The following is a 144,179-nucleotide window of genomic DNA, read 5'->3' on the forward strand; positions in this document are numbered from 1 at the left end:
AGACATGAGATCCCAGCAGGAGTAGAAGGGGAACGAACTGGGGAAAGGTTGCCAAAAGTATGATTTGAAGTGACAGGTCCTAAGGAGACTTTTGAAGGTGCAGAAAGATGCAGGGTTTAAAAAGGTAATTGAAGAAGGGATGTCCAGAATGTGGCTGCAAGAGGCTAAAAGTTCATCCACAATTTGGAATAGAGTGAAAGGTTGGAAAAGTGTAGATCAATTAGAAAGATGGGTGAGGGGCTAAGAAATTTGGGCTGGAGCAGGATGCAAACGTGGCAAGGACATGGGAAGATTTGCAAATCAATGTACTAAAAGAGGCGAGCAGGGCTAAAAGAGGCCATGAAATGTCATTGGCAAACAGCATCAAGGAAAACCCCAAGGCCTTTTATACATATATAAAGAGGAAGAGGGTAGCTAGGGAAAGAGTAGACCCACTCAAGGACAAAGGAGGGAAGTTATGTGCAGAGTCAGAAGAAGTGGGTAAGGTCCTCAATGAGTACTTTGCATCAGTATTCACCAAGAAGAGGGACATGGTAAATGTTGAGGTTAGAAATGGGTGTGTGAATACTCTAGGTCATGTCAGTATAATGAAGGAGGAAGTATTGGATATCTTAAAATGCATTAAGGATGGACAAGTCCCCTGGGCCGGATGGGATATATCCAGGTTACTGTGGAAGGTAAGAGAGGAAATAGGTGGGGCCTTAGCAGATATCTTTCCATCATCTGTGGTCACAGGTGAGGTTCCAGAGGACTGAGAATGGTCAAATGCTGTCCCTTTGTTTCAGAAGGGAAGCAGGGATACCCAGGTAATTATAGGCCAGTAAGTCTGAGGTCAGTGGTGGGGAAGCTGTTGGAGAAATACTGAGGGACAGGATTTGTTCACATTTGGAAACGAATGGGCTGTTAGTGATAGGCAACATGGTTTTGTGCAGGGAAGGTCATGTCTTACCAACTTGATAGAGTTTTTGTGAGGTGGCAAAATTCATTGATGAGGGAAAGACAGTGGATGTTGTCTACATGGAATTTTGTACGGCATTTGACAAGGTCCCTCATAGATCATAGAATTTACAGTGCAGAAGGAGGCCATTCAGCCCATCGAGTCTGCACCGGCTCCTGGAAAGAGCACCCTACCCAAGGTTAACACCTCCACCCTAGCCCCATAACCCAGTAACCCCACCCAACACTAAGGGCAATTTTGGACACTAAGGGCAATTTATCATGTCCAATCCACCTAACCTGCACATCTTTGGACTGTGGGAGGAAACCAGAGCACCCGGAGGAAACCCACGCACACACGGGGAGGATGTGCAGACTCCGCACAGACAGTGACCCAAGCCGGGAATCGAACCTGGGACCCTGGAGCTGTGAAGCGATTGTGCTATCCACAATGCTACCGTGCTCATGGCAGATTGGTACAAAAGGTAAAGTCGCATAGAATTTGGGGTGTGCTAGCTAGATGGATAAAGAACTGGCTTGGCAACAGGAGACAGAGAGTAACAGTGGAAAGGAGTTTTTCAGAATGGAGATCTGTAACCAGTGGTGTTCCACAGGGATCAGTGCTGGGACTACTGTTTTTTGTAATATACATGAATGATCCAAATCCAAAATGATCTGGAGGAAAATATGAATAGTCCGATTAGCAAGTTTTCAGTTGACACTAAGATAGGTAGAGTTGCAGATAGTGAATGCGACTGTTAAACCATACAGCAGAGTATAGATAGATTGGACAGTTGGGCAGAGAAATGGTAGATGGAGTTCAATCCGGACAAACGCGAGGTGATTTATTTTGGAAGATCAAATTCAAGTGTGACTTATACAGTAATGGCAGAACCCTTAGGAGCATTGACATACAGAGCGATCTGGGCGCTCGGGTCCATAGTTCCATGAAAGTGGCAATGCAGGAGGATAAGGTAGTCAAGAAGGCATACGGCATGCTTGCCTTCAACGGCTGGAGCATTGAGAACAAGAATGGGGCAGGTCATCTTGCAGTTGTATAAACCTTTAGTTCAGACACATTTGGAATATTGCCTTCAGGTCTGGTTTCCACATTACCAGAAGGACGTGGGTGCTTTGGAGAGAGCGCAAAGAAGGTTTAACGGGATGCTGCCTGGTCTGGAGGGTGTTAGCTATGAGGAGAGGTTGAATAAACTCAGATTGTTTTTGTTGGAAAGACGGAGGCTGAAGAGAGACTTGATTTGAGGTCTACAAAATTACAAGAGGTATAGACAGGGGGAATAGTCAGAAGTTTTTTTACAGGGTGGAAGCCTCAAAGAATTGAACTTTTCTTTGTTCTTTTAGAAGATTTTAGTTTAGACGGGCAGCATGGTCGACACAGGCTTGGAGGGCCGAAGGGCCTGTTCCTGTGCTGTACTTTTCTTTGTTCTTTGTAAGACAAGGGGGCACAGGTTCAAAGTGAGATGAGGAAAGTTTAGGGGAGATGTGCAGGGAAACTTTTTCACGCAGAGGGTGATGGGTGCCTAGAACGTGTTGCCAGTGGAGATGGTGGAAGCAGGCACGATTGCAGCGTTTAAGATGTATCTTGATAGACACATGAACAGGTGGGGAATGGAGGGATACAGATCTTTTTGGCCAATAAGTAGTAGGTCTCAATAAGGAATCGGAATCAGCAGAGGCTTGGTGGGCCGAAAGGCCTGCTCCTGTGCTGCAGGTTTATTTGTTCTGAAGACAAGGAGCCAGTTAAGGTGGCCAGGATGTGGATTCTGAAGATTAACACAGGCCGAGGCAGTTGAGATACCCTCAAGAGTGAGCTGGAGACGGCGTTTCTATGAGGAAAGGATTAAATCAGGAGCTGAGATACAGTTTCTGTCGGGGGCTGACCAGGATTGATTCTGCCTTATCTCTACTGTAAGGCATTCTGGCTCATCACAACTGGGCTACTGTTGAGCTAAAACCAATCTGGCTCCCCTCGAAGATGGATAAAAAAAGACAACACAAAACACAGTGACAAGGAATTAGGTGTGTTAGTGGAGAGGTAAAGATAGGTATCATATGCATACATACAAAAGGTGAATTCTTGTTTGCAGAACATGTTAACAAAAGTGAGGTTGCATAGGGTTGAAGGCAAATTATTGGGTAGATAGGGAATTAGTTAGGAGGAAGGAAACGGAGAAAAAGGCCAAAAAATATACCTCAAATTAGCAGGCTGTGACAAGTGGGAATCTGTGCTGAGGCTGCAGTTTTTCATTAAAGTTATGAATGACTTGGATAAAGGAATAGCAAGCCACATATTTAAATTTACAGCAGACACGACGTGAGGTGGCACTGCAATTAGTATAGATGAAAGCAGGAAACTGCAAGGGGACAGGCAGTGTTGGATGGTGCAAGTGGGTAAAAATATGGCATACAGAGTTCAACGTGGGACAGCATGAGGGCATCCACTTTAGACCCAATAAATATATATCAGAGCATTTTCTGAACAGCGAGATACTCAGAACTATTGATGAACAGAGGGATTTAGGGATCCAAATGCAGAAATCACGAGAAGCAAGTGGAGAGATATAAGATGAATAATGGAAAATTGGTCTGTATTTCAAGACAGCTGGAATATAAAAAGGGTGGAAGTTCATTTTGAGCTACTGGAATACTACATTCAGCTCAGCGCACTGCACCTCAAGAAGCATATGTTTTTCTTGGGAGGGATAAACAGGCAGAGAAGGCTTATATATTCCCCCGAATTATACCTGGACTGAAGGGGTTATGAAGGATAGTTGCAGAGACTAGATTTTTATTCCTTTGAACATACAAGATTAAAGGGTGACCTAATTGCGGTGTTCAAGATAATTAGATGTCAGCCACTGCTCAGTGGATGGCACTCTTGCTTCTGAATCAGTGGGTTTTGGATTCCAGGACAGCACATAAACCTAGCCGGACACTCCAGCGCAGCAATGAGGGGGTGCTGCACTGTTGGAAGTGCCATTTTTCAGATGAGACATTAAACTAAGGCCTTGACTCTCCGGTGGACACAAAGGATTCTGTGGAAATATTTTAAATAGGAACCGGGGCTAATATTTATCCCTCAGTCCATAATCAATGAAAAAACAGACTGGTCATAATCAATGAAAAAACAGATTATCTGGTCATTATTATGTTGCTGTTTACAGAGTTTACTGTGCCCAAGCTGGCTGCCTCATTTCCTATATTACAATGGGCATGTGATACAGTGGTCATGTTATGGAACTAATGTTCTGGAAACATAGCACGAATAATCTTAACATCTACTGACAACGAAATATGGGCTCAAAGGATTAGTATGAGCGAAACATTTCAGTGTGTTTGCAACTAACTTGCAATGGGGGAGAATTCATCACCTTCCCTCTTGCTTATTGATCACTATGCTACTACTGAATTAATTGATAGTCCACCTTGATAACAGCCCTAACCCGAGAAAAGTTACAATTTCTCAGAATTCCCGATCCCTATATTGAGGCAATATTTGCCAACCCCTCTCTACAATAAGACCATAAGACATAGGAGTGGAAGTAAGGCCATTCGGCCCATCGAGTCCACTCCGCCATTCAATCATGGCTGATGGGCATTTCAACTCCACCTACCAGCATTCTCCCCGTAGCCCTTAATTCCTCGCGACATCAAGAATTTATCTATCTCTGCCTTGAAGCCATTTAGCGTCCCGGCCTCCACTGCACTCCGCGGCAATGAATTCCACAGGCCCACCACTCTCTGGCTGAAGAAATGTCTCCGCATTTCTGTTCTGAATTTACCCCCTCTAATTCTAAGGCTGTGCCCACGGGTCCTCATCTCCTCGCCTAACGGAAACAGTTTCTTTGCGTCCACCCTTTCTAAGCCATGTATTATCTTGTAAGTTTCTATTAGATCTCCCCTTAACCTTCTAAACTCCAATGAATACAATCCCAGGATCCTCAGCCGTTCCTCATATGTTAGACCCGCCATTCCAGGGATCATCTATGTGAATCTCTGCTGGACACACTCCAGTGCCAGTATGTCCTTCCTGAGATGTGGGGCCCAAAACTGGACACAGTACTCCAAATGGGGCCTAACCAGAGCCTTATAAAGGCTCAGAAGCACATCGCTGCTTTTATATTCCAACCCTCTTGAGATAAATGACAACATTGCATTCGCTTTCTTAATCACGGATTCAACCTGCATGTTTACCTTTAGGGAATCCTCGACTAGCACTCCCAGATCCCTTTGTACTTTGGCATTATGAATTTTCTCACCGTTTAGAAAGTAGTCTATGCTTGGATTCTTTTTTCCAAAGTGCAAGACCTCACATTTTCTCACGTTGAATTGCATCAGCCATTTCCTGCACCACTCTCCCAAACTGTCTAGATCCTTCTGCAGCCTTCCCACTTCCTCAGCACCACCTGCCTGACCACCTAACTTCGTATCATCGGCAAACTTCGCTAGAATGCCCCCAGTCCCTTCATCCAGATCATTAATATATATGGTGAACAGCTGCGGCCCCAACACTGAACCCTGTGGGACACCGCTGGTCACCGGCTGCCATTCCAAAAAAGAACCTTTTATCCCAACTCTCTGCCTTCTGTCAGACAGCCAATCCTCAACCCATGCCAGTAGCTCACCTCGAACACCATGGGCCCTCACCTTACTCAGCAGCCTCCTGTGTGGCACCTTATCAAAGGCCTTTTGGAAATCCAGATAGACCACATCCACTGGGTTTCCCTGGTCTAACCTACTTGTCACCTCCTCAAAGAATTCTAACAGGTTCGTCAGGCACGACCTCCCCTTACTAAATCCATGTTGACTTGTTCTAATCCGACCCTGCTCTTGCAAGAATTTAGAAATCTCATCCTTAACGATCGATTCTAGAATTTTACCAACAACCGAGGTTAGGCTAATTGGCCTATAATTTTCCATCTTTTGACTTGATCCTTTCTTGAACAAGGGGATTACAACAGCGATCTTCCAATCGTCCGGGACTTTCCCTGACTCCAGTGATTTTTGAAAGATCTCAACCAACGCTTCCGCTATTTCTTCAGCCACCTCCCTCAGAACTCTAGGATGTAGCCCATCGGGGCCAGGAGATTTGTCAATTTTAAGACCTTTTAGCTTTTTTAGCACCATCTCTTTTGTAATGGCAACCATACTCAACTCAGCCCCCTGACCCTTTATAATTTTTGGGATATACTCATGTCTTCCACTGTGAAGACAGACGCAAAGTACTTATTAAGTTCTCCAGCCATTTCCTCATCTCCCATCACTAGCCTTCCAGAATCAGTTTGAATTGGCCCAATGTCTACTTTGGCCTGTCGTTTGTTTCTTATGTATTGAAAGAAACTTTTACTATCATTTCTTCTATTACTGGCTAGCCTGCCTTCATATTTGATCCTCTCCTTCCTTATTTGTCTCTTTGTTAACCTCTGTTTGTTTTTGTAGCCTTCCCAACCTTCTGATTTCCCAGTGCTTTTGGCCACTTTATAGGATCTCTCTTTTTCTTTGATACATTTCCTGACCTCCTTTGTCAGCCATGGCTGTCTAATCCCTCCCCGGATAATCTTTCTTTTCTTGGGGATGAACCTCTGTACAGTGTCCTCAATTATGCATATAAACTCCTGCCATTTTTGCTCTACTGTCTTCCCCACTAGGGTCTGCTTCCAGTCGATTTTCGCCAGTTCCTCTCTCATGCCCTCGCAATTACCTTTATTTAACTGTAACACCATTACATCCGATTTTGCCTTCTCTCTTTCAAACTGCAGACTGAACTCAACCATATTATGATCGCTGCTTCCTAAGTGTTCCCTGCAGTCTGTCAGCTGCAGTCTGTCAAAATTCAGAATGTATCAATTTTGGAAAAATCTTTACCCCCTCTACTACTGCATGGGGTCGGTTAGCTCAGTTGGCTGGATGACCGGTTTGTGATCCGGAGCAACGCCAACTTCGCTGGCTCAAATCTTGTACCGGCTGAAGTTATTCATGAAGTTCTCAACCTTGTCCCTCGCCCGAGGTGTGGTGATCCTCAGGTTAAATCACCACCAGTCAGCGTCTCTCTCAAAAGGGGAAAGCAGCCGATGGTCCTCTGGGACTATGGTGACTTTCATTTCATTGCCCTCTGTATCCTCACCATTGATCAGCTCCATTATCTCATATCTGACACAGTCTACTTGATCGGACACCTGATTCAGCATCTGAAACATGCACACTCTTATCACCAGCGCACTGTAGTTGTAGCGTGCAATTACCTACAGCAGGCACTGCAGCAAGTCAGCACGGTTTCAGCAGACCTTCACAAACCCACGACCTTTACCACCGAAACGGCCATGATGTGGAGATCCCAGCATTGGGCTGGGGTGGGCACAGTAAGATGTCTTACAACACCAGGTTAAAGTCCAACCGGTTTATTTGGAATCACTAGCTTCTTCACCTGATGAAGGAGCTACGTTCCGAAAGCTAGTGATTCCAAATAAATCTGTTGAACTTTAACCTGGTGTTCTGAGACTGCTTACTGTGCCCACCTAAAAGGCAGCAGACACATGGGAACCATCATCACTTTCCCCTGCATGTCACTCATCACCTTGACTTGAACATGTATAGTCATTCCTTCATCATTGATGTTTCAAAACCAGGAACATCCTATTTAACAGCAAAGTGAAAGTACCCAGGGCCATGACTGCTCATCATTACCTCGCAAGGGCAACGATAATAAATGCTGATCTTGAGAGGAAAGCCCACAGCTCAAGAATCAATATCTGAAAAACACTGCATTAATCCCACTCCTCCCCCCGTACCTGCATTAAAATCCCCCCTGTACCTGCATTAATACCACCCTCCCTTGGCACCTGCATTAATCCCACCTCTCCCCCGGTACCTGCATTAATCCCACCCCTCCCCCAGTACCTGTATTAATACCCCCTGTACATGCATTTATACCATCCCACCGGTACCTGCATTAATCCCACCCCTTCCGGGCCCGGTACCTGCATTAATCCCATCCCACCCCTCCCCCGGTACCTCCATTAATAGCTCCACTCACCAGCACCTGCATGAATACCACCCATTTCCAGCCCCTGTATTAATACCACACCATCTTTTTCTGTATTAACACCATTCCTCTCCCAGTACCTGTATTAATATCACCTCCTCCAGTACACGCAGCGAAGCCACCCTACGCCGTATGAGTCACAATGCCACCCGTCCCACAATTTGTTTAGAAATGCTATCCCTCTATCCAGTACCTGCTGTAATCCCACAAATACATGCTGTAAATACCACTCCAGGTAACTGGTGTGATCCCACGCCCCACCCCCCGTATCTGGAGTGATACCAACCCCTGCCCCAGTACCTGGAGTGATACCATCCTCCTCCCCACTTTACCGGGAGTAATGGAACAATCCCCCACCCCCGGTACCTGAAATGATGGGACAATAACCCCCCCCCAGGTACCTGAAGTGATGTAACAATATCCCCACCCACGGTACCTGGAGTGATGGAACAATCCCCCCCCCCCCCCCCCCCTCCTCCTCCTCCTCCTCCTCCTCCTGGGTACCTGAAGTGATGGAAAAAAACGCCCCCCCCCCCCCTTCCAGGTACCTGGAGTGAGGGAACAATACTACCCCCACCAAGTACCTGGTGATGGAACAATACACCCCCCGCCCCTCCTGGGTACCTGAAGTGATGGAACAATAACCCCCCCCCCAGGTACCTGGAGTGATGGAGCAAGACCAACACCACCACCCCCCCCCCCCCAGGTACCTGGAGTGAGGGAACAATACCCCCCCCCCCCAAACCAGGTACCTGGTGATGGAACAATACACCCCCCCGGACCTGGAGTGATGGAACAATACCCACCCCCCCAGGTACCTGGAGGGATGGAACAATACCCCCCCCCCACCCCCAGGTACCTGGAGTGATGGAGCAATACCAACACCCCCACCCAGGTGCCTGGAGTGATGGAACAATACCTCCCCAGGTACCTGGAGTGATGGAACAATACCGCCCCCCCCAGGTACCTGGAGTGATGGAACAATACCGCCCCCCCCAGGTACCTGGAGTGATGGAACAATACCCCCCCTCAGGTGCCTGGAGTGAGGGAACAATACACCCCCCCCCCAGGTACCTGGAGTGATGGAACAATACACCCCCCCCGGACCTGGAGTGATGGAACAATGGAACAATACCCCCCCCCCCCCCCAGGTACCTGGAGTGAAGGAACAAAACCCCCCCCCCCCCCCCCCCCAGGTACCTGGAGTGATGGAACAATATCCCCCCCCCCCCCCCCCCCAGGTACCTGGAGTGATGGAACAATACCCCCCCAGGTAACTGGAGTGAAGGAACAATACACCCCCCCCCCCGACCTGGAGTGATGGAACAATGGAACAATAACCCCTCCCCCCCAGGTACCTGGAGTGATGGAACAATATCTCCCCCCCCCCCCCCCCCCCCCCCAGGTACCTGGAGTGATGGAACAATATCTCCCCCCCCCAGGTACCTGGAGTGATGAAACAATACACCCCCCCCCCCAGGTACCTGGAGTGATCAAACAATACACCCCCCCCCAGGTACCTGGAGTGATGGAACAATACACCCCCCCCCCCCCCAGGTACCTGGAGTGATGAACAATAAACCCCCCCTGGGTACCTGAAGTGATGGAACAATACACCCCCCTCCCCCCGGGTAACTGGTGATACCCCCAGCACATGCAGTAATGTCCCCATACCTGTCATAGTAACCCCAGTACTATAGTAATAACGCATAGTACCTTTAGTGATACCCCCAATTCATGTAGTAATAACCCCCCAAAACCTGTAGTAATTATACTTGTAGTAATAGCACCAGTTTCTGTAGCAATACCCCAGCATCTGTAATAATACTAACACCTGCGATAATAACCCCAGTACCTGTAGTAATAAACATCGCTCTTGCCGGCGCTCAAGCCTGACTTCCGGATCACCGCCTCCTTTTTCCAGCCTGGGGGCAGACACGGACAATCCGAGCGCTTCTTCTCCATGTCAAAAGAAAGAGACAGTCCCAAAAGAGCGAGTACGGTTCCCCGGGCCGGACTGAACTGGACAAAGCTGGGCTGGCCTTACAGAGGCCCCGCCCTCCGCACCCACCCAGTCGCCAGAGCTCCGCCCTCTGCCGGCTGACCCTGCCCGGATGGCCCCACCCCCTGCCCGTGACCCCGCCCACTATCCGGGTAACCCCGCCCACTATCCGGGTAACCACGCCCATTCGCCGGGTAACCACGCCCATTTGACGGGTAACCACGCCCCTTTCCCGGATGGCCCCGCCCCTTTCCTGGCTGGCCCCGCCCCTTCCCCACAGAGCTCCTCCCCTCGGGGCCCACCCGGGGCCCGGCAACGCCCCTGACAACCGCTTCCGCCTCCTCCGCCAGCCTCGCCAAAGAGTGCCTAATAACACCGGGCCGTTCGTCTCCCAAACAGCTGGTGTGCGAACAATCTTTTGTATTCAATAGTCACCAATTATCGGATAAACCTTTTTCACAGAGTTCCAACTGAACTTATTTGAATAAAACTTCAAATCCTCCGCGGGAACCAATGATAAGCCCTGAGTCATGGTGGCCGACCACAGTGTTCCCAGGGTGAGTCAGTCTACATATTTCACATTGTGTCCTGACATCAGGCTGTGACCAACCTTCACATTCTGGTGATGGACTCTCGTTTGGCCCCAAGCCATGTTGTTCCAACAGGCTCAAGTCTGGAGATCATCAAATCCAAACCAAGGCAACAAATGCCTGTTACGTTTTTTTTTAATAATCTTTTTCTTATTTCACATCTTGCCATTTTAAGCCATTATGGTTACTCATGATTTCAACTAATCGCCATCACCAATTTTTTGAAAAAGACCAATGACACCCCACACCCTTCAGTCCCATTGCTCTGACTCGCCATTCTGTGCAATATTGAAATTGGGAAACATTGCAGAAGGAGGTGGAAGCCTGGCAGCATTACAGATTCGATCAACTTGCCATCTGACCTCAGTGCAATCAAAGGAGAGAGTCCTGTTTTTGCAAAACAACCTGAACTGAAATATTGTGGACGAAGTGACCTGTTTTATTCCAGGCCAAGTGCCAGCAAAACAACGGCCAGTGTAGCCCCTCTCTCCACAGGAGGAGGTACTTTCAGTTGTTCTAGTCACACTCAGTCTAGAGCAACACTGAAAGCCTGTTCAAATGAAAACCTGTACAAGTAATTTGGAAATTTGTGTTCAGGAGACAATTATTGTGTTACCAGTCACAGAAAGCTTAAATTGAATCTATGGACACCAAAATATGGGTAAGAACCTACTCCTGTGAATTTATGCATTGGGATTTGTGATAGCAGCATAATTAGGCACAGGAGCTGATCCACCAAGAGATCCTCAAAATTGTCCACCCTACATGAATCATGAATTATTAGAAAGTTTACAACACAGGAAGAGGATATTTGGCCTAATGTGTCTGCGCCAGCCACAAAACAAGCTTAATCCCACTTCCAGTATTTGGTCTATAGCCCTGCAGGTTATGGCACTTGAGATGCATTTCCAGATACCTCCTAAATGAGTTGAAGGTTTCTGCCTCTACTACCCTTTCAGGCAGTGAGTTTCAGAACCCCATCAACCCACCTCTGGGTGAAAAATGTTTTCCTCATCTCCCCTCAAATATTTCTACCAATCATTTTGAATCTATGCCCCCTAATAACTGACCTCTCTGCTAAGGTAAGTGGATCTTTCCAATCTACTCTACCCAGGCCCTTCACAATGTTGTACATCTGAATAAAACCTCCCCTCAGCCTCCTCTGTTCAAAGGAGTACAACTCCAGTCTATCCAACCTTTTCTCTTAGCTGCATTTTCCAGTCATGAGAACATTCTCGTAAATCTCCTGTGGATCATCTCCAATGCGATTATATCCTTTCTGTAATGAGGTGACCAGAACTACACATGGTACACAAGTTGTGGCCTAACTAATGATTTATACAGTTCCAGCACAACCTCCCTGTTCTTATATTCTACACCTCGGCTATAAGTATTCCATATGCCTTCCTAACCACATTACCAACCTGTCCTGCTACCTTCATGGATCTGTGAACATTCACTCATGATGACCAAAGTCTCAGGGAAATGAGAAACCAGAAGTTGAGCAGCTGCTCTTTTAGGAAATAAAATAGAGGCTGGGACCTCTGGCACTGCCATGTAACAGTAGTCATTGCTCAACCTGATCTCAGATTGAATGTGGTTAAGCTGACAACAAAGTGCCTAAGGCACAGGTTGGCTGCCATTGAACTCTGCAGCACTTCACAAATTAGATCCACTATGGCTCACTCATGCCACTCGACAAAGTATTTCACTCGGGAGTATATTGATTAAAGACCATTGTGAGGAAGTGAATAGTATGTAACACCAATAAAATTTAGCAAATCTAATATACAGGATGGAATGGCATGGAATGAATGTCTGTAAACTAGCTACATATATTTTTTAATTCAGAGTTCCCAATTATTTTTTTCCAATTAAGGGGCAGTTTAGCATGGCCAATCCACCTACCATGCACATCGTTGTGTTGTGGAGGTGAAACCCATGCAGACACGGGGAGAATGCAAATTCCACACAGACAGTGACCCAGGGCCAGAATCAAACCCAGGTCCTCAGCATTGTAGGCAGCAGTGCTAACCACTGCGCCACCATGCCACCCAACTAGCTGTATTGTGAAACAAAAATAAAATGCTGGAAAATCTAAGCAGGTCTGACAGCATCTGTGGACAGAGAGCAGAGCTAATGTATCAAGACAATTTGACAACGAGCCATCCAGACTCATAGAACATAGAACAGTACAGCACAGAACAGGCCCTTCGGCCCTCGATGTTGTGCCGAGCAATGATCACCCTACTCAAACCCACGTATCCACCCTATACCCGTAACCCAACAACCCCCCCCCCCCCTTAACCTTACTTTTAAGGACACTACGGGCAATTTAGCATGGCCAATCTACCTAACCCGCACATCTTTGGACTGTGGGAGGAAACCGGAGCACCCGGAGGAAACCCACGCACACACACGGGGAGGACGTGCAGACTATCACACAGACAGTGACCCAGCCGGGAATCGAACCTGGGACCCTGGAGCTGTGAAGCATTTATGCTAACCACCATGCTACCGTGCTGCCCCGGTAGCATTAACTATGTCAGGCCTGCAGGGATTGTCCAGCATTTTTGTTTTGTTTCAGATTCCTGCATCTGCAGTAATCTGCTTTTATCTTAGTTATATTGTGAAGTGCGTGGGGAATGAGTTCACACTAACCGTCAGTTCTGTCCAAACAAAGGTGAGATTTGATGGAATCTTTCCCCTCAATGTTCTGGTTTTATTTCCCAACATTGATGGTGTATATAATACCAGGACATATCAGTGGCTAATATGTCAGGTGATATCCATCCAGCTCTGGCACCATCTAGCACATCCCAGAATCTAATGACTCTTGGCAAGGACCAACCTTCTCTCTGATGTGGGGAACAGTGTCAGGGCTGGTGGCCCATGAAGGTTTACATTTGATGCAGACAGTTGATGTTGTACATCCTACTGCACAAAGTTTTACAGTGTGGCTTCCAAAATTTTATATTAAAAGTAGGAAAACCTTTAACTGAGGACTTTACTACAGAGACATTCACTATTTAATAGCTACAAATTGACAACACTTAACCTCTATATTCTCATTCCTGGTGTAAAATGGAACTCCTGTGTAAATATAGAATTTATCTCTGATGCGATGTAAATAATAGCTTTGTGACTTTTTATGATAATTTATAAAGTTGTCAGTATTGTGAAGCTGTTGAGAATGTTGATTGTGATCAAAAAGAGGGAGAAGTTTCACAAACATATTTAAACACATGAGATTAAAATCAGAAACTGCTGAAGACATCAACCGGTCAGTCAATATCTGTTAAAAGAAAATATATTTTCGGCGGGTATTCTTTAATGAGTATTGCTTGCGCTTTCTGTTTATTTCTATATATATATACATATACTTACACAGGATGTGCGTGCTGTTGGCAAGGCCTGCATTTGTTGCCCATCCCTAACTGCCCTTGAGAATGTGGTAGTGAGGGGCCAATTTAGCTCAATGAGCTAGACAGCTGGTTTCTGATGCTAAACAAGGCCAGCAGTGCGGGTTCAATTCCTGTACCGGCTGAGGTTATTCATGAAGGCTTCGCCTTCTCAACCTTGTCACTCACCTGAGGCGTGTGATCCTCAGGTTAAATCACCACCAGTCAGCTCTCTTCCTCACAGGGGAAGGCAGCCTATGATCATCTGGGATTATGGCAACTTTACACAAAAGACATGTGAGCAAATAGCAACTATTCAAAATATAGCTCATAGAATAAAATGAACAGGAGCAACATGGATGTTAATTTAGCTGAGTGACAGAAAGTAGTGGTTAAGGGATGTTTTTCAGGCAGGAGGAAGGTTTGCAATCGAGTTCCCCAAGGATCATTGTTAGGACCTTGCTTTTCAGGATGGCACGGTGGCACAGTGGTTAGTACTGCTGCCTCATAGCTCCAGGGTCCTGGGTTCAATTCCGGGCTTGGGTGTCTGTGATGTCTGCACATTCTCCCCATGCCTGCGTGGGTTTCCTCTGGGTGCTCCTGTTTCCTCTCACATGCTAAACTGCCCCTTAGTGTCCAAAAGGTTAGGTTGGGTTATGGGGATAGGGTGGAGGCATGGGCTTAAGTAGAGTGCTTTTTCTAAGGGCCGGTGCAGACTCGATGGGCCAAATGGCCTCCTTCTACACTATAAACTCCACGATTCTATGATTCATATTCCCGAACTACTCCAGTTTTAATGCTGTTGTGTGGTGTAGGTACATCCCACAGTGCATATCATTAAATTGAGGAAAGGATCTATCTCGGCTGTGTCATCTTTGCTCTTTTTCAAGTAGTCTGTCAGCCGACAACATCCATGCTCAGGCCTGAACAAAATATCAAAGGGTGGGCACTGCCTGTAGAACCACACTCCATCATACACCATAGGGTTTTCCAAAAATAAAGAAAGTTGGGGGGGGGGGGGGGGGGGGGGTGGAACTTGAAAAATAATGTGAAAGCGATTGGCAACACCCAGTGCCATGAAATGGCAAGACATGCAACTTCTCGACCTGCTGTCGGTCTTAAACTGGACCAGGTCAAGTAGAAAAGTGTCAACTGGAGGCCGCAACTATTCCAAAATAGAAATGAGACGCTTTCTTAGGGACAGTATACCTCATCTGGCACCTTCAGCAGTTTCGCTGAAAAGTCATTTACAGCAGCGAGCAGACCAGGTAAAGAAATTAAATGAAATCCAAATGTGATTAAAGCACGTCAATTAATGAAAGTGTTTTAATAATAAATTGACCCTGTTATTTCTTAAAAGAACAAACGCAAGACTATGTATCTTACTGAAAAAAAACCCCGAAACCATCCAAACACACACTTCTCCGAATAGCAACCAACAGTGGGAACTTTTGACGGGGCTGTTGCTCACTGTACAGGCGCCGCCTGATCCACTGAATGAATGGCTGCCGCATTTTCTGCTTGGCCTGACTTCAATCAACCGCCCCATTGACAAGAGATCTGATGGGTCTATAAATTCCTCTGGTGCACTGCCAAAGGGCCTGGGGAGGGATGGGAATGACAGTGCCATCCCCACGCCAGCCTGTGTGACGAATTAAAAGTTTTGAGTTGCGAACACACGACAGGAAACAATTGCTGTTGTGGAAACAATTCTTCTGCCGCGGTTAGTTTGCTGCTGCACTTTACCACAGGTTTATTTTTTTTTATATATCGCGCGCCTGTTCCGAGAACTGGATTATTTCCAGGAAACAGCCCAGCCTCTTGAATCAAGGAGACCAATAATCAAACTTTAAAGAGGAGTGGCCGTCTTTTCATTAGTTGGCACTTTCTAATTTAGTCACCCTGGGCTGGGGTGGAGGGCAACATTCACTGGTTGTCACCCAGAGGCGTGTTTGATGTGACCTGCAGTCCCGGTGTGGAATACTTACTGCTGGTGTGAAAGGAACTCAAATCACAATTTAAAATGAAAACACTTTTTTATCCTGTGGTGGTGGGATATATGGATATATGGATGGATGGATGGGGGATTGGGGGGGGGGGCAATTGCAGGTGCAATTTTGTGCATCGGGAGATGGGGTTTTATTGCTTTATTTATTTTATCGAGGCGCCCTTTAAATCCCAATCCCGACGGTGGATCGAATTCCCCCCACCTCAGCGGGTTTGCTGAAGTCGTGCTCCCCCCCCCCCCCAAAGGTCTGCCCTGTGAGTCGGCCACCGTTACAGCTGGTGGGCAGTATGCGGCGGTCTAAATGATACAAACCCCCATGGGTTTTTTGGGGGGGGAGCATATTATATATTTTTTTGGTTGTCCACCCGGTGCGGTTTTGCTAGTTGATTGGTGGCGGATCTTTTGCCATGTCTCCGGCTCTCCGCTCCTGATGGAGTTGAATGAGTGTGAGGCTGCCGCCGACCCGCTGTACAGTTTACAGGAAGAGGAGGAGGAGGATGAACGGGAATGGTGCTGCACGGTCGACTGCATCGACAGCAGCCCTCCAACTCCTGCCGCTACCACTGCCGGCGGTGAATTGGCAGGTAGGGGAAAGTAGTAGGGGGGGGGGGGGGGGGCTGAAAGGCGGCAATCGTCCATCGAGCTGTCAAGCTAGCAGGCAGCTTCTCGCCAGTCCGTGGCATTTGGGTTATATCACCTTTCAACCAAGTGTCAAACCAAATAAGGGGCGAGATTCACAGGGTGGGTTCACGGCTTTTGAGTTCAGGCATTTGCACTAACCGCTGGCAACTTTTGCAACAGCACTTTATAAGGCAAGCGGCCTTGTATCAAAACACGGAAATATCTGCAGAAAATGAACGGGCATCAAGCTTTCACCCACAAAAGGAAACTTTGGATATCCATTTTTTTTTAAAGTTTCTGATTACGCCCCCACTAAACTTGGTAGGTGGTAGCTTTAATCCCATGTCCTTGATCAATTTGCACAAAAAACTGTGCAAGTAAATAGGCCTGTCCATTATTGAGCAGGATAGCAGGAAGGAAATGGTTGATTTATTGATAAAGTTTTGCATCTCTGGCAGGGCATTTCAGGAATTGCTGCTTGAAAGTTTATAAGGTGTACGGATTCAGCTTCCACTTTATTATTCCAGCTATAATGATGGACCACATATACCAAGGCCCCGAGGTGCTTGATATTGCCACCAACCAGCCTTTTACATTCATGGCCAGTGGCACTCCTGCCCTCGAGGAGCTTCAAAGGCCATTATCCTTGGTTCCTTCAGCAACTCCGCTGCCTCATTAATATTACAGGAGGGCTGACAATGTTCAGGCGTGTACCATGTGGTGCCCTAGCAAGGCAGCAGCAACAGAGTAATTCAAAACCCAAATATTCTGGAATTTCTTTCAAAGTCCTGTGCTGCATTCGTCAGCACGTCACTGCAAAGTTAACAGACAAATAACCCAATATTTTACTATTTAAAAAAAAAATGCCATTTCATACCCTAGTCCAGGACTGTGTTAAGGTTTGATGTATCTTAGGTACTTAAAATGTATGTTTTTTGTATGACCACATGCCACTTTGCTAACATAGCCGCTCTCTCATTGGTGCCACACCTCTTTAACTACTGCTGGGAACTGCAGCATATACTCTAAAGGTTGGGCACCCAACATTATGGGTAGGATTCTCTAATCCACGGCAGAGTGTCCACGTCGTCGTAAACACCATCGCGTTTTACAACGGCATGAACGGGCTGACCCGCTGACTAATTCTGGCCCTACAGTGGGCCAGCACGGCACTGGAGGGGTTCACGCCACTCTAGCTGCTGATCCTGGCGCGAACAGGGCACCGCACGATCGGTGCATGCGCAGTAGCCCCGGCGCCAACGCGCACATGCACAGTGGCTTCCTCCAATGTGCGAGCCCTGACGCAACATGGCGCAGGGCTACAGGGGCCGGCGCGTAGGAAAGGAGACCCCCAGCCAGAGGCTGGCCCGCCACATCGGAGCCCCCCCCCGGGTCGGACCCCCCTCCCGCCCCACACAGGCTGCCCCCCCCCCCCTCCCCGATCCTTCCATACTGAGGTCCAGCTGGCTGAGAGCAGATGTGAACGGCGCCGGCAGGACTCAGTGTTTTCACGACGGCTGCTCGGCCTCCGACCGGCGCCTCGCCAACCATGCTGGCGCCAATGCCGCCATTGCCGGCGTCGGGGCAGTGTGGCGTGATTCGCGCCGGTCGCGGAGATTGTCCGGCCCGGCCCCGGGCTGAGAGAATCCCGTCCAATATTTTTCAGACAGAGCTGAACATAACAGATAGAAATGATAAGCCAACAAGGCTACTGTGATATTGGGCCTGGCATTTGAATATGTGGTTGACTTTTGACTGTGCCCTGAAATGACCTAACAAACCACTTCGTTCAGAGGCAATTAGGTATGGGCAACACATGCTAGCTTTGCCAGCGATGCCCACATCCTGTGAATGAATAAATAACAAAAAACCTGTCTGGCTGCAAGTGATTTATGAAATACATAGAAATCATAGAATCCCTACAGTGCAGAAGGAAGCCATTCGAAGGCCCATCTAGTCTGAACCTACCATCCGAAAGAGCACACTACCTAGGACTACTACCATACCCTATCCCCATAGCCCCACCTAACCTTCACATCTTTGGGCACTAAGGGACATTTAGCATGGCCAACCCACCTAACCTACACATCTTTAGACTGTGGGAGGAAACCCACACAGACACGGGGAGAATCTGCAAACTCCACACAGACAGTCAACCAAGACCGGAATTGAACCTGGGCCCTTGGTGTTGTGAGGCAGCAGGGCTAACCACTGCCTTGTCGAGCCCTAGCAAGGCAGCAGCACTGGAGTAATTAAAAGCCCAAATATTACTAACAAAGATGATAGACAAAATTCTTACTACATTGGATCGGATTATTTTTAAATCACTGTACTGCTGCTCACTATTCCTTTCACCCCTGCTGTCCTCCTTTGTGCATTACAAAGGTGACGCATAATTTTTTAAAACTTCATTAGGTGTAAAACATTTTGAGATGTCCAGTGATTGTGAAACAAGACTTTTGTTTTTGTACTTTTGTAATCCTATGTGATGCTTTGTGTTGTCTGGCAACTTGACTAGGTGCATTGCAGCACAAGTCTATCTCTTCCTTATGGGATATCTGCAGCAACATCCTTTTGCAGCAGAGGTCACTGGACAACCATCAATGATGGGAGCCCTGCTTTTTGTGCTGCCTCTATTGAAGATAATGAGGACAACGATAATGCCCATTTTAATTAGCCGGGTTACGCAGTACCTCTGCAGGTTCAGTAATATGCCATTTAACACGCCATTTACCAACTGAGCTGTCAAAGGTGTCTTTTCTCCTTTTACATTTTATTGACTTATCTGAAGAACTGGCTTCTTTAAGAAACTGGTTCAAAATCCTGGTACTGCCTTCCCAAAACCCCTGTGGGTGTACATAGGTGCCAGGGACTGCTGCAGTTCAAGAGGGCAGCTCACCATGACCTTTTCAAGGGCTATGAGGGATGGACAATAAATGCTGGCCACATCCCATAAATGATTTTTTTTAAAGTACTGAACTTGCAGACAAAGCCATTTTTGCATTGTTTTTATTGTTGCAAAGCCAAAAAGAAGGAGACCATTAAGGTTAAAAAGATGACAAGGTAACTGAGGAAAATGTGGCTTTTATAGTTGTGCGCACTGTCACAATTCGAATTTCTAAATAGTTTTGTTAATTTTAAGATCCATCTATTGGATGTGTGTAGTTGGTTTGGCTTTGTGAATCTGTTGCCTTAATCTCTCTCGGTTGAGGTGCAATTCACATTCTGTAAATGTGGCTGCAGATTGCACTATGTGAATACTAGGTTTCACAGACAACTCAGCCATCCATTTGAGCAGTAATTCTAGCTGATCTCTTCACGCTTTTCAATTGCAAAGTGTTAATCTTACCAGATGCACTTCCTGATAGCTATCTATATAGTTTGTAGTCTGTTGATTGCAGCAGATTGTCAGTTTATCTGGCTGGAGATAATTTAAGGAGACCAACCCCCATTTCTTTGAACCTCTTGTGAAGTATTTATCAACATTATGCTTTCTTTTGTCTGAGTTAATCTTCACATCAAAGAATGTTAACAGACATCTTTTAAACAGGTTTCTGAGGTGGTGAATCCTGAGACTATCAGGTCCGTTGATTGACAGCTGGGTGGTCAGAAGTACTATTATAACCCGCATGGGACCTACGGGGCAGAAACAATTAGTTTGCCCATGAGCCTTGTTGAGTACAAGCTTCCCCACTGAGGGGTGGGAAGCTCATGGACATGCTAATTATAACCTGTGATAGAAAAGGCGGGCAGGTTTGGAACCGACAGCTCGGACCCGGCTGGGATCTGAAGAGTAATACATATTATTGCTTTGTAATAAAACTAGTTTCTCGTTATCCACTCGGCTCGGACTCATCTCTGGTCACTAAAAGTACAATGAGCAATTTTACCCTACCTGCTCAGAAGATGCGCAGTTAAAATTGATTTAGCCCCCGACATCCTGCCTCTTCAATTTTAACCTGTTCTTCTGAGTAGGTGGCAAGAAAACCCAGCTAGAGCCAGAGGAGTATTTGAGCGCATTTTGTTTTCATTTCTGGGATATTAGAGGTGCCGACACGATCAGCATTTTTGTTCACCTTAAGAAGGTGATAGTTGAATCACTGCAGTCCTGGTGGTGTAGGTAAACCCTCAGCACTGTTAGTGATGGAACTTCAGGGTTTTTACCCAGTGACAGTGAAGGAACGGCAAAACATTTCCAAGGCAGGATGCTGTGTGGCTTGATGGGGAACTTGCAGGTCATGGTGTTCCCATGTGTCTGTTGCCCTTGTATTTCTAGGTGGTAGTGGTGACTGTCTGGAAGACGATGTTGATGGAGCCTTGATGAACTGTTGTAGTGCATCTTGTAGATGGTATACACAGCTGTACGTCGAGGATGGAGGGTGTGAATGCTTATGGATAGGGTGTCAACTAAATGGGCTGCTTTGCACTGGATGGCGTTGAGCGTCTTGAGCGTATTTTGAGGTACACTCATCCAGGCAAGTGGAGAATATTCCATCACACTCCTGACTTGTGCCTTGTAGATGGTGGAAAGGCTTTGGGGAGTGAGGAGGTGACTTACTGCAGGATCCTCAGCCTTGGGCCTGCTCTTGTTACCCCAGTATTTACCGGCTGGTCGAGTTCAGTTTTTAATCAGTAAGAATATGCAGAATGTTGATGGTGAGGGATTCAGTGATAGTGATGCCATTAACTGCGAAGGGGAAATGGTTAGAATCTCTCTTGTTAGAGATGGTCATTGCCTGGCACTTGTGTGGCATGAATGTCACTTGCCACTTAGCAGCCCAAACCTGTGAATGTTGTCCAGGTCTTTTGTACGTAAGCATGGACTGTCTCAGTAGATGAGGGCCTCAGACATCATCAAGCCCTAACTGCATTTCGGACAGACAATTTCAGACAGACAGATGACCAACTGCATTGAGTCAAGCGTGGGTCTAAATTCCCAATGCCTCGCATGCTGATGAGACCTGGGTTGGTTTGATCTCACAAAAAAATTAACAAGGTACACCTTTGGTTTCTTATTCAGCTGAGTCTCCAGCTAAAATTGGACAGAGTGTGCATGCTATGTACCCAGCCCTACCCTAAACTCTTGATCAGGATCTTATGTATGTTACAGAACCCTGACGTGCACGTTAAAACAGCCTCCCACATGAACAGTTGTGCGTTTCAGCCATCCAATAGAGGTTATGGTCAGAAAGCCAGCACATACAGAGTGGTTATCTAATTATAACCAGCTACTGCCTTTTGTACGTCCTGTGGCCAGTGAGCGACACGCACAGTGGTTAGCACTGTTGCTTCACAGCACCAGGGACCTGGGTTCGATTGCCGGATTGAGTTACTGTCTGTGTGGAGTCGGCACGTACTCCCCATGCCTGTGTGGGTTTCCTCCGGGTGCTCCGGTTTCCTCCCACATGTCCCGAAAGACGTGCTTGTTCGATAAATTGGACATTCTGAATTCTCCCTCAGTGTACCCGAATATGCGCTGGAGTGTGACGACCAGGGGATTTTCACAGTTACTTCATTGCAGCGTTAATGTAAACCTACTTGTGACACTAATAAAGGTTATTATTACATTAAAATAGATCCCTGCTCCTTCACATGTGATACTAAAACTTTTCAGGAGACAAACTGTAAATGCTTCAGTGAGACAAGGTCAGAGACAAAGCATTCTTCTGGTTTGTTTAGTGCATAAGGAATAATGACTATGACAAAATCTCACGTTAAACAATTGACCTCGTTCACTTCCTGTGAACCAGAAAATATTTCACTTGCACAATCTCGTTTGCAGCTATTTAAACCAAGGACAACATTCTTCTTAAAAGTGATGCCCCTGGATCTTAACAGATTTTTTCTCATCAGTTGATTGATCATGATGAAGTTTTTTTTCCCCCTTTTATTACTTTTAAGCAAATAGGTTGGGGGCTTTAACTTCCTCGCCAATTAGCCTGTCCACAACACTGTCCACGTTCCACATTTGTTTCAGATACCCCATCCTGACCTCAAGAGCCTTCTTACTAATTATAATCTGTGTGAATGTTTCTCGGAAGTATGAAACACGATAATAAATTGCCTGTCACAATCTAAATTCTGGTGGGTTCATTTTTGTTTATGCAAATGGGCTAATGCCAACTTGAGCAGTGGGTAATAGGACACCTCCTGTAGTTCCTTACCCAAGATGGCAGGATGGAAGTGTGTACTTGCTTCCTGATGCTAGTTTAGCGACTTAAGGGGTCACATAGCTCCTGACCAAGGGTGCTATACTGTCTAATTTAATCCCCCCCCGCAACTTGTCTCTGGTTTTTGCAGAACTCATCTTCAATGCCTGGCCGTTCAGCATATAAAACTCTAGTTTATCCTGTCAGCTGTAGCATATGACCAATGACAGAATATTGACCCCGTGTGAATCCACTTTAAGTTAAAGACACAACCCTTAAGTGTAATTCACTGCCATAACCTTTCTGTGGAAATAAGATTTAAAATATGACCCTTCCAATTAGTCAGGACCATTCCAGTGTGATATTCAGATTCTGCCTGACTGTTATCTTGCCCTGTTCTGCACTTAGTGGCAGTAAAGGGCTATGTATTTCTTTTTTCAAATAAACCCATTTTATTCAGGCATTTGAAATTTTTTAACAACAATTTCGAAAGCAAACATAACAGAGTGAATAGTTACCCCCCCCAACCAACAACCATACCCAGCCAACATGGCTCACACACACAGTTCCCCAGACCTCCCTCCTCCACTCGCTGATCCCGCCTAATCTATCTCCCCCTACCACCTTCTCCCTCCCTTAACCCCCCTCCGTATCTGCTGACAGCTTAATTTTTTCCAAAGAAGTCGATAAACTGCTGCCACCTCTGGGCGAACCCGTATGTCGATCTTCTCAGAGCGAAATTAATCTTCTGAAGCCTGAGAAACCCGGCCATGTCACTAACCCGTACCCCCAATTTCGGGGGCTCCAAGTCCCTCCATGCCAATAACATCCATCTCTGGGCTACGAAGGAGGCAAAGGCCAGAACGTCGGCTTCTCTCGCCCCCGGATCTCCCGGGTCTTCTAACGCTCCAAAATCGGCACCTCTGGACCCTTGTCTTTAGTACCGTGGACATGACATCGGCAAATCCTTGCCAGAATCCCCTAAGTTTCGGACATGCCCAAAACATGTGGACATGATTTGCGGGCCCTCCCGCACACCGCCCACATCTATCCTCCACCCCTTCAAAAAACCTGCTCATACGGACCACAGTCATATGTGCCCGGTGGACCACCTTAAATAGTATCAGGCTGAGCCTGGCACACGAAGAGGACGTGTTGAATCTTCGCAGAGCATCCTCCCACAGACCCGCCTCTGGTTCCTTGCCCAACTCATCCTCCCATTTATGTTTTACCTCCCCTATCTGGGTTCCCTCCTACTCCATGAGCTCTTTATAAAATTCTGAGACGTTCCCATCCCCCACTCCCACTTTTTAAACTACCTTGTCCTGTATCCCCTGAGGTGGTAGAAGCGGAAAAGTCGAAACCTGCTTCCGTGCAAAGTCCTCACCTGCAGATTCCCACCTGGCAGTTCAAACTCCTCCTCCAGGTCCTCCAAGCACAGAAAGCTGCTGTCAATGAACAGGTCCCCTATCCGCTCAATTCCAGTTCGCTGCCCCCTCCAAAACCTCCCCATCTAGCATCCCCGGCACAAACTGGTGGTTACCACAAATTGGAGCCCATACCGATGCTCCCTCCACTCCCATGTGTTTCCGCCACTGTCCCCACACCCTCAAAGCTGCCACCACCACCGGGCTTGTGGAGTACTGAGTCAGCGAGAACGGCCGAGGTGCCCCCAAACACTTGCCCTTACATGATGCCACCTCCACCCGCTCCCACACCAGCCCCTCCCCCACTACATACTTCCTGATCAGAGCTGTATTTGCCGCCCAATAATAGTTCCTAAAATTTGGCAGGGCCAACCCCCTCCCCATCAGCCGCGATCCAGCAGCACCTTTTTTACTCGCAGGGTTTTGCCCGTCCACATAAACCCAGAGATCATCGCATTGACCCTCTTTAAAAAGGCTTTTGGAATGAAAATAGGGAGACACTGGAATATGAACAAAAATCTCGGGATCTTTACGGTCTGTATCCTTCCCGCCAGTGACAACGGGAGCATATTCCACCTTTGAAAGTCCTCCTTCATCTGCTCCACAAACCGAGCCAAATTAAATTTGTGTAGCTGCTCCCACCCCCTCGCCATCTGGATTCCCAGATACCGAAAACTCCCTCCCACCACCATGAACGGCATCCCCCCCAATCTCCTCACCTGCCCCCTCGCCTGGATCATAAAGACCTCACTCGTACCCATATTCAATTTATATCCCGCGAACCGGCCAAATCCCCCTAGGATCCTCATAATCTCTCCAATCCCCCCCCCCAGCGGGTTAGAAATATACAGGAGTAGGTCGTCCATGTGTAGTGAGACCCTGTGCTCCACACCCCCACCACTCCCGCACCCCCCTGCCAGTTCTTCGACGCTCTCAGAGCCATCGCCAGTGGCTCTATAGCCAAGGAAAACAGCAATTGGGATAGTGGACATCACTCGTCCCCGGAGCTGCCTAGCATATTCTGAGCTCACTCGGCTCGTCCGCACGCTCGCCACCAGTGCCTGGTACAGCAGACAGACCCAGTCTACAAAACCTTGCGCAAACCCGAACTGCCCCAGGACCTCCTACAGGTGTTCCCACTTCGCCTCGTCAAAGGCCTACTCCACATCCATGGCGACCACTACCTCCACCTTCATACCCTCGGAGGGCATCATGATCACATTTAAGAGCCTTCTGACATTAGCATTTAACTGCCTTCTTTTTACAAACCCCGTCTGGTCCTGCCCTATCACCCCTGTCATTCTCTATTCTCGAGGCCAAGATCTTAGCCAGCAACTTGGCGTCCACGTTCAGAAGGGAGATTAGTCTGTATGACCCACATTGTTCTGGGTCCTTCTCCCGCTTCAGAATCAGGGAAATCAAAGCCTGTTACATAGTTGGGGGAAGAATCCCTCGCTCACTTGCCTCATTGAACGCCCTCACCAGCAATGGCCCCAGCACCCCGGAAAACTTCTTGTAAATTTCCATTGGGTACCCGTCCGGCCCCAGGGCCTTGCCCGACTGCATAACGTCCAATCCTTCCACTACTTCAAACAGCCCAATCGGGGCCCTAGGCCCTCCACCAACTCTTCCTCCACTCTCGGAAACTCGAGTACTTCCAAAAACCGCCTCATCCCCTCCACCCCAGCTGGGGGTTCCGAATTGTACAGCCTACTATAGAATTCCCTGAACACTCCGTTCACCCCTGCTGGGTCCAAGATCATGTTCCCCCCTCTATCCTTCACTCTACCTATCTCCCCGCCCGCCTTCCGTTTCCTAAGCTGGTGTGCTAACATCCTGCTGGCCTCCACCCCATATTCATACACTGCCCCTCTCGCTTTTCTCAACTGCCCCACCGCCTTCCCTGTAGATAACAGACCAAACTCCATCTGCAACTTCTGCCACTCCTTCAACAGCCCCGCCTCCGGGACCTCCGAGTACCTCCTGTCTACCTGAAGAATCCCCCTCACCAGCCTGTCCATCTCTGCCCGATCCACCTTCCCCCTATGCACCCATATCGGAATAAACTCCCCCCAACGACTGCCTTCAATGCCTCCCATACCATTGTTGCCGAAACCTCCCCTGTGTAATTTATTTCCACATAGTTCCGGAGAGCCTCCCTCACCTGCACACACACCTGCTCCTCCGCTAACAGTCCCATATGTAATCTCCAGTGCAGGCGCTGGCCCCCCTCCTTACTCACCCGTAAATCCACCCACTGTGGGGCATGGTCCGACTACAATCGCCGAGTACTTGGCGTCCACCACACCTGCCAGCAAAGCCCTGTCTAAAACAAAAAAATTGATCCGGGAGTACACTTTGTGTACATGGGAAAAAAAGGAAACTCCTTCGATCTCGGCCGCCCATACCTCCACGGATCCACCACTCCCATCTGTTCCATAAACCCCTTTAACTCCTTCACAGCTGCTGACACCCTCCTGTCCTTGAGCTCAACCTATCCAGCCTTGGATCCAAAACAGTATTGTAGTACACCCCCATAATCAGCCGATGCGAGTCCAGATCAGGATTCTTCCCCAGTACCCACCTCATGAACTCCACATCGTCCCAGTTCAGTGCATAAATGTTCACTAATACCACCGGCATCCCCTCTAGCATCCCATCAGTATAAAGTACCTACTCCCCGAGTCTGCCACTATGCTTCCCACTTCAAATGACACCCGCTTATTTATCAGAATTGCTATCCCCCTTGTTTGAGAGTCTAGTTCCGAATGGAATATCTGCCCAACCCACCCCTTCCTCAGCCTAGTCTGATCCACTACCCTCAGGTGTGTCTCTGTAGCAATGCCAAGTCCGCCTTTAAACTCTTCCGATGCGCGAACACGCAGGCCCTCTTGACCGGCCCATTCAGCTCTCTCACGTTTCATGTGATCAGCCGGTCGGGAAGCTCACCCTTCTTTTGGCCAGCTTCGCACCCAGGTTCTGGTAGATACACAGCTCGCTACCTTCCCATGTGCAGCACCTCGGCTGCCTGACCCACCTCAGAATCCGTTCCTTATCTAGGAACCGGTGCATTCGCACCACCATCCCCCTTGGTGGCTCGTTTCTCTACGGCCATATGCGCCCTGTCCACTTCCAAGGGCTGAGCAAACGCTTCTTCGTCCCGCAACTCCTCAAACATATGTGCCATATATGCACTGGCATCCACTCCCTCGTTGCCCTCCAGCAGGCCGATGATCCTTAAATTCTGCATGCGCAATCTCTTCTCTAGATCCTCTACTTTGTCCTGCAGCCTCTTCTGATGATCTCTCATCCAGCCCCATCTCCGCCGCCATCGCTGCAAGCTGCTCATCATGCTCGCCCACCGCCTCCTCCACCTTCTGGATCACCTGGTCCTGGGCATCTAACCTCAGTACCATGCGGTTGATCCCCGCATGGAACAGTGTACCCGAACAGTCGCCGTAGTGTTGCGACTAGGGGATTTCCACGGTAACTTCATTGCAGTGTTAATGTAAGTCTACCTGTGACACTAATAAAGATTATTATTATTGTGGCCTGCAAGCTGTCTGATTCTATAGTCATCACAGTTATTCCCATTTTCCTTCTTCTGTTTTTCTTTCCTTAATGTGACCCTTCGAAGTGCGGAGCACGACAAAGAAAAGTGGCTGTTGTTTTGGCCGACTGCAGTTGTTCATTACTCCACTCGCCAGTCCCTTATCTGCATTCACAACTCTGACATTCATTTCAGCAAGTTTAAAAATTTTCTCTTGATGATTTGACAGTTGAACTCAAGAAGTGAGTAATGTAAAAAATAGTTTTTGCAGAATTGCCTCAGCCGTTGCTGAAAGCCCTCAGAGATTTGAATCAGCCTGGGAATCTGATTCACCACTGAATACAACACTTGTTTGTCACTGCAAAAAGAAAAACCCTCAAAAATGTTTTTATTTCTCAGAATTGCCAATTTGTTTACCCCTGGAGTCAATGCCATCTCAACCGTGGAAACAGCACTTTCAATCCAGTTCAGTCAGATTGTGATTCATTATGGTGTCGGTCTGTTCGTTCTGAAAGAGATTTCTTTTTCTCTGCATCCATTTTTTTTTTACTTTTGAAGGCATACACTCCCCATACAACGTTACAGCTTCATAAGTGTCAGCTGCCCTCCAGAACCTCATTCAAGACAGTGAGCATCAGTCGATTTATTTAACTGTGATAGGGTGGAAGACCCTGGTCATGTCCTCGCCCAGTGTTCACATACACAGGCCTAGACCTTGACTTTGTGCGACAGTGTAGAACAGGTGATAGCAAGTCGGCAGTCCGTTTTACTTCCCTGCTCATTTTTATCTCCATTGACTTCAATCTACTGTCACACAAAGTCAAAGTTCTTGTCAGCCCATCATTCGTCATATCTGGTCACTCGGCCGCTGCAACTTTGGCACCTTTTTCTGTCAAGCTTAGACAAAGATTGCTGAGGACAATTGTGAGGCCCACTTGCCCACATGGCTGAGATCGGCTAACTCAGCACAGACCAGAAATTGAATCTGTGACCGTTCTGGTCGCTGAGCAATGCATTCACCAAGCGAGTGCTCTGAGATTAAATACTGCATGTAAATCAATAGCTCAATATCTGTAGTATTCAACATTATAGTCCTGGGTATAAAATTTTAACAATAGGAAGCACAAACTGACACTGTTTCATAAGGGTTATCAAAGGTACCACTAACCTTGAATTAAGTGAATGTGGGGTGAGCATAAGTTAGTTAGGACAGTGGTACACTTGGGCTGTGCTGGATGGTACTGCTCCCTGATAATTGGTTTAATGTAGTTTATCTGGGTGGAGGTCTTGTGGTGCAGTGGGTAGCACCCCTGCCTCTGAGCCTGAAGCTCCAGGTTTGAGTCCTACTCCAGGACCTGATGACCACAGAAGGTGCATGCATAACATGGCCTAACATCTCGCTTATCAACCTGTAAATCATTCCAATAAGCCTATGGCAAGTGGTAAGAGCAGGGAGATCTCCAGGTCAGCCATGCCTTATGAAGACCGGCCCTCCTCATGCATATAGCCTCTGCTGAAGGTCTCGCGACCTGCCATGGAAACACGTGCTTCATCAGACTTATGTGTCACCAAGCATGAGAGAGAACCAAGGAAGGAAGGAAGTTTATTGAAGTACATTAAGTGGGTAATTCTGAATTGCAGTGCTACTGATCTGAACTGTGGTTGGGCGCAAAGTAGAGAATTGTTCCATTTTTCCCCTCAAGTGAGCACATTCACACATGAATATTCATCTCTAAACTCATGGCGGTGCTATTGCAATTAAAGTATCAAAGAGACTGCAGTGTATCACACAAGGATAGTTTTCAGAACAACAATTTGTATTTCCTTGGCACATTGATGCAGTAAAAGGTCCCTTCACCAAACAAGATTTGACACCTAGGCACATAATCAGATATTTAGATAGGTAGGTTTTAACAAATTCCTTAATGGAGAGAGACAGATAGAGAAGCTGAAAGACTTAGGGCAGGAGTGGGCAAACTACGGCCCGCCAAAGGTCTTTATGCGGCCCACCAAGTCATTTTTTAAAAAAAATTTTTAAAAAATTTTCTTTTTAAGGTTAATGGGGGGGGGGGGGGGGGGGGGGGTGCTGTTGGGTTACTTACTGGTATAGGGTGGAAACGTTGACTTGAGTAGGGTGATCATTGCTCGGCACAACATCGAGGGCCGAAGGGCCCGTTCTGTGCTGTACTGTTCTATGTTCTATGTTCTACATGAGGCGCCCAGAATCATAACCGGGTGAAGTAATTATTTTACTTAATATACTATGCGGCCCTTTAAAATTGTGAATTTCTGAATGTGGCCCTTGCACGGAAAAGTTTGCCCACCCCTAACTTAGGGGGACGTTTCAGAGGTTAGGACACAGGCAGCTGAAGGAGAGATTAAAGTTGGGGATGCACAAGAGGCCAGAATTGACGGAATGCCAACATTGTGTAGAGCGCAGGGCTGGAGGAGATTAGGGAGATATTGGGATGACATGGTAGCACAGTGGTTAGCACCGTTGCTTCACAGCTTCAGGTTCGGTTCCTGCTTGGGTCACTGTCTGTGCAGAGTCTGCACGTTCTCCCCGTGTCTGCGTGGGTTTCCTCCGGGTGCTCCAGTTTCCTCCCATTGGTCCCGAAAAACGTGCTTGTTTGGTGAATTGGACATTCTGAATTCTCCTTCAGTGTACCCGAACAGCCACAGTAATGTGGCGACTAGGGACTTTTCACAGTAACTTAATTGCAGTGTTGTGACACTAATAAAGATTATTATTATTTAAGGGTGAACAAGTGGAAGAATTAGAAAATAAACATAAGGACTGGGATTCTGCATTACCCGCCACCAGTGGCAGAGTTCCTGATACAGCGGAGAATCTCATATAGTGCAAAAAATGGGATCGGTGCCCAGCAGTCAGGGTCTTTGATGGGGGGGAGTCTCTTGTGGGGTCTCTGGTGGGAGGATCTGATGGGTGTTTCTGAGTCAATATAAGCCAGCGAGCCCATGGGTGAACGGGGTTTGGTGTGAATGACGATAGAGTTTTGGGTGAATTCAGGTTTATGATGGGTGGAAGATGGAAGGCTGAACACAAGTGTGTTAAAATTGAGGGTTTCAGCAGCAAATATGTTGAGGCAGTGGCAGAGACAGGCAATTTATGGAGATGGAAATAAGTGGTTTTGTCAATTGAACGGCTATGTGGTAGATAGCTCATCTTAAGGTCAAATAGGATGACAAGTTTGTTAATGGTCTCTGTGGTATTTTTAAAGGATACCACAAAGGAAAGGTATTCGCTGGACAGGCTGTGAGGATAGGCTGGCCTGATTGCCTCCGCAAACAGCCGATGACATCACCGTACATCACGTGATCAGACTCTTAAAATGACCTTGTTCCAACTCGGAACAAATGTGAATGCACAACACTTTTCCTCCCCCTTTAGATTAGAGGTTCCTGCAATGAAACACAATATAACATTAACAAACAAAATTTACAGTATGAACAATTAAAAAACACAACAGTCAATACGTTACGGAGGACGTTGGTTTCTGTGTGATTGTCAGCGAGCGTCTGATGTCTGCTTTTTTGTGCTGACTGCAACATCTGGTGTTTTTAGCTTAGTTCAGGTGTCATCCATAGTTGTCTCAACTGGAGTTAACAAAGTGTTCGGTGGCTGACTCGATGTTGAAGTGTCCTCAACTGGGGTTCTGTCTTCCACAGTTGTTTCTGGTATTGTCAGGTTCTCAGGAATGTTGAGATCTTCACTTGGCACAGTTTGTGGAAGACTCTCGGTTGACTCTGTCTCTTTCAAACTATTTCTAGTTGCTAAAAGTTGATCAGTTTGACTCCTCCACACTACATCGTCCCTAGTTTGAACGGTGTAGGGGTCTGTGCCAAGATATTGACAAGTAGCCACTTCTCACTGGTGGTATCGTTCATTGCCAAAGCTTCCTGACCTTTCTGAAAAATGCAGCTTTTAACCCTGTTCTCGGACGTAAAACCTGACTTTGCTGTTTCCCCTCAATAATTTTTCTTGTGACTTCCGGTGTGCACCATGGAGTGAGTGGTCACACACACGGCAGCTCCTGCCTAAGGTTACAGAAAAGAGCTCTTTTTTAAGCAATATGGGGTGGAACTTTTATGAAAAAGCATAGGTGAATGTTGGAGAAGTACTTTCCCCCAGGAATGGTATGTTTCTTGGTTTCCAGACCCACGGAAACAGTGAAGGATTTGGCTGCAGCTGCAGCAGTGGGACAAAAGCCTTTTCCAGCATGCAGGCGGGGGAAGGGCGAGTTTAAAGGCTTCAAGCTGACCTGAGGGCCTTTATGAAAGCTGAATTCTAGCAGCAGAGAGAACAACTGGGAAAAGATCTCACCAAGGGCTCTTTTAAGGGCCCGCAACGGCGCTGATTTGATTTTTCCCCGGGTGGGAATGCAGCCTTTGTGCATGCCGGCCGGTGGATGGGCTGGACTAGAAGTGGAGCGACCAGAAAATTAACTTTGCAGCAGAAGAAGGTGCGAGGCAAAAAGGACAAGATGGCGGCGGGCGGGGAACCGGCAGCGTGGCAGTAGTGGGCGAGGGAGCAGCAGGAGCTGCTGCTGCGCTCCTTCCAGGAACTAAAAGCTGAGATCCTGGAGCCGTTGAGGGCATCGCTGGACAGGCTCGGGGCGATTCAGACTGCGAGCCTGACTCAGACGGCTCAGGCGGCGGAGATTCGGGAGCTGCAGCAAAAGGCTTCGGAGAACGAGGACAAACTCCTCGGCCTGACGGTGAAGGTGGAGTCGCACGAGGCGCTTCACAAGAAATGATTGGCAAGGATGGAGGAGATGGAGAACCGCTCCTGCCGGAAGAATCTGCGGATTTTGGGGCTGGAAGGTTTGGATTTGGGGCCTACGTGGTCCTGATGTTGAACTCGCTGATGGGCGTGGGGTCGTTCCGGGGACCCCTGGAGCTGGAGCGTGCCCATCGGGTGCGGCTGCGGAAGCCCGGGCCGAACGAGCCACCCAGGGCGGTGCTGGTCCGATTTCAATGCTTGGTCGATCGTGAGTGTGTGCTTCGTTGGGCGAAGAGGGAGAGGAGTAGTAAGTGGGAGAATACGGAGATCAGGATTTACCAGGACTGGAGTGCGGAGGTGGCAAAGAGAAGGGCTGGGTTTAACCGGGCGAAGGCAGTGCTCCACAAGAAGGGGGTCAAGTTTGGTCTGTTACAGCCGGCACGCCTGTGGGTCACTTATAAAGACCGCCAACTTTATTTTGACTCCCTGGAGGAGGCCTGGACTTTTGTCCAGGCAGAGAAGCTGGACTTGAACTGAGGACTGGGGGCTGGGGAACGTTGTACGCGGCCTGGAGGCTTTGTCCTCCTTGATAACCTTTCGCTCTTTTTAGTTCTATTGGACGATGTTTTTTTTTTGCTGTCTTGCCTTTTCTTTTCTGCTTTTCGGGACTGTTATCTGTTTACTTGGGTGTTTTATCATATCATATTGGGATTTTTATTATTTCGCTGGTTGCGGGTTTGGGTGGGGTTCGTGGCCCTGTTGGGTCATGTGCCTGTCTTCCCGCGTTTTGGGTCGGGGGGGGCGGGGCTTGGGATGGGGGGCACGGGTCTCTCTCCCGCGCTGGAGAAGCAGGGGCGGGGTCGGCATTGGAGGAATGGTTGGGGGACACTTGGGGTGGCGGGAGCAGCCGGGGTCAGCACGAGTTGGCTGACTTACGGAAGTACAATGACCGGAGTTACGCAGCTAGGGGGGGCCCTAGCTTAGGGGGAGGGGGAAGAGGAGGGGGATACCAGGTTGCTGCTGGAATGGCCAAGAAGGAGCTGGAGCGTGTAGAGGGGGCGGGATGGGGGTCTGTCGCTGTGGGGAACGGGCTGAGCGGGGGGCACGGGCACGTGGCGGATTATGGAAGGGTGATGGCTAGTCGACAGGGGGAGGGGGGCAGGTGGCCCTCCGATACGGCTAATCACCTGGAATGTGAGGGGACTGAATGGCCCGGTCGAACGGTCCCACGTGTTCGTGCACCTGAGGGGGCTGAAGGCGGACGTGGCTGTGCTTCAGGAGACGCACCTGAAGGTGGTGGATCAGGTTAGGTTGAGGAAGGGGTGAGTGGGCCAAGTGTTTCATTCGGGGCTGGATGCAAAAAACTGGGGGGTGGTGATCCTGGTGGGGAAGAGGGTGTCGTTTGAGGCGACGAGTGTGGTGGCAGACAGCGGCGAGAGGTACGTGATGGTGAGCGGCAAGCTGCAAGGGGAGCGGGTGGTGCTGGTCAATGTATACGTCCCGAATTGGGATGATGCGGGTTTCATGCGGCGCATGTTGGGCCGGATTCCGGATTTGGACGTGGGGGGCCTGATAATGGGGGGGGGGATTTTAACACGGTGCTGGATCCGCCACTGGATCAGTCCAGTTCCAGGATGGGTAGGAGGCCTGCGGCGGCTAAGGTGCTGAAGGGGTTTATGGACCAGATGGGAGGGGTGGATCCTTGGGAGGTTCGCGAGGCCGAGGGCCAGGGAATTTTCATACTTCTCCCATGTGCATAAGGCCTACTCCCGGATCGATTTCTTTGTTTTGAGTAGGGCGCTGATTGCGGGGGTAGTAGACGCTGAGTACTCGGCGATAGCCATTTCTGACCATGCCCCGCATTGGGTGGACCTCGAGCTGGGGAGGAGAGGGACCAGTGCCCATTGTGGCGCTTGGAGGTGGGGCTGCTGGCGGACGAGGATGTGAGGGGGTGGGTTCGAGGATGCATCGAGAGGTACCTGGAGGCTAACGATAATGGGGAGGTCCGAGTGGGGACGGTCTGGGTGGCGCTGAAGGCGGTGATTCGGGGGGAGTTGATCTCCATTCAGGCCCACAGGGAGAGAGGGGAGCAGAGAGAAAGGGAGAGATTGGTGAGGGTGGACAGGAGGTACGCGGAGGCCCCGGAGGAGGGATTGCTGAGGGAGCGGCGCAGCCTTCGGGCTGAGTTCGACTTGTTGACCACCAGAAAGGCGGAGGCTCAATGGAGAATGGCTCAGGGTGCGGTGTTCGAGTATGGGGAGAAGGCGAGCAGGGTGCTGGCACACCAGCTCCGTAAGCGGGATGCGGCTAGGGAGATTGGTGGAGTTAAGGACCGGGGAGGAAATATGGTGCGGAGGGGGGTAGACATTAATGGGATAGAACACAGAACAGTACAGCACAGAACAGGCCCTTCGGCCCTCAATGTTGTGCCGAGCCATGATCACCCTATCAAACCCACGCATCCACCCCATACCCGCAACCCAACAACCCCCCCCCTTAACCTTACTTTTATTAGGACACTACGGGCAATTTAGCATGGCCAATCCACCTAACCCGCACATCTTTGGACTGTGGGAGGAAACCGGAGCACCCGGAGGAAACCCACGCACACACGGGGAGGACGTGCAGACTCCACACAGACAATGACCCAGTCGGGAATCGAACCTGGGACCCTGGAGCTGTGAAGCATTTATGCTAACCACCATGCTACCCTGCTGCCCCTGCCACCCTGCTGCCCCTTCAAGGATCTTCAAGGACTTTTATGAGAGACTATATCGGTCCGAACCTCCGGCGGAAAAGGGGGGGATGGGGCGCTTTTTGGACCGGCTGAGATTCGCGAGGGTGGAGGAGGGACGGGTGGAGGGACTGGCTGCGCCAGTTGAGCTTGAGGAGCTGGTTAAAGGGATAGGGAACATGCAGTTGGGGAAGGCGCCGGGGCCGGATGGGTTCCCGGTTGAATTTTATAAGGCGTATGCAGACCTGCTGGGCCCCCTGTTGGTTAGGACCTTCAACGAGGCGAGGGAGGGGGGGCTTTGCCCCTGACGATGTCTCGGGCGCTGATCTCCTTGATCCTTAAGCGAGACAAGGATCCCCTGCAGTGTGGGTCACACAGGCCGATCTCACTCCTGAATGTGGACGCCAAGCTGTTGGCAAAGATCTTAGCCACGAGGATAGAAGATTGTGTGCCGCAGGTTATCCATGAGGATCAAACGGGGTTTGTGAAGGGGAGGCAGCTGAACACTAATATATGGAGGCTCTTGAACGTTATTATGATGCCGGCGGTGGAAGGGGAGGCGGAGATAGTGGTGGCACTAGATGCGGAGAAGGCCTTTGATAGGGTCGCGTGGGGGTACTTGTGGGAGGTGCTGGAAAGGTTCGGGTTTGGGGAGGGGTTTGGCAGTTGGGTGAGGCTGTTGTATGAGGCCCCGATGGCGAGTGTGGCCACGAATAAGAGGAGGTCGGAGTATTTTCGACTATACCGAGGGACGAGGCAGGGGTGTCCCCTGTCCCCCCTACTTTTTGCGCTGGCAATTGAACCCCTGGCTATGGCGCTGAGGGAGTCGGGGGATTGGAGGGGGCTGGTCTGGGGTGGGGAGGAGCACCGAGTGTCGCTCTATGCGGACGACCTATTGTTGTATGTGGCGGACCCGGTGGGGGGAATGCCGGCGGTGATGGGGACTCTCCGGGAATTTGGGGATTTCTCAGGGTATACCGGGCAGCACGGTAGCATTGTGGATAACATAATTGCTTCACAGCTCCAGGGTCCCAGGCTCGATTCCGGCTTGGGTCACTGTCTGTGCGGAGTCTGCATATCCTCCCCGTGTGTGCGTGGATTTCCTCCGGGTGCTCCGGTTTCCTCCCACAGTCCAAAGATGTGCAGGTTAGGTGCATTGGCCATGATAAATTGCCCTTGGTGTCCAAAATTGCCCTTAGTGTTAGGTGTGATTATTGGGTTATGGGGATAGGGTGGAGGTGTTGACCTTGGGTAGGGTGCTCTTTCCAAGAGCCGTTGCAGACTCGATGGGCCGAATGGCCTCCTGCACTGTAAATTCTATGACTATAAGCTTAACTTTGGGAAAAGCGAGCTGTTTGTTGTACACCCGGGGGACCAGGAAGGGGGGGGGGGGGGGGGGGGGGGGGGGGGGATTAGGAGGCTCCCACTGAAAAGGGCGGAGGGGAGCTTCAGGTACTGGTTCAGGTGGCCAGGAGCTGGGGGGCCTTGCATAAGTTAAACCTCGCAAGGCTGGTGGAGCAAATGGAGGAGGAGTTTAAGAGGTGGGACATGCTGCCACTGTCTTTGGTGGGTCGGGTGCAGTCAGTCAAGATGACGGTGCTCCCGAGGTTTCTGTTCCTGTTCCAGTGCCTCCCCATCCTTATCCCAAGGGCCTTTTTCAGGCGGGTTAACAGGAGCATTACGGGGTTTGTGTGGGCACACGGGACTCCAAGGGTGAGACAGGTGTTCTTGGAGTGGGGCAGGGATAGGGGGGCCTGGCGTTGCCCAACCTCTGTGGGTATTATTGGGCTGCCAACGCAGCGATGGTGGGTAATGGACGTGGAGGGGGCGGCATGGAAGAGGATGGAGATGGCATCCTGTGTGGGCACGAGCCTGGACGCGCTGGTAACGGCGCCGCTGCTGTTCCCTCCAACGAGGTATACCACGAGCCCGGTGGTGGCAGCTACCCTCAAGATTTGAGGGCAATGGGGGCGGCACAGGATGGAGGTGGGGGCATCGATGGGGTCCCCGATACGGGGGAACCACCGGTTTGTTCCGGGGAGAATTGATGGCGGGTTCCTGAGTTGGCACAGGGCAGGTGTCAGGAGGCCGGGGGACCTGTTCATAGACGGGATGTTTGCGAGCTTGGGTGAGCTGGAGGGGAAGTTTGGGCTCCCCCCGGGGAGCACCTATAGGTACATGCAAGTAAGGCGTTTGTCAGGCGGCAGGTGGCGGGGTTCCCTCTGCTGCCGCCGCGTGGGGTTCAGGAAAGGGTGCTCTCGGGGGTATGGGGTGGAGAGGGGAGGATCTCGGAAGTGTACCAGGTGAAGCAGGAGGTAGACGAGGCCTCGGTGGAGGAGCTGAAAGATAAATGGGAGGAGGAGCTGGGTGAGGAGATTGAGGAGGGGACGTGGGCGGATGCCCTAGAAAGGGTGAACTCCTCCTCTTCGTGTGCGAGGCTTAGCCTCATACAGTTTAAGGTGCTGCATAGGGTTCATATGACCGGGACAAGGATGAGCCGGTTTTTTTGGGACCGAGGACAGGTGTATTAGGTGCTCAGGGAGCCCAGCAAACCATGTCCACATGTTCTGGTTATGCCCAGCGCTGGGGGAGTTTTGGAAGGGTGTAGCAAGGACGGTATCGAGGGTGGTAGGATCTAGGTCAGGGTCAATCCAGGCTGGGGACTCGCAATATTTGAGGTTGCAGTGGAGCCGGGAGTGCAGGAGGCGAAAGAGGCCGGTGTTCTGGCCTTTGCGTCCCTAGTAGCCCGTCGGAGGATTCTTCTTCAGTGGAAGGATGCGAGGCCCCCAAGCGTGGAGGCCTGGGTCAACGATATGGCGGGGTTTATTAAATTGGAGAGGGTGAAATTTGCCCTAAGGGGGTCAGTGCAGGGGTTTTTCAGGAGATGGCAACCATTCCTAGATCTCCCGGCAGAACGGTAAAGTCAAAAGGTCAGCAGCAGCAGCAACCGGGGGGGGGGTGGGGGTTGTCTCTTTGTTTTTGTTTTGGGTTGAATATCTGTTTTTTGCCAACGACAAAATTGTTTCTCTTTTGTATTTACCGGGGGGTGGGGGGGGGGGGGGGGTGGGGGGGGGGGGGGGGGGGGGTCTGTTCTTTTTGTCCTTAGAATTTTCTGTTCTTGTTTTCTTTTTTGTGAAAATGTGAAAATTTGAATAAAAATTATTTTAAAAACAAAATAAATAATTTTTCTTGTCTTGGGCGGCTTCAACAAATCAATATGAATCAATATGAATATTGCCGGAGAACTTTGGGTTGGTGAATATGCTGTATTCTTGTATGTTATCAGGAAGTGCACAATGATCCTTGCTCCGGAGTTACCTTCAATGAATGCTTCATTGTCTGAACAAAACTTTCAGCCAACCCATTTGTGGCAGGATGATAAGGGGTGGATCAGATATGTGTTGGATTGCATTCTCCTTTAGATAATTTGTACATTCTTGTAAAGTGGACTGTGGCCCATTGTCACTAATAAGTTATTCAGGGGAACTGAATCTCACCCAGTCTTTCTATTATTCTCTCAGAGGACGTATCTCATAGTGCCAACTTCAGGCCATTTCAAGTGCACGTCCACCACAATGAAAAACATTCATCCTTCGAGGGGTCCGGCATAATCAATATGGACTCTTTGTCATGGCCCTTCTGGCCATTCCCATGGGTGCAATGGCACTAGTGGCAGCAGGTTTCGAAGCTTTGCACAAGCCAAACACATGTCAGACTTCTCCTTGGTTTCGCTATTGAGCTCTGGCCACTTAAAATAGCTTCTGGCTATCTCCTTCATCTTTACTATCCCACAATGACCTTCATGAATTTGGTTTCGGACATGTTTCCTTAGAAATTGCAGAATGATGACCCTCATTTCCCAGAAGGGACAACCAGCCTGTATGGATAGTTCAAGTCTTCAGGTAACATATGGCTTTAACTCTGGGTTTTCTCTCGTGGTCCTGTCACAAAGAACCATGTCCATAATGTCTGACAATAGTAGACTATCTCTGGTTTACTTCTTAACTTGTCCTGCAGTTACAGGAGTGTTATCAACTTCTCTGAAATAGAAAATATTAGCACTCAAACGATTCATTGATGACTCAGTAGGTAAAGTTGTTCTGGTTAATCCATCGGCGTCCCCATGGAGATTTCATTGATGATATTTTATCGTGTATGTATGTGCTGATAACAGCAATGCCCATTTCTGTATCCGGCTCGCTGTTAGAATCGGAGAATTTACAGTGCAGAAGGAAGCCATTTGCCCATCGAGTTTGCCCTGCCCCTCAGAAAGAGCACCCCACCTAAACCCACGCCTCCACCCTATCCCCGTAACCCAGTAATCCGAGCTAACCTTTAACACTAAGGGGAAATTTTGCATGGCCAATCCACCTAATCTGCACATCTTTGGAGATGGAATACCCGGGTATGGCCCAAGTATTGTTGTCAGTGGTCAGTGATCCGGTAGTAAGGTATTGGTAAATATTTGATTACAAAAATTATGCCTAGAAATTCCTTCTCTATCTGTGCATAGTTTAGTTCTGCTTTGTTCAAAGATCTTGATGCAAACTCCATTTGCTCCTCTTCACCATTGGGAATTAGGTGAGAAACCACTGCTCCCACCCCAAAAGGTGATGCGTAGCATGCCATTTGCAAGGGTAACTTCAGATCAAAGTGGGTCAGGACTTCTGACTTTAGACGTGCCTCTTTAGCTTGTACGAAGACCTTCTTGCACTGATCCACCCATTTCCAATAAGTTGTGTAAAGACTGAAAATAGTTGCTAGATTACGGATAAAACTTTTATAATATTTTAATAAGCCCAAAAATAATCAAAGATGATTTATGTTTTGAGGTGCAGGTGCCTCAGTTATGGCTTTTACTTTTGAAGATGATTTGTGCAGTCCCTTTGCATCTATGACGTGCCCCAGGTATTCAATAGAAGATTTGAAGAATTCACATTTATCCTTCCATACTCATAGCCCACAATCTTCTAGACTCTGGAATGGAACACCTACATTTTTAAAATACTCCTCTTCATTCCTTCCAGTGACGAAGTATCGTCTAAGTAGCGTTGGACTCTTTCTAGTATTCTTAGAATTTGACCCACGCATGTTGGAACAAAGCAGGTGCGTACATGATGTTAAATCGATGTCTTTTATATCTGAATTGCCCTTTGTGTGTTACGAATGTCAAATGTTGTTATGAATCTTCACCCATATCCAGATTGACTAAGGAGGTAAGCTTGACTACGGTCAACTTTACTGAAATGCTCCAGCCAACCCAACCAATAAATCATCAATTAAAGGCAGGAGGTACTGCTCTGCACACAATACCTGATTGACAGTGACTATAAAATCATCACATACGTATACCAAACCATCTTTCTTCATCAAGGGTACTAACAGTGTAACCCAATCACTAACATTAACAGGTTTGAGGATCCCCGTCTTGACCAGCCTCTCTAATTTTGCCTCAAACTTAGGCCAGATGGCATATGGCACTGACCTAGTCTTTCAGCATCTTTCGCTTTTGTCCCTAATCCTTTGCTTGACTGAAATCTCTTTCATGCTTCTCAGCTCTCCATTAAAGACAATGGCATGTTTCTTTAAAATCTTCGGTAGACCTGCTTTGGAATCCAACATGAAACTCACCTCCGCCCAGTTTGACTTTATTCTCTCCAGCCAATTTCTCACCATTAGGGCTGGATAATTCTTTTCTTTTATGGAAACTGAACCTCTTGGCGAAGACGAGAAGTGGCCCTGCAATATCTTCACAATCTCACCATAGGCTTTTGAACCTGGTATTTCTGGCTGCAACAGACTTCGCAACAAATGTCCCCCCCCCCCCCCCAATCCCCAAGAAGAGACAATCCTGATTGTCCTCAGGAAAGTTGGGACTACAACATCTGCTGCAATTTTATTCGTTGGACAAAATAATTAAATCTTTCAGGATATGAGCTCCACCGCGTTCATGTGATACGGCATCAAACATTCCTGCCATTTTCACTGTGGAAAGGACTTGCATAACCACGATGTGCCATAAGACCTTTATCACGACCTCACTTTTTCAATCCCTTCTGGGTTTTGGAACACCCCCAGCTCTAAACTATTGTTGCAGGGTACTTGTTATCACAGTGCTCCCTGTACTGTTCCAGATCTTTTCAGGCCGAACATGTGGCGAGCGTCTTTTCGATGTTGCTTCCTCCAAAACCTACAGTTAGATTTTGATTCCTTTGATGTCTGCCACCAATATTTGGCACCCCTCTATCATCAACTTTGGTGGAGTGAAGTTTTTAGCTTTTCGATACTTTTTGAATGTTTGATAAAGGTGAGGAGAGTGAGACGAGTAAACAAAATAAGAAGTTTATGGATAAGAACGTACTATTTACAAGGATCCCGGTTGAACCTTGCCTGATCTTCTCATTATGTACAACAAGGTTATCAGGCATGTTCGCAGGAGAGCTCATTCTCCTCAAGCCACATGGGGAAAGCAATCAATCCCACCCCTTGTATCCCATGTAGGTTATTACAGAATGTATGCACATTGGTCAACAGTTTTCCGATACTTTTTTTCACTCTGGGAGTCTGCCAGCGTGGTTCTGACCCCCTCATCTCCAGTTTTCTTTGTGCTTTTTTAAAGGATAGGCTTGAAGACCATGATGGTACCAACAAACAAGTGCTTTATTGGAAAAATGTTTAGTCGACAGGCTGTTAAGATGCCCGCCCAAGTCACCAATACATCACATGATCGACACTTAAAGTGACTTAGTTCCAACGAGGAACAGACATGAATACACACAGTCTGGTGCAGACAGTTGCCAGGAAGAGGAATGGAGCCGGTGGTTAGGGAATGGAATTTATAACTGGACCCAAAGGCAATGGTCTTCCCAATATACGTTGGAGTAAATTTCTGTTTGTCAGGACAGGGTGTTGGGCAATCATTGTGGAAGTGGTGGGGTTGAGAGAGATGGTGGTGGACTTCCGGTTGCGGCTATGACCAGCTAAGTCGCACGTTTGGCTGCTCCTGCTACAAAGGTGTTTTCGGGCCGATTGGAGGGCCCCAACGGCGCTGTAAGGACAAATCCCGGTGGGGGAAGGCTCCCTGAAGAGAACCAGACCAACTTTATGGTCGGTACCCGGAGTGGGGTGGTAAAGAAAGCAACAGCAGCTCCCAAAAAAAAGCGGGGGAAGAAGACCAAAATGGCGGCCGGTGGAGCACCCGAGGAATGGAGGAAATGGGCGGAGGAGCAGCAGGCCGCTCTCCTGCGCTTCTTTACGGAGCTGAAAATGGAGCTCTTGGAGTCAATGAATGCGACGACCACCAGGCTGATGGGAGCCCAGGCGACCCAAGAGGCGTCGATTCGGGAGCTGCAACAGGAGATGACTGTGAGGGAGGAGGAGGCCACGGTCCTCGTGGGAAAGGTAGAGGTGCACGAGGCACTCCACCTGAAATGGCAGAGCCGTTTTGAGGAGCTGGATACCCGAATGAGGCGGAAGAACCTGAGGATCTTGGGCCTGGCAGAAGGCCTGGAGGGGTCAGACCTCCCGGGATATGTAGCAGAAATGCTGAGCTCCCTGATGGGGGCAGGGGCCGTCCCTTCGCCCCTGGAGCTGGAAGAGGCCTACAGGGTCATGGCTAGGAGGCCAAGAGCAAATGAGCCCCCGAGGGCGGTGCTGGTGCGGTTCCAGCGACTCAGCGACCGTGAGAGAGTGCTGGAGTGGGCCAAGAGGGAAAGGAGCAGCAAGTGGGAGAATTCGACGGTGAGGGTCTACCAGGACTGGAGTGCGGAGGTGGCAAAGCGGCGGGCCCGGTACAACCGGACGAAGGCGGTGCTACATGCAAAACGGATCAGGTTCGGAATGCTGCAGCCAGCGCGCTTGTGGGTCACCTACAGGAACCAACACCACTATTTTGAGTCCCCAGAGGAGGCGTGGGCCTTTGTACAGGAAGAGAAACTGGACTCGAATTAGACCCAGGGGATACTTGGCGGCCGTAGCCGCTCGGGTACTTTCAGCTGAATTCTTTGTTTGGATTTTGAACTCTTGCTGTGGTTTTTCTTCTGATGTTTTTTCCCCCTTTGCCAACTTCCCTTAGTTATTGTTATTGTGGTTATTCATGGTTATTTATGGTTATTTATGCTGTTTGGTAGAGGGCGACTGTTAAGTACATTGTTATTTGTTATTTATCTATTATTTATAATGTTAAGTTGGGGAGGTGGGACGGGGGGGAGAGCAGATCGGGGATATGGGCTCCTAGGGGGGGTTCTTTTACAGGCATGGACGGGGACGGGGGTGGAACTGAAGATGGCGGGGTGGGGTGTGGCAGGGCGAAAGCGCGGGCTTTCCTCTGTTTTCCCGCGCGCGGGGCAGAGGAGGGGGGAGGGGAGGAGTGCGGGGCGTGGCTAGCAATGGCGACCTTTCCCGCGCTGGAGCGGGGCCAGGGAGGAGTGGCAAGGGGGGGGGAGGCCCCCCCCCCGAGCCGGGGGGAGTCGGAGTGGGGCAGGAGCAGCCGGGTCAGCGTGAACCAGCTGACTTACGGGAGTACGATGGAGGGTACATCGCGGCTAGGAGGGGTCCTAGCCTGGGGGGGGGGGAGGGGGGTTAGGGAGGGACACCGGGTTGCTGCTGAAAAGACCAGAAACGGGAAGTGGAGGACTGGAGAGGTGGGGGGAGGGGGACATCGCCATGGGGAGCGGGTCAGAAGGGGAGGGTCGACCCGGGGCGAGCAGGGAACAGGACATGGCTAATCGGCAGGGGAGGGGGGCGGGTCGTCCCGCGACCCGGCTGATCACTTGGAACGTGAGGGGGTTGAATGGGCCGGTCAAGAGATCAAGGGTATTCTCACACCTGAAGGGACTGAAGGCTGATGTAGCAATGTTACAGGAGACCCATTTGAAGGTAGTGGACCAGGTTCGCCTGAGAAGGGGGTGGGTGGGACAGGTGTTCCACTCTGGATTGGACGCAAAGAACCGGGGGGGTGGCGATTCTGGTGGGAAAGAGGGTGTCGTTCGTGGCGGAGGAGGTGGTGGCGGATAAGGAGGGTAGGTATGTGATGGTGAAGGGTAAGCTGCAGGGGGAGAAAGTGGTGATGGTCAACGTATATGCCCCGAACTGGGATGACGCGGGTTTTATGAGGCGCCTATTGGGCCTCATTCCGGGACTGGAGGCAGGGGGCTTGATCATGGGGGGGGACTTTAACACAGTGCTGGACCCCGGGCTAGACAGATCGAGCGCAAGGACCAATAGGAGGCCGGCAGCGGCAGAAGTGCTGAGGGGGTACATGGAGCAGATGGGAGGAGTAGACCCATGGAGGTTTGGTAGGCCGAGGGCGAGGGAGTATTCCTTTTTCTCCCACGTCCATAGAGTGTACTCCAGAATCGATTTCTTCGTGTTGAGCAGGGGGCTGATCCCGAGGGTACGGGAAGCTGAGTACTCGGCCATTGCGATCTCTGATCATGCACCGCATTGGGTGGATGTGGAAATGGGGGAGGCGCGGGACCAGCGTCCGCTGTGGCGGCTGGATGTGGGGCTGTTAGCGGACGACGAGGTGTGTAAAAGGGTCCGGAAGAGCATTGAGAGCTATCTGGACTTGAATGACACGGGTGAGGTGCAGGTGGGGATGGTCTGGGAGGCCCTGAAGGCAGTGATCAGGGGAGAGCTGATCTCCATAAGGGCGCATAGAGAAAGAAAGGAGAGGCAGGAGAGGGAGAGGCTGGTGGGGGAGCTATTGGAAGTGGATAGGAGATATGCGGAGGCACCAGAGGAGGGGCTGCTGGAAGAACGGCGCAGCCTGCAGGTCAAGTTCGACCTGCTGACCACCAGGAAGGCAGAGACGCAGTGGAGAAGGGCACAGGGCGCGGTCTATGAGTATGGGGAAAAGGCGAGCAGGATGCTGGCACACCAGCTTCGCAAACGAGATGCGGCTAGGGAGATTGGGGGAGTGAAGGAGAGGGGCGGGAAGGTAGTGCAGAAGGGGCAAGAAGTGAACGGGGTCTTCAGGGATTTTTACAAGGAGTTGTATCGGTCTGAGCCGCCGACGAGGAGAGGGGGAATGGAGGACTTCCTAAACAAATTGAGGTTCCCAAGGGTCCAGGAGGGGCTGGTAGAAGGGCTGGGGGCGCCAATAGGGCTAGAGGAGCTAGTCAAGGGAATAGGTCAGATGCAAGCGGGGAAGGCGCCGGGGCCAGATGGGTTCCCGGTGGAATTCTATAAGAAAAATGTGGACTTGGTGGGACCGGTACTGGTACGAGCCTTTAATGAGGCGCGAGAGGGGGGGGTTCTGCCCCCGACAATGTCGCAGGCTCTGGTCTCCCTGATATTGAAGCGGGATAAAGACCCCGTGCAGTGCGGGTCCTACAGGCCTATCTCGCTTCTGAACGTGGATGCCAAGTTGCTGGCAAAGATCCTGGCAGCTAGAATAGAGGATTGTGTGCCAGGGGTAATCCATGAGGACCAGACGGGGTTCGTGAAGGGGCGGCAGCTCAACACGAACGTGCGGAGATTGCTGAATGTAATTATGATGCCGGCAGTGGAGGGGGAGGCTGAGATAGTGGTAGCGCTGGACGCGGAGAAGGCATTCGATAGGGTGGAGTGGGAGTACCTGTGGAGACGTTGAAACGGTTTGGGTTTGGGGAAGGGTTTATTAAGTGGGTGAAGTTGCTCTACTCGGCCCCGACGGCGAGTGTAGTGACAAACGGGAGGAGGTCGGAGTATTTCGGGCTCCACCGAGGGACCAGGCAGGGATGTCCCCTATCCCCCCTACTTTTCGCACTGGCGATTGAACCGTTGGCGATGGCACTGAGGGGTTCAGGGGGGTGGAGAGGACTGACTAGGGGAGGGGAGGAACATCGAGTATCGCTGTATGCGGATGATCTACTGCTGTACGTGGCAGACCCAGAAGGGGGAATGCCGGAGATAATGGAACTATTAGCAGAGTTTGGGGACTTTTCGGGGTACAAATTAAATTTGGGCAAAAGCGAGGTTTTTGTGATACACCCGGGGGACCAGGGAGAGGGTATTGGGAGACTCCCCTTCAAGCGAGCAGGAAAGAGCTTTAGGTACTTAGGGGTGCAGGTGGCAAGGAACTGGGGGACCCTCCACAAGTTGAACTTTTCCAGGCTGGTGGAACAGATGGAGGAGGAGTTTAAGAGGTGGGACATGGTACCGTTGTCGCTGGCGGGGAGGGTGCAGTCAATCAAAATGACGGTACTCCCAAGGTTCTTGTTTTTATTTCAGTGCTTGCCCATCTTCCTCCCTAGGGCCTTCTTCAAAAAGGTGACGAGTAGCATCATGAGCTACGTGTGGGCGCATGGCACCCCAAGGGTGAGGAGGGTCTTTTTGGAGCGGAGTAGGGACAGTGGAGGGCTGGCACTGCCCAATCTCTCGGGGTACTACTGGGCGGCAAATGTGTCAATGGTGCGCAAGTGGATGATGGAAGGGGAGGGGGCAGCTTGGAAACGAATGGAGAGGGCGTCCTGTGGCAACACAAGCCTGGGGGCCCTAGTAACGGCACCATGGCCGCTCCCCCCCACGAGGTACACCACGAGCCCGGTGGTGGCGGCCACCCTCAAGATATGGGGGCAGTGGAGGCGACATAGGGGTGAAATGGGAGGTCTGTTGGCGGCGCCAATAAGAGGGAACCATAGATTCATCCCGGGGAACATCGACGGGGGATTTCAGAGCTGGTACAGGGTGGGCATACGGCAGCTGAAGGACCTGTTTATAGAGGGGAGGTTTGCGAGCCTGGGAGGGCTGGAGGAGAAGTTTGAGCTCCCCCCGGGAAACATGTTCAGATATTTACAAGTGAAGGCATTTGCTAGGCGGCAGGTGGAGGGGTTTCCCCTGCTCCCCAGTAAGGGGGCGAGTGATAGGGTGCTCTCGGGGGTCTGGGTCGGAGGGGGGAAGATATCAGACATCTACAAGATAATGCAGGAGGCGGAAGCAGCATCGGGGGAGGAGCTGAAAGCCAAGTGGGAAGGGGAGCTGGGAGAGCAGATAGAAGACGGGACGTGGGCGGATGCACTGGAGAAGGTCAACTCTTCCTCCTCGTGTGCGAGACTGAGCCTCATTCAATTTAAGGTGCTGCATAGAGCTCACATGACGGGGACAAGGATGAGCCGGTTCTTTGGGGGTGAGGACAGGTGTGTCAGATGTCTGGGAAGCCCAGCGAACCATGTGCATATGTTCTGGGCATGTCCGGTGCTGGAAGGGTTCTGGAAGGGGGTGGCAAGGACGGTGTCGAAGGTGGTGGGGTCCAGGGTCAAACCAGGATGGGGGCTTGCGATCTTTGGGGTCGGGGTAGAACCGGGGGTACAGGAGGCTAGGGAGGCCGGAAATACTGGCCTTTGCGTCCCTAGTGGCTCGACGAAGGATATTAATTCAATGGAAGGACGCGAGGCCTCCAAGCGTTGAAACTTGGATTAACGATATGGCTAGCTATATTCAGCTAGAAAGGATCAAATTTGCCCTGAGAGGGTCGGTACAGGGATTCGCCAGGCGGTGGCAACCTTTCCTTGACTTTTTAGATCAGAGATAGACGTTCGGGGTCGTGGCAGCAGCAACCCGGGGGGGGGGGGGGGGGGGGGGGCAGCAAGGGTCGTGGGGGGACACGCACGACTGTAACGCGGGCAAGCCTGCTCGCTGCTCATGTCTGAAACTGTAGGCTGCCTTGGTTGTTAAGGTTGCCTGGGGGGGGGGGGGGGGGGAGGACTGGTGCGCGCGAGAGGGCGGGCGAGGGAGGGACATTTGCCTAGAGGGATTGTGTTGTAAATAATTTAAAAATTAGTAGGGGTAAATGTCTGTATGGAAAAACTCTTTCAATAAAAATTATTTTAAAAAAAAAAGAGAGAGATGGTGGTTAGGTATAGCTGAGAGTCATCAGCATACACTGGGAACCTCACATGTTTCAAATGGTGTCACCGAGGGGCAGCATGTAGAGCAGAAATAGGGGATGATCAAGGATAGTTGTTTCCTGGCTTTAGTCAGCCAGATGGGGAGGTGGCTGATTATCATAACATCCATTGCAAGTGATTTTCTGGCTACAATTAGAGAGAAAAGAATAGAACTAGGTAATTGCGGTCACACCCACTGGATGATGGAGAAGAGGTGTCGGAGGAAGACGTTGTAGTCAAAAACTGGATGAGGAACGTTTATCACGGTCACAGTCACATAGGATGTTATGTGTGACTTTGTTAAGTGTTGCTTCAGTGCTGCTGTAGAAATGTTAACCTGATTGGAGAGATCCTGAATGAATTTGGGAGACAATAACAAGAAAAACTTGAATTTTTTTAGCCTTTTTAACACAGTAAAATAATTCCAAGTCACTGCTCTTTCCCATAGTCCCACAGTTTTCCTTTTCAAGAACAGATTAGATTTCTGTTTTGCAAGTTGTAATTGAATCTCCTTCCAAGATCTTTCTTGACAGGTCGTGCATTCTGAATTGTAACAACTTGTTCTGAGTTATCCTGGAGGCAATGCCCCTGCCGTATTTATATTACAGCACGGTTAGTTGCCAACGTAGGGGCTGCCATTGGCGGCAGTATTATAACGGCAGAGGATATTAAACTGACAATGGTCATGTGTATGCCACAATTACACTTGTATTGTTACGAGGCGGAGATGCTTAGCTCAATTGGCTAAACACCAAGCATGTTCAATTCCCGTCCTTGCCTCTCGCCTGACATGCGATGATCTTCAGGTTAAACCACCACCAGTCAGCTCTCCCCCTCAAAGGGGAAAACAGTCTATGGTCATCTGGAACTATGGCGACTTTACCTTACCTTTAGTGTTAATCCACTTTGTTCATTGTACTTTAAAGTACAGTTTCTAATTTTTCTCTTCGCAATTTACTTTTGCCTCAGATTCCTCATTGTGGAAACAGTGCCAAAATTGGCTGAAGTGATGTCTGTGTACATTACCAGCAACATGATGCTAACACATTTTGCCAAGGGTTGGAATTATGATGTTATAATAATCTTTATTAGCGTCACAAGTAGGCTTACATTAACACTGCAATGAAGTTACTGTGAAAATCCCTGAGTCACCGCACTCCAGTGCCTGTTCGGGTACACTGAGGGAGAATTCAGAATGTCCAATTTACCTAATAGCACGTCTTTCAGGACTGTCGAGGAAACCAGAGCACCCGGAGGAAACCCACGGAGACACGGGGAGAACGTGCATGCTACATACAGACAGTGACCCAAGCCGGGAATCGAACCGCAGTCCCTGGCACTGTGAAGCAGCAGTGCTAACTACTGTGCTAGTTAGCGAGGGTTCAGCAGATCTGGTTTGTAAAATATGGGGTGATTCTTCAATCCGACATTTCAAAAGGGATTTCCTCTTGCTGAAAGCATAAATTAGACAATTGGTTGAACAATAGTGTCATAGCCTTTCCACTTGCCCATCTTACAGTTTGGCAGTGTGATTCAATGTTGCAGCTATGGGCCTGATATTTTCAGGAATGCTGAGGATGAGGGAGCGAGTGGAGCTGGGACTTGTCGTAGCTGAATAATATAGGAGGCCAACTTCCCTGGATGTCTTGCTAAATTTGACGACAGCGCCCCTTTTTAATTTTTTGATTTTTGGAAGACATTTTCACGTCGACCCCCACCCCCAACCAGATTGAGAAGTTGGCTAATTATCATGCTGGATAGTAAGAACTGCAGGGCTTTGGGGAAAGAGCAGGAAAGTGGGATTAATGGTATAGCTCGTTCAAAGAGACACCATTTTCTTCACTCCAAACTCCTCAGTTACTGCCCTGTCTGCTTCATTTTTGCCGTCTCATTAATATATGTCAATCATGGACCTGTCTCTGAAGACCAGGTTAGTCACCCAACTAACAACCAACTGTCTCACCATCCACCCCTCCCCTTACCCTCTCTACACACCTTCATTAAAGGAAGCATGCTGGGGTTGGGTTTCCGTTTTAACATTTTTTATTCTCTGCCCCTCTCCCACCAGTTTGTAGGGGGGTCGCTGTTAAAATTGAAAGGTGGCTAATCTGCACTGTGAGTGAAAACTTCCTGCAGGGAGTTCAGGAATGTGGAATCACTCGTTACATTACAGATCTTCTAATCAAAGGAATGTATGTTGTGTTTTTCACTCCAGGTGATAGTTATAAATATGCCATCCAAGACATTGACATCCCAGGATACAAGGTGATTGTACACATTGATCTGGATTGCTTCTATGCTCAGGTGGAAATGATTCGAAATCCTGATTTTAAAGGAATGCCTTTAGGTAATCAATTATATCTCTCGCTTTGCATGGGATGATATTCATACAATGTGTTTTCTTTGTGATATATTTAATTGTAACAAATCTTGTCTGATGCCTCAGTTGGTAAGTGCGTTGCTGCGTTGGAACTGAACAGACAGATTACAGTGGTTCCAGGTTCCGTCCCTGTTGACAAATGTGACCATTTTGGTAGGAATAACAGCAAACGGGATTATTATTTAAACAATAAAATATTAAAGCATGCCGCTGTGCAGAGAGACCTGGGTGTGCTAGTGCATGAGTCACAGAAAGTTGGTTTACAGGTGCAACAGGTGATTAAGAAAGCAAATGGAATTTTGTCCTTCATTGCTAGAGGGATGGAGTTTAAGACTTGGGAGGTTATGCTGCAATTGTATAAGGTGTTAGTGAGGCCACACCTGGAGTATTGTGTTCAGTTTTGGTCTCCTTACTTGAGAAAGGACGTACTGGCACTGGAGGTGTGCAGAGGAGATTCACTAGGTTAATCCCAGAGCTGAAGAGGTTGGATTATGAGGAGAGGTTGAGTAGACTGGGACTGTACTCGTTGGAATTTAGAAGGATGAGAGGGGATCTTATAGAAACATTTAAAATTATCAAGGGAATAGATAGGATAGATGTGGGCAGGTTGTTTCCACTGGCGGGTGAAAGCAGAACTAGGGGACATAGCCTCAAAATAAGGGGAAGTAGATTTAGGACTGAGTTTAGGAGGAACGTCTTCACCCAAAGGGTTGTGAATATATGGAATTCCTTGCCCAGTGAAGCAGTTGAGGCTCCTTCATTAAATGTTTTAAAGATAAAGATAGATAGTTTTTTGAAGAATAAAGGGATTAAGGGTTATGGTGTTCAGGCCGGAAAGTGGAGCTGAGTCCACAAAAGATCAGCCATGATCTCATTGAATGGCGGAGCAGGCACGAGGGGCCAGATGGCCTACTCCTGCTTCTAGTTCTTTTGTTCTTATGTCCCTGGTCTCTCCACCTCCAAACTTGCTTGTGCAAATGCACTCTTCCCTTCCATTGGGTTAATAGCTCAACTCACAATGCCATTTCTGACTTAAGGGTGAGGCATTATTTGGCAGGGATTGGAGGAGGGTGGGACACATGGCTGGCAGTGTTCTAAATGTTCGCATTGGGGCCCAGTGTAGCAGGAGTGCTCCTGGACCACAACAATAAATCCTCAGCTTTCCTGTCAAAAGCTCCAAGTGTCCACCAGATTTTACCAAGCGGAGCATCTAATCTCATTGCATATTTGTGAGACTTCTACCTACGTTCAACAGATGGCTCAACTGGCCAAGGAAAATAGGGCTTTAAAATGGCCGTGGTGCTAAGAAGAAATTTAGAGAGGAAGTTTAAAAATGTTGAAGGGCTCTGATAAGGAGAATAAGGAAACATTATTTTCTCACCCTGGAGAAACAGTAAATGCGGGGGTGGAGGGTGGAGGGTAGTCACCAGTTTAAAATTCCCATAAAGTGAATGTGGGTAGGAGAAAAGAAAATTGCTTTTGCAGAGAATTGTTAGAACAAAGAGCAAAGAAAAGTTCAGCACAGGAACAGGCCCTTCGGCTCTCCACGCCTGCGCCGACCATGCTGTCCGTCTAAACTAAAACCTTCTACACTTCCGGGGCCCATATTCCTCTATTCCCATCCTATTCATGTATTTGTCAAGTATTTAAAGTACAATGAACAAAGTGGATTAACACTAAAAGGTAAGGTAAAGTCGCCATAGTTCCAGATGACCATAGACTGTTTTCCCCTTTGAGGGGGAGAGCTGACTGGTGGCGGTTTAACCTGAAGGTCATCGCATGTCAGGCGAGAGGCAAGGACGGGAATTGTCCCTGCTTCCACCACCTCCTCCGACAGCGAGTTCCAGGCACCCACTACTCTCTGTGTAAAAGACTTGCCTCATACATCTCCTTGATACCTTGCCCCTCGCACCTTAAACCTATGCCCACTAGTAATTGACTGCTCTACCCTGGGGAAAAGTCTCTGAATATCCACTCTGTCTATGCCCTCATAATTTTGTAGATCTCTATCAGGTTGCCCCCTCAACCTCCTTCATTCCAGTGAGAACAAACCAAGTTTATTCAACCTCTCCTCATAGCTAATGCCCTCCATACCGGGCAACATCCTGGTAAATCTCTTCTGCACCCTCTCTGAAGCCTCCACATCCTTCTGGTAGTGTGGCAACCAGAATTGAACACTATACTCCAATTGTGGCCGAACTAAGGTTCTATCTAGCTGCAACATGACTTGCGAATTTTTATACTCAATACCCCGGCCAATGAAGGCAAGCATGCCGTATGCCTTCTTGACTATCTTCTCCATCTGTGTAGCCCCTTTCAGTGACCTATGGACCTAGATCACACTGACTGTCAATACTCTTGAGGGTTCTACCATTCACTGTATATTCCCTACCTGTATTAGACCTTCCAAAATGCATTACCTCACATTTGTCCACATTAAACTCCATCAGCCATCACTCCGCCCAAGTCTCCAAATGATCTAAATCCTGCTGTACCCTCTGACAGTCCTCATCGCTATCCGCAATTCCACCAACCTTTGTGTCGTCAACAAATGTACTAATCAGGCCAATTACATTTTCCTCCAAATCATTTATATATACTACGAACAGCAAAGGTCCCAGCATTGATCCCTGCGGAACACCACTTGTCACGGCCCTCCAATTAGAAAAGCACCCTTCCATTGCTACTCTCTGCCTTTTATGACCTAGCCAGTTCTGGATCCATCTTGCCAGCTCACCTCTGATCCTGTGTGACTTCATCTTTCATACCAGTCTGCCATGAGGGACCTTGTCAAAGGCCTTACTGAAGTCCATATGTATAGACAACATCCACTGCCCTACCTGCATCAGTCATCTTTGTGACCTCCTCGAAAAATTCTATCAAGTTAGTGAGACACGACCTCCCCTTCACAAAACCGTGCTGCCTCACGCTAATACTTTCACTTGCTTCCAAATGGGAGTAGATGCTGTCTCGAAGAATTGTCTCCAGTAATTAGAGCAAGGAGTATTTTGCCACAGCAGTGTCTATTTGCATTTCCTAAAAGGTGGGGGAGGCACTGGATTTGAATCAGAGAAAGATTCAATTCTGCGGTCAGTGCAGTTAGTCTTGGATTGGTTCAGTGAAGAATGAGCATTAATAGAATGGGTATAAATATCTACTGTTTGAGCTGCAGCCAGGTGTTCTCCAGTGACATCTGCTTCACTTCATTCAGCAAGATTTCAAGTCTGTGAATTTTGGGCATGTCTAGGTGGGAGCCCTGTACTATGCGGATATCACAGAATCCTTACAGTGTAGAAGGAGGCCATTTGGCCCATCAACTCTACACTGGCCCAAGTGCGTAGCAAGGACGGTGTCGAGGGTGGTAGGATCCAGGGTGAAACCGGGCTGGGGGCTCGCAATATTTGGGGTTGCAGTGCAGCCGGGAGTGCAGGAGGCAAAAGAGGCCGGCATTCTGGCCTTTGTGTCCCTAGTAGCCCGGCGAAGGATTCTTCTTCAGTGGAAGGATGCGAGACTCCCAAGCGTGGAGGCTGGATCAACGATATGGCGGGGTTTATTAAATTGGAGAGGGTGAATGTTTCCCTAAGGGGATCAGTGCAGGGGTTCTTCAGGAGGTGGCAACCATTCCTAGATTTCCTGGCGGAACGGAAGAAAAAGGCCTGGGGGGGGTCGTCTCTTTGTTTTGGGTTGAAGGGACGTGTATATTTGTTCATTGCTAATTAACAGGCGTTAATTTATTTCTTCATTTTTGTATTCCCGGGGGGTTTCTTTTCTTAGTATTTTTTGTTATTGATATTTTGTGAAAATTTGAATAAAAAATTTTTTTTTTTTTTTAAACTCTGCACTGGCCCTCTGAAGGAGTATTCTATTTAGTCTCCCTGCCTTAACCCAGTAAACCTGCACATTCATTTCAGATATATCTGTTCCAAACCACTTCCTTTGCAGTCAATAATGCAGCCCTTCAATCTCTTCTGAGCCACCCAAACCTTTCCTCAGACTGCCCCTCCATGTCGGTGACAGCTTACCAAACTTGGAAAATACATGTCAGATGTGAACTTCTGACAGCGGCTGCTATGCATGCTGTGTCAGAAGAATTGTTTGGAAATAATTTCTGCTCTTACAATCCCCAGAGAGACCTACCACTTTTAAAAAGAAATTTGAACTTCCAATTGATCGATGAAAGAATGGCACAGCAAGGTTTCATGTTTTAAAAGTTTTCCTGTCACAAATGACTAAGAATCTCTATTAAGTAAACCCTGTTTCTTTCTATCGGCAACTTATAATTTGAACGATATAAAGTGACATTCCTCATGTACATCCATCGCAATCTCTGTAGAATTACAGTTTTTTTAAAGCAAACGCTCCACAGTTGCTTCCAGTGGGTTCCCGTAGTACCATTTCACCACTTCAATTGTCACAGAGGAGTCCGGTAAGAGAATTCAGCAAAAGGACTTATTGTCAAAGTAAACTGTGTACAAGCACAATTCAAGTCCCAGCCGGGACTGCACACGCCAGCACGGCTCCTACCTTGGTTGGCTTTTATGTCCCAAGTCCAATATCCCACTGATGGGTTCCACCCCTTAGTGGGGGAGCTCGTACTCCACGAAGCTCATGGGAGATTAATCGGTTCATCCCCACCTGTCTCATGGAGGTTATAACAACCAGGTAGTAACTTTGAGTGACTGTCTCCAGGTGTTTTTCTCCATTTTTAGATAGTTTCTTAAATCCGTCATCAGCAGTAAAACCTGTTCCGATGATTCATTTCCCCTCTGGCCATGCTGGAACAAACCTCCTGGGATTTGTATAATGCTACAGGATGCGTCTCCTCGACTAGGGACCATTTACCACCCACATGTGGCATTGGTAGCTTACAACGTCAAGCAGACATTTCTCTCTGCTGACCACAAGGAACTTCTGTTGTCGTCCTGTCTGGGATATTCATAATAATAATAATCTTTATTAGTGTCACAAGTAGGCTTACATTAACACCGCAATTAAGTTACTGTGAAAATCCCCGAGTCGCCACACTCCAGCACCTGTTCGGGTACACTGAGGGAGAATTCAGAATGTCCAATTCACCTAACAAACACGTCTTTCGGAACTTGTAGGAGGAAAATGGAACACCCGGAAGAAACCCACACAGACACGGGGAGAGCGTGCAGACGCTACAGACAACAGAGGCCGGAATCGAACCTGGGTCCCTGGAACTATGAAGCAGCAGTGCTAACCACTGTGCCACCATGCCGTCCTTCATTTATCCTAAATTTAAATCTACAGTCCGAAAATATAATAATCTTATAAACATCAATATTGCAACTCTACCTTGACCCCTTAATAATTCCTTTTTCTTTTTCTTTTAGCTGTTCATCAAAAGCACCTGGTGGTCACTTGTAATTATGAAGCCAGAAAGTATGGGGTTAGTAAGATAATGTCGGTCAGTGAGGCCATAGACAAGTGCCCAGAAGTGATTCTTATCTCTGGAGAAGACTTGACACCCTACAGAGAAATATCATACAAAATCACAGGTACTTGAGTCGCTATTTTAATTAACTATAGTTTTAAAAATATTTCCCTTTCATTTCCCCTTCACATTGTACATGCTCACTCGGTGTTTTTTTCACTCAGCTCTGCTCCATTTGCAGTTTTCTTCCCTTCTGAAGACTGAGATTCATATACAGTTTTACAGGTGCCAATAATCCTCTTGTATTTGGCTCAAGAGGACGTTTTCACGTTGGAGCTCAGACAGTGAGTGTTGGCAGATTGCAAACCCACAAAGGACACTGAAACTGAGGGAGCGATTTAACCAAAGGGTTTCTAAGTGGAGTAGTGAGCAGGAAATGCCGTGATCTCCCCAGCGCTCAGACCGGCAAGGCTGTCACCGCTCTAAAACATTAATGAGGCTCGCTTAATAAGGCCCCACGGGATTCAAATCCTGGTTCGCCGGCTAATTCGCCCGAGACCCTGCTCGTCAGCCCCCCACTAACAAGTGACAGCAGGACTTAAATCGCTCCTGCACACTCAACACACTTCGCTCGCAGTTATGCCGCCTTGGATACCAGCACACGCTTTGCTGACACCAACCTTGGAAAATTGCTGGATGCGGTGGAGGAGAGATGGGATGTCCAGTTCCCCCAAGGGTCTCAGAGAGTCAGCCACAGGGCTGCCACCAACGCCTGGCAGGAAGCGGCAGCATCAGTCAGCTCGGGGAGTGTCACCACGAGGAACGGCACCCAGTGCCGCGAGGTCAACAACCTCCACTGGGCCTCTCGAATGTGTTTGCACCGGCCACCTGACCCCCCACCACACACTCTTCCCCCCCGCCCCCATACTCCCCAATCCCCTCCCCAATATGGTCCATCTTCCCAAGCCCCCTCCCATAACCCCCAAGCCTCCCCACCCCGCGGGTAACCACATGTGCGGCTAACAAAATGAAATGAAAATCGCTCATTGTCACAAGTAGGCTTCAAATGAAGTTACTGTGAAAGACCTCTAGTCGCCACATTCCGGCGCCTGTTCGGAGAGGCTGGTACGGAAATTGAACCGTGCTGCTGGCCTGCCTTGGTCTGCTTTCAAAGCCAGCGATTTTAGCCCTGTGCTAAACCAGCCCTGCTTGGTGCCTACCGATGCCTTTCTGTGCCCCCCACCAGAAGTTGACCGTTAACCCACAGGACAGGGCCCAGAGGTGCGCATCAGAGTCCTCACCCATAATGACGAACGGGCCCTGCAGGTCGCGAGGTGGCTGAGGACAGAGCAGTATCCACCATGGAGAACGGCGCATGGCACAGGGGTGAGGATCCACCAGCCCCCACCCAGGTGACCTGCCAGACGTGAGTTGTTAATGTAATACATGCTGACCCATCCCTCCCACTGACCACATGTCCATTCTCCCGCAGGACCTGCATCCGACAGCGCCAGCCCAAATCCGAGTGTCCCCCGCATCCTTGGAGGAGAGCTCCAAGAATGCAACCATAATAGTCGCGGCACAGCTGTCATCCCCCCTCCACCAGCACAGAGACACACCCCTCAGTGGGCGAAAATAGTGGACAGGCTTCTGGGGCACATTCTGGTGAGGATCACAGATGTACATCAGGTGGAGGCAGGAACGCCTAGTTGAGACAGCAGTCAGAGGTCTGCTGGATCCCAGAACCCAACTGGGTCTCAGTCAAATGACACAGGGATCTCTGGGGCTTACTCCAGCTGCCATCTCCATCCGGAGGCGAACCCCAGGACCCTATGGGCACCAACCAGGAGGAGGGTGCACTGGTTGTCGATTTACGAGCTATCCTACGAAGTGGCGAAGGCGGCCACCAGCACCTCCGAGATCCACTCCCATGACAATGGCGCATTGATATACCTTCAATTCACAGTGAGGCAGAGAGAGTGAGTGAACAGTAGGCTTTATTAGTCATGAACATTGCTTAGCCAGAGTCAATAGTACAGATGAATGCCGCCCACAGAGGCCTTCTCTATATATGGCCCCGGTGTGGGCGGAGCCAGAGGCGGAGTCGTACCGGGGTTACAGTACAGTACCTGGAAGCAGTTCATGTCACCACTTAAAGGTCATAGGTCAAAGGTTTTGGTATCATGCATGCATTATGGTGAATACATTCACCACATTCACCCCCTTAAAAAAAATCAAGTCAGGCGGGGATGACGTGGGGTCATTACATATTTAGTCTTATATGGAGGCCGGATCGTTCTCTTCGACCTCCGCAGATCTGGCGGTGTGGCGGGCACAGTTGTCCCAGGTGCTGACTCCAGGGGCATTGTGTCTGGAGCTTGAGCCTCGGAGATGGTTGGGGTGCGGGGGTAGGGTGGGGGTGATGGGTGGCGGTGGTGTCGGCGCGGGACAATACATGAGACCCAGGGGGGCGTATTGGGAGTTGTGAGTGGCGGCGGGAACCAGCTGGCGCCAGGTCCCGTACGGAGACCGTATCTAACTGTCCATCCTGGTGCGCGATGTAAGCGTACTGGGGGTTGGCGTGGAGCAGCCGGACCCACTTGACCAGGGGGCCCATCTTATGGCTCCTCATGTGATTCTGGAGAAGGACTGGTCCTGGAGTTTTCAGCCAAGATGGAAGCGAGCCCCCGGAAATGGACTTCCTGGGGAAGATAAACAAACGATCGTGAGGGGTCTCATTGGTGGCCGTGTAGAGGAGCGATCTGATGGAGTGGAGGGCGTCAGGGAGGACCTCCTGCCAGTGGGAGACTTCTAGACCTAAGGGTCAGAAGAACAGCCTTCCATACCGTCGCGTTCTCCCTCTCCACCTGCCCGTTTCCCTGCGGGTTATAGCTCATAGTCCTGCTCGAGGCGATGCCTTTGTTGAGCAGGTACTGACGCAGCTCATCACTCATGAACGATGTGCCCCGGTCATTGTGGATGTAGGCAGGGAAACTGAACAGCATGAAGATGCTGTGCAGTGCTTTTATTAGGGTGGCTGAGCTCATGTCGGTGCAGGGGACGGCGAACGGGAAGCGGCAGTACTCATTAATGACGGTGAGAAAGTATATATTCCGGTTGGTGGAGGGGACGGGCCCTTTGAAGTCGATGCTTAGGCGCTCAAAGGGCCGGGAGGCCTTTTCCGGGTGGGCCTTGTCTGGCCGGTAGAAGTGCGGTTTGCACTCCGCGCAGACTTGGCAGTCCCTGATCATGGCCTTGACCTCCTCGGAGGAGAAGGGCAGATTGCGGGCCTTAATGAAGTGGGTAAGCCGGGTGACCCCCGGGTGGCAGAGGTCATTGTGGATAGCCCAAAGTTGGTCATCTTGCGCGCTGGCGCATGTGCCGTAGGACAGGGCATGGGGGCTCGTTGAGTTTCCCAAGACGATACTTGATCTCGTAGTTGTACGTGGAGAGTTTGATCCTCCACCTCAAGATTGTATCATTTTTTATTTTGCCCCGTTGTGCGTTGTTGAACATGAAGGCTACCGATCGTTGGTCGGTGACGAGAGTGAACCTCTTACCGGCTAGGTAGTGCCTCCAGTGCCGCATGGCTTCCACTATGGCTTGTGCTTCCTTTTCGACCAAGGGGTGTCGATTTCCAGAAGCATGGAGTGTCCTAGAGAAAAATGCCACTGGCCTGCCCGCCTGGTTGAGCGTTGCGGCCAGTGCAACGTTCGACACATCGCTTTACCTGAAAAGGGATGGACTCATCCACCGCGTGCATTGCGGCCTTGGTGATATCGGCCTTGATGCGGCTGAAGGCCGCGCGGGCCCCATCCGTCAGGGGAAAAGTGGTTATTTGAATAAGTGGACGGGCTTTGTCCGCATAGTTGGGGACCCACTGGGCATAGTAAGAGAACAGCCCCAGGCATCATTTTAGGGCCTTGAGGCTGTGGGGAGGGGGGGTGTTCTGTGAGGGGGCGCATATGGTCGGGATCGGGCCCTAGGACTCCGTTCTCTACGACATAGCCGAGGATGGCTAGGCGGGTAGTACGGAAGAGGCATTTTTCTTTGTTGTATGTGAGATTGAGGTATTGGGCGGCCTGGAGGAACCTCTGGAGGTTGGCGTCATGGTCCTGCTGGTCATGGCCGCAGATTGTCACATTGTCCAAGTACGGGTATGTAGCCCGCAAACCATACAGGTCCACCATTCGGTCCATCGTTCTCTGAAAGACCGAGACTCCGTTCGTGACGCCGAAGGGGACTCTGAGGAAGCGGAAGAGCCGGCCGGCTGCCTCGAAAGCAGTGTACTGGCGTTCTTCCGGGCGGATTGGGAGCTGGTGGTAGGCCAACTTCAGATCGACCGTGGAGAACACACGGTACTGAGCGATCTGGTTGACCATCTCCGCAATGCGGGGGAGGGGGTATGCATCGAGTTGCGTGAATCGGTTAATGGTCTGGCTGTAGTCCACAACCATCCAATTCTTTTCCCCGGTCCGGACGACCACCACTTGCGCTCTCCAGGGGCTGGTGCTGGCCTCGATGATCCCTTCACTCAATAGTTGCTGGACCTCCGACTTGATAAACGTCATGTCCAGCGAACTGTACCGTCTGCTCCTGGTGGCGATGGGCTTACAGTCAGGAGTGAGGTTCGCAAAGAGTGAAGGGGCGAGACCTTGAGGGTCGCGAGGCTGCACACCTGAGGGGGGGGTAAGGGTCCGCTGAACTATAGGGTCAGGCTTCGGTGGTTACATTGAAACTCCAATCTGAGCATTAGAGGGGCGCAGAGGTGGGGGAGGATGTAGAGCTTAAAACGAGTGTACTCTGCGCCCTGCATCGCGAGATTGGCGATACAGTAGCCCCGGATCTGAACCGAATGGGACTCAGACGCTGGGTAGGTGTGGAGGGAGCAGCGCCTTACCGTGTCGGGGTGGACAAAGCTCTCTGTGCTCCCGGAGTCGAAAAGACAGCGGGTCGCGTGCCCGTTGACCCGGACGACCATCATGGAGTTCTTCAGCTGTTTTGGCTGCGACTGGTTGAGGGTGACTGCGCCCAGCTGCGGGTAGTCTGTGTGGTCAGTGGAGTCACAAGATGGCAGCCCCCATGAGTCGCACGTGTTGGGCTGGGGTGAAGATGGCGACCAATATGGCCGCCCCCATCGGTCGCACGTGTCGTTCGGGGCCAGCGGATAAGATGGCGGCCCCCATGAGTCGCGCGTGTCATGGGTGTATGGCGAGGCCTTACACGTGGGCCGCCGCCTCAAGTCTCTGTCGATGCTGCTGCCACTACCTTCTCTGGCGTCTGGCTGCCTGGCTTGCCAGCAGCAGCACTAGGGCAGTTTCTGCAGGTCCAAGATATCGTCCATCCCTTGTAATATCTGTAAGGGATCAGAGAGGCTGTGAGACTGACAACCAGAAGTGCCGTCCACCCTGGGACAGTCCAGTCCTCCATTGTTCCCACCGCATTGTTCCCCGCCCAGGCCATCGACACGCCCTGCCCATGCACCCTAGCACGCAACAGGGGCCCCTGATCACCGGACCCTAGACCTGTGCCCCAGGCACTCGCACATAATGTTGCCTGGACTGGGCGCTGATCCCCTTCCAGATGCACACACCCACCCTTTGGTCGCTGGAATGTCCCCGGTGCTGGGGGCCCAGCCCCTGGGTTTTCGGACTTGTCCTAGGTGTTGCCTCCGCAATGTTCAAGCACAGTGTCCAGACCTCATGGTCTGATTGTGATGCTGGGCAATAACTCCAACTTGCTACATGGCATTCCTACCCAGGGGGATCCACTTTGGATGTGAAGTGCTCACTTAACTGCAATTGCCAAATCTGTATTAGCAATGGCCTTCATCCGCCTGGCCAGAGGGCTCTGCGGTCAGTTGGGTAGTCGGGCAGGGGCTTGGGCTGCCCCTGGAATGGACCACATTGTCAAGCGGTTCGCATGGTGGACCCGTGGGCACTATGACACCCATCTCACCCCCCGGCGCAGCAATCCCAGTGCCCCTGAGCTGAGCCTGTGAGTGAAGATGGCTACTCACCTCCTAGGGTCTCCGTAACAGCACTTCCACCAGCTTCACTCTTTTTAAAAGAAGTACTAATTGGCACCCCCATGACCAATTGCTGGGAAGGCTGTTAGATAGGGGGTTGTTACCGTTACGTGTATGGGGATTGGGCTGATGTGTTGATTATTGGTTTCTAGCCATGTTAAAATGAGATCCTGATTACACCAACGGGAGCGGGCCGTTTCGACCGCAACCAGATCGGCGCCCGGAGCGGTTGTCAATTCTGACCTCTCCCGCCATTTAACAGCCTCGTCGCGCTCTCCCTTAAGCGCAACGCGGCCGTTAAATTGCGTGCAGAGTTTTCTCCTGTGCCCAGGTTCGATCCCCCCCACCCCGGTCACTGTCCGTGAGGAGTTTGCACGTTCTGCCTGTGTCTGCGTCAGTCTCACCCCCACAACCCAAATGTGTGCAGGGTAGGTGGATTGGCCACGCTAAATTGCCCCTTAATTGGGAAAAAAATAGAATTGGGTACTTTAAATTTATTTGTAAAACGTAACGGCCACCGAATGGTTCTTTTCTGTCCACTGGACCTGTTCCCACTCTGATAGCTGGGGAATCTTTACGAACCAGCTAAAAGGAAAATCACATTACAAGGCTATTGGTGTGCATCTCTGTGCCCATCAAAGCCCATTAAACGGTGGCTGGTAATGTTGGAGGAAGCAGTTTACGTTGTCAATTCCACACCACCAACTCTGTCGTTTGTGGTGAGTCTTGACATTGTTGCCTTATTTATCTTAAACACTGCTGTTGACTTTGGTGGGGCTGGTTTAGCTCACAGAGCTAAATCGCTGGCTTTTAAAGCAGACCAAGCAGGCCAGCAGCACGGTTCGATTCCCGTACCAGCCTCCCCGGACAGGCGCCGGAATGTGGCGACTAGGGGCTTTTCACAGTAACTTCATTGAAGCCTACTCGTGACAATAAGCGATTTTCATTCATTTCATTGGTGACCATTCTGTTTGGTAAGTTCTGCACATTCTGTGCATTACTATATTCAGCTTTACAAATGTTGCCTCAAATACTGAAAGCATTATCGGGTGGCAAATATTAATGAGGGTCATGTGGGGTTAAAAATGCAAAGGGTTTGAAATCTTCCTTTGCTCCTGTCAGCACAACTCAACATGGTTGAGAAACACAGGTGAAAGGAGCATTGATTGCCTCCGGCTAGCTTCGAACTGTCTATTGTCAGCATTCAATAAATGTTGCACTGAGAAGAATTGTTTCACCCAACAAGAAGAGAGCTGTCGAAGTAAGAAAGTGCACATTTGGCTTTCCATATTGTAACGGATAGAAAGTCAGTAATGTTGGTTCGTTTGACACACACTTTGCAGGCAATCAATGAAGTTTCTCCTATACAGAATAACAAAAATATCTGCTGTCTGATGAACTGTAAGATTCTGTTGCGTCCAATAAATCTGTTCAAAAAAGCAGCAATAGACAGGCCAGGTGATCTAACCGCAGTGGTGGAAACACTACCAGGAACCATTGTGAAGGACTTTGTCATTAGAGGTGTTGAATACAAAAACAAGGAAATCACGCTAAGCATTTGAAAACCACTGGTTAGGCTTCAGCTGTACAGTTCTGGGCACCACGATTTATAACAGATGGGGAAGGTAGACAGCAGGTTTATCAGAATGATACCAGGGATGAGGGACTTCAGTTAAACCAAGAGGTTGGAGTCCCCATTAGAGCAGAGAAGGTTAAAGGGAGATCTAATAGTTATTTAAAATTATGAGGAGTTTTGATAGAGTAAGCAGGCAGAAGTGTTTTCCTCTGGTAAGTGTGTTGGCAACCAGATATGGTGGATTAGAAAGGATTGGCATTGGGTCTGGAGGGGAAGTGAGATTTCTTTTATGTATCAGAAGGCTGTTAAGATCTGGAAGGCATACCAGATGTGACGGTGGAATCAGCTAGCTTTGCAACTTTCATAAAGACATGTCGAAGCAGACTAATTTGCATGATTGTGGGAAAAAGCGGTGCTATGGAACTAAATTGGACTGCTCCTTCAAAGAGCCGGCAGGAGCAGACTGGCTGAATATTCTTTTTTTTGTTTTTTAAGATTCCATGATCTTGTGAAACCAAAATATCGTCTCTTGCTGTGGGATGAATGAAGTCATGATTTTGATTCCTCCACCGTGGCAACCCCACCAACCTTTTATTTCACTCTTTGTGCGAGCGTGGCTTAGCTGGCAGCGTTCTCGCCTCTGAGCCAGAAGGTTCTGGGTTCAAGTCCTACTCCAGGACTTGAGCACAGACATCAAGGCTGACACTCCAGGCCGGCACTGAGGCAGCACTTTACTGTCAGAGTTGCTATTTTTTAGATGAGACATTGTACAGATGCCCCATCTGCCCTCTCAAATGGGGTAAAAGGTCCCGTGGCACTACCTTGTAGAAGAGCATATTCCATGTCCTTGCCAAAATGTGTCATTCAAACCGACATCGCAAACATAAATTGCTATTTGTGGGAGTTTACTGTGTGCAAATTGATTTCCTGCATTTCAACAGTGGCTATACATCAATAGAGCTGTGTTCATAATGTGGTCAAACAGATTGAATGTCAAGCTGCAAATCCTTCCAACACGCCAATGGCTAGTGATAAGTGCGGGAGAGACTCCCGGTCAGCTGTGCTCTATGTGGAGTTGCACCCTTAAAGCTATAAGCCCCTTGACAATGAGCAACCTGTTCCGGGAATTACCAGCTGTGGAAATGGACTAAAGTCCGTCTTGGTGCAGCACAATGTGCAGGAAGAGATTTGGAAAACTTCATCAATACTTCAATGGCTGTAAAGTGCTTTGACACATCCCGTGGTTATGAAAAGCACTGTATAAATGCAAGTATTTCTTTATTTTCACCTCCTGTTCACCACTCACTGCTTTGACCTTGTGGTAGCATGGCTTCTTTAAATACCCATAATGGCTTATTCCAATATACAAGATTATCTTTCGGTATTTTGTCAGCTTGCGCGACATTCCAGCACACGACATTCCAGCCTGTTGCAGGAAATTCCAAAGGTTGTCATGTATCTGGACAATGTCCCAGTGACAGGGGAACACCAGAAGCTCACATAGCGAATTTAGAAGATGTCCTTAAGAGGTTTAAAGAAGTCGATATTCGGTTACAGTGGGAAAAGAGCACATTTTAGGCTGATGAAGTCACGTATTTAGGTTTCAGAGTTGATGCAAAGTGGTTGCACCCTCTTGAAGATTAGATAAAGGCAAACAAAGGGTTCCCGAAACCAAAGAATGCATCGGAATTGAAGTCTTTTCTAGGGATTGTCAATTATAACGGACTGGCATTTTGAGAGGTCAGAACAGGTTCGGCTCTATATGCAACTTAGGGACGCAATCACTTGTGAAGACGGAGCCCTCCTGTAGAGTTGCAGAGTAATAGTCCCTCCCCTGGGCCGCAGCCTCTTCTTCAGGAATTACACAGCCCATCACCCGGGACAATTTAAAATGAAGATACTGACCAGGAGTTATATATGGTGGCTGGAGATCAACAAGGACATTGAAAGTATGGTCAACCGGTGTGAACATTGTCAATTTCAACACAAGTTCGCACCCGTGGGAGTGGCCTGGGTGTCTGTGGACGAGACTCCTCGTAGACTTTGTGGGTCTCTTTTCAGGTATGACGACTTTGGTCGTCGTGGAGGCCAACTCAAAAAGGCCTAGATGTCAAGCCTATTTGTTCAACTACCACAGCAGCCACGGTATTTTCCATTCACGGCCTGCTTGAGGTGATTGTCTCAGACATCAGTACTGCCTTCACAGCCACCGAATTTTAACTCTTTGTAAAGTCCAATGAGATCCAACATGTAAGGACAGCCCCTACCAAATCTGCATCAAACGGGCTGGCTGGAAGTGCTGTCAAACTTTCAAATCATCAATGAAGGAATAAGATCGTACTGCTCCCCTTGGCAGACTTCTTGCTCTCGGACAATTCAACCTCGCACACCACACTGAGGTTACCCCAGCTGAATTGTAAATGGCCCAGTGTCTCAGGACCTGGCTTGACCTTATTTTTCAACATTTGTCAGGGAGGGTGGAAGGTAAGCAAGCCTCACAGAAAAATCACCATGAGAGGGCGGCATGTGGCGAAGTGGATAGCATTGGGACTGCAGCGCTGTGGACCCGGGTTTGAATCCTGGCCTGGGGTCACTGTCCATGTGGAGTTTGCACATTCTCCCCATCTCTGCGTGCGTTTCACTTCCACACCCCAAAGATGTGCAGATTAGGTGGATTGGCCACACTAAATTGCCCTTTAACTGAAAAAAAAATTGAGTACTCTACATGTTAAAAGAAAGAAAAATCACCACGATACAGCCACGAAGGACAGGGCATTTCAAGCAGATGATTTAGTATACATACAGTATACAGTATCGAGGTCCAGTTTCGGGAGCCGTTCAGAGGAGGAGGAGCAGTCTCTGGGTGAGTATAAAAACTCACTTTAACCCGGGGATCGAGGCCTTGTTTCGGGAGCCGTTCAGAGAAGGAGGAGCAATCTCTGGGTGAGTATAAAAACTCACTTTAACCCGGGGATCGAGGCCTAGTTTCGGGAGCCGTTCAGAGGAGGAGGAGCAGTCTCTGGGTGAGTATACAGACCCAACGGTAACTTCCTGTTTTCCACTTTTTTTTTTCAAAAGTGACGTCAGAGGGAAGCTGTGATCTGATTGGTTGATAACCAATCTGCCCCAAATTTAAAACTCGTAAACTTAAATTAAACAAATTAATTAATTAGAGATGGCTGGTCAGGTGATGTGCTTAAGCTGCTTGATGTGGGAGCTGGCAGATCCCATTGCGAGCTGCAGCGACCACATCTGCAGTAAGTGTTGGCTGCTCGAAGAACTCCTGCTCAGAGTTGATGAGCTGGAGTCTGAGCTTCACACACTGAGGCACATCCGGGAGGGGGAGGCTTACCTGGACACTTTGTTTCAGGAGGCAGTCACACCTGTCAGAGTAAATAGTTTAAATCCTGCCAGTGGCCAGGGACAGCAGGGTGTGACTGCAAGTCAGGCAGGTAAAGGGAACCAGCAGTCAGGAACTCAGGAGCCTCAGCCCTTGACCCTGTCCAACAGGTACGAGGCACTTGCTCCCTGTGTGGATGGCGAACAGGGCTGCAGGAAGGATGAGTCAGCTGACCAAGGCACCATGGTTCAGCAGGCCATTCAAGGGGAGGAAGTAAATAGGCAAGTTGTAGTTGTAGGGGATTCTATTATCAGAGGGATAGATAGTATCCTTTGTGAGCAGGATCGAGGGTCCCGCATGGTATGTTGCCTGCCCGGTGCTAGGGTGCGGGACATCTCTGACCGGCTTGAAAGGATATTGGAGAGGGAGGGGGAGGATCCAGTTGTTGTGGTCCATGTCGGTACCAACAACTTAGGCAAGTCTAGGAAAGAGGACCTGTTTAGAGATTATAAAGAGTTAGGATTCAAATTAAAAAACAGGCCCTCAAGGGTCATAATCTCCGGATTACTGCCCGAGCCACGTGCAAATTGGCATAGGGAGGCAAGAATAAGGGAAGTTAACACGTGGCTGAAAGAGTGGTGTGGGAAAGAGGGGTTCCTTTTCATGGGACACTGGCATCAGTTTTGGGACAGGGGGGACCTATACCGTTGGGATGGTCTCCACCTGAACCGAGCTGGGACCAGTGTTCTGGCGAAAAGAGTAAATAGGGTGGTCAATAGGACTTTAAACTAGAGATTGGGGGGGAAGGGAAAGTCAGGGAACCAAGAGGTGAAGGAAATAGTGGGAAGCGTAGCTGCTTAGGATTACAAAAAATCACGAAAAGACAGAGCTCAGGAGAGGTTACGATAGTCCCCATCTCACAAAATATGACACAGTGTATGGAAAGGCTCAGTAAACCAAGGTCCACCACACTAAGAAAACAAAAAGGGACAGTCAATAGGGAATTAAAGGTGCTATATTTAAATGCCCGCAGTGAACGGAACAAGGTAGATGAGCTTGTGGCCCAGATTGTGACTGGCAGGTATGATGTGGTAGGCATCACAGAGACGTGGTTGCAGGGGGTTCAGGACTGGCAGTTAAACATCCAGGGATTTACAACCTATCGAAAAGACAGAGAGGTGGGTAGAGGGGGCGGGGTTGCCTTGTTAATTAGAAATGAAATTAAATCAATAGCACTAAACGACATAGGGTCAGACGATGTGGAGTCTGTGTGGGTAGAGTTGAGGAACCACAAAGGCAAAAAAACCATAATGGGAGTTATGTACAGGCCTCCTGACAGTGGTCAGGACCAGGGGCACAAAATGCACCACAAAATAGAAAGGGCATGTCAGAAAGGCAAGGTCACAGTGATCATGGGGGACTTCAATATGCAGGTGGACTGGGTAAATAATGTTGCCAGTGGACCCAAAGAAAGGGAATTCATTGAATGTTTACAGGATGGCTTTTTGGAACAGCTTGTGATGGAGCCCACGAGGGAACAGGCTATTCTGGACTTAGTGTTATGTAATGAGCCAGAATTGATAAAAGACCTTAAAGTAAGGGAACACTTAGGAAGCAGTGATCATAATATGGTAGAATTCAGTCTGCAATTTGAAAGAAAGAAGGTAGAATCAGATGTAAAGGTTTTACAGTTAAATAAAGGTAATTACAGGCGCATGAGGGAGGAACTGACGAAAATCGACTGGAAGCAGAGCCTAGTGGGAAAGACAGTAGAACAGCAATGGCAGGAGTTTCTGGGAGTAATTGAGGACACAGTGCAGAGGTTCATCCCAAAGAAAAGAAAGGTTATCAGAGGGAGGATTAGGCAGCCATGGCTGACAAAGGAAGTCAGGGAATGCATCAAGGCAAAAGAGAGAGCCTATAATGTGGCAAAGAGTAGTGGGAAGTCAGAAGATTGGGAAGGCTACAAAAACAAACAGAGGATAACAAAGAGAGAAATAAGGAAGGAGAGGATCAAATATGAAGGTAGGCTAGCCAGTAACATTAGGAGTGATAGTAAAAGTTTCTTTAAATACATTAAAAACAAACGGGAGGCAAAAGTAGACATTGGGCCGCTCCAAAATGACGCTGGTAATCTAGTGATGGGAGACAAGTAAATAGCTGAGGAACTTAATAAGTACTTTGCGTCAGTCTTCACAGTAGAAGACATGAGTAATATCCCAACAATTCAGGAAAGTCAGGGGGCAGAGTTGAATATGGTTGCCATCACAAAGGAGAAGGTGCTAGAGAAACTAAAAGGTCTGAAAATTGATAAATCTCCGGGCCCAGATGGGCTACATCCGAGAGTTCTAAAGGAGATAGCTGAAGAAATAGTGGAGGCGTTAGTTATGATCTTTCAAAAGTCACTGGAATCAGGGAAAGTCCCAGAGGATTGGAAAATCGCTGTTGTAACCCCCCTGTTCAAGAAGGGAACAAGAAAAAAGATGGAAAATTATAGGCCAATTAGCCTAACCTCGGTTGTTGGCAAAATTCTAGAATCCATCGTTAAGGATGAGATTTCTAAATTCTTGGAAGTGCAGGGTCGGATTAGGACAAGTCAGCATGGGTTTAGTAAGGGGAGGTCGTGCCTGACAAACCTGTTAGAGTTATTTGAAGAGATAACAAATAGGTTAGACCAAGGAGAGCCAATGGATGTTATCTATCTTGACTTCCAAAAGGCCTTTGACAAGGTGCCTCACGGGAGACTGCTGAGTAAAATAAGGGCCCATGGTATTCGAGGCAAGGTACTAACATGGATTGACGATTGGCTGTCAGACAGAAGGCAGAGAGTTGGGATAAAAGGTTCTTTTTCGGAATGGCAACCGGTGACAAGTGGTGTCCCGCAGGGTTCAGTGTTGGGGCCACAGCTGTTCTCTTTATATATTAACGATCTAGATGACGGGACTGGGGGCATTCTGGCCAAGTATGCTGATGATACAAAGATAGATGGAGGGGCAGGTAGTATTGAGGAGGTGGGGAGGCTTCAGAAAGATTTAGACAGTTTAGGAGAATGGTCCAAGAAGTGGCTGATGAAATTCAATGTGGGCAAGTGCGAGGTCTTGCACTTTGGAAAAAAAGAATAGAGGCATGGACTATTTTCTAAACGGTGACAAAATTCATAATGCTAAAGTGCAAAGGGACTTGGGAGTCCTAGTCCAGGATTCTCTAAAAGTAAACTTGCAGGTTGAGTCCGTAATTAAGAAAACAAATGTAATGTTGTCATTTATCTCAAGAGGCTTGGAATATAAAAGCAGGGATGTACTTCTGAGGCTTTATAAAGCACTAGTTAGGCCCCATTTAGAATACTGTGAGCAATTTTGGGCCCCACACCTCAGGAAGGACATACTGGCACTGGAGCGGGTCCAGCGGAGATTCACACGGATGATCCCAGGAATGGTAGGCCTAACATACGATGAACGTCTGAGGATCATGGGATTATATTCATTGGAGTTTAGGAGGTTGAGGGGAGATCTAATAGAAACTTACAAGATAATGAATGGCTTGGATAGGATGGACGTAGGGAAGTTGTTTCCATTAGCAGGGGAGACTAGGACGCGGGGGCACAGCCTTAGAATAAAAGGGAATCACTTTAGAACAGAGATGAGGAGAAATTTCTTCAGCCAGAGAGTGGTAGGTCTGTGGAATTCATTGCCACAGAGGGCGGTGGAGGCCGGGACATTGAGTGTCTTTAAGACAGAAATTGATAAATTCTTGATTTCTCGAGGAATTAAGGGATATGGGGAGAGAGCGGGTAAATGGAGTTGAAATCAACCATGATTGAATGGTGGAGTGGACTCGATGGGCCAAATGGCCTTACTTCCACTCCTATGTCTTATGGTCTTATGGTCTTACATGTGGAACTTTGGTGAAGGACCAGAATGATTGCCTGGAAGAGTTGTTAAGAGGGGCGACATGGTGGCACAGTGGTTAGCACTGCTGCCTCGCGGAACTGAGGAACAATCCCAGCCCTGGATCTCTCTGTGTGGAGTTTGCACATTCTCCCCGTGTCTGCATGGGTCTTACCCCGACAACCCAAAGATGTGCAGGGTAGGTGGATAGGCCACCTTAATTGGATTTTTTAAAAAACAAAGTAAGAGTTGTTAAAAGGACCAGGCCAGTATCCTATGTTATAGACCCACACAACTGTGAGGCTAGAAAGTACATTGACCGTCTGAGTAGGAAAGACATCCCTGAAAAGGGGCAAGTGAACTCAATCCCAGTTACCAGTATACCACTTGCTGAGGCGGCGGTGTTAGATTCTTCAAGGGACATTGAGGGAGCTGATGTGGTTGCCAGTACAACCCCTGTTGTGAGCTCTACAGATCCTTAGTTACCCTGGAAGTCACAGCACAGAGACCTGGGTCCTACCCAGTGTATATAGTTTGCCTTAATTGAATAAACTTCTTTTGTGTTTCAGCACTGCCTTGTCGATTGCCTCGCAATTATTGAACCAAGGCAAACTATACAGATCTCTGCAATTCAGAAACAGAATGTAGTCCCAGTGATAGCCACTGTGCCACGTGCCGCCCCAGGTGTTCGTTTTTGATCGGCACGGACACGATGGGCCTGTCCTGTGCTGTAGACCTCGATGGCTCGATGAGTCTAAAAAGAAAGAAGCCTTGATACATTTTAGGCAAAAAGTCTACGTTTGCCATTATTATAAAGGTATGAACATAGAGTGAAAAACAAACTGATATGTTGATCACAAGTATTGGCAATTGCAATGTACAATTGTATTTAAAAACAGGCCATATGATTGCATAGTTCAGAGCTGGCAATTAAATAATATGCTGCAGAGGAAAGATTTTGGTTGATTCAGCCTCATTTGGTTACAATCAGTGTTAGTGATTTGGCAAAGCTATTGAAAATCACAGGGTAATTGTGGAGGAAATTGGGATCTTACTGCAAGGAATTCAGTACCCACAGAAAGGGGTTTAACTTGATTTAAAGGAATAACTTCCAAGTGTCATTTTGGGCGGGATTGGCGGGGTGTTTCTCGACGGCCGCTTGATAAGATCACGGCTTGTACTTAACTTAGTGCCGAAATTAGCCCCCACAAGCTTCTCGCCAATAGTGGCTGGCTCGCCGTCTGATTCGCCAGACGCGCCTCAGCGGCTCGTCACCAACAAGGGGAAGCTGCTTTTAAATGCTCTCTCGCCACTCACTACAGTCAACACAGAAACATGGCAGCACTCAGACCTGCTCCTCACTTTGGCGATGTCGATCTGGCCAGGCTTCTCCACACCGTGGATTCGAGACGGGACATCCGTTCCCCAAAGAGGTCGGAGGACCAGCAGCAGGGTCACCAATACCACCTAGGAGGCATTGGCACCAGCTGTCAGTTCGGGTAGCATGACCAGGACAACCGCTCTCCAATGTCACAAGAAGCCCAATGACCTCCACTGAGCAGCAAGGTTAAGTTTCCACTTCTCTCCAAGCATCAGTTCCACCTGCCACCCCTCAAACCGCTCCCCCTCTCCAACCGAATCACTAACTGACACCTCGCACCCGCCCCATATCCGATCTTTGTGATTGTTCCTCAGCATCCCCTGCCACCCACGAACACAAACCTGTCATGTCCAGTTGTGGTGCCCACACATGGCACCTGCAATAGAGCCCCTGATCCGTCAAGTGTGCGATTCACAAAGCCTCTCGTTGTTCCCGCAGGAGAAGATAGCCCATAATAAGTGGGAAAGGGCCAAGACAGTTGGGGGGTGGAGTAACAGAAATCTGTGTCCTCACCCCTGATGAGGAATGGGCCTTGGAGATCGCAGGGTTGACCGAAGGCATAGCAGTCACCGATAGCGAGGTTGGCCTGCGCCGCAGAGGTGAGGATCCACTGTCACTTCACCCAGATGACCTTTCTCAAGTGAGTTGTTCACGTCAGACAAAATGATCCTTTCCTCTCATTGATCACATGTCCATTCTCTTGCAGAATCTCCATTGGATTGGGCAGTGCAATCCGGAGGAGTATCTCCCCCAATTCCTGCCACCAAAGAGACCACGTCGGATGAACGGTCCGAGGAGACCACCATCGAGGCATCACACCCCGCCCCCACCCCCCTTCCACCAGCGTAGAGACACACATCTCAGTGGGCTACATTAGCGGACAGGCCTCAAGGGCACAATCTGCTGATGCACACCAGTGAAGGCAGGAACATCCAAGGGATTCAGCATTCTGAAGTCTGATAATCCCAGCACTCTGCTGAGGCCCATTCAGATGCCGAGCCCCTGGACAAGATGATCCCAGAGCTCATGCAGATGCTAGAACACGGCAGTGAGATTCAGGAGGGGTTGTCAGCGAAATTCCAGCGAGTGCACAGTCGATTGGAGGAGTCCCAAACACTACGTGTACAGGAGATGATGCCAACAATGCATGGCACCAAGGCCAACACTTTGAGGGTGGCAACTGCAGTGGAAAGTCAGAAGCATGAGGTCAGCATTTTGATAGGTGGTGTCCAAGGCATGGCTCAGTCTGTGACAGCCACGGCTGAAGGCCTCAACTTCATGTCACAATCGCTGAGGGGCATATCCCATATGCAGGTTGACATTGCCAAGGCACTGTAGAACATGTTCAAGTTGCTGAGGGACATGTCCCAGACAAGAGATGGATTTTGCCAGGGCACTGCAGAGTGTGGCCCAGTCACTGAGGAGCATCGTCGAGGGCATTGACACCATGGTGCAGATAAAGGGAGGTGCCAGGATTGGCAGAGCCAGATGACGCAGAGGCCTCTGGATATCACTCCAGCTGCCTCTCTGTCCCATGGAGACTCCTAGGACTGTGAAAGATCTCTTTGAAAGTCCTCCACTGTTCTTCAATTGTCCCACCACAAAGTCTTTGCTCCCAATCTACCCGAGCCAACTCCTCCTTTATCCCATTGTAGTCGCCTTTGTTTAAGGACAAGACACTGGTATTGGATTTTACCTTCTCACACTCCATCTGTATTTTAAATTCAACCATACTATGATCACTCCTTTTGAGAGGATCCCTAACTATGAGATCATTAATTATTCCTGTCTAATTACACAGGACCAGATCTTCCTTACTTCCTCTCAGAAAATCAAATAAGTTATTGCTGTAAATTCACTTGGGTGGAGTGTTCAATGTGTCCAATTTCAATATCAGTGGCTTTGTCTGTAGGATTCCATTCTTTGTTCTGAAGAGATCTTCTGAAGGACAGTTTTGAGAGCGATGGTGGTTAGAACTACCAGTATGTGACCAGCTGCAGTCATTATATCAGACCAGCAATAGTCCATTTTGAAAAACAGAATTTAAACAAGAGAATATGGAAGACGGACAGATTTTTAAGATTTTCTTGCTTCACCTCTTGGTAGCATGGCAATTTAGATAGCTTAATTTTTATACTTCTCCTTGACAAAATCATCACTTACATAATTGTCAGTAAAATCTTGTAAAGACGCACTTTTAATCCTCAATATTGCTGAATTTATGAAATGTTCCAGACTGAACATACTTCACAAATGATGTTTAACTTTTTTAAATGCAGAAAAAGAATATTCACTAGAAGCATTTGCGACAGGTATTGTTATAAATATTTTCAGAATGGTTTCCACCTTTGGAAGGATCGCCTGAAATTTATCATGCACAATTCTGTACAAATCAGCTAGTAATCTCGAAGTAAAGAGCTCATCATTATCGATGAAATTAATTAATTATTTACCTTCATCATCAAAAAAGATTTGTGTCAATATCCTCCAGTAGAATTCACTTAATTTATTAGTGCAGTGGCTTTTATCATTCTCATCCAAACTTCTGTTGTAAAGCTTACAAAATAAATCAACAGCTTTCTTCAGAGATTCACTTCTACTCTGCAATTCCACCATTATTGTGTCACAAATAACATTGACAGTCTCAATGATGATTCTCTCTTTCCCTTTAAAAGTGATTGCATTGTCTCTAGTTTCATTGAAAAAATAATTTCCTGTGTCTTGTTCACTTTGCATCATCAGAGGGATCGGTACTTTTTGTTAAAGTTAATGCCTCTGCTCCCACCGAGCTATAGGGTGCAATTTAATGGAAGCATTTCTAAGTGTCATTTTGGGCTGGTTTGGTGGGGTGTTCCCCGTCGGCTTTTTTGGTGAGATCCGCACTGATATTTACCAACACTTAGGCCTGAATTCTGCATTGTCGGCTTTCTCTGTTCCTCCCGGCAGTGCACGCCCGCCCGCGGGTTTCCCGGCAACATGGGGTGTCTACAATGAAAAATTCCATTGACAAGCGGCGGGAATAGAGAATCCCGCCACCAGCGAACAGCCCGCCACCAAGAAACACGTGACTGGCAGACTGAAGAATCCAGCCATCAGTCTTTTTTAAGGCCTTGGGGAGTTTCTCCCACACTGAGAAATTTTTTTGAGCAATGGGGAGCTGAATGTATTGGTGAGTCCAGCTCCTCAGATTGGGATGCCATTTTGAAAGGGTACCCGATCTCTAAATGAACAAGGGTCCCCTACACTCCCTACCATGGGTAATGTGACCCCCACACACTTGGGGTGGATTCTCCGCTCCCCGACGCCGAAATTGCGTTCGCCGAGCGGGTGAAAATCCCCAATGATGCCAAAATTGGGGGCGGCGCCAGTTTCATGATGCTCCACCCCCTGAAAAGTACTCTAGGGGTACGCTGCGCCACGTATCCACACCCTCAGACAATTGCCTGAGGCCCGCTCCGCGATGCTCCATCCCCGACCGGCCGAGTTCCCGACCACGTGGGACACGTGTAGTCTCGCCCGTCGTGAACTTATCGTGATGGCTACAGACTCAGTCCGGCGACGCCACAGTCGGGGGAGGGCCATTCCGTGGGCAGGGGAGGTTCCATTCAGGACTGGGGGCAGTGTGGGGGGACGGTCCGGGATGCGTGAGCGGCCAAAGGAGGGTACTATTTTTGCGGTCCCGGTCCGCGGGCTCAGCCCGCCATGAAGCACGGCAGGGCCACTGCAGGCCGCCACCATGCGCATATGCGGCCATGGACCCGGAAATGTTCAGGGCCGTATCGGCAGCTCTACACTGCCTTCCTGGTAGCCCCCAGTAAAATGTCGAATCGGTGGCCAGTTTTTGTGGCGTAAATAACGACCGTTTTCACGCCGGTGTGTGAACCTAGCCTCGCAAATGGAGAATCCAGCCCATGGGCATTACACCACACCCCCTCAAGTGACCACACACTGCTATGGGATCACTGTGGGTGCCCCATTTTTAGGTCTCCCCCAACTCCCCTCTTTTCACCCCTTCCCCCTTTCAGGACACCCCCCCCAACTTTTACGAGGTCCCTTCATACTTTCCCTTCACCGCCCCCTTCTACCCTCCCTTTCATGGGCATGGCACCCTCAGGCCCTGGCTCTTGGCAGTGCCACCCTGACACCTGGGCAGTGCCATATTAGCAGTGCCTGGGTGCCATAGAGAGAGCCAAGGTGCCACCCTACCCTGTCCCTGACCATCCAGGGATCTTCAGGGGCCTGGAAGACCCTACCAGGTGCCGCTACACCTGGTCCACATTTGTGTGGACCAGTGCAAAACCAAGCCCGCATTCTCACTTGAGAGCTGGTCAGTTCCAGGAGGCTGTTAGATTGGACGTAAATCTCACGAATGAGATGGAGATACGTCTTAATTGGTGTCAATTAGTGTCTCACCACGTTTGGGTGGGAGCCAGAGCCCGTCACCGGGAGTGGACCAGTTAGATCGCGAACCAATTCGCGCCCAGCACGGATCCCGATTTTGACCTCTCCCACTATTTGACCGGCACACCCGGCGGCGTGCTCAAAATGGGCGTTAAATCACACCCATGGTCATCGTGAACTTCCATGACAGAACTTTTAACTGAGGCTAACAATTGTGCAGCCTTCAATAAAGTTATATCAACATTGTGCAGCAACGGAATTGCTGACTGAATTAATTCTTTGAAGTAAATGGTTTCATAGATCATAGAATTTACAGTGCAGAAGGAGGCCATTCGGCCCATCCAGTCTGCACTGGCTCTTGGAAAAAGCACCCTACCCAAGGTCAACACCTCCACCCTATCCCTATAACCCAGTAACTACACCCAACGCTAAGGGCAATTTTGGACACTAAGGGCAATTTATCATGGCCAATCCACCTAACCTGCACATCTTTGGACTGTGGGAGGAAACCGGAGCACCCGGAGGAAACCCACACACACACCGGGGAGGATGTGCAGACTCTGCACAGACAGTGACCCAAGCCGGAATCGAACCTGGGACCCTGGAGCTGTGAAGCAATTCTGCTATCCACTATGCTATCGTGCAGTGTTTTTTCTGAATTTGATGCAGCTCTGTCTGATAAGGTTTCCTTTATATCTGCAAAGTTAATTTTAAAAGCCAAAACAGCGCTTCCAAGAGAGGACCACCTGCTGTCCCAAATTCTTATAACCATCAAATGTTTTCCATTTCCATGCGACAAGCCTGTTTCCACTGAAGCCGGGGAAAAAATAAAGATTGTGAACAAAATCAAAAAAGTGTACAGCCTCCTCAGGAATCAGCGTTGCAGAATAAATTCAAAGAGTGGCTGGAACATGGGATGAATAATGCACAGGGACTTGCATTTTTTAGCTTTGCTTGTAGACCTGAGTATTTTCCTACCATATTTGCAACATATCGAACCTTCAATAATTTTTAATGTCTAAACCTAAATTTGCAATGATTTCCAAAACAGTTGTCTCCAGACACTCAGAAGTGTGGGACTGTAGCTGGACAAAACAAATAAGTTGTTCCACAACTTCACCATCGTTGGTCACATATCTCAAAATGAATGTTAATTGGTCTAACATCTGGTGTTGAATCAACTAAGGGGCTGTTTAGCACACTGGGCTAAATCGCTGGCTTTGAAAGCAGGCCAGCAGCACGGTTCGATTCCCGTAACAGCCTCCCCGAACAGGCGGCGGAATGCGGCGACTAGCGACTTTTCACAGTAACTTCATTTGAAGCCTACTCGTGACAATAAGCGATTTTCATTTTTCATTTTTCAACTATCATGGAATAGTATTTGGCATCTTTTACTTTTATTAGTGAATTGGATTCTGAGCCGCTCTGTCATTATAGTGATGAACTCGTGTTGATTCTGTGCGTTAAAACATTGGTCGTCCCTGAGCCACAATATTGATAACTTTTCAAATGTTCTTTGAGAAGCTCATCAAATTCACTGAGATATTCAAGGCAGGCTAAAAAATTACCTCTTCGACTTGACAATGATGACTCATCATGTCCTCTTAGAGGTGGTCCCAAAGAAGACAGCAGTTTGACCAGCAACAAAACATCTCAGCACTTTCCTCCAATAAGAACACTCCTTTTCAAACTGAGCTGATAACGCAGAATCAATTCTTCAAGATAATTACTTCTTTGAATGGATGCACACATAGCTTTAATATGAGCTTTGGATGTTCCATGATCAGCAATATCTCTTTTTTTAAAATTAAATTACAGTACCCAATTCTTTTTTTCCAATTAAGAGGCAATTTAGCGTGGCCAATCCACCCAACCTGCACATCTTTGGGTACTGGGGGTGAGACCCACGGAGACACGGGGAGAATGTGCGCACGGACAGTGACCCGAGGCCAGGATCGAACCTGGGTCCTTGGCACCGTGAGGCAGCAGTGCTTTTTTTTTGCTTTTTTTAATGAATGTAGAGTACCCAATTAATAATTTCCAATTATGGGGCAATTTAGCGTGTCCAGTCCATCTACCCTGCACATCTTTGGGTTGTGGGAGTGAAACCCACGTAAACACGGGGAGAATGTGCAAACTCCACACGGACAGTGACCCAGAGTAGGGATCGACCCTGGGACCTTGGCGCCGTGAGGCAGCAATGCTAACCACTGCACAATGCCACCCAGCAATATCTCTTTCAACATTTCTCCAGTTCGAAGTACCCGCTGTCGAATCGTGTTTCCCTCTACTAGGGTCAGGGAATAATTTGCAAACATCATCATTACTTGACTGGGGATCAAACTCGGGCCATGGCTGTGAGAGCGCCAAATCCTAACCACTAGACCACCAAGGAAACTGCTGAATTTGCAAACATAACAGTAGACTGCCTTCGAGGTTTCCAAAATTGCAACTAATTTCTAATTTCCATTATCACATTTCTCTTCACCCTCAGAAAATGGGACTTATGAAGACTTTTAACTGTCCTTCATCCTCCAACCTCAAAGTCTTATCTCAAATTTTCCATATTGCCTATGTTTTCTGGTTTACTTAGTACAAAATATTCCATCGTAACCAGGAAACAGATTTTGGCCATAAGGCAATGTCGTCAGGGTAGGTTTCTTCCCTCACTTCAACAGCAGAAATATCTTGCAGATCCATTGCCATTTCAGATTCCACTTCTTGTTCAACTTTGTCAGGCGATGTGGTTTTTCTGGAAATTGGTCATCAGTAATTCAACCATACTTTGGTGGATGAGAATGAATATGCAGTTTGTGCACTGCCCAATACTTTGAAATTTTTAAAGAACAATACAGCACAGGAACATGCCTGCGCCGACCATGGTACCTGCCTAAAGTAAAATCGTCTTCACTTACAGAGTCCGTATCCTTCCATTCCCACCCTATTCATATATTTGTCTAGATGCCCATTAAATGCCTTTATCGTACCTGCTCCCACCACCTCCCCAGGCAGTGCGTTACAGATATTTACCACCTTCTGTGTAAAAAGAAAAAGCCTTGCACATCTGTTTTAAACTTTCCCCCATGCACTTTAAACCTTTGTCCCCTCGTACTTGACTCTCCTACCCCAGGGAAGAGCATCTGACTATCCACTCTGTCCATGCCACTCACAATTTTATAGACCTCTATCAGGTCACCTCTCAACCTCCATTGTTCCAGTGAGAACAGACCGAGTTTATCCAGACCCTCCTCATAGTTAATGCCCTCCATACCAGCCAACATCCTAGTAAACCACTTCTGTACCCTCGCCAAAGCATCCACATCCTTCTGGTAGTGTGGCGACCAGAATTGTACACAATATTCCAAATGAGGCTTAACTAAGGTTCCTGTACAGCTGCAACATGACTTGCCAATTTTTACATTCAATGCCCGATTAATGAAGGCCAGCATGCCGTCTTCCTTCTTGACCACCTTATCCACATGCGTTGCCACTTTCAGTGATTGGTGGACATGCACGCCCAGATCTCTCTGCCTGTCAGTACTCGCAAGAGTTCTACCATTTATTGTGTAATTCCTCCATGCATTGGACCTTCCAAAGTGTATTACCTCACACTTGTCCGGATAAAACTCCATCTGCCATTTCTCCGCCCAAGACTCCAACCAGTTTATATCCTGCTGTATCCTCTGACAATTCTCTTCAATATCCGCAACTCCACCAATTTTTGTGTCGTCTGCGAACTTACTACTCAGACCAACCACATTTTCTTACAAATCATTTATATACACTGTGAACAACAAAGGTTATGGAACTGATCCCTGTGGAACGTCGCTAGTCACAGCATTCCATTCAGAAAAGTAAGATGACAAACTGTCTTCTTGCCCAGCTTTGTCCTCTTGCCTCACCTTCAATTTTCTGCATTTCTAACAGCCAGATTTTAAGAGCAAGCTTTTGCACAGTCAATCCCACGTTAAATCAAACTCTGTAAAAATTGGATGAATCTTTTAACTGTGAAGCTGTGGCTCTAAATTCAAACACTCACTCTGCTCTTCTCCTACCCATTTTCCCCTCACAAACTCTCCCTTCTTCCAAAATGCAACCCGACCCTCACACACTCACCCTTCCTGCAAGTCTGCAACCTTGGCTAACCCCCATTCACACACTCTCCTCCCCCAGTCTCCCCACATCCTCACACTCTTTCGCTCCCTCACAGTCTCACCCCTCATATTCTCACTAACCTCGCTCACCTGGGGTCTTCAAGGCAGCCTCCTGCCTCACTTTTCCTCTCTTCATGCCTTGTGTCTTTCCTCGCTGTTCTTAGCTGGTCTACTCTCACCCCGGGGGGTCGATTCATCCCACACCTTCTCCATTCGCTGCTCACCGGCCTCTGGCCCCGACCGGCTGGCTCACCACCTCGTGGCTTTCATCCGGCCCTGATGCCTTACGCCTCGCCTTACTGTTGCTGGCTGGTCTGCCCTCCTCAGCCCTGGCAAGGTCAAGTTGCTCCTCGTCTGCTCCCCTCCCTGCTCGATGGCTGCTGTCTGACTGGCTCACCTTGGCTCATGGCTTTCGCCTTGCTCCTCGCTATTGCTGGCTGGCGTGCCCTCCTCAGACCTGGTTGAATAACCCCTTACCTTCTCACCTTGCTGCTCAATGTCTGCTGCCCAACTGGTTCGCTCTGAGGAGACCTGACTGTCTTGTTACCTGTGTGGTAGGTAACTCATGCTACTCAATCCTTGGTTAATGATGAGGTCTTCTGAATCTTGATGAAGAAGACTCAAACTCGTCCAGTAACAACAAAGGTTTATTGAGTAACTATAGCAACAAGTGCATGAGTTCTTTACTTTAACTTTGGTACTAATGATAAGGTTAACAAGATCTAACAACAGTGACTATACATAACTCCACTAACTATCTGAACTATTCTGATATTACCCTGATCACAGTGCACCCAAGAGAGAGAGACGGCCCAAGACCCAATGTGACTGCCTTTTATACCCCCATGGGTCTGGCATCCAGTGATCATATGGTGCTACTGATTACTCATTAACCCCTTGTGTACATGCACATACAGAGATCACTACATCCCCCCTCTTTCTTGTGTTACATATTTTCTGTATGTTGTAAAGAAAATTGAACAAACATAATGAATGCAGTTAACTGGAGACAGATAAGATAAATAAAGCTTTGTACAATCTATGATGGTAATGATGACTGTACAAAACCAATCAATGTTTAAAGAGTCCAATCTTAACAAGAAAATTTGTGAGTCCAAACTTTATGAATTTGATCAGTTGGGTTGCTTTCTTCTTCTGTCATCAAGGTGGCAATGTTGATGCCGCCATTTTGTTGTGAACATCGTCAGTGTTCATGTGTGTAAGTGACCAGCAAGTCAACATGAGGTGTTCGAATGGTCGAAGCAGCTTGTTGTCAGCCCTAGACTTTTTTTTTTGTGCTTGCGGTACTGATTCCGTACGTCCTCGTTCTTGAAAGCTGGGTTGGTTGCTTGCTGTGATGCAAATATGAAATCGAGAGATTCGTTGTCATGGAATGTAATGTTTGTAATCTTACCACCGTTTTGAACTGTGCTGGTACATTGTCCTTTGTGTGAAGTTGTGATATGATGTTGTTGTTTAATTGTTGTTGTTTTTGTGGCTTCTGTCTTTGTTGATACTGTTGTTGGTCTTGTTGTTGTTGTTACAGTTTTGCTCACTGACTGTGCCATGTGTATTATTCGAGTCATACTCAAAGGTGTTTGTGTCAGTGCCCTTTTTGGTAGCCAATGTTTCGTTGAGTGTTTTTTCTTGAGAATTGTGAGAATGATCTGATGTTGATGTTGGTGACATCAGTCATTTGTGGTGGATTTTCTTGCCCTTCTTTGCTTGCTTGGTGCTCCTCTTCTGGAGACATTTCCGGTACATTGGAATCATCTGCAATCTCTTTATGCTCCCCTTCAGGAGTTATTTCCGGTTCATTTGAATCACCTTTGGTTTCTTGGTGCTCCTCTTCTGGAGTCAAAATCTTCAAGATTTCAAATGACGTGGTCTCACTGGACCCAAGAGTAGTCCTACTCTGTGCTTCTGTACAGACGAGCTGTGTTCTGTCAGTCACGCTGTGATCCTGCACACTCTGTATGTCGCGTGTGATCTGTTTTAACATACACTGGGTAGACATTCAATGTCTTCTTGCTGGTTACATGAGCTGGGTAGACTTTCATAGTCTGCTGCCGGTTGCTCATATAAGGCGGATAGATCTTCATTCTGGAGTCTGTCAACAAACTCGCTGTGGAGGCTGATATCACTCCCTCTGTGGAGCAGATCTATGCTTGTTGTGTGGCGTTTCCTTCTTCTCGGATATTTGACATGTGGCTGTCATCCACTGTATCGACGATCTGCCATGTCATCATGGTACTGGATTCCTCTACCATGAGACTCATGTTGAACTGGGCATCCATGTTGCCGCTGCAATGGTCATCAGATCCGGCGAACTCATCCATGGCTGAGTAGCATTCATCAGCGAGCTAATCATCTCTTCTTTCTGAGGATGTGTCATGGTGCTCTATTTGTCCAATGAGGAACTCATCTCCTGAATAGGCATCGTCAATGAAAAATCTTTTGCTCTGGATTTGTCATTGTGCTCTCCTCTTTGGGTGTTTCATACTGCTTGTTCCAGGGTGGTGCGGCAGTGATGTTTAACTGTGTGTGGAGGCTCGGGCTTCATTCTTTTGTTGGAGGAAAAAATTTTGTGTTTTGTAACTTTAAAACTCTTGTTGTTTACTTTCGGGCATTTCGGATGAGGTGTGGTGACTGTAATGTAAGGTTCCTCAGTTGATTCCGTGTCCACGCCGTAAGAGTAGTCACAGGCTAGGTCATCATTTTCTGATAAGTAATCACCGTAGATTGGTTTGTGTTCTATTGATGCAACGTTCTTAACGTCGCAGGGCCTCAGATTTTGTCCTGTGGAAGTCATGTGTAGGACAGCTCCACATTTAGAGGCATAGTGGTTGTATCTTCCACATCTCAGGCACTGTTTGCCGAAAGCCGGACATTGCCCTTTTAAATGGGCGTGTCCGCAGTGAAGACACATCATCAAGCTGTCCCATCACGCTTGCGCATGCGCAGTAGTTTTGTCATCTGGTTCGGGCGAACTGCACATACGTGCGGGACACTTCCAGGTTCGCACGCGCGGTATTGCCGGTGGAGGATCACTTTCTAGATGCCTGGGCCACCATTTTGATGGATCCAACCTCGTGGTGGAGGCCTTGTTCCCGGTGAGTAAATTGTTCATACTGTGCTTCAGTAATTTCACAAGCTGAGCATTTTTGAATGGCCATTTCAAGTGTTACGGTTCTGTGTTTCAGGAGAGACTTTCTGAGTCCCTCATCAGAGATACCATTGACAATTTGGTCTCTGATGAGGGAGTCACGGAGGTTTTCATAATTGTTGAATTGGGCCATCAGATTTAAGTCAGTGAGAAAACTGCTGAACTATTCTCCTTGTTTTTGTAGCCGCCTGGTGAATTTAAAGCGTTCAAATGTCTCATTAACAAATGTCTCAGATTTGCAGCGGTTGTCGAATTTTTTTATAATTATGTCCAGTTTGCCCTTGTCCTCCCCTTCCGGGTAAGTAAATGAATTATATATATCAATGGCCTGTTTCCCTGCAGATAAGAGATAAGAGGTAGGCAATTTTTTTAGAATCTAGTGCAGCGGTCATGTCCTTAATTTCCATAAATAGATTAAATTGTTGAAGGAATATTTTCCAATTATACTGGAGACTACCAGAGGTTCTGAGTTGCTGTGGCGGTGCAAGTGAATCCATCTTACCGTTTTTTTTCTTGCCCGAGAGGTCCAAGTGCTGTGAAGACTTCCATCGTCGAATATCTAACCAAATTTTTCTTCTCTTATTGTCTAACCTTATCTAACTAGTTCTTTCAAAGTCAACACGCCTGGTACCATGTCTTGTTACCTGTGTGGTAGGTAACTCGTGCTACTCAATCCTTGGGTGATGGGGAGGTCTTCTGAATCTCAATGAAGAAGACTCAAACTCGTCCAGTAACAACAAAGGTTTATTGAGTAACTCTAACAAATGCATGAGTTTTTTACTTTAACTTTGATACTAGCAAGATCTAACAACAGTGACTATACGTAACTCCACTAACTATCTGAACTATTCTAATATTACCCTGATCACAGTGCACCCAAGAGAGAGACTGCTCAAGACCCAATGTGGCTGCCTTTTATACCCCCGTTGGTCCAGCCTCCAGTGATTATGTGGTGCAACTGATTACTCATTAACCCCTTGTGTACATGCACATACAGAGATCACTACATTGACCAATCAGAATCTGATGTCACTCTGCATTGCCTGCTGAGAGGCTCAACAAATACAAATAAGCCTGTCAGCAAATGTAGAGTTATCAGGCTCTGATTGCTGCCTACAGACACCGGCTGGTGTACCCCACCCCCCTATTGGTCAAGTCCCTGGGCCTCGGCACGGGGTGTTTAATTGTAAATCTGCCTCTGGCTGGAACATTACTATAAAACTTATTGCTAATTTTATTCAGCTTACCTCTGGTGAATGCCCAGATTTAAAAGTATAAGCCACCCTAATGATGATCCGAGACCTACAATATGTTCAGACTCCAGATTCCATTATCCCTGCAATTCAGTGGCTAGATTTGTGGATAGTAGGAGTGAACCGAGTGGGTTGGAATGATGCACATATAGCATGAATCATCGGTGGTCAGGCAACAGAGATCAATGAGAAGAGGGGCCACAGTCGACACTGTCATTTTCTCCAGCTGCAGGGTGGTTTCTTCAGAAAGTCGTGCAGCATGAGGTAAGTGCTGGAAATGACATAACAAATCACCTGCCCTAGGTAGAGTGGCAATTGCTAATACAAATGGAACATTAAGGTGTGTAAATGGATCTGTAAGAATCTAAGTCAAGGCTCTGGTAAGTGGAATTAATGGGGTAATTCTTTTCATTACGGAGACAACTAGGTGAAAGGTCAAGTGCAGAATGCTACCAAGGATGAAAATCAATACCAGAATACTAGATAAATCATGGAATTAGTGATTAATGGCACCATGTTTGGCACTATATTGTTAAGAGGAAGGAAATACTGAAGAAGTTAAAGAATTTCACTGTTTTGAGATCCCAGATGTTTGCGTCGGTATCAAATTGAAGAAATGAATAAGCTTATGGTCATGGATCGAGTGGAGAGCTAATGGTAAAGGATTACAAGTTAATAAATCTCCAGGTAAATGTAACCGCGGAGAGGTGCAGTTACGAGTTGTAAACTAATAATGGCTACCCAACTTTGTGACTGCAGACGTAATTGCAACATTCATTCAAGAGAACATAAGAAGAAGATTAAAACTTCCGATCTCTGGATGGTCATACCCAGGAGTTAACCCAATTACCCCCCTAACTCACTGGCTTTCTACCTGCCTGCTAAGGGATGTTGCAGCTTTCTCATAGCTAATGTCACAAGGCCTGGAAGGCACTGCGAATGCAGATAAATGTCATGGTACATTATGGGCATTGAGTATCTCATAATAATTAGGCAGTAATTATCTCTGTTCTGGCTTTTTTTGTAGAATTGCTGGAGGAGTTCAGTCCGTTAGTGCAAAGACTTGGGCTTGATGAGAATTTTGTCGACGTAACTAAACTGGTGGAGAAGAGATTGCAACAGATAGGAAGTGTTGGTGTTCCAGCAAACCTTTTTGTATCTGGACATGTATATGGTAACCAAGGTAGGCACATATTCTGTTCCTCCGCGATTGCTGGCTGTGTTTTTAACTGCCTGCGGCCTGAGCACTGGGATTTCCTCTCGGTAGATCACTGCCTTTCTAGATCTCTCTTTCTCCTTCTTTAAGATGTTCCTTAAAATCTGTCTCTTTTGACCAAGCCTTTTTAACCTCTGAGCTGATATCTCCTGTGTAACTGTGTCAGTCTTGCCTGGTAACGTTCTTGAGGTGCAACCTGGGACATTTTAGTATGTTAAAGGTGTTATATAAATATAAGTTGTTGTTGCAGGCACTGCAGCACCATAATCATTTGGCTTTAAAATCTAGGGACTAGCAATTTTAGTTTGTGTGAAATGCAAATAAAAGTTTTTACACACCATTTTCTACAGCTGCCGCACTGAAATGCTGTGGAAAATGTGAGCCAGACAGCACATTAACAGTGCTTGTGTGTGTGTGCCTCTCACTTTATCCCGCACTGTTTTTAGTTTATTATTCCTTCTTATACCTTTGTTCCGGAAGGCACAGACTCAGACAGGGCTACAAATCCGCAGATATTGGCCACCCTCTGGTCTGGTCAGTCGTTCAAAGGTCCACTTTTCATATGTGAGTGTTTGCAGATTGTACCACATGGAGCAGGTGGGGGAGGGGTGGCTGGGGTGCAGAGCTGGGAGAGATGCGTGGGGTGGGGGGAGCACCACTGCCACATCATAATCTCCTCCTCACATGGCACCACAGGTCTGTACCTTTCAGCAGTAATTAGAGACAGGACCTTTGCGTTTTAAAAAATGATTAACCCATAAGCACGATCATTGGCGTGAAAGAGGTTGATATCCACCTTAGACCAGGGGAAGCCACAATTTCATGCTGCTGAAATGTCTCCTTGCTCTGTGCTGGCTGGAGGCGTTGACAGGTCGGACAGTTGGAGACCATATTTGAGATGTCCTGACTAATCCCAGGCCAGTAGACAGCTTGCCTGGCTCTGTGCCCGTACTTCTCGGCACCTCATGGATTTACCGGAGCACCAAGCTCTGGAGACTGAGTGGAATGACAATGCGATCCAGCCTGAGGAGGATACCATCAGCCACCGTCAGGTCGTCCTTCACATTGAAGAATATAGGGCACTGCCCTTTTTGCCAGCCATTGGCGAGGTGGCGCATGACACGCTGCAGAAGAGGGTCTTTGGCTGTCTCATCGCGAATGTGGATCACCTTTTCACCCGACGCCGGAAGGTTGCTGGCCCTGTGATTCAATCTGTTGGATGAATGCCAGCAGTTCACTGGGCAAGGTTATGGAGCGTGACAAGGCATCCGCAATAATGAGCTCCTTGCCAGGCGTGTACGCTAGTTCAAAGTCGTATCTTCTGAGTCTGAGGAGGATGTGCTGCAGCCGGGGCGTCATGTCGTTCAGGTCCTTATGGATAATGTGGACCAGAGGCCTCTGGTCCGTCTCGACGGTGAACGTCGGCAGGCCGTAGACATAATCATGGAACTTGGTAATTCCAGTTGAAGGCCCAGGCATTCCTTTTCAATTTGGGCGTACCGCTGCTCGGTGGGTGTCATCGCCCGTGATGCGTAGGCAACCGGTGCCTAGGATGAGGTGTCATCGCGCTGGAGCAACACCGTGCCGATCCCGTCCTGGCTTGCATCTGTCAAGATTTTTGTTTCCCTGTCAGGGTCAGCGGTGAGTTTGGCTTTCAGCTCCAAACACTCTGCTTGATGAGCTGCCTGCCACTCGAAGGCAGTGGACTTTTTCACCAGGTATCTGAGGGCCGTGGTGTGTGAGGCCAGGTTTGGGATAAACTTGCCCAAATCTTTACCATGCCCAGGAAGCGCAGCACCGCCTTCTTGTCTTCAGGGGTCTTCATGGCTTCGATGGCCTTGACCTTATCTGTATCTGGGCGCACACCCTGCTGAGATATCTGGTCACCTAAGAACTTAAGTGTCGACATGCCAAAGTAACACTTGGCCCTGTTCAGCTTGAGGCCATTGGCATGGACACAGCAGAATACCTGCTGGAGACGAGAGATGTGTGCTTCGGGCACCATATGATGACGTCGTCCACATACACACGAACCCCTTGAATGCCCTGGAGGTGTTATGTGATACATGCACCCTGACTCACTCTGTAGATGTCCCCAGTGGAAAGAGGCGGCGTGTGAGTGTCTCTTGCCTTTTATAGTAGGAAACCACCCCCAAGTGTTCTGCCTGTTAATTGGTTATGTCCTGTTCTCTGTGTTCATTAGCTGCCTGTCTGTATCTCATTATGTGCGTGTCTGCATATCATGACAGCAGCTATTTCAAAAGTATAGAAAAAGACCCACAAAGACCTTTGGAGTCACAATGCTTGTAGTGCCTCATTTAATCGAACAAATAAAGGCAGGGTTCTTATCTGCATTGCATTTGAATGAATGTATCCACTGTTTACCTAATATTAAATTAGACTTTGTATCCTGAACAGGAAGGCACTGCACTTTAGCTGGGGAATAAAATATGTATTAGATCATATGATGCTCCTCTCTGTGTAAAACTTACGTTAACTGTCTTTTTGTGACCAGTGCATTAGTACATTAAATATGTGTTTTTGCCTTCAGATGTAGCGCCGTGCTGTTCTAGTTTGCACTGCTTTAGAACCTGCCAGAATCCCAAGTGCTAACCGTATTTTCATAATGTTTAACAAATTCAAATGCTGCAAACTGGGCTGGGGGCTGGCACCACTGCAGGAGATAAAAACTGCAGCTGATGGCTGAGAGCCGTCAAATAGGAGTAAATGACATAAGAAAGCAAGATTTACTCTTACATAGCACCCTTCACAACCTCAAGTTGCCCTAAAGTGCTTCACAGCCAAGGAGATGTTTCTGCAGTGTAACCCCTGCTGCACTGTGTCAAATGATGGGTGGGTGTAAATATTATTAAAGTGAGGAACATTATACTGCATTTAAACCCATCAGCAATGGGGGCTTTAAGAGATGGCAGCAGGCAGGGATCGAGAGATTTGGGGATCTCTTCATTCAGGAGGGTTTCCCGAGCCTGGAGGGATTAGAGGAGGAGTTTGAGTTGCCGGGTGGGAACGGGTTTCAGTACCTACAGGTACGGGACTTTGTACGGAGGCAGGTTCCAAGCTTCCCTCTCCTCCCCCTGAGGGGACGTCAGGACAAGGTGATGTCAAGGTGATGGGGTTGGAGAGAGGAAGGGTTCGGAGATGTACAAGGAGTTGATGGAGTGGGAAAGGGCCCCTATCAGAGAAGTGAAGAGAAAGTGGGAAGAGGAGCTGGGAGGAGAGCTGGAAATTGAACTGTGGGGAAAAGCCTTGAAGAGAGTCAATTCATCCTCGTCGTCTGCCAGACTTCGCTTGATCCAGTTCAAGGTTGTCCACAGGGCCTACATAATGGCAGCCCGGATTAGCAGGTTCTTTGAGGAGGTGGAGGACAGATGTGGGCGGCGCGGGGGTAGCCCGGCTAACCATGTATATATGTTTTGGGCCTGTCCAAAGTTGAGGGGATTCTGGCAGGGGTTTGCGGACCTTATGTCAGAAGTCCTGGAAGGGAGGGTAACTCCGAGTCCAGAACTGGCAATATTTGGTGTATTGGAGGATCTGGGAGCCAAGCAGGGTAGGGAGACCGATGTCCTGGCCTTCCCCTCCCTGGTGGCCCGGAGGCAGATTTTGCTGGGATGGAGGTACTTGGAGCCCCCGAAGGCAGGAGTGTGGGTCAGCGATATGGTAGGGTTTCTCAGTCTGGAAAAAATGAAGTTCGCCTTGAGAGGATCAACTCAGGGGTTCGCCCGGAGATGGCATCCGTTCATCGATTTCTTCAAGGAAAATTGAACGTCAGCAGTAAGGGGAGGGAGGGGAAAAAGGGTGGGGAGGAAAACAGGAGGCATGGCAATGCAAGATAAGGAGAGGGAATTTAGTATACGGGTAATTAAGGAATAGGGTGGGGCAGTAGGGGATGTTGTTTTCTGTATGTGTCGGCCCACGCAGTTGTTTATGAAATGTTAAGAAATGTTAATATGTTAAACTGTGAAAATTACAAATGCTTCAATTAACTATTTTCTAAACCCACCAGCAACCTTAGCCAGTAAGTCGGTAGGCCAGGGAAAGAAACCTATTGATGCAGTCAGATATTCAATGGGACAGGCCAACGCTCATGTCAAGGTGATGTTGTATCACATGCTGAAGATTTCCTTTTGCCTCTCTGCAACATTCTGCATCAAATGACAAAGTTAGGCACCCTCCCCAATCTCAAATGACAACATTTTTATTTTCAACTAAAAAGTTTAAATACATACTTTCTAAAAGATGAAAGGATTGATGACCTAACTTGTCCATCTCCTATATTCAGATTCCAACCTCTCTACCCCAAGCCATCCAGCTGGGCCCTGTCCCAATGTTATCTTTTGCTAATCCGCCCATTTCGTGTCGCAGCTTAAAGCCCTGGCTTTCTTGTTGGCCCTGTGGAGAAAGTCACAACCTGAGTGCTGGAGCTGTCTTCCCAAATTTATTTTTGAGCTATCAAAGAATGTAAAAGAAACAGGGTTTAAAGAGAGCCATGCTTTATTGAGACTCTCCCCAGAGAGTCAACCCCTCTCTCTTGCTGTTCCCAACGGTTGATTGTACTTTTATGTCATTAACTTCATAGATCTGTCAACATCCATTATCCCATGGACAACTTTCCCAAAGTCAAAGCCCCATTTCCAGTCATCCTGGAATTGATGGGTTGCAATTTCAAGTCAAAGGAAAAGTACTCAAGTGACCTGTAAGGTTGGTTGAAGTGACCTCAGACAATGTAATTTATGTCCATATGGGGTAGGATTTTCCACGCAACTTCCGGTCCCGCCATTGTCAGCGGGGTTTTCTGTATCCATCGCCGCAGGGCCGCAGGGAAATTTGCAGCGGAGTTGCGCCGTCAGCAGAAGCGAAAGATCCCGCCGGCGTGAACAGCCAGAAAGTTCCGGTCCTCGCTTCTGTGGCAACCAAAACTCCTTCCTTAACAGCACTGTGGATGTACGCACACCACAGGGACTGCATTGGTTTAAGAGGGCATCTCAAGGTTCAGGAAGGGCATTCTCAAGGGCAGTAAATGTTGGCTGAGCAGGGGTGCCCACATCACAAAATGAATACAATGAATATCCTCATTTTATAGGCAATGAGCAGCTTCACAAATATTTCGCAAACTTTCAGTGTGTTCTGTCACCCGGAATGTGTATGATACAAATATCTGCAGTGTTACGTAGCTAAGTAAGGAATGTGCTCTGCTCATCAAGTTACTTTTGTACAGCATTAAACACCTCCGATGCAAAACACGTTTGGTTGGCTCTTGGATCCCAATTCGCAGCAGAAATGCGAACAGCAATATACAACAGGGTAGGCCTCACCGGCAGTGCAGGAATTGCAACCAATAAATTGCTGGCCAAGCTGGTGTCTGGAACATTCAAACCCAACCAACAAACAACATTGCTTCCAGAAAGTATTCAAGACTGCATGGGGAGCCTCGTGCATCCTGTACAAGTGCCTGGTAAGAGTTCTTGAGAGTACTGTTTACTTATTCTCTCCGCATGCTTCACATCTACAGGGAACCTTTTAACAAATTCACTTGTTTTAATTTTATTTCAAATTGTTACCCTGAAGGTGCTTCATAATGTGTACTGTGACTGTCAAGTCTTTCTATCTTACATCAGCACCTATTGATATTCCTCCTAATTGGCATACTCTAGTAAGAATGGCCTTTAAAATAGAATTGAAAATAAAAGCCTGGTGTATCAAGATAAAGATAGATAGCTTTTTGAAGAATAAAGGAATACAGGGTGTTCGGGTGAGAAAGTAGAGCTGAGTCCACAAAAGATCAGCCATGATCTCATTAAATGGCGGAGCAAGCTCGAGGGGCCAGATGGCCTACTCCTGCTCCTAGTTCTTATATTCTTATGTATACAGAACAGCACGTTGAACAGGTGGATATCCATTTCCCAAATCAGGCAGCAGGATACATTCTGATGATTTGCAACCATTTCATTGCGATGTGATGGTTTAGCAGAAAGACAGGTTTTCACTCTACTCTTCTGAATCCTCTCCCTGTCCAGAAGTAACTCCCCTATTGGGGGACAACCCAGCTCCTCAGGACAAGCTTCATTGAGCATCATCTGTTCTCAATTCACTCTGGAGCTCGTCCTGGTTTATCTTTAAGGGGATCTCCATTTCTAACATGTCACAAAAAGATCTTGTTTGATTCCCACCAGCGTGCTGAGTTGGATGAACACACAGTACTGCTCAGGGCAGTGCTCAGTACAGCTCAGGGCGCTACAGTTTTCAGTGTCTGTGCTCGGGAGAATAAATATTGAATTTATATATTTTTATTCACTCACAGGATGTGGGCAACACCGGCAAGGTCAGCATTTAATGCCTATCACTGAGTGGCATCAGAGAGAAGTTAAGAGGTGGCATGGTGGCACAGTGGTTAGCACTTCTGCCTCACGGCACCAGGGATCTGGGTTCAATTCCAACCTTGGGTGACTGTCTGTATGGAGTCTGCATGTTCTCCCCGTGTCTGCGTGGGTTCCCTCCGGGTGCTCCGGTTTCCTCCCAAAGATGTGCAGGTTAGGTGGATTGCCCATGCTAAATTGGCCCTTAGAGTCCAGGGATGCGCAGGTTAGGTTATGGGGTTACAGGGATAGGGCGGGGTTAATGGGGGTGCACCTGGGAGGAGTGATCTCGGATCACATTGCTTCGAGTCAGATATAAGCTATACCACTGGAGCAGATTTCCTTCCCTAAAGGAGATTAGTGACCGAAAAGGTCAGGTTCCAAAGTTTTACAGTCACCACATTTGATGGTGGCTTTATTAAATTCCAGATTTATTTATTAATTACATTTAAGTTTCCCAGTTGCCATTGTGGAATGTGAACTCGATGCCCCTGTATTACTGGTCAGTGGGCGGCACAGTGGTTAGCAACGTCTACACGTTCTCCCCATGTCTTTGTGGGTTTCCTCCGGGTGCCCCGATTTCCTCCCACACATCCCAAAAGATGCGCTGTTAGGTAATTTGGACATTCTGAATTCTCTCTCTGTGTACCCAAACAGGCGCTGGAATGTGGCGACTAGGGGATTTTCACAGTAACTTCATTGCAGTGTTAATGTAAGCCTACTTGTGATAATAAAGATTATTATTATTATTATTATTAAGTGCGGTAACCACTATGCTACCTTTCCCTGTTAAATAGCTGAACCCAAGTTGTGTGTACATTAAATGGTGGTAGCTCAGGGCAGCATGGTGGCGCAGTGGTTAGCATTGTTGCCTACGGCGCTGAGGACCCGGGTTCGAATCCCGGCCCTGGGTCACTGTCCATGTGGAGTTTGCACATTCTTCCCGTGTCTGTGTGGGTTTCGCCCCCACAACCCAAAAGATGTGCAGGATAGGTGGATTGGCCACGCTAAATTGCCCCGTAATTGGAAAAAATAATTGGGTACTCTAAATTTTTTTTTAAAAATAGCACTGCTGCCTCACGCGCCAAGGTCCCAGGTTCGATCCCGGCTCTGGGTCACTGTCCATGTGAAGTTTGCACCATTTCCCCGAGTTTGCGTGGGTTTCGCCCCCATAACCCAAAGATATAATAATAATCGCTTATTGTCACAAGTAGGCTTCAATGAAGTTACTGTGAAAAGCCCCTAGTTGCCACATTCCGGCCCCTGTTCGGGGAGGCCGGTACCGGGTAGGTGGATTTGCCACGCTAAATTACCCCTTAATTGGAAAAAATGAATTGGACACTCTAAATATATTTTCTTTTAAAATGATGGTAGCTCATTTTGGAGGAACAACAGCTTCACAGCTCCAGGGTCCCGGGTTCAATTCCGATCTTGGGTCACTGTCTGTGTGGAGTTTGCACTTTCTCCTCGTGTCTGCATGGCTTTCCTCCGGGTGCTCCAATTTCTTCCCACAGTCCACCATGTGCAGGTTAGGTGGATAGACCATGATAAGATTGCACCTTAGTGTCCAAAGATGTGCAGGTTAGGTAGGGACATGGGATCACAGGGGAGTGGGCCTAGGTCGGGAGGGCTCTTTCAGAGGGTCAGTGCAGACTAGATGGCTGAATGTCCTCCTTCTGCATTGTGGGGATTATGTGGTTCCATGAAAGTGAGACAGAGTGGTTTTGCACGACTTGCTGGGTTTTACCCCCTTCCCTCCCTTGGGGAAAACATTTGGAGCTGGATTCTCCATTGTTGGAATTCTCCGTTGCGCCGGCAGCACACCCACAGCCAGGGATTTTGCGGTGGCATGGGGCTGCAAGCAATGGGAAACCCCATTGGCTGGCTGGCGCGACGGAGAATCCCGCCGCCGACAGGGGCCCTGGCAACAGGTACGGCGGGACGAAGAATCCCGCCACTGATCTTCCCAAGTAGTGCATCACCAATGTGAGGACCAGTCCAGAACTGGAATCATCTGACTAAAATAATCATGTGAATAAATTAGTTTTTTTTTAAATTTAGAGTACCCAATTAATTTTTTTCCAATTAAGGGGCAATTTAGCGTGGCCAATCCACCTACCCTGCACATCTTTGGGTTGTGGGGGTGAAACGCATGCAAACACTGGGAGAACGTGCAAACTCCACACGGACAGTGACCCAGAGCCGGGATCAAATCTGGGACCTTGGCGCCGTAAGGCCGTAGTGCTAACCCACTGCGCCACCATGCTGCCCCGTTAATAAATTATTTGTCATGCAATTGCATGCAGAGCAGCATAGGCTTACCTTTAATCATACCAAGATGAACACACATGCAACCCCTAACCTGAACACGTTGCATAGGTACTGATGCTCTCTGCAGTTGAACTTTCTTTTTAAATTCATCAGTTTTATTTCAATGTGATGTTCCAGGTATTGGTCCTAAAACTGCCAGGCGTCTCGAGTTTCTCGGAATCAGTACTATTCATGGTCTGCAGACATTCCCTTTGGATCTGCTGGAGAAAGACCTCGGAATATGTATAGCTCAACGAATACACAGGCTTAGCTTTGGGGAGGACGATTCCCCTGTGATTCCTAGAGGACCACCTCAGGTAACATAAAATTACAACATATGAAAATTCTCACGGGGAGAATTTCAGGCACTACATTAGCCAATTTCTCTGCATTTGATCTGCACCAAATGCACAGAGGGAGACATATTGGTCCTCACTGTTTTTATAGCAAAGAAGATACTGCGCTTTTTCAAGGAACCCTCTCTGATACTTGTGAAAGATCAGCTGGGGCATGTGCAGTTTATTCTTAACTGGTTTCTTCCAGTTCTGCCAAAGTGTAACTAGCATCCTTAAACGGATGGCTAGAGGCCACGGCAACAAATGTTAGTTTTTTTTTGTTTAATTCATACCCACTTGATGTGGAGACCGGTGGAACAAGAATGCTCTGCAACAAAACTGTGTGTCCCAAGTCCACACATTTAATTATCTCCTTCCCTCGTTTCTGGATTTAACTGCAGGCGGGTTTAGTATCTGAACCAGTACAGTGGGTCAAGCTACTTTGAGGTCTCCATCTTCCAGTGCAAAGATCTTTTCCTGCATGCACTTGGTACCTGACAAATGGCCGAATCCAATTTCTACCCTCCAGAGCCTTGAATGGAATGTTAAGGAGCCCCACTTTGTGCAGGTTTATAACAAAATGATATATACAAAATGATATATATATATATATATGTATTTATGCTCATTATTTTTTGCATGTACTGTTGCTTGAAGACTTGAACAGAATACACAGAGAAATCGCTCAGTTAGTGCAGATTAAACCTGAATTTAGGGTTTCAGAGGTTTTGATTGTATGCTTGAAGTCATCAAAAAATGTTCCTACTTTTTACTCACTGCCTGACCAGTGAGGTCCACTCATCCACTCATCTCCTATTACCAACACCACCCAACCACTTGCCCCTCCTCCTCCCTCCATGCTGAAGTTCAGTCTGTCAATCAGTCTTTTTGTTTGCCAATTATTTGTCACCAGGTGTGTCCCGGTGGGTCAAGTCTCACAGAGGTTGGCAGCCCTTCCCCAAAAGGTCATAGTTCATCTGTGAGCGTAGGAGGTGAGAGTTGGCAGGCTCTTTAATTAATGGGTGATTGGGCGGAGGGGGAAGAATCCTATCCTCCAAGCTCAGTCTCGACAACTCATGTGCACATTCCAGCAGCCGTTACTGTGACAGGAGCCTTTTTTTTAACACTTTGCAGTAAATAATACAAAGAGACATGACTGGAGAGGAGCATGTAACCCCCCCCCCCATTGCTGGTCCAGCTGATGTCAGCTAACACAATTTAAACTGGGGGTCAAACTGTACTCATGGCATTACCATCACTGAATCCCCACAATCAACATCCAGGACTTACCAATGATCAGAAACTGAACTGGACTATCCACATTAATACTGTGGATAGCAGGGTAGGTCAAAGGCTAGGAATCCTACGGTGAGTAACTCACCTCCTGACCCACCAAAGCCTGGGCGGGTTTCTCCAAGCCTCCGCACCGAAATCCACGATGGCCAGGCCCGCGATTGGGGGCAACCGATTGGCAGGCGCATGCATTCCGGGGGGGCCTATCTTCTTCCGCGCCGGGCCACTGTAGGGCTCCGCCATATTGCGTGGGATGGCGCAAAAACAGCCGCCGCGTGCATGCGTGGACCCACAGCCAGAAGTGCTGGGGTCCATATCGGTCAGGTTCGATTCCCGGCTGGGTCACTGTCTGTGCGGAGTCTGCACGTCCTCCCCGTGTGTGCGTGGGTTTCCTACGGGTGCTCCGGTTTCCTCCCACAGTCCAAAGATGTGCGGGTTAGGTGGATTGGCATGCTAAATTGCCCGTAGTGTCCTAAAAAGTAAGGTTAAGGGGGGGGGGTTGTTGGGTTACGGGTATAGGGTGGATACGTGGGTTTGAGTAGGGTGATCATGGCTCGGCACAACATCGAGGGCCGAAGGGCCTGTTCTGTGCTGTACTGTTCTATGTTCTATGGTAGCCGGAGCTGCATGAAGAACAACAAAGCCATGCTAGCCCCCTGTGGGTTGCAGAATTACTGGGCCAAGAGGCCTGTTGACGCCAGTGTTAAACACTCGGGTGTTTACGCTGGCGTCAACACTTTGCCGTGATTTTGGAGAATCCCGGCGCTGCCGGCTTGCACAGATTTAAAACATTTTGCTATTTGCCTATACTTTTTCCTCAGTCCCTCAGTGATGAAGATTCCTTCAGGAGGTGCTCCTCGTTGGCCGAAATTAGAATGAAAACTGAAGAGCTGTTGATCAATCTTCTAATCAGGTCAGTGAACCATTTCCAGCTGACCTAAAAAGTGTTTTCAGATGTTGACATTTGTATCATGGCATTATACCATTTTATAGAAAGAGGACATTTTTTTTTACATAAGTGGCTGTCTGTATATCAGTTTGCATTAAAATGAAGTAATCTTGGCAGCACGGTAGCACAGTGGTTAGTGCTGCTGCCTCACAGTGCTGAGGTCCCAGGTTCGATTCCTGCTCTGGGTCACTGTCCGTATGTAGTTTGCACATTTTCTCCGTGTTTGCGTGGGTTTCATCCTCACAACCCAAAGATGCGCAGGGTAGGTGAATTGGCCACACTAAATTGCCCTTTAATTGGAAAAAATGAATTGGGTACGTTAAAACATTTTTAAAATGAAGTAATCTTCAGAATCCAGGCCACGATGGCATTGGGTATTCCAGTGCCAACTGTGCGATGCAGGGCACTGAGACATACTGGTACCAACGCAACAAGTGCTACACACAAAGGGACATGGCTGGGGAGGAGCGGTGTGCCCACCATTGATGGGCCAGCTGAAGTCAGCCAACTCACTTTAAACTGGGGGTCAAACCATAATTGGGCGTTGATATCTCTTAAATAGCCCAGGCTGCGGCAATGGTGGCATTTGGCTCTGCCGGCTTTGCCTCTCCTCTTCTTGATGATCTTCACTCTGCATCTGAATGCAAATCCGAGTTCACAACGACTTATCCAAAATATCCATGAAAACTGACCACACCCAGGAAAGTTTGCTTTTTTATAGTGCCTTTTGATATAGAACATTGAACATAGAATTTACAGTGCAGCTTAACATAGATTCATTGAGGTTTATAGCACATAAGGAGGCCATTCAGCTCATCATGTGCATCATGGTCAACAAAGATCTGACTACACAAATGCCATTTTCCAGAGCTGGGAGTTGGAGGTTACGGCAACGCAAGTGAATATCTAAATACCTCTCAAATGTTTCTGACTCAACCACCAGTTCAGGCAGTGAGTTCCAGACTCCCACCACTTTCTGTGCGAAAAAGTTTCTTCTCAACTTCCCATTAAGTAAATCTATGTCCCCTGGTTATTGACCCCTCTACTAATTATTATTTTTTATTATTATAGAATCCCTACAGGAGGTCATTGGATCGAGTCTGCACCGACCCTCTGAAAGATCACCCTACCTAAGCCCACTCTCTTACATAGAATTTACAGTGCAGAAGGAGGCCATTCGGCCCATCAAGTCTGCACCGGCTCTTGAAAAGAGCACCCTACCCCCTACCCAAGGTCAACACCTCCACCCTAACCCCATAACTCAGTAACCCCACCCAACACAAAGGGCAATTTTGGACACTAAGGGCAATTTATCATGGCCAATCCACCTAACCCGCACATCTTTGGACTGTGGGAGGAAACCGGAGCACCCGGAGGAAACCCACGCACACACGGGGAGGATGTGCAGACTCCGCACAGACAGTGACCCAAGCCGGAAGCGAACCTGGGACCCTGGAGCTATGAAGCGATTGTGCTATCTACAATGCTACCGTGCTGCCCTATCCCCGTAACCCAACCTGACCTTCACATCTCTGAGCACTAAGGGGCAATTTTATCATGGCCAATCCACCTAACCTGCACATCTTTGGATTGTGGGAGGAAACCGGAGCACCCGGAGAAATCCACTGTCGCCCAAGTTCAGCATTGAACCTGGGTGCCTGGCGTTGTGAGGCAGCAGTGCTAACCTCTGTGCCACCGTGCCGCCCTAATGCAAAACGTGCTCTCCTATCAACACTATCTATGCCCCTCATAATCTTATACATCTCTAGCAGGTCCCCTCTCAACCTTTGCTGCTCCAAGGAAAACAGCCCCAGCCTATCCAATCTTTCTTCATAGCTCAGACCTCCAATCCAGCCAGCATCCTGGTTAATCTCCTCTGCATCCTCTCCAGTTCAAGCACACCCTTCCTATAATGTGGTGATCAGAATTGCATGTTGTACTTCAGTTGTGAACTAACCAGCGTTTTATACAGTTCCAGCACAACCTCCCTGCTTTTGTATTTCGACTAATGAAGACAAATGTCCCATATGCCACCTTTAACCACCTGCTCTGTCACCTGGGATCTGTGGATATGCTCTCCAAGATCCCTCTGATCTTCCGTACTTTCCAGGATTCTACCATTTATCGTATAATCCTTTGCCTTGTTAGCTCTCCCCAAGTGCATTACCTCACACTTTACCAGGGTGCCTTTCATTTGCCACTGCTCTGCCCACCTGACCAGTCCATTGACTTCCTCTTGATAAAAGCAAATTACTGCGGGTGCTGGAATCTGAAACCAAAGAGAAAATGCTGGAAAATCTCAGCAGGTCTGGCAGGCAGAGAAAAAAGCTAACGTTTCGAGTCCAGATGACCCTTTCTCAAGGCATTGAATTGACATCCTCTTGCATGACAATGGCTATCCTCCTCCATATTTACCACCCTGCCAATTTTTGTGTCATCTGGTCATACTTGCTGAAGCCAGGGCTCCAGCACCGAGCTCTATGGAACCCCACTGGAAACAGACTTCCAGTCACAGAAATATCCCTCGGCCATCACCCTCTGCTTCCTGCCTCAAAGCCAATTTTGGATCCAATGTTCCACTTTACCTTGGATCGCATGGGCCCTTACTTTCTTGGCCTGTCTGCCATGAGGGGCCTGACCAAAAGCCTTGCTAAAGACCAGATAGACCACATCAAATGTGTTATCCTTATCAATATTTATGGTTACGTCCTCAAACGCAACCTTCCTTTAACAGATCCATGCTGACTATCCTTGATTAATCTGTGTCTATCCAAGTGCAGATAACTTCTGTCCAATTTATCTGTCTCTTGAATTGAGTTCTATCCTGGCCTAAGACTGACCTTGACACTGGCTGCTTAAAATGCCAAGTGTGACATTTCCCATCATTAACATCCCTCACCATATGGGATATAAAATTTGACAAAACAATTCAAAAAGTGTTTGTAAGATGAAAATGTTACGCGCTGTTTATTCCGGTGGCTGTGCAGCGTAGACTTTGCAAAGCTCCTCCAAGTTGTTTTATAGCAACTGAGCAAACTTAAGTGCAATGATGTAACCTTCAATATTTTATAAAACTGTGCAGTTCTGTGCTTCAGTGAACAAAGTATATTTGCCCCGGGGACATTGCAGATGTTGTTGTAGGTTGCAGAAAGATGGACGTGTACCACGGACCATACGATTAACGGTGAGGCGATCTTCAGCTTCCAACAAGTGGTTCAACCGAGAGAGTCGGCAGTGTCCTGTTCCAAATCAACTAATGCAGAAACTTAATACAGGTGATGCTCATGTCATTGAATCTTTTAATACAATTCATGTGATTTTAAATATTGAAAATAGTCACATCATTCTGATATTTACCTCCTAAAGCATTGGGAATTCTTAAAGTGTACTTATATTTACCTCAAGGGCAAAGGACGCTTTCACTCATATTGCTCTTAAATTAAACCCAGACAGTGAAAGATGTGTCGCTGACCCCACCAACACTCTACGCACTGATTCATTATTCATTTCTCCAACCGTATTCAATTACTATGGATGTCCCTGATGTCCTTCACCACTGCGGTTTTTCATCCTTTGAGTAAAGAACTTATTCCCAAAGTAGTAGACTTCCTGTTGCTTTTCCCAGGGAAGGTTAGAAAATGTGAATTTATTTTGGCATGCATCAGTGGTGTGGTCATGAAGGTATCCAGCTTCTGAGGAGAAAGAGCTCCATCACGTGGTAGAAATGTGGAGCTGCAGGCCTGATTGTGTGTCAATAAGTAAAATGGCCATATGGGAACCGCATGGCATACATGGCAATTTATTGCATTACTGGCTGATCTAGTACAGAGGGAACAGAATGCAATATTCAGGACAAGCAGGGTGGAGGTATAACTAGAGCTAGGCAGTAGGGGGAAAGGGTGGGTGGGGTGATAAGGAAGGAAAGACAGGGAGAATATCAAGTGAAGGAGTAAAAGGGGGCAAAGGCAGAGGAGATAAATGAGTGGGGGCTGGGCAGAATTGGTGTTTACAGTTTCATCTCTGTGGAGTGGGAGGTTATCAGTGAATGGTCTGTCGACATTCCCAACCCGAACGTTTTTGGGTCCTTCCAGGTCTTATTTTTATCTCCGTGCAGGAGAAGGGCGGGTGAGGGTATATATACCTTTCCAGGCAGACTCTGTTTTTGCTTTGTGTGACGATGATGGGTTTGTGGCAATCATTCGATTGCTTTCTCTGTTTTCTCCCAGTAAAGAGAGAGGGGGGGGGGGGGGGGGGGGGGAGAGAGAGAGAGAGAGAGAGAGAGAGAGAGAGAGAGAGAAGAATCTTTCCTTTTCCTCCTGACCCAGATTTCACTCCCAGTGAGGGGAGAGAGAATGACCTTCACTTTCCACCCCCTGATTTTGCGGTCAGCAGTGGAGGGAGTGTTGGGCTATTGTAGAATGGTCTCCTTCCGCATGGTAACCATTCAGTCTGTCCTGCCTGTGGTGGCTTTCGGAAGGAACATCTCACCTCGTGACATCAGACCCACAGCAATGTGGTAGACTCTTAACTGACCCCTCAAAGGCGTTTAGGGATGGACAATAAGTGCTGGCACAGCCAGCGACGCCCACGTCCCATAAATGAATTTAAAAATAATTCCCGCTTTCTCCCCACTGCCCAGCACATTCTACCTTTTCAGTTAATAATCCAATTCCCACTTGACAGCCTCGATTGAATCTACCTACACCGCACTCTCAAGCAGTACATTCCAGACCCTAACCGTTCACTGTGTAAAATGTTTCTCCCCATGACTCCAATGCTTCTTTCGCCAATTACCTTAAATCTTTGCCAGACCTGAGCTAAGTTTGTCTGCCCCCGCCCACATCTTTCAGTCTTGCTTTAAGTGAAGCAGTTTCCATCTCTTCTCCTAGATATACAACTTTGTTCTCAATGGCGTTGCGGGGGGGGCGGCTGATTTTCCTGGGGTAGAAGGAGTAACTTTGACTCACCAATCCAGTCAGACACAGAAATTCTTAAGGACAGGTGGAGGGTTGGTTACCAATTTAGAGCAGGCTGCAGTTTGAACCCCAGGAATAATAATAATCTTTATTATTGTCACAAGTAGGCGTACATTTACACTGCAATGAAGTTATTGTGAAAATCCCCCAGTTGCCACACTCCGGCGCCTGTTCGGGTACACTAAGGAAGAATTCATAGATAGAATCTTAGAATTGACAGTGCAGAAGGAGGTCGTTCGACTCATCAAGTCTGCACCGTGTGGTAGTATGACTAGAGGTACTACGGTACCTGGGAGTGTGAGCTACCATTGGTGGAGAAGGCTCGCTGCTCATTGGCCCAAGTGTTTGCATTTCATTGGTCGGAACGTAAGGTAGCTCCGCCCAGTGAGGCGGGGTATAAGAACCCGTGTTACCCAGCAGCCGGCCTCTTTCTGTACTCGAGCTGCTGGGGAAACATCTTGTTGATTAAAGCCTTCAATTCGGACTACATCCTCGTATCAGTAGTTATGGATCGCGCATCACACCGGCCCTTGTAAAGAGCACCCCACTTAAGCCCACATCTCCACCCTATCTCCGTAAACCAGTAGCCCCATCTAACCTTATTTTTGGACACTAAGGGCAATTTATCATGGCCAATCCACCTCACGTGCTCTCGGCCTCAGCTCCACTCAGCCTCACCCTGGCCCGGGTCACTGTCTGTGTGGAGTTTACACATTCTCCTCCTGTCTGCGTGGGTCTCACCCCCACAACCCAAAGATGTGCAGGATAGGTGGATTGGCGGCGCTAAATTGCCCCTTAATTGGAAAAAAATAATTGGGTGCTCTAAGTTTATTTAAAAAAAATAAATTTGGTGGTATTCAAATGAGAATTTGAGCCTGACTTGGCAATTTGGTTGCAATTTTAGGTGCATTTTTGACTCTAAATGTGGTGCTGTGGCCATGGAAGAAACTTCAGGCTGAGAAACTTTTGTCTGCTAACTTTGTTCTCTTCATTATGAACCTTTGTCTCACATTTCCTTTCACTTATTAAGCAACTTTACTTTTGTCAATATTAAATTTAATTTGCCATTTGCTTGTCGGACTCCATATCAAATTTAAATGTTTCCCCACATTATTAATGCTATCCTGTGCTCCTTTTTAACAAGCTTATAATTGACTTTCCATGCATTGATTTTTTTTTTCAAAGTAAAATTTCATCACAACTTGGTGTTTAATTAAACTCTGTCTCCTAATTGTTCTCTTCTGAAAGTGCTGATGCCTCTGCACCAGTTTTCTGGTTGCTGCAGTGCAAATAACTATTCACACATGCACCCAGACAGTTATGTCTGCAGGCTGCTTGGTTCTGAGAAACATTACCTGCAAGCTCCTTCCTGTCCTCATTTAGCATCTCCTCACACCCATATTTCAACAGGCATCAGTGGGTAGTGATCAGTGTCAGGAACTCAAATGATTTAGGCGTGGTTGTGATTCTGCTGTGGTTGAACGGCCCTCCAACGTTCACTATCAAGGCTGACATATGAATAATGGCCACAGATATATATACCCTGGGCAGCAGGGTAGCATGGTGGTTAGCATAAATGCTTCACAGCTCCAGGGTCCCAGGTTCGATTCCCGGCTGGGTCACTGTCTGTGTGGAGTCTGCACGTCCTCCCCCTGTGTGCGTGGGTTTCCTCCGGGTGCTCCGGTTTCCTCCCACAGTCCAAAGATGTGCGGGTTAGGTGGATTGGCTATGCTAAATTGCCCGTAGTGTCCTAATAAAAGTAAGGTTAAGGGGGGGGGGTTGTTGGGTTACGGGTATAGGGTGGATACGTGAGTTTGAGTAGGGTGATCATGGCTCGGCACAACATTGAGGGCCGAAGGGCCTGTTCTGTGCTGTACTGTTCTATGTTCTATGTTCTATATAGGTGGAGCCATACCCAAGGATAGAGTCAACGCCTACAGTGGCAGATCGGAGAAAACCTGTGAGAGATATAAAGAAAATCACACAATCGTTACAGCACAGAAGGAGGACTTTTGGCCCATCGTCTCGGCATTGTTTCCCTGAGTGAACAATTCACTGCGTACCATTCGCCCACAGTCTCCCATAATCCTGCATGTTCTTCCTTTTCCGATAACAGTCTATGTGATAAAACAGTCTCTAAATGATAAGGATAGATATGAGAAAAGATGAATTGAAATAAGATAACTCTTGTGGTACTATGATCAATGATCTTTCGTTTGTAAGAAACAGTCGGTCGGGGTTGAACAATGAAGAGGTGAATTAATTGGACGTTCTAGAGTTTTAATTCATTCATTTTGATGACCAGAAGGTATTTATCCAGACATTCCCGACAGAAGTAGCCTGATGGGTGGGACAGATGGCCTTTGCCTTTCCCATTTCTAAGTGCTGTCTTTCTAAATATATATACTTCACTTTTATTCACTAGGTCCCAGTGACACTGTGACTCCACTGGTCGACATCCTGATGAAGTTGTTTCAAAAGATGGTGGACACAAGATTTCAGTTCTATGTAAGCCTTCTGAACGTGTGTTTTGCTAATCTTGTTCAGCCCACATTGTCTTCCCCCATCAGGGGATCGATTGGATTCTATTTAACCCAGAAATCGCCAGGAAAATTGGACGTGAGCCCCAATGGGAAAGTACGCCGACAACTTCTCAGAGAGCGCAGAGGGTCTGACGATGCTGATTTAGAAGGAGATACTTCAGATCCCTCGCAACGTAGGGGAAATGGCGGAGCATCTGTATCGGGAATGTCAGACCAGGTTGCTCGTGTTAAACCGAGCCTGCCATTCCCAAACGCTCACCTACCACCTGGGATTGACCTTGATGTATTTAAAGAACTCCCAGCTAACATCCAGAAGGAAATTATTGCAGGTGTTAGCCCTTCACTAGATCAGCTGAAATGTAATATTAGCCAAGCGCAGTCAGTTGAGAAAACACCCTGCAAAGGCACCTTTATGTTCAGGTCACTAACAGAAGATCAGAGGAAACATCTGCTGCCACTGGACACTGACTGTGACCCTCCCATTTCCAGTTCAGATACCCGCCATGTACATTTTCACAGCAGTACGCCAGATAGTCCTGAGGCCCAGCCACAGCAGCGTGCTTTCAATGACAAAGCCGCCTCCCTCCAAGAGCACCAACCTGTGTGTGAAACCTCGAAATCTGGCAGTATGGATGTTGAGAGGTCCACAGTTCAGAGCTCAGTTCCAATCCCCTCCAGTACGGATCCTGAGAGGCCAGTGGCTGAGAGCTCAGCGCCCATCCCCTCCAATGTGGATCCAAAGGTCTTTTCAGAATTGCCTGCTGAGCTTCAGAATGAACTGCTGACAGACTGGAAGCAGCAGAGGGCGAGACCGAAGATAAATGTTGCTAAACAAACCAGCAAAGTAAGATCCAACACGGGAGCAAAACACTCAAAAAAGGCTACCAAGTCCAACAGTATTCTGAAGTATTTTAACAAGAGTTAAAACTCACGTGTTGTTGAAATTTGATGTGTGATACCATCAAGAGGATTGACGTCAAAACAAAATGTAAGATGCAGAAATGACAGCATTGGTGCTGGAAATTCAGACAAACCGCAAAGCTACTGATGCGGTGAAAGAAAATTTCCATCATTAGTGTAGCAGTGAGTATTCTTCTTAAATTCAAAGTTAAAAGAGTAAAGGGATTTTTTTCCCCATTTGTGATCTCTGATCCTGGAATACTTGATATAAACGGTATGTGCCAGAAGTGGTCCAAGCCACATAAGCACTTTCTTTTCTTTTTTTTTTGTGTGTGTGTGATTATTTTCTCCCTTTTCCACCTTCATCTCACCTTTTCACATACTGCATTCCAGCAGAGAGAACACGGTCCCAAGTATTAACAATGCTCCTCTTGATCTGGGCAAACCGCTACCAGATTTCGAGGGATGTTCCCCTAATAACGGAAAGAAACACATGCCTATCCACATTGTGCAAATAATGCCCAGTTGAAGAATGGGATTCTTGCAGCCTGATGGAAGGTGACTCCTCAAAGCAGTAATATGAAATACTGAAGAAAGAGGTTGTTGTCTCATCAAGTTCAGTACATTCATTTTAAAAAGAAAATTGCTTCAATGTACACTTGGCAGTATTCATACATAAATGTGGAACAGCGTGACTGAAAGCAATGTTCTTGAAAGCAGTGTTCCTAGGCAAGTGTTACTTAATTTAAGCATTGAACTTTGGTGATGTTTTTCAGAAACAAAAATGTTTGATCTGTACCAGAGCATGTGGTTTGTGTTCGTGTTGCTTCACATTGCTTTGCAGTTGCTGTGTCTGTAACTCTGCAAAAAGATGTGTTCGTTTTTATGATAAGCAAATTCACAGCACTTTAAAAAAAAAATGACTGACTAAATTGCCTTAATAAAAAATGTCAACATGGATGAGCATGTAAAGTGAAGGATTTCACAGAATTGCAATAATGATGGGCGGCACAGTAGCATAATGGTTAGCACAATTGCTTCACAGCTCCAGGGCCCCAAGTTCGATTTCCGGCTTGGATCACTGTCTGTGCAGAGTCTGCACGTTTTCCCCGTGTCTGTGTGGGTTTCCTCCGAGTACTCCGGTTTCCTCCCACAGTCCATAGATCTGTAGGTTAGGTGGATCGGCCACGAGCAATTGCCTCTTAGTGTCCAAAAAGGTTAGCTGGGGTTACCGGGTTACGGGGACAGGGTTCCTCTTTCCAAGGGTTGGCGCAGACTCGATGGGCCGAATGGCCTCCTTCTGCACTGGTGTGGTGGTGTCTGGAAACCTCGGGGGTTGAAGGCCAAGTGGGCACCAATGGAGGGTAACCCTCCTCCATTGGTAGCGAGGTGAGGGGTTCTCTTCTGTGTGGTGGTGGAGGAAGAGGGGAAATCCCCGATTACCGCACAAGGGGGTGGGCAGAGGGAAGAAGAGTGCACTCCGATATTTCTGTGGTGGGGTGGGTCACCATGAAGCTTGGGGGGGGGGGGGGGTTGTCCTCATTGGATTCGATTGGATTTGTTTATTGTCACGTGTATCGAGGTACAGTGAAAAGCATTTTTCTGCGAGCAGCTCAAACAGATCATTTATTACATTAAAAGAAAATAAATTAAAAAGAAAATACAAAATAGGGCACCACAAAATAAATACACAGACACCAGCATCTGGTGAAGCAAACAGGAATGTAGAATTAATCAGGTCAGTCCATAAGAGGGTTGTTTAGAAGTCTGGTAACAGCAGGGAAGAAGCTGTTTTTGAATCTGTTTGTTCGTGTTCTCAGACTTTTGTATCTCCTGCCCGATGGAAGAAGTTGGAAGAGTGAGTAAGCAGGGTGAGAGGCATCTTTGATTATGCTGCCCGCTTTCCCCAGGCAGCGGGAGGTGCAGATAGAGCATCTCGACAACAAAAACTACTACTTCAGACTCCTATTCATTAACTACAGCTCCGCCTTCAACACCATAATCTCAGCCAAGCTCATATCAAAACTCCAAAACCTAGGATTTAGCTTCTCCCTCTGCAACTGGATCCTCGACTTCCTGACCTATAAACCACAATAAGTAAGGATAAACAACATCATCATGACTTCCAAGAAGTAATCCAACAGAAGAATATTTACAAAAAATATAAAGGCTGCACAGTGACTCAGTGAAGAAATTTGCTCCACAGTGCTACCTGGTGACTAAAACCAGCAGCTGCAGCAGTCACAGAACACCTCAGCAGTGTCATACTTGCAAATGCTACTTTAAGAGCATCATCAACATGTAGTACAGGAAAATGAGTTACATAAGTGACACGACATGCCTATTCTAGTTTCTAATGAACGTTTCCGGGTTGTTTGCAGAAACTTTACAAACACTCTGACACCAGCTGTGCCTAATGTGTTACGTGACTATGCGATCACATTCTGTGTTAACCTCAACCAACCTGATTCATTCAAACAGATGCAGCTACAGAGGAGCTCTCTCCTATGAACCCTCTATTATAACAAAAAGAATGGTTGCTGAAGCAAAAGAAAATCCAACAAATTAACCAATATTTGTCACTGGAATCAATTGAGATCTGCAGGGGAGGGGAGTGATTTTTACTGTCCTCACTGGGCAGAAGTTGACTGGACAAACAGTTGAAACAAAGCAGCTCCATTTCCTGCTTCCTCCCTGCTTCATTTTAAAACTACTGGTCTCAGGATGGCACTTCATGTTAAATGCCAATTGAGGGTTCCACTAATTCGAGGACCCCTGTGACACTTTAACAGGGGCCTGGGCTGAGGAAGCTGTCCGGCCTTTCCTACCAGGCTTGAAACAGATGAGGAAAAATGAAGAGGCTCTCTAAAGAAACCAAAACATTTATTTTTCAGGCCAAAAGGAGAAGGAGTCACTCTCGCCGCCTCCCCTCCCCCCGGTCACCACCTTCCCGCAAGAACACAAGAATTAGGAACAAGAAGTAGGCCATTCAGCCCCTCGAGCCAGCACTGTCATTCAATAAGATCATGGCTGAACCTATGGTGGCCTCAACTCCACTTTGTCTGCCCCCCCCCCCCCCACCATCCCCTCATAATCTTTGACTTCCATGCCGATCAAAAATCTGCATAACTCAGCCTTGAATATATTTGATGACCCAGTTCCCGCCAGTGCCTGGGGAAGATAGTTCCGAAGGTTAACAACCTGATGCACTATCAATTACAACGATATGAGAGTGGAGTGTAATCGAGGCTTTATTAAGCAGAGATATGTAGCCTCCCGCAGCTGCTGCCGAAATGGCTGCAGCTCGGTGAGCACACACATTTATACTCCGCCTACTGGGCGGAGCCAGCAGACAGGGATCTACCCCCGTACCTGCAGTACTTATTGTATTACACCTCATATGTGATATATATACAACAGTGGTGACTACCACACAACCCTCTGAAATAAAATATTTCTCCTCATCTTGGACTGAAATGGGAGACACCTAATTTTGAAATTGTGTCCCCCAGTTTTAGACTCCGTCACAAGGGAAAACATCCTCCCGGCATCCACGCTGTCAAGTCCCCTCAGAATCTTTGCTAATTCAGTAAAATCACCCTCGTTCTTCTAAACTCCAATGGATATAGGCCCAACCTGCTCAACCTTTCCTTGTCAACTGCCTCCCGCATCTCAAGAATCTAGTGGGCCTCCTCTGAACAAGTTGCTTCTGATGCAATTATATTCTCCTCGTATCTGACCTGGAAGCTGGTGGCTATGGGGAAAAGCTGCCCATTTATCCCCTGCTGACAGCCACTCTGCAACGTCTTCCCACCCATTCCAGGTAAGAGTAGAACAGTCGGTATAAAATGCCCCAGGCCTGAAATTTAGGCTGGGGAATGAGTTTGCACTTGGCCTACCCCTTACCTGATTGAAATCTTCTCTGAGTACAACTTAAAAGTCCCAGAGGAGTGCTAAAGTGATTGACGTCACTGCAAGCACATATTGCATTTTTGCTTTGCTGCTACACTTACTTCCCCGATAATTTCCCACTTAAAAGAAAATCAAAAGGAAAAGCAACCGACCAAGCACACAAAGCCTAAGTGTCTGAAGCTTTGAGCTGGAAACAGTGAAGAGGAAACTATTTTTTGCCAAAGGCACAGAGTTACATAAGGAATTGTCCCTTTGATCTGCTGGAAAAAAACTGGAAGTTAAAAGCAGCTCATTACAAGTGATGTGATGCTAAAGAAATAGTTTGACAGCGACGCTCACAAGAACGAACTTAAAAGGACAGTGAGAACCTCGGGCTAGAAGATGTAACAGGCGCTGCTGAGTTAAGTTACATTAAAACTTAAAATGGAAAGTGGCAGAAGTGCAGAACAAGGTCATAATGAGCTTCCGACAGTATCACTTTTCTGACGCAGTCCCTTCATAGAATTTACAGTGCAGAAGGAGGCCATTCGGCCCATCGAGTCTGCACCGACTCCTGGAAAGAGCACCCTACCCAAGGTCAACACCTCCACCCTATCCCCATAACCCAGTAACCCCACCTAACACTAAGGGCAATTTTGGACACTAAGGGCAATTTACCATGGCCAATCCACCTAACCTGCACATCTTTGGACTGTGGGAGGAAACCGGAGCACCCGGAGGAAACCCACGCAGACACGGGGAGGATGTGCAGACTCCGCACAGACAGTGACCCAAGTTGGAATCAAACCTGGGACCCTGAAGCTGTGAAGCAATTATGCTATCCACAATGCTACCGTGCTGCCCATTTCATTTGCAGTTTTTTTTTTGTTGCTCTAGCGTAGATTTAATATTCACCCGTGTGGTTTTGTTTGTGCTGGGCTTTCATCATCTGATAGATTAACTCCAATTTGTTGAATCAGCTGCTGTATTTGCAGTGCATGCTGCATTAAAATCCATCAAGCCAACTGCAAAATGCCTTTTAGTTTCAATGTAAAAGTGTGAGTGCAGTGAATGTCATGGCAATTGAAGGAGTAACTATATAAAATTGCATTGGATGTACAGCTTAAAAACAGGCCATTCAGCACTACCAGTCCGTGTCAGCGTTTATGCTCCATTTGAGCTTCCATTCGTCCATTCTCACCTAAATTTTTCAGCATATTCCATTCCCTTCTCCCTCATTTGCCTATTGAACGTCCTCTTGAATGCATCAATACCATTTGCCTCAGCTGTTCCCTGTGGTATTTGACTTGTTGGCTGGTGTAGACTTCAGAGATGAACAGACACTTCCAACACTGGTTCAACTCAATTTTATTAACTGCTTCTAACTAACACACGATGACTGTGGGTCTAAATGATGCTAACTTAAACTAGAGACCTAAGCCTTGTCCGAACCAGTTGATTCTCTCAGCATATGTTGTGAGTCTGTGCTGGGCTGGATGAGTTCTTGTTACACTCAGAGGCAGCATCCAGAATGAGCAGGAACCGTGGTGCCCTCTGCCTTTCTAGTGTGTGTATTCTAACTGGTGATTGGCTGCGGTGTTTGTACATGTTGATTGGTCCCTGTGTGTGTCCATCAGTGTGTGTCTGCACCATGATATACTGGTGTATATTATGACAGTATTGAGTTCTGCATTTTCACCACCCTCCTGGATAAAGACATTTCTTCTGAATCCCTGCTTGATTTCTCGGTGACTATCTTACAGCGGTGGCCTCGAGGGTTTGTTCCTCCTCAAATTGGAAACAACAGCCTGGATATTTTCAGGGCGGTTTATGGTAAGCCGGGGCACGGAGCTTTGCATGGGAAATCCAGAAGTCCAGTTTTCCCTCCATCCTGTTTTAATGCCGCAGCTTTTAGTCCTTGCATAAAAGTCAACCCCATTGACAGGCGGGGAGGACTCCAGCACAGGTAGCCAATGATTTGAGGGAGGGGGTATTTTAGGGTGGTCTCCAAACCTGAGGGTAATGGGGATGGGGGAGAGGGTCCCATTTCCCATTCCAAAACGACGCCCAATCTCTCTTTCATGGGATGTGGGTGTCACTGGCAAGGCCAGCATTTGCTGCTCAACCCTAATTGCCCTTTCAGAGCACGGGTAACCGAGTCAACCACATCGCTATGGGATAAGGCCAGGTCAGACTGGGTAAGTACGGCAGACTTCATTCCCTGAATCAGACGGGTTTTGCAATAATTGATGATAGTTTCATTGTCACTGATTCTTGCTTTTATATTGATCTATTCACTGGATTTAAATTCCACGAGCTGCCGTAAGGGATGTACCCAAGTTCCCAGAGCATTAGGCTGAGCGTCTGGATCACCAGTTCAGTGACATTACCACCAGACCACCCTCTCCCTATAAACACTTGGATTTCAAACTCTGACCCAGGGGAGGGATAGTGAGAGCAATCCTTGACCTTGTTGGGGTTGGTGGGGGAGGGGGCTTGGACCTGGGATTCTTTGTTGGGGTGGTTGATTTTGATTTGATTTGATTTATTATTAACACATGTATTAGTATACAGTGAAAAGTATTGTTTCCTGCATGCTATACAGACAACGCATACCTTACATAGGGAAGGAAGGAGAGACTGCAGAATGTAATGTTAGTCATAGCTAGGGTGCAGAGAAAAGATCAACTTAATACGAGGTAGGTCCATTCAAAAGTCTGATGGCAGAGGGAAGAAGCTGTTCTTGAGTCGGTTGGTACGTGATCTCAAACTTTTGTATCTTTTTCCTGACGGAAGAAGGTGGAAGAGTGTATGTCCGGGGTGCGTGGGGTCCTTAATTATGCTGGCTGCCATTCCGAGGCAGCGGGAATTGTAGACAGAGTCCATAGATGGGAGGCTGATTTGCATGATGGACTGGGCTACATTCACAACCTTTTGTAGTTTCCTGTGGTTTTGGGCAGAGCAGGCTCCAAGCTGTGATACAACCAGAAAGAATACTTTCTATGGGCATCAGTAAACGTTGGTGAGAGTCGTAGCTGACATGTCAAATTTCCTTCATCTTCTGAGAGAGTAGAGTCGTTGGTGGGCTTTCTTAACTATAGTGTTGGCATGGGGGGGACCAGGACAGGCTGTTGATGATCTGGATACCTAAAAACTTGAAGCTCTCGAACCTTTCTACTTCGTTACCGCTGATGTTGACAGGGGCATGTTCTCCACTATGCATCCTCACATCGATGACAATCTCTTTCGTTTTGTTGACATTGAGGGAGAGATTATTATCGTCACACCAGTTCACCAGATTCTCTATCTCATTCCTGTACTCTGACTCGTCATTGTTTGAAATCCGACCCACTACGGTGGTGTCATCAGCAAATTTGAAAATCGAGTTGGAGGGGAATTTGGCCACACAGTCATAGGTGTATAAGGAGTATAGTAGGGGGCTGAGGGCACAGCATTGTGGGGCACTGGTGTTGAGGATGACCGTGGAAGAGGTGTTGTTGCCAATCGTTACTGATTGTGGCCTGTGGGTTAGGAAGTTCAGGATCCAGTCGCAGAGGGAGGAGCCGAGGCCCAGACCACGAAGTTTGGAGATGAATTTGGTCAGAATAGTGGTGTTGTAGTCGATAAATAGGAGTCTGACATAGGTGTCTTTCTTATATAGGTGGTCCAAGGTTGAGTGCAGGGCCAGGGAGGTGGCGTCTGCTCTGGACCTTTACAACGGTAGGCGAATTGTAGTGGATCAAGGCAATCCGGGAGGCTGGAGTTGAGTCGTGCCATGACTAACCTTTCAAAGCACTTCATAATGATGGATGTCAGAGCCACTGGACGATAGTCATTGAGCCACACTGCTTGGCTTTTCTTTGGTACAGGGGTGATGGTCGTCCTCTTGAAGCAGATAGGGACCTCAGACTGTTGTAAAGAGAGGTTGAAGATGTCAGCGAGTACCCCCAGCTGATCCGCGCAAGACCTGAGTGCTCGTCTGGGTACCCCATCCGGGCCAGTGGATTTCCGTGGGTTGATCTTCGAGAAATCGGCTCTGACGTCTGCAATGGTGACCTCAGATGCAAGTTCATCAAAGTGCAGTGGGGTGGAGGGCGTGCTCTCCCTGAACTCTTGCTCAAAGGGTGAATAGAAAGCATTGAGCTCATCAAGGACATAGAACATAGAACATACAATGCAGAAGGAGGCCATTTGGCCCATCGAGTCTCCACCGACCCACTTAAGCCCTCACTTCCACCCTATTCCCATAACCTAATAACCTCTCTTAATCGTTTTGGTCACTGAAGGCAATTTATCATGGCCAATCCATTTAACCTACATGTCTTTGGACTGTGGGAGGAAACCATAGCACCCAGAGGAAACCCACGCAGACACGGAGAGAATGTTCAGACTCCGCATAGACAGTGACCCAGTGGGGAATTGAACCTGGGACCCTGGTGTTGTGAAGCCACAGTGCTATCCACTTGTGCTACCGTGCTGCCCTAGAGGTGTGCGTTGGAGCCGGCGATTTTACATTCCTTCGTCTTGTAGTCCGTTATGTCTTACAGACCTTTCCATAGTTGGCGCGGGTCCTTGTTGCTAGCCTGGGACTCGAGCTTGGTCCGGTACTGTCTTTTGACATCTTTGATGGATATCCTTAGATCATATCTGGCTTTCTTACATCGGTCAGCGTCACCTGACTTGAACGCCTCAGACCTAGACTTCAGCAAGCACAGTTTGCTTCACAGCGCCAGCGTCCCAGGTTCGATTCCCAGTGTGGGTTACTGTCTGTGTGGAGTCTGCACGTTCTCCCTGTGTCTCCGGGTGCTCCGGTTTCCCCCAAGTCCTGAAAGACGTGTTGTTAGGTGAATTGGACATTCTGAATTCTCCCTCTGTGTAACGAACAGGCGTCGGAATGTGACGACTAGGGGCTTTTCACTAACTTCATTGCAGTATTAATGTCAGCCTACTTGTGACAATAAAGATTATTATTATCATATCCCTGTTCATGCAGGGTTTCCGGTTGGGAAACACGCAAATTTCCTTCTTTGGCACACAGTCTTCTACACACTTTCTGATGAAGTCAGTTACTGTAGTGGCGTACTCCTTCAGATTGGTTACAGAGTTTTTAAGTACTGACCAGTCTGATGGGATGGGTGGGGTGGGAAGTTGGAGAAATTGTGGGGCTGAAGGGATCCTCTTCTGCCCACCCAAGCGCTTGTGAAGACTCTTACCTGCTTTGGGGCACAAACCTTGGCGGAATTCTCCGACCCCACGCAGGGTCGGGGAATCGGCCGGGGCCGGCGTAAATCCCGCCCACGCCGTGGTCGGAATTCTCCGCCACCCGGGAATTGGCAGGAGCGGGAATCACGCCCCGCCGATTGGTGTGCCCCCTGCAGCGATTCCCTGGCCCGCGATGGGCCGGAGTCCCGCCGCTGACAGGCCAATCCCGCTGACGTGGTTGAAACCACCTCTGGTGCCAGCGGGACTGGTGGCGCGAGCGGGCCCCCGGGGTCCTGGGGGGGGGGGCACGGGGCGATCGGACCCCAGGGGGTGCCCCCACAGTGGCCTGGCTCGCGATCGGGGCCCACCGATCGGCGGGCGGGCCAGTGCCGTGTGGGCACTCTTTTTCTTCCGCCGCCGCCACGGCCTCCACCATGGCGGAGGCGGAAGAGACGCCCCCTACCGCGCATGCGCCGGTGGTGACGTCAGCAGCCGCTGACGCACCAGCGCACGCGCGGACCGGCGAAGGCCTTTCGGCCAGCCCCGACGCCGGGCGGCGTAGCGCCAAAGGCCGTTGGCGCCAGTTTTGGCACCATCGGCGGAGCGGAAACCACTCCGGCGCGGGCCTAGCCCCTAAAGGTGCGGAGAATTCCGCACCTTTGGGAAGGCCCGACGCCGGAGTGGTTGGCGCCACTCCACTACGCCGGGACCCCCCGCCCCGCCGGGTAGGGGAGAATTCCGGCCCTTATTTTAGTTACGCGGAAAGTTTATTTTGAAGCAGGAAATTCTGTACTGACTGTTTTTTCCAGAGGGAGGTCTATTACAGCATTTGCATTGGCTGGGTTTTACCAGTCCTCGAGGGACAGGTTGGAAAGCGTGGGCACCTGCAAAATGGCGCACGGGTGAAGTGCCCACTGTCTACTTGCCACCACCACATTTTACCAGCAGCAGGGGAGATGGAGGACAGCCAACCCGACCAGACTTTGAATAACCAATTAAGGGTCTCTTCCTACTGCTGCTGGCATTTTACCAGAAATGGGCAGGCCTTCCGCCACGTGGGAAGACCGCCAGACTGTGGCCTCCCTCCATGTTCGGTGGAGGTTGGTGGAGGGTGGTGGTGGGGGAAAGGGGGGAGTGCCTTCCTTCTTAAACAAGCACACTCTGATCTATTGAGGAGCCCCACTGCAATTTCCACCCCTGCGGCAACATCTCCCAACCACAACATACTCACAAACCCACCTCCCCATCACCGGAGCATGACTGACTTACCCCAATGACCCCACTTACCTGGTTGGGAGGATTAGCCTCCTCCTGTGGTCTCTCTGCTGGTCCAGCATCAACGGTGTTCTCCGCTCCCATTGGCATTGCTGAGAGTTGAGGCAGTGTTGCCCCCAAGCTTTTGGGCCTGTTGTTGAAACCCCTGCCTCTGAGGGAATTCTGGCCAAGTAAGTAGTAAGACATTGGCTATCAACATATGTATGTAATCATGATCTGGTCATGCCCATGGAACCGGCTTAAGTGAAAGAAACTGTGCAGAAAGAATTTTTAAAATGTAAAAAAAATCCAACTAAGGGGCAATTTAGCGTGGCCAATCCACCTATGCTGCACATCTCTGAGATGTGGGGGTAAGAATCACGCAGACATGGGGAGAATATGCAAACGCCACACGTACAGTGACCCGGGGCCAGGATCGAACCTGGGACCTCAGCACTATGAGGAAGAAGTGCTAACCACTGTGCCACCGTGCCACACATTGCAGAACAAATAAAATAATGGAGCAGCAATGTGCATCTGGAAGAGGGGGTGGGGGATAGTTGTCATTTAGTTTGTTACCTTTACAAGTATTTAATTTGTACAGATGGAAATATCCAATCTCCTCACCACCAGTACAATATGGTTTCAATATGTATTAACTGTGGGTACCCTTCCACAAATTATCGAGCTTACTTTGATGGAGCCCTGCAGCCTCTGGTCCCATGAAAGACAAGAGCAAAAAGACTATGGAAACACTGTCACCACCATGTTCCCCTCCAAGTCACACACTGTGCTCAACAATGACATATATTGCCAATCCACTATAGTTTGGTTAAAACCTTTGAATTCTCCATCATTTGTCTATTATGCAAATGGTTGTATTTTGTGGGCCTGTTTTCTTCCCATTTGTAATTCACATTATTACCAGCAGGGGCCAGCAGGGCAACAGATGCCAGTGGAAAATATCTGGGACCAGACCATGTGGTTTTAACCAAAGTAGTTCTGCCATGTGATTTGAACTGTCATGGACACTGTAATAGCACGATTTATTTCTACTTTCTTAAACCCAGCCACAAAGCACATGCAGTACGGAGCAAGAAGTTTCCAGCATTATTTAAAATGGCATTGACTTGCTGTGAATGCCAAATGAAGGACAATTTTTTGGGGGGGACAAGGGCTAGCTCCTGCTCAATTGGGCTATGTCTTCCCACAGAAACACACACTCACCAGCTAAGCTACTACCAGATCGACTGGAGTCCTCATTAAGCGCATCATTGGGAGTGTAGCCAATTATTCTACTGCTGGGACAGGTTTGGCGACTTCCTCCAATACAATGCATAGAGTCCTATATCAGAATGGTTTACTGCTCGCTGCATGACACTGCTCTGTAATAGGAAATAATGCAGAAACCACCATTGAATGAGGACCATCAACGACTTGACAAAGACGCCATAGATTGTGGAGAATAGTGAGGGGTGGTGTTGGGGAGTGGAACATGCACAACAGGCCAGAGTTGGAGAAGCAGAGAATTCTGGATGGGATGCAGAGCTGAATGTGTTCTCCTTGATAGCAAGGGGCAGTTTCATAAGGGGCACAAAGAGTTGGTTGAAAACAAAAACTTACTTTATTATACAATTACTATTATGGACAGCTCCAGTGGTTCCCTACTGGGTCTTCTCTAGTCGGTGCCTTACTGGCCGACTCTATTTATACAAAGTAAACATTATTAAAGGCCCTCTATCCCCCCTTATCGGGGAAGCTCATATTTTTCAAGATCTATGCGGTAGTTAATTATCCCTATCCTGTAAGACCCGTGTGGGTTATGACATCCCTCTCCCACCCCACCCCCCACTTCCCCCCCGCCCTCTCAAAGTCCGAAGAATTCCCCAAAGACCATGGCGAAGGAGGGTGCCGACAACGGGACTGAAAGATTCCGCAGGCAGAAACGGCGGGAAAATCCCGCTCAATACTACTATTCCTTCAATGTTGCTGAGCCAAAACGCTTGAACCTCCTCCCAAACAGCGCTGTGGGAGTACTTGCCATGCAAGGACTGTAGCGGTTCAAGAGGGCGGTTCAGCATCAACCTTCTCAAAATAAATTAGAGATGGGCAATAAATGCTGGTATAGCCAGCAGCACCCATATCCCATAAACCAATGAAAACAAAATCAATGACCTTCCATTGTCTGAAAGCTGATGTGAGATTTGACACAATTTAATAGCTATTCTGTCTGGGGCCTCACTGAATGTTCTGTATCAACATTCTAAATGTCATGTTATTTCTGAGACATAACCTTTTGTAACTTGAGCCTGGTCATATATTGGTAATGTAATCTAAATTAAAATAAAATCCCTTCCAGGTAAAATCAGCACATGGTCCCAAAATGTATACACACAATGGGAATATTTATGCACTTGCTCAGGATTTTATTGGAAGTGTGAAATTAATTATTTTAGACTGACTTACATTTACTTAACAGGTGCACAATCAATGGGCTGAATGTCCTCTGACTCTGCTATATCAGCGGCACAATGGCACGATGGTTAGCACTGCTGTATCACAGCACCAGGGACTCAAGTTCAATTCCCACTGTGGATGGAGTTTGCACTTTCTCCCCACGTCTGCATGGGTTTCTTCCCACTGTCCAAAGATATGGGGCGGGATTCTCCCACACCATGCCGGGACGGAGAATCCCCGGGGGGGGGGGGGGGGGGGGGGGGGGGCGCAAATCCCGCACCGCCGCTCCAACGGCGTCAGCCCAATTCTCCGACCTGTGAAAAATACCGCCGACGGGAATTGTGGCGCGTTACTCGCAGAATAACAAGAATCGGCGCGACGTGCTGGTCCTTGGGCCTGCTGCAAATCTCCGGCCCGGATGGGCCGAATGCCCATCGAGACACCGGCGTAAATCAAAGTAGGTTTTTAACGGCATCAACCAGTCATGCTGGCTTACGCCGGTGAACAAAGAGGTAGGGGTCGGCGTGGGGGGGACCTCCACAGAAGAGACGGCACGGCCGTGGCTGGGGAGGGGGGGAGGGGGTCACGGCTATCGGTGGCAGATGCCCCCCAGGGCCGGGGGTGCGCGGTGGTGTCGGGGTTGGTGCCGTGGGCGACGGGTGTTGGTGTTGGGGGGCAAGGAACCGGGGGTGGTGGGAAGGGGACGGGATGGTGGGGAGGAGACCGGGGTGCTGGGTAGGGGGCCGGGGTTGGTGAGGTGGGGGGGGGCAGTGAGGGGACTGGGGGTGGTGGGGAAGAGACCGGCGGTGCTGGGAAGGGGCCCGGGGGTGGTGGGGAGGGGACCGGGGGTGGCGGTGAGGGGACTGGGGGTGCCAGGGAGACACTGCGGTGCATGGACCCCTCGTCTGCCAGGGGGCGGGGCACTGCGGCGCATGGACCTCTCATCTGCCAGGGGGCGGGGGTAGCGAGAGCGACGTGGGGCGTTGGGGGGCGGCACACGCCACACTCACCTGCGCTCGACCTCCTATCACCCCTCACACGCACGCACTCACCTCACACCCCACCCCCGCACGCATCGGACAGAGCACACTGGCGGCTTCTGTTGGTGTGAAAGTGATTTTAATTACAAATAGCTCATACACGTGCCCTAGCCCTTATGCCTAGTCTGTGCCCTGCTCCCGTGCCAACTTACTCCATGTCTAATTTCCTGGCCTTACGGGCCCTATGACTACGTCTAGGTAGTTCCCCAGATGGTACAGGAGAAATAGAGGCGGACTCCTGTGATTCCTGCTCTGTGACAAGGGTTCCCTTTGGCGTGCGTTTCCTGGGACGGCAATGGCACCTATGCCCTCAGCGATGGCCTGCTGAGACTTGGCCATGGCTTGCTGAGACTGGCCCATGGCCTGCTCAGACTGGGCCACGGCCTGCAGAGACTGGCCCATGGCCTGCTCAGACTGGGCCACAGCGTTGAGCACCGTTGCGATCTGCAGCTGGCTCTGGCTCATGGCTTCCTGTGAGAGGGCAGCCATGTCCTGGGCCATGGACGCCACCTGCACGGAAAGCACCAGGCCTTGCATACTGCTACCCATGCCTGACCCCGTTGCACCCATTGCCTCCACCACGGACATCACCCTTGTGGTTTCGGCTGGGTGACACGCATGACCGGCACCACTCCCTGCTCCTGCACGCAGGTGGATTCCTCCACCTGCGTCTGCAGGTGCTGCAAGCCAGCCGTCACCCCCTCCACTTGTCCCAGGGTCCCTGACTGCACCGGGTCTATGGGTGGGTGTGGGAACTCCAGGAACCCAGGACCCGTCTGGGCGGCAGCTGGTTGCTGGGGCTGGTCTGCCATCCCTGACCGGCCCCTCAGCTGCTCCTACCTCCACCTGCTGTACTGGGACGGCTGTGTGGTGCATAACAGTTAGTGTACCAGAAGCCTCATCACTAAAGTGCCCAACCGAGGTGAGTGTCTCCGCGATGGTGGAGGGTGTAGGAGACAGCAGTGGCGTTCCGTGGATGTCCTCATCAGACCCAAAGTCCGGGATCCCCTGGGGTGGTGTGTCCTATCCGTCCGTCTGTCTTTGGGTGTTCTGGGGGAATGTGTCCTGTCTCTCGGTGTCCTGGGTGGATGTGTCCTGTGTCTCAGTGTCCTGGGTGGATGTGTCCTGTGTCTCAGTGTCCTGGGTGGATGTGTCCTGTGTCTCAGTGTCCTGGGTGGATGTGTCCTGTGTCTCAGTGTCCTGGGTGGATGTGTCCTGTCTCTCGGTGTCCTGGGTGGATGTGTCCTGTGTCTCAGTGTCCTGGGTGGATGTGTCCTGTGTCTCAGTGTCCTGGGTGGATGTGTCCTGTGTCTCAGTGTCCTGGGTGGATGTGTCCTGTGTCTCTCGGTGTCCTGGGTGGATGTGTCCTGTGTCTCAGTGTCCTGGGTGGATGTGTCATGTGTCTCAGTGTCCTGGGTGGATGTGTCCTGTGTCTCAGTGTCCTGGGTGGATGTGTCCTGTCTCTCGGTGTCCTGGGTGGATGTGTCCTGTGTTTCAGTGTCCTGGGTGGATGTGTCCTGTCTCTCGGTGTCCTGGGTGGATGTGTCCTGTGTCTCAGTGTCCTGGGTGGATGTGTCCTGTGTCTCAGTGTCCTGGGTGGATGTGTCATGTGTCTCAGTGTCCTGGGTGGATGTGTCCTGTGTCTCAGTGTCCTGGGTGGATGTGTCCTGTGTCTCAGTGTCCTGGGTGGATGTGTCCTGTCTCTCGGTGTCCTGGGTGGATGTGTCCTGTGTCTCTCGGTGTCCTGGGTGGATGTGTCCTGTGTCTCAGTGTCCTGGGTGGATGTGTCCTGTGTCTCTCGGTGTCCTGGGTGGATGTGTCCTGTGTCTCTCGGTGTCCTGGGTGGATGTGTCCTGTGTCTCAGTGTCCTGGGTGGATGTGTCATGTGTCTCAGTGTCCTGGGTGGATGTGTCATGTGTCTCAGTGTCCTGGGTGGATGTGTCATGTGTCTCAGTGTCCTGGGTGGATGTGTCACTCCGGCATTGGGCCAACCGGAAGTTCCGAGTCATGCAGCCACGCTTGGCGTGACACGGAACTTCCGGCTATCCCCTTCCGGCACGGAGAATTTTGGAACTTCCAGTAGGCCCAACGCCGGAGTGGTTCGCGCCGCTTTTGACGGCAGCGTCGGGTCGTTGCCGCGATCACGGAGAATCCAGGCCATGCAGTTCTAAGATTGTCCCTTCATGTCCAAAGATGTGCAGGTTAGGTAGGGATTCAGGATTACGAGGATAGGGCACGGAGGTGAGCCGAGGTAGGGTACTCTTTTGGAGGGTTGGTGCAGATGTGATGGGTCGAATGGCCTCCTTCTGCACTGGACAAATGTTATGGTTCTAATTCTGTGATCACTTGATGCCAAATGCTGTTAATCTGTAACTGAAGAATCAAATGTGGAATTAAAGGAGATTAACTGAAAATCAAAAACCTTTTGGGCGGGATTCTCCGACCCTCCGCCAGACCGGAGAATCGGCGGGGGGCGGCGTGAATCCCGCCCCCGCCGGCTGCCGAATTCTCTGGCGCTGGGGTTTTGGCGGGGATGGGAATTGCGCCGCGCCAGTTGGCGGTTGCTGGCAGCGCCCCCCCCCCCCCCCGGCGATTCTCCAGCCCGTGATGGGACAAGAGGTCGCCCGTTTTAGGCCAGTCCCGCCGGCATAAATTAGACCAGGTACTTACCGGCGGGATCTGGCTCTGCGGGCAGCCTCCGGGGTCCTCGGGGGGAATCTGGAGGTGCCCCCACAGTGGCCTGGCCCGCAATCGGGGCCCACCAATCCGCAGACGGGGCACTCTTTCCTTCTGCACCGGCTGCTGTGGACCTCCGCCATGGCCGCTGCGGAGACGAACCCCCCTGCGTATGCGCTGGGATGGCTCCAGCACACGCTGGTGCTCCCGTGCATGCGCCAACTCGCGCCGGCCCTTCGGCACCGGTTGGCGTGGAGCCACGCCCTTTGATGCCGGCTGGCGAGGCGCCAACCCCACCGGCGCCAGCCTAGCCCCGCACTTTCTGGGCGGCCCGACGCTGGAGTGGTTCACACCACTCCTCGGCGGCGGGACCACCCGCCCCGCCGGGTAGGGGAGAATCCCACCCCTTAAATATGATGAGAACATTTTCTCCCGCGCACATGCATATGCACAGTTTTCTTATCAAAAGCACTTAATGCTACGTTTTATTAATTGCTGAAAAAAAGAGTTGGATGAAATTAAACTAATAAAATATGTAATGAGGGATCAAATAGTCTGTTCAGTGGTTCAGTCCCTATACTGTTGAGACCCTGGAAATATCATCTGTGGAATCCGTCTGGTCAGGATTAAATATTGTAGATTCTAATGTTGGAATCAGAGCTTGGCATTTCATTTAATTGCCTTTGGGAAACAGAATTTTCACAAGGCTTGCCAGTTTTACCTGCAGTTATTCTCCTTCCTCAGGAGATTAGTTTGATGTAATGTCCACTACAGCGTGCCTTGTACATGCAAAGTTCAATTAGGAGGAGTAAGGTTCATGGCCCAAATGATATTTTACACTTTCTTACCATTTTGTCTTGAGTGAGGATGGTTTATTGTTGGACAGCACTTGTCATAACCTCAACGGGGCAACCATTATCGATCTCAGGTAGGGAGCAGAGGCCACCCAGCTGGAGCTCGTTCGACCTATATATAAAGCTGGCCTAAGAAGGGCCTGGAGTTTTTGGTTGTCCCAACAGGGAGTGGATTGGGAGTTACTGCCCTGGGGAGAGTACTGTATATAGTTCAATAAATCCTTGTTTCACTACCGCTGGCTTCCTCGGTTACTAAAGCGCTATTCATGATGGAACTCTGAGATATCTGGTTAGATAAACATATCACTAATTTAGAACAGGCTGGGTTTCTGTCAGTGCACAAACAGGTAATGAAGGAGGGAGCTTTTTCGACAACTTCTGAGCAATTAGTAAATCAGCAATCATCTGTTCCCTGTGAAGTAAGACGTATTCACTGAATTGACTAAATGACTCTAACTTGAAAGTCTGACTCATTTAAGATAACATTTTAAAATAATCGGGGGGGATGCTCCATTGGCCGATGCAGAAATCGGTAAAGGCAATTGGGTGGAGAATCTGTTGTGAAGCCAAAATTGTGGCCGGTGCCGGAAACCGCATGAATGCCATACTCCGGTACCTCAATAGCGGCGTCAATCCGTTCTACTCCGCACATACAGGAATCGCTGTTTGCATATCATTAATGCGCCCGACCCAATGTTCTTCAGGGTCTTGGCGCTGCTCCACCACCACCGGTGGGAATTACTGACCGTGTGGTTCACTTGTGGTTTTAAAAATAAGGAAACAGACCCCGTGGCTGCTGAGGGAGAGAGAGGAGGAACAATAAGCAAAGGTGCAACCGTGGGCTGCCAATCCTCCCGCTGGCAGGGTTAGCTGAGGAGGGGGGCCTCTGCCAAGCCTGGGGGGGGGGAGCAGGGGTTGATGGGGATGACAAGGGAATGGCCCTGGGATTGAGCTGAACCCACCCATGGGACCAGGGCATCAAGGCACGGACCGCCATTGCCACGTGCTGCAAGGGCACCTACGGGTGGGTGCCGGGGGGCAAGACCAGGGGTGGGTGTGGGGACCGGGGCAGAGGGGGGAGGAAATGCGGATGCAGGGTCTGAAGTGCAGACTGAGACCACCGTGTAGCCCGGTGGTCCTGGTTGGGTACGGTGGTACTTGTCTGACTGTCATCCCCCGCAGACAATGGACTTCGGAATTCAGCCAGGAATAGTAGCCTTCATCCTAGTTGCCGTTGCCCAGGGGTATGCATTGAACTTGTACGAGCTGGAGCGGCCCGAGGAGGATCCTGCAGCAGTGAAGCCTGCCCCCGAAGAATAGGAAGCAGCCAGTGAGGATGGAGAGCCAGCCGCCCAACAGGACGAGGCTAGGGAGATGTAAGGGAGCCGCCACATGAGGCCCTGTGTGTCCCGGCAGCGCTTGTACTTGGAGGACCTGCTGGACCCGGCATGCCGTTGAAGACTCTGGCTGAGCAGAGGGACAGTGTGACATATCTGCCAGATCATGGTGCTCCTGGCACCATGGGGGAATGGAGGAGGACACCCATTGCCAGCGACCGTCAAGGTGACGGTCTCCCGGAACTTTTACGCCACGGGGTTCTTCCAGGCACCGAGTGGGGACTTGTCCGGGATCTTACAAAGCTCAGTGCATCAGTGCCATCATGGAGGCCCTAAATGCCCGGTCACCACAATTGTCATGTGAGAGTACCTTTAAGAAATGGGTGTTTATCAAATAGCTGCAGTAGTGTCAGTGTGTGGGTGGAGCTCGGCTATCTGCTTTTACTTTTGTTTTTGAGCTGACAGCTACAGTATGTGTTTAGTTTAATTTTCAGAGTTGGCACTGCATCCAGCCAAACATGATGTAATTTTGATCGCTCTCTGCATGAAAAAGAATGTCTTCAGATCATTTGCTAATTTAAAAGTGATAACTGCTCTCAGTAGAGAATTTAAATCTGCTGTCGTTGTTAAAGAGGGTATTTGTCTTATGGATGTTGCTAGGAAAGATTAAGGGTTACTTATAGAATACTGTATTCTTTGGAGGATGTATTTGAGTTGATAGTTGCTAAGATGTTTACTGTGTGTTTATAAAATATTAACTGGATTCATATAATAAACATTGTTTTGTTTTAAAAGTATGTTAGATCTCTATTGCATCAGACCTGTAGAGTGGGCCCTTGTGCTCCCCATAACCAAAATCTACTAAAAGTTGGGTGTCAGGTGAACTCCATGATACACTTTGGGGTTCTCTAAACCCTGGCCCATAATACAATATATAAAATTCAATGTGGACTGAGCCCACCAGGATGCCCACTCAGTCGGGTTCGCTATCATCGCCAAGATGTCCCAGGTCCAGCGGGTGATCAATGGGTTGCATTTTTAAAATGTGTTCATGGGACGTGGCCGTCATTGACTGTGCCAGAATTTATTGCCCATCCCTATTTCGGGGCAGTTAAGGGTCAACCACATTGCTGTAGTTCTGGAGTCACATATAGACCAGACCAGGTAAGGATGGCAGATTTCCTTCCCTAAAGGACATTAGTGGACCAGATGTGTTTTTACGACAATGGTTTCACTAGACTTTTAATTCCAGACATTTATTGAATTCAAATTTCAACATCTGCAGTGGCAGGTTTTGAACCTGGAATCCCAGAACATTACTCTGGCTCTCTGGTTTACTAGTCCATACCACTACGCCACCACCTCCCTTCGTAATGAGCACTGGCCCATGACAGGACAGTCTTCACAAACCAAAAGGGGTTCCACTCGATGAACGTGTGACCAGGATCTGCACATCATGCATGTCTGCGTCTGATACCCGGGCACTGCGCGTGGCACCTTCATCCTGGTACACTCAATGGTTCATGACCTCTTAAAGGTGCACCACCAGCTAAGGGGTTGGGTCCTGGGGAAGAGAGTCTATCCATTGCAGTCGTGGTTGATGACATCTATCTGGAGGCCACAGACCGACGCCGAGACCCGCTGCAACGATGCACGTGCAATGACGAGGGGTGTGGTCGAGCAGTTCTTTGGTGTCCTGGAGATGCGGTTCAGGTGCCTGGACCATTCTGGAGGGTCCCTCCAATATGATGCTAGGAGAGTCTCACACATTATGGTGGCTTGCTGCATCCTCCACAACATCGTGCAGCAGAGGGACGACGTGTTGGAGGGAGATGAATGCCAAGCCTTGTCCAACGAGGAGAATGCGGGGCTGGATAAGGATTTGCAGGCAAGGGAGGCCAGGGCCAATGCGCTGGGATACTCGCATCGCCTCCAGGTTCACCGATTAGGGGGTCTGGCAGGTGGCATTGACATCCCATCCCACCAGCACAGGAATCCCCCGACCCCCCCCCCCCCCTCAAACCCCCTGCCATAAACACCCTCACTGCGCAACCCCTCCTCCTCACCCCCGTGCAACCCCCTCCCTGATCCCAACCTCACTGCAGGGTATAGGCCCTGGGTTGGCAGTAACAACGAGTCTGACCCATGCGGTGGAAGATGATGACATCCTGCTCTGGGATGAACTCTGGTGCTCCTTTTGACAACGTCTGACTCTTGCCACAGTAGCACTTTCCACCGTCCGCCTGGGTGATGCCTGCATGCAAGCTGTCTATTCCATCACATGGTCCCATCGAAGTCTTGATGTGGAGGCGGTGGGGGTGGGAAACCGAAGGGGTGAACATTGGCTGAACTGGGGTCCCTGGGCCAAGCCCACCCACAACGCCTGTCCATTCCCCCATGCCTCTGCAGCACAGACCTGCCCATTCCATCCCTCACACCCTTCTAATAGAGCACCAGGGCAGGTTGTAACATTGTGCACAGGTGTTTAACATGAGATCATACATACATCTTTGTGTCCTAGCCCCTATCACTATACTGTGCCCTGCACCCATGCAAACAACTGGTATCTACTTTTCTGGAGTTACGGGCCCTTACACTACGCCTAGGTGGTTCCCCCAGGTGGTACATCAGGAGTGGAGGTGGCCTGCTGTGATTCCCGCCCTGTGACCTGGGGCCCCCTTAGCACCTTTCCCATGGTATTCTCGGCCCTAAGGGAAGATGTCTCGGAGACATGAGGGCTTTGTCTTTTGACTTGGAGGACACCACCTTCAGTAGAATGGGAAAGCAATTTTGTAGTATTGCTGATAAGCAGAGTGTACATTTCTGGACAAATGAACTGCAATGACAATGAATCTTTTGTAACAAAAGACTGATCTACGAGAGAAGACTGAATGGCATCGATCAACGGACTCTTTGGGCGTACATCTCCAGCCTCATTGTGCTCTCACTTGACCGCAACGCGGCTAAAGAATACTAGTAGAGGCCTCCAGTGAGCCTCCCGACAGTCTCTGTGCCTCCCAGGATTCTCCGACGCCGCCACAAGACGTCGGAGTTGGAATGCCGCCCCAAACTTAAACTGACTAACCGGTTGTGTGGTCATTTGACCGATATACAGGAAAGCCCTGTGGTTCAGTGAGAGAAATAGAAACACCCACGGTATTGGCAACGCTGTTGGGACATAACATCATATCATAAAAAGAGCCTCAGTATCATATTGGCAACTCTAAAGAGCAACACTGTGAAGCGCCTTGAAACATTTTACTATGTTAAAAGGTCCCATATGAATGCAATGTGGTGTTGTAGAAATTTGGAGCTCTCTTCCTCATATGAAAGCTGATTCTGGGTCAATTATTCATTTTTTAAAAATGTACCCAATTATTTTTTTTCCAATTAAGGAGCAATTTAGCGTAGCCAATCCATCTACCCTGCATATCTTTCAGTTGTGTAGGGTGAGACCCACACAGACACAGGGAGAATGTGCAAACTTCACACAGACAGTGACCTGGAGCCAGGATCGAACCCGGGTCCTCGGCGCTGAGTCAACAGTGCTAGCCATTGTGCCACCATGCCGCCCCAATTATTCATTTTCAACTTGTGATTTCTGTTGACCAAAGCTATCGAGGAAGTTGAGGCAAAGGCTTGTATATGAAGTTAGGCACCACTCAGTTGTATTCAACTGCTACAAAAACGCAAAAAAGGAATGAAACCGACCGACCACCCAGCATTGAACCAGGTACCGGAAACGACAAAGGCAAACTCAGACCTGCCGACTCTGCAAAGTCCTCCTTGCTAACATCTGGGGGCTGTGAGAGCTGTCTCACAGACTAGTTAAGCACAGCCTGACATAGTCATACTCAGAGAATCATACCTTTCAGACCAGATCCCAGACTTCACAAACACCATTTCTGGGTATGTCCTGTCTCACCGGCAGGACAGACCCAGCTCAGGTGGCAGCACAGTAGTATACAGTTGAGAGGAAGTTCCCCTGGGAGTCCTCAACTCTGGACCCCATGAAGTCTCATGGCTTCAGGTTGAACATAGGAAACCTCCTGCTGATTACCACGTACCGGCCACCATCAACTAATGAATCAGTACTCCTCCATGTTGAACACCACTTGGAGGAAGCACTGAGGGTGGCAAGGGCACAGAATGTGCTCTGGGTGGGGGACTTCAATGTCCATCACCAAGAGTGGCTTGGTAGTACCACCATAGACCGGGCTGGCCGGGTCCTAAAGGACATCTGCTAGACTGGGACTGCAGCAGGTGGTGAGGGAACCAGCATGAGGGAAAAACACACTTGGCCTCATCCTCACCAACCTGCCTGCTGCAGAAGCATCTATCCATGACAGTGTCGGTGGAACTGACCACTGCACAGTCCTTGTGGAGACAAAGTCCTGCCATCACATTGAGGATATCCTCCATCGTGTTGTGTGACACTACCACCTAAATGGGATAGAATTTGAACCGAACTAGCAGCTCAAGACTGGGCATTGATGAGGCGCTGTGGGCCATCAGCAGCAGCAAAATGAGATTCAACCACAATCTGCAACCTCATGGCCTGACATATTCCCCACACTACCATTATCACCAAGCCAGAGGATAAACCCTGCTTCAAAGAAGAGTGCAGAAGTGCATGCCAGGAGCAATGTCAGGAATTCCCAAAAATTAGGTGTTAACCTGGTGAAGCTACGACACAAAACTACTTGTGTGCCAAACAGCATAAGCAGCAAGTTATAGACAGAACTAAGCAATTCCACAACAAAAGCACCAGGCCTAAGCTAGTAGTCCTGCCGGATCCAGCCGTGAATGGTGGTAGACAATTAAACGACTCACTGGAGGAGGAGGCTCTACAAATATCCCCAGCATTACCAATGTCAGTCTTCAGCCAATACGATTCACTCCATGTGATATCAAGAAATAGCTGAAGGCTCTGGATACTGCAAAGGCTATCGGTCCTGACAATATTCCAGCAATAGTGCTGAAGACTTGTGCTCCAGAACTTGGCGCACCCATAGCCAAGCTGTTCCAGCATAGCTACAACACTGGCATCTACCCAGCAACGTGGAAAACTGCCCATGTGTGGCCTGTACACAACAAAGAGGACAAATCCAACCCAATCAATTTTTGCCATATCAGTCTACTCTCCATCATCAGCAAAGTGATGAAAGGAGTCATTAACAGTGCTATCAAATGGCACTTACTCAGCAATAACCTGCTCACGGATGCTCAGTTTGGGTTCCGCCAGGGTCACTCAGCTCCTGATCTCATTACAGCCTTTGTTCAAACATGGACATAAGAGCAGAATGCCAGAGGTGAGGTGAGAGTGACTGCCCTTGACATCAAGGCAGCATTTGACCGAGCAAATCAAGGAGCCCGAGCTAAACTAGAGTCAATGAGAATCAGTGGAGAAACTCTCCACTGGTTGGAGTCATATCTGTCACAAAGGAAAATGGTTGTGATGATTGGAAGTCAATCGTTTCAACTCCAAGACATTACTGCAGGAGTTCCTCAGGATAGTGTCTAGGCCCAACTATCTTCAGCTGCTTCATCAATTACCTCCCTTCCATCATATGGTCAGAAGTGGGAATGTTTGCAGATGACTGCACAATGTTCAATACCATTCATGACTCCTCAGATTTTTTTCCCATAAATTTAGAGTACCCAATTATTTTTTTTCCAATTCAGGGGCAATTTAGCGTGGCCAATCCACCTAACCAACACATCTTTGGGTTATGGGGGTGAAACCCACGCAGACACAGGGAGAATGTGTCTGTGACCCGGGGCCGGGATTCAAACCCTTGTCCTCAGCGCCATAGTGCCAGTGCTAAATACTGCGCAAGTGCCGCCCTTGACTCCTCAGATAATGAAGCAGCCAATATCCAAATGCAGCAAGACCTGGACAATATCCATCATTGGGCTGACAAGTGGCAAGTTATATTCACACACAAGTGCCAGGCAATGACCATCTCCTACAAGAGAGGATCTAACCACCGCAACTTGATATTCAATGGTGTTGCCATCGCTGAATCGCCCACAATCAACATCCTAGGGATTACCATTGATCAGAAACTGAACTGGATTAGCCACATTAATACTGTGGCTACCAGGGCAGGTCAAAGACTAGGAGTCCAAGTAACTCACCTCCTGACCCCCCAAAGCATGTCCACCACCTACAAGGCACAAATCAGGAGTGTAATGGAATTCTCTCCACTTGCCTGGATGAGTGCAGCTCCAACAACACACCAGAAACTTGAAACCATCCAGGACAAAGCAGCCCGCTTGATTGCTTCCACAAACATTCAAACCCTCCACCACCCATGAACAGTGGCATCCATATGCACCATCTACAAGATGCACTGCAGTAACACACCGAGGTTCCTTAGGCAGCACCGCCCAAGCCTACAACCATTACCATCTAGAAGGACAAGAGCAGCAAATACCTGGGATACCTCACTCACTGGAATATCCACAACTCCACTGAACTCACTTGCTCTCTCACTGGACTACCTGGGAACCCCACCTGCTGGAGGTTCCCTTCCAAGTCACTCACCACCCTGACTTGGAAATATATCGCCGCTCCTCTATGTTCTATTGGAATAGTGTAGGTCAGATAGGCTTTAGATGGTTTCACGGGTCGGCGCAACATCAAGGGCCGAAGGGCCCGTACTGCGCTGTAATGTTCTATGTTCTATGTTCCTTCACTATCGCTGGGGCAACATGCTGGAACTCTCTGCCTAACAGCACAGTGGGTGTACCTACACCTCAAGGACTGTAACTGTTCAAGAAGGCAACTCACCACCACCTTCTGAAGGGTAACTAGGAATGGGCAATAAATGCTTGCCTAACCAGCGACACCCACATCCCGTAAATGAATAAAACAAATCAGGGTGAGTGACTCCAGTGCAGTTGCAGGTAATCCAAGTGAGTGAGTGAGTGATTGAGTGAATGAGTGAGTGAGTGGGTGTGTACAGTAGCGTTGTGAACATTCCAATGAAAGAGTAAGTATAGTAGAATTGTGGATATTGCGGTGAGAGAGTGAATGTATACAGTGGAGTTGTGTATATTCCAGTGAGACAGGACAGAGGAGTTGTGGATATTCCAGAGAGAGAGTGAGTGTGTACAGTGGAGTTGTAGATATTCCAGTGAAAGAGTGAATGTGTTTGTAGAGTGGAGTAGTGAGTGTGTAGAGTGGAGTTGTGAATATTTCAGTGAGAACGTGAGTGAGCACAGTCGAGTTGTGGATAGTCCAGTGAGAGAGTGAGTACTGTGGAGTTGTAGATATTCCAGTCAGTGCGTATTGTGGAGTTGTGGATATTCCAGTCAGTGAGTATTGTGGAGTTGTGGATATTCCAGTCAGTGAGTATTGTGGAGTTGTGGATATTCCAGTCAGTGCGTATTGTGGAGTTGTAGATATTCCAGACAGTGAGTATTGTGGAGTTGTGGATATTCCAGTCAGTGAGTATTGTGGAGTTGTGGATAATCCAGTCAGTGAGTATTGTGGAGTTGTGGATAATCCAGTCAGTGAGTATTGTGGAGTTGTGGATAATCCAGTCAGTGAGTATTGTGGAGTTGTGGATATTCCAGTCAGTGAGTATTGTGGAGTTGTAGATATTCCAGACAGTGAGTATTGTGGAGTTGTGGATATTCCAGTCAGTGAGTATTGTGGAGTTGTGGATAATCCAGTCAGTGAGTATTGTGGAGTTGTGGATATTCCAGTCAGTGAGTATTGTGGAGTTGTAGATATTCCAGACAGTGAGTATTGTGGAGTTGTGGATATTCCAGTCAGTGAGTATTGTGGAGTTGTGGATATTCCAGTCAGTGAGTATTGTGGAGTTGTAGATATTCCAGTCAGTGAGTATTGTGGAGTTGTGGATATTCCAGTCAGTGAGTATTGTGGAGTTGTGGGCATTCCAGTCAGTGAGTATTGTGGAGTTGTGGACATTCCAGTCAGTGAGTATTGTGGAGTTGTGGATATTCCAGTCAGTGAGTATTGTGGAGTTGTGGACATTCCAGTCAGTGAGTATTGTGGAGTTGTGGATATTCCAGTCAGTGAGTATTGTGGAGTTGTGGATATTCCAGTCAGTGAGTATTGAGGAGTTGTGGATATTCCAGTCAGTGAGTATTGAGGAGTTGTGGATATTCCAGTCAGTGAGTATTGTGGAGTTGTGGATATTCCAGTGAATACTGTGGAGTTGTGGATAATCCAGTCAGTGAGTATTGTGAAGTTGTGGACATTCCAGTCAGTGAGTATTGTGGAGTTGTGGATTCCAGTCAGTGAGTATTGAGGAGTTGTGGACATTCCAGTCAGTGAGTGAGTATTGTGGAGTTGTGGATTTCTGGATATTCCAGTGAATACATTGGAGTTGTGGATGTTCCGCTGACTGTGTGCAGAGGAATTGTGGCTATTGGAGTGAGTGAGTGTGTGTACAGTGGAGTTATGGATATTGCAGTGAGTGAATACTGTGGAATAGTAGATGTTCTAGTGAGTGAATATTGTCGATTTGTGGATATTCCAGTGAGTGAGTACAGTGGAGTTGTGGATATTCCAAATCAGGGAGTGAGTGAACACTGTGGAGTTGTGGATATTCCAGTGAGTGAGTACAGTGAAGTTGTAGATGATCCAGTGAGAGAGTATGGTGGGGTTTTGGACGTTCTAGTGATTGTGTACTGTGGAGTTGAGTAACAATATAACATTACAGCACAGTACAGGTCATTCGGCCCTCGATGTTGCGTCGACCTGTGAAACCAATCTAAAGCCCATCTACACTATTCCATTATCATCCATATGTTTATCCAATGACCGTTTAAATGGCCTAATGTTGGCGAGTCCAATACTGTTGCAGGCAGGGCATTCCACGCCCTTACTACTCTCTGAGTAAAGAATCTACCTCTGATATCTGTCCTCTATCTATCTCCCCTCAGTTTAAAGCTATGTCCCTCGTGCCAGCCATCACCATCCGAGGAAAAAGGCTCTCACTGTCCACCCTATCTAATCCTCTGATCATCTTGTATGCCTCTATTAAGTCACCTCTTAACCTTCTTCTCTCTAACGAAAACAGCCTCAAGCCCCTCAGCCTTTCCTCAAACGATCTTCCCTCCATACCAGGCAACACCCTGGTAAACTCCTCTGCACCCTTTCCAATGCTTCCACATCCTTCCTGTAATGCGGTGACCAGAACTGCATGCAATACTCCAAATGCGGCCGCACCAGAGTTTTGTACAGCTGCAACATGACCTCATGGCTCCGAAACTCAATCCTTCTACCAATAAAAGCTAACACACCGTACGTCTTCTTAACAACCCTATCAATCTGGATTGAAAATTTCAGGGATCTTTGTGCATGGATACCGAGATCTCTCGGCTCATCCACACTACCAAGAATCTTACCATTAGCCCAGTACTCTGTATTCCTGTTACTCCTTCCAAAATGAATCACCTCACATTTTTCTGCATTAAACTCCGTTTGCCACCTCTCAAACCAGCTCTGCAGCTTATCCATGTCCCTCTGTAACCTGCAACATTCTTCCGCACTGCCAAAACTCCACCGACTTTAGTGTCATCCGCAATTTACTCATCCATCCTGCTACGCCCTCCTCCAGGTCATTTATAAAAATGACAAACAGCAGTTGCCCCAAAACAGATCCTTGTGGTACACCACGAGTAACTGAACTCCAGGCTGAACATTTCCCATCAACCACCACCCTTTGTCTTCTTACAACGAGCCAATTTCTGATCTAAACTGCTAAATCACCCTGAATCCCATGCCTCCGTATTTTCTGCAAGAGCCCACCATGGGGAACCTTATCAAATGCTTTACTGAAATCCATATACACCACATCAATTGCTTTACACTCGTTCACCTGTTTGGTCACCTTCTCAAAGAACTCAATAAGGTTTGTGAGGCATGACCTACCCTTCACAAAACCGTGTTGACTATCCCTAATCAAATTATTCCTTTCGAGATTATTATAAATCATATCTCTTATAATCCTTTCGAAAACTTTGCCCACAACAGGAGTAAGGCTCACTGGTCTATAGTTACCGGGGTTGTCTCTACTCTCCTTCTTGAACAGGGGATAACATTCGTTATCCTACAGTCTTCTGGCACTATTATAGACAAAGATGACATAAAGGTCAAAGCCAAAGACTCTGCAATCTCCTCCCTAGCTTCCCAGAGAATCCTAGGATAAATCCCATCCGGCCCAGGGGATTTATCTATTTTCACATTTTCCAGAATTGCTAACACCTCCTTATGAACTTCAATCCTGTCTAGTCTAGACACCCAGGACACTGATGCACACGACACCCACAAGCAAGGGACGGATGGACAGAAATCACCACTCCAGGGGTCCCCGGACTTCGGGTCGGATGAGGAGCACACCATTACGTTACTGCACAAAAGACACCCCCACCCCCCGGAGACCCGGCAAAATGGCCGCCCACCGTGCAGCGCCAAGTGAGACTCCGACTGCCAGCCCCACTTTCCTCCTTCCCCAGCCCCATTCCCCATATCCCCCCATATCCCCCTGTTGCACGTTTTACTATGGGCGTAAAACGCGTTTATTGGAGTGTATTAACACGCCTCCGAGTTCGACGTGTGCTTAACACTGCTAGGCTCTGTTCTATGTAATTATTTAGCTCTGGAGTCGCCAGTTGCCGTATAGGCAACGTCACAAGTATTCCAAGGTCAAGTTCAAAGTAATAAAGACGATACACCGATTAGTAAAGTTCAAACGATCAATATTTATTATACAGTTATAATAAATACTCATGCACACACTAAGAGACTAAGCTATAACTAAACTTAAGCAAACAGAATACTTATCTAACAGGAACAGGCAAGGTCAGAGAACGAGGCCTTCGTCCTGGTCTGGCACTGCAGCCTTCAGCAAGCGTTCTGGTACTTGGGAGTCTAGTGGGCTTGGATCGCGTAGCGAGCGTTGAACTTACGGTTTCGGCGGCTGGTGCTCAACGGCTGGAGTCAGGATGCAAGATGTCAGTCAGAGCCGGAGCACGGGTTTAACAGACCGGGGCTCTGTGGGGGATTTGCTTTTATACCCCTCTCTAATGTCCTTGCCCCCTTCTAGGCGGGCTCTACCTTTCGGTACCGATTGGAACGTTTCCAAACGGCTACCTTCGAAATCCTCCAATGCGGGGCTTTCCTCGATGTTGGGGGGGTGGTTCCGATATTTGTTACTCTGGTGCCATTCTGTCTACTCCACCAATTAACTGCTACATTGAGATGGAAATGTTGCCATTGTTTGTGTCTGGATCTGGGCTGCCTCATCAGGATGTTAAGCGCTTTGCCATTAACACCTTTGGCTGGAGATCTGCACCTGGCCAGAAAACTGGTTTGCTGTTTGCAAAATGCTAATTAGTTGAGAGCAGGCTGTCTGTTCTTACTAAACAGGCTTTCCCTGCTGCCTTCCATTTTAGTTTGGCTCAGTGTCCATTTTGCGTGGCCAGCATGGCTACATTCCCTCCTTGTGATCCTCACAATCATACTATTGTGAAGGATCACCTATGTACTTTGCCTTCCTTGTGTTCTGACCTCTTGCCAGTTCCTGTTCTACTCTGTTCTAAACTATGGGAAGAAGAGAAAAAAAATTTTTAACTAACATTTCTACTTGGCCCTATGTCAAAGGGACATGCATTACTACAACTGGGAACCTCTACCTATCACTATTAACCTTAACCTTAACTTAAACATTTAATCACTCTAAAACCTTAACCATTCACACCACAACATCACACTTCCCAACTCGGCAGTCGAGTATGGAACAATATAATACATGGCTGAATTTTATTTACAGAGTGTTGTAATCAGTGAGGGGTTGAGGGGTTTGGTGGAATCCGAAGATGGGGGATTGCACTCTATAGATGGGTGAGGTGCTGGAACGAGAGGCTCTCCTCTTCCATTTCCTCAACCTGAGGGTCTGCACTAGGATGATGAGGATCGCGATCACCAACAGTGATTCGATTATGTAGGACATGGAGTACCACGTCATGAATTTAGTACACCAGGTCTGAACCTCGCTGATCAGAGCTGAGCACTGGGGGTTTGCTGTAATGGAAACATTTACGGTGGGGGTTGTGGGGGAAACGTGTCTTGTTTCCACACATATACATATGACATTAAACAGTAATAAGTGGGCTTCCATCATTTTGCTGTTCTTCCTCTTTCTCTTCCTTCTTCCTCCGGTATTGACAATCCTGGCTTCGACCTCTGTCTCGTCCTTTGAAACCTTTGGGATCAAGCACAGTATCTGTCAATACACAGTTTAAGACCTTTACTTGTTAGTGCATCTGTCTTGCAAATCCCAATTGACCCTTTAAAATGACTGGCTAAGTCACACCCTGTGACTCCCCTCATTTTTTTTTCAAAAAGCGAATTTAAAGACCAGCATACACCTAACAATCCTTCCTTCTGCGAGCCGTCTCGCAGGCTTTGCTGATTTACCATCCGAATGTTCCCGGATGTAAATAGCATGTGGGATGGCGGCCGAAGGGCTACCTAACCTAAAATGAAAACAAACTTGGAAATAAACATCCGAATGAGTTGCGTATGGGCCGCTACGGGTACGAGTTGGATGGGATCCCCGGGTAGGGCGTGCTGTGCCATACCCGAGCTTGGCTGACCAAGGGTTGGTTCTCAGACAGGGCGGGTCCTCAGTGCCGTTTGTCCACTGCCTGAGTAACCTGGAAAGAAAAACGGGTATGAATGTATTTACCATGACTTGCAGCCTCTATTTCGCCGAATAGAGGGGCACCTAAAAAAAACCAAGGGAGCCAAGATGCTCCAACTGAGGACATGAGCTGGTCTTCAGATATTTTAGACGATACGGTGAGCTGCTCACCAGGCTGTCACAAGTGTTCCAACTTTGGAAAAGATCTCCAATCAAACCGAAGTTCTCAAAAGTATCTGCGGACAAACTAACGTGCATGTGAGGTAGTCACAATCTTTTCAGCTGAAAAGAAGATGTCCATCCTCCAGCTGAACAATGTACAATCCTGAGACAAACAAACATAAAACGAAGACAAACATACGTGCAGGTTCCATCAGAAAGGACATCGTTTCCCTCAAACGATTCCTATCTTACATCATCTGGACACCTCACTTTGATTCTGCCTCTGTGAACAGGGTCACAAAGGGGTTGCCGTGTCGGGAGTCAGACACCGTGTCGTCCTGCTCTCCCGGATCCCACACCCTTGTGTGGATCAGGCATGAAACTTTGGAATTGTGTGACCGGGGGTCACTCTCGTCATTGCGGACAAGTCTGTAGGAATTGTCCCTGTGCCATTGTGTAGTGTCGAGTGTGTTGTCGGGGTAGTCGGGGTCGGGTGGTGGTTCTGGGTTTTTAAGGTAAGTGACTTCCATGGGGTCACTGGAGTCGGGGTCGTAGTTGGTGCAGTGTGGGCTGTATGGCTGTGTGCTGTCGCTGTCTTCAGAGTCAGTGTCAGTCCTGCTGTCTCTGCTGTGGCAGCTTGTGGGCGTGTCGGGGCGTGGTCTGTAGTGGTCTGTGGGCGGAGTCGTGGGCGAGTCCGTTGATGAACTGGTCTGTGAGGGGGATGGTGGAAAGGTGTTTCTGGTGGGCGGGGTGAAGTGTTCTGCTGCATCCAGCAGGACATGGTGAGCATGGTTGGCCTGTGTTCCATATGCCTTTAACTGGTTTATATGGAACCACGCGGTCTTCCCATTAGGATATTTGATCCTGTAAACGGAGGGGCTAATTTTGTCCGAAATTGAGTAGGGACCGGAATATTTTGGAGCCAAAAAACTGCTGGGGTTATAAACAGATAACATTACCTGTTGCCCAACCTGGAATTCTGTGGTGTGGACGGTCTTATTGAAACAGGCAGTACGTTGCTGTCGGCGTTTCCCTAGCTGGACTGCGGCTGCGAGCTGTGCAGACCTCACAGTCTCAACTAGATCTTTAACTGCCTTTTCGTGGGTGAGGGCCGTCACTTCGGGGCTTGTCATGTCCAGTCCTAAAAGGAATTCTGTACCTTTCATAGGGCGTCCGGTCATGAGTGTATGGGGTGTGTATCCTGTAGATGTGGAGACAGTGTTCCTTATGAACATAAGTGCAAATGGGAGCACTGAATCCCATGTGGAATTGTTCTCTTGAACCATTTTCCTGAGGGTCGTTTTTAGGGTCCGATTCATGCGCTCCACAATCCCGCTGGACTGTGGATGATACGCAATATGAAAATTTTGCTTTATGCCGAATATTGTCAGGACGTTCCTCATGACCCGTCCTGTAAAGTGAGATCCCTGGTCCGAATCGATACTTCGGGGTAAACCCCATCTCGTGAAGATGTGGTGGGTCAGGATCTTTGCAGCTGTCTTTGCTGTATTTGTTCGTGAGGGAAATGCCTCTACCCATTTGGTAAAGGTATCTATCACCACCAGAACGTATTTATAGCCATTCCTACAAGGGGGCAATGGACCTATAAAGTCGATCTGGAGGTTTGTCCAAGGGCCGTTAACTGGGCGAGTATGCCGAAGTTGTGCTTTCTTAGAATACCGCTCCGGGTTATTCTGAGCACAAATCAGGCAATTCTCAATGTAGTGCGTTACATCAGTCCTGAGATTAGGCCACCAACAGAGTTGCCTGAGGTGCCTCGTTGTTGCATCAATTCCCTGATGCCCGTGTCCGTCATGGAACAAGGCAATCATCTGATTCCTGTCCTGCTTCGGGACCACATAAAGTTGGTCCTTAATGATCACACCCTCATGTGTGGTCAGTGTGTGTTTAAAGTGCTCGTACGCAGGCACAAAGTTTCCCTTGAAAACCTCCCTGAGGTCTCCGTCCTGTTGCTGTGCTGCTACGAGATCTTTAATATCAGTCTGTGAGACTTGGACTGCGCTCACAGGGGCGCTAGCTGGTGCGCTAGCTGGGGGGGTCCATAAGTGTCCTCTCCTGGAACCTGCCTTAGCCAATGCGTCGGCCTTTACATTCCCAGGGGGTGATGACCTATGGTGGCTTCTTACTTTTATTATGCCGAAGGTCCTGTCCTTCGCTTTCTCTAGGATATGCTGGAGTAAGGGGGCTGATGGAAGGGGTTTTCCGTCTGCGGAGACAAAACCTCGTGTCCTCCACAGGGGCAGAAAATCTGTCAGGCTATTGCAGACATATAAGCTGTCTGAATATATGTCTGCTGGGCTGGGGAAAGAATCGGGGTGGTCCACTATGTACGCTATGGCTGCTAGCTCTGCTGCCTGCGCGCCTAAGTGACCAGGTAACTTAAGAGCTATCTCTTCGAGAGCGCGCCCCTGCGCGTCCTCTACATAGATGCCGCATCCTGTGATACGCTCACCATTTAAAACTGTGGAGGAACCGTCTACATAAATCCTCAAGGGTCCACACGTGTCTGTGGGCTGGGGGCTTTGTTTTGGGTTCCCTATCTTCCTGGGGGGTGTTTTTGCTAAAAAGGGTCCTGTGTTATGCAGGGGAGCTACAATTTCACAGTCATGGGGCTGTCCGGGGTATTGGAGGTTGTCTGCTAAGTATGTGTGTGTGCGTGTCCGTTTTACAGTAATGTCCCGTCCTTGTAAAAGTAGGGTCCACCTAGCTGCCCTAATCTGGCTAACTGAACCGTCCTTCAGTCGACCGTCTAGTAGTAGCTGTGTGGGTGTGTGTTCGGTCAGAATAGTAATGGGGTTGAGTCCGGTGATGTATGAGAAATACTGTACTGCCCAGAAGACAGCAAGGAGGTGCCTCTCACAGGCTGAAAATCCTTGTTCCACCGGGTCTAACAGTCGGGAGGCATAAGCCACTGGTCTTAGCTGCTCGTGCCGTTCCTGAAGCAACACGGCCGAGAGGGTCAGATCGGTGCTCGCTACCTCTATTGCGTACGGTGAAAGTTGGTCGGGGACTAGCAGCGCGGGTGCTGCACTAAGGGCTCGTTTCAACTCTTCCACAGCGCCTGTATGCTGCGGAAGCCATTCCCAGGGGGCTCCTTTCTTAAGGAGGTCTGAAAGTGGGGCGGCTTTTGTCGCGAATCCGTCTATGTGGTTCCGACAATAGCCAACCAGTCCTAAAAACGACCGGAGGGCTGAAACATTCTGGGGAAGGGGCAATTTGACAATCGAATCAATTCTTTTGAATTCGATCTCGCGTTTGCCGTGCGTGATGACTGATCCCAAATACATCACTTTACTTTCCAATATTTGGGCCTTTTTCGGGTTAACTTTACAGCCAATTTCAGTTAAGAGTTCCAGGAGTTCGGCCAGAAGCGAAATGTGCTCTGCCTTTGTGTCTGTCTGCAGTAGTAGGTCGTCTACATACTGTACCAGACATTCGGGTCGGGAAAATTTTTCTAATCCACTTGCCAGCTGTCGGTGGAAAATGGAGGGTGAATTGTGGAATCCTTGTGGGAGGCATGTCCACGTGTACTGCTGAGTTTTAAAAGTGAATGCGAATTTGTATTGGCACGCTTTTGCCAATGGTATTGACCAGAATCCATTACTGATGTCCAATACCGTGAAGTACTTGGCGTTGAGACCCTGCTTGAGCATGGTCTCGGGACTAGTAGCTACCGTTGGGGCTACTGCGGGAGTTACTTTGTTGAGTTCCCGATAATCGATGGTCAGACGCCATGATCCATCGGGCTTCCTCACTGGCCAAATAGGGGCATTGTTGGTGGAGGCTACCGTTCTCAGTACACCTTGGTCCAACAAGCTGCCTATAACCTTTTCTATTTCCACCTCTGCCTCGAGGGGAAATCTATATTGCTTTTGCGGTCGGGGGTCCTGTCCGGTAACATGAACTTGTCCAGTCATTCTGCCACAGTCATGACGGTGACTTGCAAATGCTGTCCTGTGTTTGTTTAGTAGGGCCTTAATTTGTCGGTCGGTGTGGAGTGTAGTCAGGTCGAATGAGTACTCTCCCACTGCGCTAATCCGATTAGCGTAGTCTCCTACTGTGAGGGTGGCTGGGGCTCTGTCTGATCTAGCCATTCGCCAGACACACTGGTTCACTGGGTCGAACGACAAGCTGTGAGCGTTCATAAAATCTATCCCCAGGATGTGCTCTGCTGTCCGGGGAAGATTTACTAAAACTACGGGGTGCCTTGTGCTAATGTTCCCTAGCTGGATCGCTACGGGTGCTGTGATATGTCCCTGCTGCGAGTGTCCGGTGAACCCGCTAAGTGTGATGGTGGAGGTGGTCGGCCACGTGTCTGAGTGTGCCGTGGTTGTGGAGTTAATGGTGGTGCGGGATCCTCCTGTGTCCCACAGTAACTCTATGGGCTTCCCTTTGACTTTTGCTGTGACTACGGGCCTCCCTGATGAGTCCCATAGTGTGTCACAGACCCAAGTGGGGGAGCCCGAACACCGTCAGTTCGTCTCGTCCACATTGGTGGGTCCTGACTGTACTGCTACATTGTGGATGGGTTTTGCTTTGTTGCGGTTCAGAGTGCCTGTCTGCTGGCCTCTCTGAGATCGCTGGGGTGCATTACACTCTTTTGCCCAATGCCCTAACTGTCCACAGTTATAGCATTCCTGTCCTTTCTGTTGAGGGCTGCTCTTGCCTTCATTTACCCATGCGGGCTTCTGGTGCTCTCTGACTGCTTGGATATCTGCAGCAGCCTGAGCCTCTTCTGGGGATCTAACTTTTCCTTTTGCCTGAAGCGATTGCTCCCAAGCGCGGGACAATCTTTTCAGGACCCATTTTTCGTTATGGGCCTCTTCTGAGGGGTCGTAACTATTGCAAGCGCTCTGTCCTGCTTCTGTTGCGTGTGAGATAATTGTTCGCGTCCACTTAACCATGTTTTCACGGGTTAAATGCGCTCTATCTAGCTGTCCGAAAACTGCGCTGAAATGAATCCACAGCCTTCCTGCGAATGCTGTGGGGTGTTCGGATCTCTTCTGCCTGCACTTATTCAATCCTTCTACGGGGTCACCTCTATTGTACCCGATGGCATCTAAAATGGCGGTGTGCATCTCCTCTAGGCTGCCTCCTGCCACGTTTTGTGGGTCGGGGAGGGCTGCCACTACACTCTGGTCTAAGCTCAGCACGGTGAGCTTAACCTGCTCTCTCTCATCCAGGCCGTACATGGTAGCCTGCTGTTTTACTTTAGCGAAAAACTGGTGGGGGTCTGCGGTGGGGAGGAACGGAGTGATCTTTTCACAAGCGTCCCTTAGCTGGGTTACTGTTAAAGGGGTGGTGTAAGTTATGTCTGGGGCGCCTTCTGATTCGGCTTTCCTCTGTGTGGTTACGGGATTCATGGGTGCGGTTATGATCTGAGCTGTGGGGGGTTGGGGTGCCTGTCGTTTCTGCTGAGCTGCTGGCGCACATGTTCCCTGAACATAACGCTGCGCTGTCTCGCTTAATTCCTGCCAATCTGGGGCGTTTTCTCCATCTAACTGTGCTCCAAAGGTGCTTTGGAAGCCATTCTGCACCGAAAGCAGAGATTGCAGTTCCGCAATCTGTTTCCTGCATTTCGCGTGGTCAACTGTGCTTTGTCTTTGTTCGGTCGTTGCAGCATGGAGTGCTCTCAAAGCTGCTTTGAGATCGGAACATTGCCTCTGCAATGCCTCCACCTGCTTTTCCGATTCCTGTCTTATCAGAACGGCACGTTGCACGTCCTGATAGGCTTTCTCATACTGGGTCTGGGAACTGCTCAGATGAGCTAGACAAGACTGGTGAGCCCTCTTGGCATCATCCACCTCTCTATCCTTCTCTGCCAACTTCCCTTTTAATTCCAGGTTTTCTTTCTCGACGTCCCTGACATCGACCTTACTCATTCGGTTCCTTTCCTCTAAATCTGCCCGGAGCGTCCTGATGACCTCCTCTGCGCCTCGCAACTGTGCCAAACAGGACACAATCGCCATCGGCTTGCGTGCTTTACCTAAACTCTTTTTGTGTATTTGAGAGAGGTTCTCCCACCAAGTATGACCTATACTCCCGGGACCTGTCTCCTCATTTGCACAAAACTCTTTCCAAAGGGGCCATCCCTTTCCTTGTAAATATTTGCGGAGTTCCAGCTCCCACGTGGGACACTGGCCTACTCTGCTACTGCTGCTGGTCGCTGCGACCACAAACTTTGCTGGATCCATCAGACGTTCCATTGCCTGCATGGCCATTTCCTCTGACTCTCTTTTTATAATTTGGAACAGGGGGTTGCTGGGGTGGTGTTTTGAAAAAAGGGTACGGCTTACGCTATTTTCCGATCACAAAACTACCGAAAGTTTGTCGCAACAAAAAGCTTTCAGTTTTACCTTACAGCCCTGTTAGTACGCATGCACTAAAACACACTTCCGAATTACGCTTATTATTTTGAACACCTTGAATACTTGTGATCTCTTTCTTTCTCTGCAATTTGGAATTCTAATTCAAATTTCAGGGTCCTGGACACTGTGGTGTTTCCACTTACAACAGGGTCCCGGCGGATGTCGCCACTAAATGTTGCACGTTTTACTATGGGCGTAAAACGCGTTTATTGGAGTGTATTAACACGCCTCCGAGTTCGACGTGTGCTTAACACTGCTAGGCTCTGTTCTATGTAAT

The 144,179-nt window shown here is 48.5% G+C and overlaps 2 protein-coding genes across 3 annotated transcripts in view; one reads left to right on the plus strand and one right to left on the minus strand.

The window, feature by feature from the left end:
* The window catches only part of LOC119963619 (methyl-CpG-binding domain protein 2-like), a 168,150-nt gene extending 158,066 nt beyond the window's left edge, over positions 1 to 10,084 (minus strand). The window contains 1 exon segment of the mRNA XM_038792950.1: positions 9,855 to 10,084. Coding sequence (XP_038648878.1) covers positions 9,855 to 9,964 — 110 coding nt within the window. The 5' untranslated portion in view covers positions 9,965 to 10,084.
* Positions 10,085 to 16,270: 6,186 nt separating this feature from the next.
* poli (polymerase (DNA directed) iota) lies at positions 16,271 to 106,914 on the plus strand. 2 transcript variants are annotated; one of them, XM_038790523.1, is made up of 9 exons: positions 16,271 to 16,584; positions 50,310 to 50,441; positions 55,832 to 55,996; positions 86,086 to 86,241; positions 91,511 to 91,747; positions 95,097 to 95,275; positions 97,408 to 97,499; positions 100,665 to 100,810; positions 104,937 to 106,914. In XM_038790523.1, the coding sequence occupies exons 1-9, from the start codon at positions 16,302 to 16,304 to the stop codon at positions 105,977 to 105,979; spliced, it is 2,433 nt and encodes an 810-aa protein (XP_038646451.1). In that variant the 5' UTR covers positions 16,271 to 16,301; the 3' UTR covers positions 105,980 to 106,914. The 2 variants fall into 2 exon arrangements, with proteins under 2 accessions (XP_038646451.1, XP_038646452.1); XM_038790524.1 differs by having other exon boundaries at positions 100,677 to 100,810.
* Positions 106,915 to 144,179: the final 37,265 nt, after the last annotated feature.

Source organism: Scyliorhinus canicula, chromosome 3 (genome assembly GCF_902713615.1).
Source record: "Scyliorhinus canicula chromosome 3, sScyCan1.1, whole genome shotgun sequence".
NCBI classification, from domain to species: Eukaryota; Metazoa; Chordata; class Chondrichthyes; order Carcharhiniformes; family Scyliorhinidae; genus Scyliorhinus; species Scyliorhinus canicula.

What these genes read in the sequence shown, in the direction of transcription:
- poli (XM_038790523.1), top strand. Translation starts at nt 16,302, where the DNA reads ATGATACAAACCCCCATGGGTTTTTTGGGGGGGGAGCATATTATATAT. An exon ending in TGCCGGCGGTGAATTGGCAG is followed by an intron (nt 16,585 to 50,309) that starts GTAGGGGAAAGT and finishes TTTTCACTCCAG; the next exon opens with GTGATAGTTATAAATATGCC. An exon ending in AATGCAGAAACTTAATACAG is followed by an intron (nt 100,811 to 104,936) that starts GTGATGCTCATG and finishes TTTATTCACTAG; the next exon opens with GTCCCAGTGACACTGTGACT.